Here is a 144,179-nt window from a genome sequence, read left to right as displayed (position 1 = left end):
GTGTTGACTCTTCCATCAAGGTGTGTGCTTGAGAACATAACTTTGAAGGCTGAGGTTTGAATGTTATCAGCACCTGGACTTAAGACAGATGAGTTCATGGAGGTCGTGCAGTCCAGCCATTCCTCTAGGTGAAACTTGACCTCTGGATCAAGCCAGACCATCCAGAGCGGAGGACAGGGAATACATTGTTTTGGCTTTTTATAGGGCTATTCTTTAGTGAAATACCCTAGGGCCTCCTGCCTCTGGCTGCTACTGAGGGATGTTCCAAAAAAGAGCGATATGAAATTCTATTGAATTGCTGTGGTGAAGGAATAGAGAATGTTGCCCCTGCCACATAGGAACCCATCAGGGAAACTGCTCTAACACCGTGAAAAGGCTGGGATCTTCTGAGAAGCTGGTTTGGAGTCTTTAAGCTTACAGTTAAGAATGATGCTCCCCCCTTGGCCCAGGTGGAGTCCCTGGGTGGTGCAAAGGGTTAATGCCTCAGCTGCTAACCAAAAGGTTGGAAGTTCAAATCCACCTAGACACCTTGGAAGAAACCCCTGGAGATCTACTCCTGGAAAATCAGCCACTGAAAACTCTACGGAGCACAGCTCTAATCTGACACACATGGGGTCACCATGAGTAGGAGTCGACTCGACAGCAACTGGGAGGGGTGGTTGTCCCAGCTGCTAAGGAGCTTGAAGCCACAGCAACGAGACGGCTTTTGAAATACGCTTTGTGCGTTCATCCTACCCCTGGCTTCACCTCATTTTTCTCCTTGTACTTCCCTCTACCCTCACTTTCTCAACTATTTCATTTTGTCTTCTTATACTTGTTTTTGGAAGCTTCCACAACTCCTCTCTTTGGATCCAGGTAGGGGATAAGCAAATAAGAAAGCAAAGGCAGCCCGTAGAGATGTAAAAAGGGTGAAAAAAGTAAAGTCAAGAATGACAAGCTTATCTTTATCCAATATTGCCCAGTGTGCATTTGACCTCAAGTTCAGAGAAGCTGGAGGTTTTCATCTGGAATCTGTCCCATTACCATCTATGCCATTCGGGGGAAAGAGGGTGTTTTCACATCCAAGCAGAGGGGGTAAGAAGAAGCTCAATCAGACAGCTTGAAGGTCAATTAATATTCAGAATTTGAACAAGGAACCCTTTCACTTGGATGGATAATCAGTCTTCTTAGGCTTCTTTTTTCTTGGGTCGTTATTGTCGTTAGGTGCCGTCGAGTCGATTTTGACTCATAGCGACCCTACGTACAATAGAACAACACACCGCCTGGCCCTGCACCATCCTCACAATCGTTACCACATTTGAGTTCATTGTTGCAGCCACTGTGACAGTCCATCTCATTGAAGGTCTTTCTCTTTTTCACTGGCCCTCTGCTTTACCAACATGATGCTCTTCTCCAGGGACTAGCCCCTCCTGTTCACATGTCCGAAGTACGTAAGACAAAGTCTCGCCATCCTCACTTCTAAGGAACATTCTGACTATACTTCTTAAGTTGTTGTTGTTAGGTGCTGTCAAGTTGGTTCTGACTCATAGCGATCCTATGTACAACAGAAAGAGACACTGCCTGGTCATATGCCATCATTGTTACGGTTGGGTCCACTGTTGCAGCCACTGTGTCAATCCATCTCGTTGAGGGTCTTCCTCTTTTTCACTGAACCTCTACCAAGCATGACGTCCTTCTCCAGGAACTGGTCCCTCCTGACAATATGTCCAAAGTGCTCAAGACAAAGTCTCACCATCCTCGCCTCTAAGGAGCACTCTGGCTGTACTTCTTGGGTAGGATTGCCAAAATATTTAACTGCTTTCCTTGAATGCATAATCAGAACCATTTTTTTTTGAAACAGGAATTTTTTTTTTTTTCATTTTTCTTTCTATTTCTCTCTCGACATCTACCTCCTCGTCCTTATCTGCTTGTTACAACGTACCTCCCACACACAACTAAAGAGGGAAAAAGTTTGAATGAAACATTTTATATTTAGGATCCAGGTTATTTAACATAGTGTGTCACTAAAGCAGGCTAATAGTTTAAGCAGAGGAGAATGTGGGTTAGTGAGTCAATGCTTTTCGAGTTCATCTGAGGCCGAGCAGTCTTTGTAAATGATTCATGCTTTGCTCACTTTCATTCAGTCGTGGTTGCATTCCTCTTCCTTTCACTCCAGCTCGGAGGCCTCACTAATGGAGGGTCCCGTTCCACAGCTAGCAAATCCTATGGTTTTTTGAATTTTCGTATGAAGTAGAAACAGCGTAAATTCAGTTTAAAAGCCTGGTTTTAATGTCATATGATGAAAGCTGGAGATAAATCAAGAAATAAACCCAAGTAAGAATGTGCAAAATAAGATGAGCTTTTTGTGAATTAATGAAGTGAAGAACTGTTTGCTCCACCTGCTTCCACCATACCTCATCAACCAACAGCCAAGTGTAAGAACTGAGTTAAATTCAGATGGTATTCACATGTCCTTTGTGACCTTGGGCCCAGCTGCTAACCTAAAGATGCCCTGGAGGTGCAGTGGTTAAGAGCTTGGCTGCTAACCAAAAGGTCAGCAGTTCAAATCTACCAGCTGCTACTTGGAAACCCTATGGGATAGTTCTACTCTGTCCTATAGGGTCACTGTGAGTTGGAATTGACTGGACAGCAAAGAGTTCGGTTTTTTTTTTTTTTTTAACTAACCTAGATGTTGGTTGTTTGAACCCACCTTTTTTTTTTTTAGTGGTGCCAAGGGAGTAAGGCCTGATGACCTGCTTCTGTAAAGATTACAGCCAAGAAAACCTTACGGAACAGATCTACTCTGTAACATGTAAGATCCCCGTAAGTGGAAACTGAGTTGACAGCAACAGATCGGTTTTCTGTTTGGTTCTGTGTGACCTTGGGAAAGCCATCAACTTTCATCTTATTTTGCTCACCCATAAAGTGATCATAAATAATTTTTTTTTAAATAATATATACTTCTAATTTAAGGCATTTGTCTAGTTATCTAGTGCTGCTATAACAGAAATATCACAAATGGATGGCTTTAACAAACAGAAATTTATTCTCTCACAGTCTAGCAGGCTAGAAGTCCAAATTCAGGGCACCAGCTCCCAGGGAAGTCTTTCTCTCTTTGTCAGTCCTGGGGGAAGGTCCTGGTCATCAATCTTCCCCTAACCTAGGAGCTTCTCAGCACAGGGACCCTGGGTCCAAAGGACATTCTGCTCCAGGCAGTTTTTTCTTGGTGGCATGAGGTCCCTCTCCTCTCTGCTCGCTTCTTTCTTTTAGATCTCAAAAGAAATTGACTCAAGGTACTACTTAATCCTGTAGATTGAATCCTCCCTCATTAACATAACTACCTCTAACCCTGCCTCGTTAAACATCATAGAGGTTAGAATTTACCACACATAGGATAATCACATCAAATTACAAAATGGTAGACAACCACACAAAACTGGGAATCATGGCCTAGCCAAGTTGGTACACACTTTTGGGGACACAATACAACCCATAACAACATCCAAAGTTGTATAAAGAAGAGTATGTTCCCACTTATAAGAAATATCTAGAATAGGCAAGTGTGCAGAGACCAAAGTTTATTAGTGGTTTTTAGGGGTGGGCAGGGGGAACAGGCAAAAGAGGATTCATTGATTAGGGGACACTGAGCTTCCTTTAGTGTGATGGAAAAATTTGGAAATGGATACTGGTAATGGCTGAACAACATGATGAACATAATTAATTCACTGAATTGTACATGTAAAAATGCTGGAATGGCAAATGTTTCGTTAGATATTTACCACAATTAAAAAAAAAAAAGTCGAATAAATATGCAGAGTTCTGTTAAGTCTTGTGGAACATACTCACTGGAAAAAAACAGACCATGAGTTGATTCCAATTCATAGTGGCCCTATAGGACAGAGTAGAACTGCCCTATAGTGCTCGATAAATATTTCTGAATAAAAATAATAGGGCCCTCCTTCAAAAAAAAAAAAAAAGAGAGAGAGAAGAGAGGATGAACGAGGGGCCACCAGAAGCACTGAAGTTGCCATGTGATAGATATCGGGCTAGCTAGACATCAGGCCCTATTACCCAGGTCTACAAACATGACAGTTGAAAGGCCTTCTGAGTTTACCCACATGGTGAGGATGGGTTCAATTTCATTAGTGTGGGGCTGTGCTTCTCAAAATATTGTGTGCATTCAGAGGTGGTCTGCAAAGATCTGTCAAGTGACCTTTTGATAGCTTGTACATGTCAGAGGAAAATGTGATAATTTTGTTTCCATAAACTTCAGAAATTTTTTTTCTTTTAATAATTTTTATTGTGCTTTATATTAAGTGAAAGTTTACAAATCAAGTCAGTCTGTCACATATAAGCTTATATACACCTTACTCCATACTCCCACTTACTCTCCCCCTAATGAGTCAGCCCGCTCCCTCCTTCCAGTCTCTCCTTTCATGACCCTTTTGCCAGTTCTAACCCTCTCTACCCTCTTATCTCCCCTCCAGACAGGAGATGCCAACACAGTCTCAAGTGTCCACCTGATACAAGTAGCTCACTCTTCATCAGCATCTCTCTCCTATCCATTGTCCAGTTCCTTCCATGTCTGATGAGTTGTCTTCGAGAATGGTTCCTGTCCTGGGCCAACAGAAGGTTTGGGGACCATGACCGCCGGGATTCCTCCAGTCTCAGTCAGACCATTAAGCCTGGTCTTTTTATGAGAATTTGGGGTCTGCATCCCACTGATCTCCTGCTCCCTCAGGGGAGCACCATGTAGTTCTTCTGGTCTCAGGATGATGTAAGTCTCTAGTTCATGTGGCCCTTTCTGTCTCTTGGGCTCATAGTTATCGTGTGACCTTGGTGTTCTTCATTCTCCTTTGATCCAGGTGGGTTGAGACTAATTGATGCATCTTAGATGGCCACTTGTTAGCATTTAAGAACCCAGATGCCACATTTCAATGTGGGATGCAGACTGTTTTTATAATTATTTTGCCAATTGACATAGAAAACTTCAGAAATTTGAAATGTCATGTTAAATCATGATTTTCATAGACATCCTATTACCTGCTTAAGAGTCATTATAATTTTAAAATTTGCACATACACTTCAATGACTTTGTTTTTTAATTCATCTTGAAGTATTTCTCTCATTAGCATGTTACTGTTAATGTAATATGGTAATATATAATATAGTATAATACAGTAGCTAGGATAAGAATAGACTTAAAAATTGAACAATTATCTTCTAAATTAGCATCAACTAATAAATACCACCAGAACCTTAACAGCTTTTTGCAGTTTGTGAATGTCTTTCAGCTTCATTTCAACCACACTATGAGGTAGATTTTCAACTCATAGCAACCCCATGTGACAGAGTAGAACTGCCCCCATGGGGTTTTCTAGGCTGTAATCTTTATGGGAGGAGAACATCCGACAACAACAACAACATGAGGTAGACAGGGCAAGTGTTCTTACATTTTCTGGAAGAAACTGAGCTTCAAAACTTTGTTGGGGTGAAGCTAGGTCCTGAGGCATTAATGGTTCCTCATCAACCTTTTATTTATATATATATATATAATTATATACATATAATGCAAGAAAACAGAGAATCTATAATCCTTTTTTACGAAGATGCATGATTTAGAAAATTTTTACTGTTTTTATTTTTCTTTCACATCATTTTGTACAGAGGATGAAGGACTGACTCCATTTAAACTGCCATCAAAAAATGATGGTTTTTTGTTTCATTATACTGTTTCTGAATTATCTAGGCACAAAGACTGGTTTTTTTTTTAACTACTTTATAATACCTGTCATGAACTGAATTTTGTCCCCCAAAAATATGTGTAGCAATTTGGCTAGGCCATGATTCCCAGTATTGTGTGACTGTCTACCATTTTGTCATCTGATGTGATCTTCCTATGTGTTGTAAATCCTACCTCTATAATGTTAATGAGGTGGGATAGGCAGCAGTTATGTTAATGAGGCAGGACTCAATCTACAAGTCTAGATTGTGTCTTGAGCCAATCTTTTTTGAGGTATAAAAGAAAGAAGCAACCAAAGAAACAAGGTGACCTCATATCAAGAAAGAAGCGCTGGGAGCAGAGTACACACTTTGGAGAAACTCCTAGTCCAGAGGAAGATTGATGACAAGGACCTTCCTACAGAGCCAACAGAGAAAGCCTTCCTCTGGAACTGGCACCTGAATTTGGGCTTCTAGCCTACTACTAGACTGTGAGAGAATAAACTTCTGTTTGTTAAAGCCATCGCTTGTGGTGTTTCTGTTACAGCAGCACTAGATGACTAAGACAATACCAATAATGCAGAGTAAAGATGGTTTTTGTTATTTCAATTGGCCAGATTAATGGTTCTCAAGTGAATTGTCTTACCTATTCCCTCAGGGTCAAATTTTCCAAGTTTTAGTATGAAAAAAAATGATATCAGAGTATCTTCAGAAGAATGGACCACTGTGCAAACAACTCGATTGTGGAGTCTAGCTCTTTCCCAACAGTTAATGATTTTCTTCATTTGTTCAAGAATAAAATCAATGGCATGTTGCCGGGCATATTTTTACACCATATGCAAATGCTTGTAACACAACATGAAGAATGACTTTCCAAGGCTGAATGAAGCCAGACTGGAGGAGGAACCCTTCTCCATGGAAACTTCTGTGTGACGTGATGGTTGGTTTAGCGTCTGATGGAGCGCTCAACACAGCCACCAGTGAGCCCTTCTCATCATTTCTGTAAAATCCAACACCGTCTGACAGAGCCACCAGCACATGCTGACATTCCATCATGAATTCGTATTCTCTAAATTAGCAGAAGTCTAAGAAAATAAATCAAGTAGATGTCGCACTTAACCTGTAACTTAAGCTTTTCATGAAGTTGCATATGGATACCTTGTGAAAGATTCCAAATAACATCATCCCTGCAACCAATATGAAGTCACTATTATTTTTGTCATCAATTTTAAAAGAATCCGCTTTGTTTTATTATTTTAAAATTTGTGACAAATATATTTCTTAGTTAACTGAAAATTTTGGTCCCCATGTTTGCTGCATATCTAGTAGAGGACTTGTAGGAAGCAAAAGTTTGAAAAATACGATGTAGGGGTTCTTTATGTTTTCAATCCCCTCATATGCGTGCAAAAGCTACACAGTAAATAAGAAAGAACAAAGAAGGATTGATGCCTTCGAATTACAGTGCTGGTGAAGAATATTGAATATACCATGGACTGCCAAAAGAACGAACAAATCTGTCTTGGAAGAAGTGCAGCCAGTATCTTCCTAGGGGCGAGGATGGTGAGATTTTGTCTCACATACTTTGGACATGTTATCAGGAGGGTCCAGTCCCTGGAAAAGGACATCAAGCTTGGTAAAGCAGAGGGCCAGTGAGAAAGAGGAAGACCCTCAACGAGATGGATTGATACAGAGGCTGCAACAATGGGCTCAAACATATCAACTATCATGAGGATGGCGTAGGACTGGAGTGTTCCGTTCTGTTGTACGTAGGGTCACTATGAGTCAGAACCAACTCCACCTGAGTTGGAACCAACTTGATGGCACCTGACAACAACAAACTATGTTCATAAAGAACACTCATTTTTCCATGAAATAGGTCAACATATTTTGCACTAAAATCGTGTAACAATAATTCATATTTTACCAATCTACAGGATAACGATAGGTTTTGAGCAGCATTTTCTCAACACTATGTTTTCCTCCCACACATTTTCTTATAGTTTTTTACACCTGTCAATCCTGTCTGCAAGTGTATTGTTATTAAAACAATAAACTGGTAACAAAGAAATATTTACTGAACTTTTTAATTATGTATTTTTTTTATGTATGTACATATAGTGGTTAAGAGCTCGGCCACTAATCAAAAGGTTAGCAGTTCAAATCCACCAGCCACTCTTTGGAAACCCTATGAGGCAGTTCTACTCTATCCTATAGGATCACTATGAGTTGGAACAATCTCCACGGCACCTAACAACAACAACATGTATAAAACACTTTTATGCTGGTAAAATTATTCCTAGGTCACATGACAGAAAAAACTATCAATGTTTCAGTATATTCTTAAAAACTGCCATCACCCAAGAGACAAAAGGGCCACATAAACCAGAGACCCCATCAGCCTGAGACCTGAAGAACTAGATGGTGTCCGGCTACCACCAATGACTGCCCTGACAGGGAACAAAAAGGAGAGTCCCTGATGGGGTGGGAGAAAATTGTGGAACAGAACTCAATGTTACATAAAAAGACCAGACTTAATGGCCTGACTGAGACTGGAGGAACCCCCAAAGCCATGGCCCCCGGAACCCAGAACTAAAATCATTCCTGAAGACCATTCTTCAGACAAAGATTAAACTAGACTATAAAACATAAAATAATACTCATGAGGAGTTTGCTTCTTAGTTCAAGCAGGTACACAAGACCAAAGGTGCGGCTCCTGCCTGCAGGCAGAATGAGAAGGTAGGAAGGTACAGGAGCTGGTTGGATGGACATGGGAAACCTAGAGTGGAAAGCAGGAGTGTGCTGTCACATTGTTGGGATTGCAACTTGTGTAACGTGACAATATGTGTATAAAAGTTTGCATGCGAAATTGACTTGAGCTGTAAAGTTTCACCTAAAGTTAAAAAAAAAAAAAGTGCCATCACTTCTAGTTTCACTTGAAAAAAAAAAAACTTATTTGAGAAATTATGATATGTAGACATTTTAACCTCCACGGTAAAAAAAAAAAATTACAAATCAGTTTTAAAAAAAATGTATTACAAAAAATAGGCAAAGAGGCTTTTACAGTTCAGAAAATAATAAATCAGTAGAAAAATGGAGAAAGGATGTGAAAGTGGACTCACTAGAGAGTGATTCCAGTGACAGGAAATAGCAAACTCTACGGGATAAAGGCAATGGTTCATTAGATTCTTGCACAGCTGTGGTATGTACCTGCTAAGCCCATTCACTGCTTTTTCATTGTGAGTTCGTGCCCACCAAGCAATCTTCTGATTTATAATTTGGTTTCTCAGGTTTATGAAGTCTGAAATGGGATGAGTTAGATTGTAAATCACAAATTTACAAACAAGTTCTGGGACTTACATTTTTTAAAAAGTCACTATGAAGTCAATTCCAACTCTTGTGTGTCAGAGTAGAACTGTGCCCATAAGGTCTTCAATGGCTCATTTTTCAGAAGTAGATCACCAGGCCTTTCTTCTGAGGCTCATTAACAGTTTGTACCACCCAGGCACCCTGGGACTTAGCAGTCTCTTATTGAAAGAAACCGACCCTTCATAAGAGAAACTTATAGATAACAAAATACCTTCACACTTATTACCTATTGTGAGTTTGTTTCTGAATCACTTCTCCAGGCCTGAGCAACACTGGATACACCAGTAAAAATTTTTACTGGATAAAGCACTAAAAATCAATTTCATGGACTCACAAAGCCAGGAATCAGACACTTTGCTATGTTGATTCCACAAGTTAGTACATAAAATACTAACCATAAAATAAATGACACATTGTATGTATTACATATATTATACATATACATATATTATATTACAAGACATATACAAGAATATTGACAGCAGCATTATTTTCATTAAAATCCCAAACGGAAAGCAACTGAAATGTTCATCAAGAGTAAAATGAACTAGAGGGCATTAGGCTGAGTGAAATAAGTCAATCGCAAAAGGACAAATATTGTATGAGATCACTATTGTAGAAACCCAAGAAAAGGTTTACACACAGAAAAAAACAATCTTTGATGGTTATGAGGGTAGAAAGGGGAAATCACTAATTAGATAGTAGACAAGTGTTAACTTTGGTGAAAAGGAAGACAACACACAACACGGGGGGAAGTCAGCACAACTTGAACGAGGAAAAGTCATAGAAGCTTCCTAGACACATCCAAACAGCTTGAGGGCCGAGTTACTGGGATTGAGGGCTGGGGACCATGGTCTCAGGGGACATCTAGGTTAACTGGAATAACATAGTTCATAAAGAAAATGCTTTACATCTCACTTTGGAAAGTAGCAGCACCTGGGATCCTAAAAGCTTGTGAGCAGCCATCTAAGATACATCTATCGGCACCATCCCATTCAGGGCAGAGGAGAATGAAGAAAACCAAAGATACAAAGAAAATATAAGCCCAAAGGACTAATGGACCACATGAACCACAGTCTCCACCAGGCTGAGCCCAGAAGAACTAGATGGTGCCCGGCTACCACCACCAATGGCTCTGATCAGGATCACGGACAGAGCAGGAGAGAAAATTAGAACAAAATTCAAATTCAGAAAAAAAGACGAGACTTACTGATCTGACAGAGACTGGAGAAACCCCCAAGACTACGGCCCCTAGATACTCTTCTAACTCAGAACTAAAGTCACTCCCAAATCTCACCTTTCAGCCAAAGATTAAACAGGTCTATAGGGTTGCTATGAGTCGGAATCGACTCGATGGCACCAGGTTTGTTTGTTTTTTTATAAAAGAAAAATAACACCCTTGAGGAACATGCTTCTTAGAACAATCAAGTATATGAGACCAAATGAGCAACACCTGCCCAAAAGCAAAGATGAGAAGGCATGAATGCACAGGAAAACCAGGCAAACTGAAAGAGGAAAAGTGGGGTGGAAAAGAGGAGATGCTGATGACACATTGTAGGGATTGCAATCAATGTCACAAAACAATTAGTGAATGAATTATTGAACGGGTAACTAATTTGCTCTGTAAACTCATCTAAAGCACAGTAAAATGTTAAAAACAAAAGAAGATTGACTCAAAATACACCCTTCACTAATTCTGCCTCATTAACATAACAAAGACAACCTATTCCTTAATGGGGTTATAACCACAGGCATAAAAGTTATGATTTACAACACATATTTTGGGGGACACAATTCAATCCCTAGCATTCCACCCTTTGGTCCCCCAATATTCATATCCTTGCCACATGCAAAACACATTTACCACGTCACATCATCCCATAAGTCTTTCAACTCCAAGACCAAAATCTCATTTTCGGAAGCATCTAAATCAAATATGGGTGAGACTTTAGATATATTCCATCCTAGGGCAAAATTCTGTGAACCTGTGAAATCTAGAATACAAGTTATCTGCTTCCAAAGTACAACAGTAGAACAGGCACAAGGTAGACATTTCCACTACAAATAAGAAAAACTGGATGGAAAGAAGGGATAACAGGCACCAAGCAAGTCCAAAACCTGGCAGAACACATTACATTAGCTCTCAAGTCTTGAAAGCAATCATCTCCTCTCTGAGGCCATCTGGGAATGGTCCCACATTCCAGACTCTGAGTGTCGCCCATGCTTTCTGGATGCTGGATGGAGGCCCTCTCAACCCTGGGCTTCAACTCTGCCTTCAAGCCCACTGGGACAACTCTTCTCCCTCAGTTTGGTGGCCCCATCCTCCTAGTCTAAGTGGTGACCCCATTCCCTAGGCCCCAGTAGGCCCCATTCTTCCGCCCCTCAGGCTTGGCAGTCCCACCCCCTCAGCTTTGGGTGGCAGCCTCACCCTGCAGCACACTTTAATGGCAGCCCCACACTCTGGAATCAAGTTGGCAAAGATCCAAGCCTTTGAAGCCTAGGGGGCTGTGGCCCACCCTTTGAGATCCAGGAGACCACAGCCTCACCCTTTGAAATGAAGAAGGCCCTGCTTCCCATCATCCTTCCAACAATTCTGATGATCTCCAGGGATGATCCTTTTCTTTTCTTGGAGGACAGAAGATGTAGCTCCTTTGGCCTGTTTCCTGACTGTAGAATTCCAAGAGGCACAGTGTTCTTTCCTTTCATTCTTTCTCTGTCCCCTTCAGTCTAAGCTGATGGATTTTCTGCTATGGTAGTTGGTTAAGTTCATCAGTCACAGGCTTAATCTCTTTAACAAAAGATTGTATAGCCATGTCCTTGGTGAACAGTCTAGGACAAAGGTCCTTAGTTTGTATAACAAAATTTTTCAAATCTTTAAACTCTGTTCTCATTTTACACAGTTCATTGTTTTTTTATTAACTTTTATTGAGCTTCAAGTGAACGTTTACAAATCAAGTCAGTCTGTCACATATAAGTTTATATACATCTTACTCCTTACTCCCACTTGCTCTCCCCCTAATGAGTCAGCCCTTCCAGTCTCTCCTTTCGTGACAATTTTGCCAGCTTCCAACTCTCTCTATCCTCCCATCCCCCCTCCAGACAGGAGATGCCAACACAGTCTCAAGTGTCCACCTGACACAAGTAGCTCACTCTTCATCAGCATCTCTCTCCTACCCTCTGTCCAGTCCCTTTCATGTCTGATGAGTTGTCTTCGGGGATGGTTCCTGTCCTGTGCCAACAGAAGGTTTGGGGACCATGACCGCCGGGATTCCTCTAGTCACAGTCAGACCGTTAAGTATGGTGTTTTTATGAGAATTTGGGGTCTGCATCCAACTGATCTCCTGCTCCCTCAGGGGTTCTCTGTTGTGCTCCCTTTCAGGGCAGTCATCGGTTGTGGCCGGGCACCAACTAGTTCTTCTGGTCTCAGGATGATGTAGGTCTCTGGTTCATGTGGCCCTTTCTGTCTCTTGGGCTCTTAGTTGTCGTGTGACCTTGGTGTTCTTCATTTTCCTTTGCTCCAGGTGGATTGAGACCAATTGATGCATCTTAGATGGCAGCTTGTTAGCATTTAAGACCCCAGACGCCACATTTCAAAGTGGGATGCAGAATGTTTTCATAATAGAATTATTTTGCCAATTGACTTAGAAGTCCCCTTAAACCATGGTTCCCAAACCCCCGCCCTTGCTCCGCTGATCTTTGAAGCATTCATTTTATCCCGGAAACTTCTTTGCTTTTGGTCCAGTCCAATTGAGCTGACCTTCCATGTATTGAGTGTTGTCCTTCCCTTCACCTAAAGTAGTTCTTATCTACTAATTAATCAGTAAAAAACCCTCTCCCTCCCTCCCTCCCTTCCCCCCCCCTCGTAACCACAAAAGTATGTGTTCTTCTCAGTTTATACTATTTCTCAAGATCTTATAATAGTGGTCTTATACGATATTTGACCTTTTGCCTCTGACTGATTTCGCTCAGCATAATGCCTTCCAGGTTCCTCCATGTTATGAAATGTTTCACAGATTCGTCACTGTTCTTTATCGATGCGTAGTATTCCATTGTGTGAATATACCACAATTTATTTAACCATTCATCCGTTGATGGACACCTTGGTTGCTTCCAGCTTTTTGCTATTGTAAACAGAGCTGCAATAAACATGGGCGTGCATATATCTGTTTGTGTGAAGGCTCTTGTTTCTCTAGGGTATATTCCCAGGAGTGGGATTTCTGGGTTGTATGGTAGCTCTACTTCTAACTTTTTAAGAAAACGCCAGATAGATTTCCAAAGTGGTTGTACCATTTTACATTCCCACCAGCAGTGTATAAGAGTTCCAATCTCTCCGCAGCCTCTCCAACATTTATTATTTTGTGTTTTTTGGATTAATGCCAGCCTTGTTGGAGTGAGATGGAATCTCATTGTAGTTTTAATTTGCATTTCTCTAATGGCTAATGATCGAGAGCATTTTCTCATGTATCTGTTAGCTGCCTGAATATCTTCTTTAGTGAAGTGTGTGTTCATATCCTTTGCCCACTTCTTGATTGGGTTGTTTGTTTTTTTGTGGTTGAGTTTTGACAGAATCATGTAGATTTTAGAGATCAGGCGCTGGTCGGAGATGTCATAGCTGAAAATTCTTTCCCAGTCTGTAGGTGGTCTTTTTACTCTTTTGGTGAAGTCTTTAGATGAGCATAGGTGTTTGATTTTTAGAAGCTCCAGTTATCTGGTTTCTCTTCGTCATTTTTGATAATGTTTTGTATTCTGTTTATGCCCTGTATTAGGGCTCCTAGGGTTGTCCCTATTTTTTCTTCCATGATCTTTATCGTTTTAGTCTTTATGTTTAGGTCTTTGATCCACTTGGAGTTAGTTTTTGTGCTTGGTGTGAGGTATGGGTCCTGTTTCATTTTTTTGCAAATGGATATCCAGTTATGCCAGCACCATTTGTTAAAAAGACTATCTTTTCCCCAATTAACTGACACTGGGCCTTTGTCAAATATCAGCTGCTCATATGTGGATGGATTTATATCTGGGTTCTCAATTCTGTTCCATTGGTCTATGTGCCTGTTGTTGTACCAATACCAGGCTGTTTTGACTACTGTGGCTGTATAATAGGTCCTGAAATCAGGTAGAGTGAGGCCTCCCACTTTCTTCTTCTTTTTCAGTAATGCTTTGCTTATACGAGGCTTCTTTCCCTTCCATATGAAGTTGGTGATTTGTTTCTCTATCACCTTAAAATATGACATTGGAATTTGGATCGGAAGTGCATTGTATGTATAGATGGCTTTTGGTAGAATAGACATTTTTACTACGTTAAGTCTTCCTATCCATGAGCAAGGTATGTTTTTCCACTTAAGTATGTCCTTTTGAATTTCTTGTAGTAGAGCTTTGTAGTTTTCTTTGTATAGGTCTTTTACATCCTTGGTAAGATTTATTCCCAAGTATTTTATCTTCTTGGGGGCTACTGTGAATGGTATTGATTTGGTGATTTCCTCTTCGATGTTCTTTTTGTTGATGTAGAGGAATCCAAGTGATTTTTGTATGTTTATCTTATAACCTGAGACTGCCAAACTCTTCTATTAGTTTCAGTAGTTTTCTGGAGGATTCCTTAGGGTTTTCTGTGTAGAAGATCATGTCTTCTGCACATAGAGATAGTTTTACTTTCTCCTTGCCGATCCGGATGCCCTTTATTTCTTTGTCTAGCCGAATTGCCCTGGCTAGGACTTCTAGCACGATGTTGAATAAGAGCAGTGATAAAGGGCATCCTTGTCTGGTTCCCGTTCTCAAGGGAAATGCTTTCAGGTTCTCTCCATTTAGAGCAATGCTGGCTGTTGGCTTTGCATAGATGCCCTTTATTATGTTGAGGAATTTTCCTTCAATTCCTATTTTGGTGAGAGTTTTTATCATAAAAGGGTGTTGGACTTTGTCAAATGCCTTTTCTGCATCAATTGATAAGATCATGTGGTTTTTGTCTTTTGTTTTATTTATGTGGTGGATTACATTAATGGTTTTTCTGATATTAAACCAGCCTTGCATAAAAAAAAGCCTTGCATACCTGGTATAAATCCCACTTGATCATGGTGAATTATTTTTTTGATATGTTGTTGAATTCTATTGGCTAGAATTTTGTTGAGGATTTTTGCATCTATGTTCATGAGGGATATAGGTCTGTAATTTTCTTTTTTTGTAATGTCTTTACCTGGTTTTGGTATCACGGAGATGGTGGCTTCATAGAATGAGTTGGGTAGTATTCCGTCATTTTCTATGCTTTGAAATACCTTTAGTAGTAGTGGTGTTAACTCTTCTCTGAAATACACAGGTCATTTTTAATTCCATCTCTTTCCCCTTGCATTTTTACTGTAAGCAGCAATGAGAAACCACTCAGCCCATTTAAGATCCTGCTTAGAATTCTCTTCAGTCATATATTCAGGTTTATCACTTACAAGTTCTACCTTCCACCAAACATTCAAACAGAATTCAGACAAGTTCTTTGCCGCTACATAAAAAGCATTGCCCTTCCTCCACTGTCCAATCACACGCTCACCATTTTCTTTTAAAGCCTCACCAGAAGCACATTTAATGTCCAAGCCACATGAAGATCGCCCAGGAGCAGAAGCTAAAAGTGACAAAGAACTTCCTCAGAGCTGACAGAGAGAAAGCCTTCCGCTAGAGCCAACACCCTGAATTCAGACTTCTAGCCTCCTAAACTGTGAGGAAATAATTTTCTCTAAGATGATAGAGAATTTCTCTATAGCTCTCCCACTTCCTTCTGAGCCCACACCAGAATTGCCTTTGACATCCATAATTCTACCAACAGTCTCTTCGAGGCAATCCAGGATTTTACTGTTAGGCACGTTAAAACTCTTCCAACCTCTACCCATTACCCAATTCCAAAACCACTTCCACATTTTAGGTATCTCTTAGAACAGCACCCCACTCTGCTGGCACCAAATTCTGTCTTAAGTTATCTAATGCTACTATAACGGAAATACCTCCCCAGTCGTGGCTTCAAGAAACAGAAATTTATTTTCTTACAGTTTAGGAGGCTAGAAGTCTGAGTTCAGGGTGTTGGCTCTAGGAGAAGGTTTTCTTTTTCTGTCAGCTCAGAGGAAGTTCCTTGTCTCTTTGAGCTTCTGGTCTTGGGCAATCTTCATATGGCTTGCCATCTGTCTTCCCCCATCTCTTTCTGTTTCTTAGCTTGCTTGTTTAATCTCTTTTATCTCTCAAAAAAAATTGACTAAAGATATACCCTACACTAATTCTGCCTCATTAGCATAACAGAGACAACCTATTCCTGTATGGGATTATAATCACAGGCATAGAGCATAGGATTTATAACACATTTTTTTTGTGGAGGGTGTAAAATTCAAACCATCACAAAGTCCAAATCGAGATCACAGCCATGTCGATCCCTTCTGAGGGCTTTGAGAGAGGAACTGTTCCATACCTCTCTCCTAGTCCTGGTGGCCATCTGTGATCCTTAGCGTTCCTCTGCTGCTTTACATGCATCTGCCTCTGTTGTCATACGGCATCTGTCCTCCTACTGTGTGTGTGACCCTGTATGCATATCTGTCCTTCTATTTTATAAGACACCACTCAGATGGGATTAGGTTTAGGACCAATCCTACTCCAGTATAGAGAGAAACTATTTTCCTAAACAAGGTTACATTCACCCGTGCAGGGGTTAGGATTTCCACATATCTTTTGGGAAGAACACAATTCAAACAGACAGTGGAGCACATTGGAAGAGGAATCTAAGTCTGAGGACGCCAGGTGTCTCAGCTGTCCAGTGCTGCTATAACAGAAATGCCACAAATAAATGGCTTTAACAAAGAGAAATTTATTTTACAGTTCAGAAGGCCAGAAATCCAAAATCAGGGTGCCAGCTCTAGGAGAAGGCTTTCTCTCCTGTCAGATCTGGGTAAGGTCCTTGTCATCAATCTTCCCCTGGTCTAGGAGCTTCTCAGCACAGGAAACCTGGGTCCAAAGGACACACTCTGCTCCCGGCACTGCTTTCTTGGTGGTATGAGGTTCCTATGTCTCTCTGATCACTTCTCTCTCTTGTATCTCAAAAAGGATTGACTTAAGACATAACCTAATCTTATAGATTGAGTCCTGCTTCATTAACATAACTGCAGCTAATCCAACCTCATTAACATCATAGAGGTAAGATTTTCAACACATAGGAAAATCACATCAGATGACAAAATGGTAGACAATCACACCATACTGGGAATCACGGCCTAGCCAAGTTGACAAATATTTTGGGGGGACCCAATACAACCCACGACCCCCAGGAATGAGCTCAAAGTGGGTGCAATTCCTCGGGTGATGTGCAGAGTAAGAAACGAATTGAGCCTCGGACAGAGCTTGAGGAACATCAGTGTTTACACAATGAGAAGGAGTTGTAGGAATGGAGTCTGAAGGCAACAGGCCAGCAAAATGGTAGGAAAGCCAGAAGACTCATCTGGTAGCCAAGGGGAAAAGTGTTCTCCAGAAGAGAAAGAGGTGAATTTTGCCAAGTTTGCTGAAAGGTTAAGCAAGGTTGGAGCTGAAAGCTGTCCATGGGCTTTGGTGACATGTGATAGGTCAGTGGTGGCTATATTAATTTCTGTGGCTGTTATCACAAATTGCCCCAAACTTTGTACCTTCAAATAACATAAATTTATTCTCTCACAGTTCTAGAGGCCAGAAGTCCAAAATCAGTATCACTGGGCCAAAATCAAGGTGTCGGTCAGGGCCATACTTCCTCAGGAGGCTCAAGAGGAGAACATTTTTCCTGGCCTTTCCAGCTTCTAGAGCTGCATTCTTTGTATTCCAAGGCTGATGGCCCTTCGTCCAACATTCCTGAATGCCTTTAAAATTCTATTGGGCAAGTCCCTGGATGCGGGTCTTTCCCCATATAAGGTTCAAGTTCCAGCTCTGCCACTAACTCACTTCACCCAAGTGGGACTCAGTTTCCTTATTCATAAATGAGGTTTTGGAATGAGATGATTTCCAGGTCCCCCCTAGCACCAATATCTATTATTCTACTTTTCCGTAATGATTTAATAGTCTGGTCTATGGTTGGAATTTCCCTAAATATAAGAAAATAGAGAGATATAAACTTATTTGCAGAGAAAGAATATATGTTACAAACTTCAGAGCTGGCGAAATGTTCTTTAGTGTCAATCATCGTAGATATAAAATGATCATAATGTAATAAAAAGTGTATAGTTGAAGATACTGAGAAAAAACTGCCCAAGAACCAGGATGGGTGGAAGGAGGAAGGGGAGGCTTTGCGTAGAGGACACTGAGTTTCTGTTAATGGTGGTAGAATCATTTATAAAATATATTGTGGTAATGGTGGCACCACATGGTGAATATAACTGATATCATTGAATTATACATACGAAAATTGCCGTTTGGTAAATGTTTTGTTGTATATATATTTTACAACAATTTTAAAAAACCTGCACCAGAAAGGGAAAATATAGGTCCTTCTAATACCATAAAAAAGAGCCCTGGTGGCATAGTGGTTAAGCATTAGGCTGCTAACTAAAAGGTTGGTAATTCAAACTCACCTGCCATTCTGCAGGAGAGATGTACTGTGTGCTTCCATAAGGATTACTGCTTTGGAAACTCCATGGGGCAGTTTTACCCTGTCCTATATGGTCGTTATGAGTCAGAATCGACTCGATGACAATGGGTAGTAACAGAAAATGTACAGAGTGCTTAATCTTGCATAGGGATGGAAAGGAAGGGTATATTCCTCCTCCTAACCTCAGTACCATAACCTGTTAGCTCACTCCCTCCCCAGAAACAAACGTCTCTATCTGGAGTCGTGATTTCTTAACCAAATCTGAGACCCTGGCCAACGGCCAAGTAAGTTATTATTGAGACTCCCTGGAAAATCACCAACATGAATGAGAGTTTGGACTGTGGTCACTCTATATGCATGACCTACCAAAATGCAATGCTGTGCAAATAATGAAATGGAATACTCCTGAAGAGTTCAGCACATTCAATACCTCCAAAACTTTGGCTTTTTGTGCTAAACGTAAAATCTTTATAACATCATAATCTTGCATTTATATAAATATTTCTCCCTCCAAATGCATTTGATAGTATTTTTTTAAAAGACTAAATTATATACACCTACTCCTCACTTATCAACACGGGTAGGTTCCAAAGACCAGGTCATTATGCAAAAATTGGCATTATGCAAAAAAGTTGGATAACCACATCACATCACAAAATGGAGGATGACTACATCATTACATGGCTGCCAAAATGCATCACTACATAACTGCCAAATTACATCATTAAATAACTGCTGGATTACAACGTTACATAACTGCCAATCCACTGAGAATCATGGCGCAGCCAAGATGACACATAACCTTAACTATCACAGGCAGCGTCACTCTCAGCTCACATCTTGGTGTTCCTTACTGTCAGATGTATGTCATTAAAGTGCAAAATAGTTGGTGTCTTAGTTACCTAGTGCTGCTATAACAGAAAATACCACAAGGGGATGGATTTAACAAAGAGAAATTTATTCCCTCACAGTATAAGTAGGGGGCTATAATTCCAAATTCAGGGTGCCAGCTCTAGGGGAAGGCTTTTTCTCTTTGTTGGTTCAGAGGGAAAGTTCTTGTCATCAATCATCCCCAGCTCTAGGAACTTCTCAGCACAGGAAGCTCTGTCCAAAGGACACACTCTGCTCCTGGTGCTGCTTTTTTTGGTGGTATGAGGTCCTTTTCAACCATCTCTTCTCACTTCTCTCTTTTATATCTCAGGAGAGATTGAATTAATCTTGTAGACTGAGTCCTGCCTCATTAACATAACTGCTGCTAATCCCACCTCATTAACATTATAGAGGTAGGATTTAAAACACATAGGAAAATCACACCAGATAACAAAATGGTGGACAATCTCATAATACTGGGAATCATGGCCTAGCCAAGTTGACTGATATTTTGGGGGCACACAATTCAATCCATGACAGTTTGATAGATTTTTTACTATTGTCATAAATGTGAAATGTCAGATAATGAGACAATCAATAAGTGAGGAGTTAGGTGTACTGTAAAAACAAATAAGCTTAGAATTTTCCCCCTCAAGTTTGTAATAGGACATGATTAAAACCTACATCCTAATATAAATCATGTTAGAGCATATGATGTTAAGGTGTGCATCAGGGTTGTATACTTTCATCATACTTATTCAATCTGTATGCTGAACAAATAATTCAAGAAGCTGGACTACATAAAGAAGAATGCGGCATCGGGATTGGAGGAAGGCTCATTAACAACCTGCATTATGCAGATGCCACAACCTTGCTTGCTGAAAGTGAAGAGGACTTGAAGCATTTATTGATGAAGATCAAAGATCATGGCTTTCAGTATGCATTACACATCATTTATAAAGAAAACAAAATCCTCACAACTGGACCAATAAGCAACATCATGACAAATGGAGAAAAGTTTGAAGTTGTCAAGGATTTCATTTTACTAGAATCCACAATCAATGCCCATGGAAGCAGCAGCCAAGAAATCAAACAATGTATTGCATTAGGCAAATCTGCTCCAAAAGACCTCTTTAAAGGGTTAAAAAGCAAAGATTGCACTTTGAGGACGAAGGTACACCTGACCAAGGCCATGGTATTTTCAATTGCCTCATATGCATGTGAAAGCTGGACAATGAAAAAGGAAGACTGAAGAAGAATTGATGCCTTTGAATTACGATGTTAGCGAGGAATATTGAATATACCATTGACTGTCAGAACAATGAACAAATCTGTCTTGGAAGAAGTACAACCAGAATGTTCCTTAGAAACAAGGATGACAAGATGTCATCTCACATACTTTGGGCATGTTATCAGGAGGGACCAGTTCCTGGAGAAGGACAGTATACTTGATAAAATAGAGGGTCAGCAAACAGGAGGAAGACCCTCAACGAGATGGATTGACACAGTGGCTGCAATGATGGGTTGAAACATAGTGATGATTGTGAGGATGGCGCGGGACTAGACAGTGTTTAGTTCTGCTGTACATGGGGTTTCTATTAGTTGGAACTGACACAATAGCATCTAACAACAACAATGTACAGGTTAAAACAAAAGAATAAAATAAACTCCTGTGTACCCAGTATCTAGGTTAAGAAATAGAATATTACCATTAATTATATTTTAACCCCTTCTAACTCTTCTCATCTTGAATTTGGGGTTAATCATGCTCTTGCTATCTGTATATTTTTATTCAATATGTATATATCCCTGGATTACAAATTGTTGCTTAATTTGCTTGTTTTAATTCTTTCTGTAAATGGGAATAATATAAATTTGACTCTTCCAATAACATTATGGTTTTGAAATGCTTTTGCAGCTGTAATTCATTAATTCTCTTTGTTTAGTGTTTCGTTGTTTGACTACACCAAGATTTACTAAATCACTTCACCACACCACTAGTATTTCAAATACCAACAGGATCACCCATGGTGTATAAGTTTCAATGGAGCTTCCAGATTAAGACAGACTAAGAAGAAAGGCCTGGAGATCCACTTCCAAAAATTAGCCAATGAAAACCTTATGGATTACAACAGAACATTGTTCGGCTTGCTTGCTTTGGACATGTCATTAAGAGGGATTAATCACTGGAGGAAGACACCATGTTTGAAGGAGAACGAAGGTAAGGGCCAGCAAGGGTGAGGATGACCCTCAGTGAGCTGGATTCGCACAATAGCAAAAATGGACTCGAACCTGCTGGTGACTGTGAGGATGACACATATTACCAACTTGGTCTTGTCGTCTTCCTCCAGATGATCTCAGAGTGGCAGCCAATAGATTGGCCTCTTTCTTCATGTCTTGGTCTTTTTCTTTCTTATTCTAAGACCTTCCATCTTTCTTTGGCTGTGAGGAGTGTGTCTAATAAAGTCTGACAATCGGCCCATGTAAGATGGTGGGTAGTAAAAATAAGGGAAAAATGTTCAATCATGGCATGTGGGTGTGACTGCTACTCTGGAATGTTTTGCTTTCAATTGCAAAAATCAGAAGCCAGGAATGGATTATGGGCCCACATCATCTGAGGTGGCCCTTCTGCAGCAGGGACTGGAACCTCCTGGAGTGGGTAAACCCTCCCAGGGGAACTGGGCCAAATTGGACCTCACTCCTAGTATGGGGTGGGGAGACCTTATCTGTCCCACCCCCTCCACCACCTCCTTCAATGCCTTCCCATCATTCTCTGATACTGCAAGGGAGGGGTCATGAATAGGTGTTGAGAGACTTTTTTTTGAAGTGGGGGAATGAGAAGGACACCCACGAGTTCTACATCCCTTTCTTCATCTTTGGTCTGCATAAAAAACCAAACCCAGTGCCGTCAAGTTGATTCCAACTCATATAAGAGGGGCTGAAACAGAAGCTTTATTCTTTTTCTCATGCCATAATGTTATAAAACACTCTAGATGCAGCTTTTTTCTCACTTGTTACTTCAAGAAGAAAACAGATCAAACTGCAGAACACTGTCAAAATCTCGGGAACTACTTATTGGCCATCTGACCCCATCAGGGAGTTGGTATTTAGGCCACACTTGACTACACAAAATTTTAAGACATCTCTTAGAGCAAGGTTGTGTCATCTGCATAACGCAAGTTGTTTATGAGTCTTCCTCCAATCCTGATGCCCCATTCTTCTTCATATATTCCAGCTTGTTGGATTATTTGGTCAGCATACAGATTGAATAGGTATGGTGAAAGAATACAACCCTGATGCATAACTTTCCTGACTTTAAATCAATCAGTATCCCCTTGTTCTGTCCAAACAACTGCCTCTTGATCTATGTAAAGGTTCCTCATGAGCACAATTAAGTGTTCTGGAATTCCCATTCTTTGCAGTGTTATCCATAGTTTGTTATGATCCACACAGTCAAATGCCTTTGCATAGTCAATAAAACACAGGTAAACAGCCTTCTGGTATTCTCTGCTTTCAGCCAGGGTCTATCTGACATCAGCAATGATATTCCTGGTTCCACATCCTCTTCTGAAACTGGCCTGAATTTCTGGCAGTTCCCTGTCGATATACTGCTGCAGCCATTTTTTAATGATTTTCAGCAAAATTTTGCTTGCATGCGATATTAATGATATTGTTCTATAATTTCCACATTCAGTTGGATCACCTTTCTTGGGAATAGGCATAAAATTGGATCTCTTCCAGTCAGTCGGCCAGGAAGCTGTCTTCCATATTTCTTGGCATAGACGAGTGAGCACCTCCAGCGCTGCATCTGTTTGTTGAAACATCTCAATTGATATTCCATCAATTCCTGGAGCCTTGTTTTTCACCATTGCCTTCAGAGCAGCTTGGACTTCTTCCTTCAGTACCATTGGTTCCTGATCATATGCCACCTCTTGAAATGGTTGAACATCGACTAATTCTTTTTGGTATAACGACTCTGTGTATTCCTTCCATCTTCTTGCTCGCTCAAAGTGAAGAGGACTTGAACCACTTACTAATGAAGATCAAAGACCACAGCCTTCAGTTTGAATTGCACCTCAACAGAGAGAAAACAAAAATCCTCACAACTAGACCAATAAACAACGTCATGATAAACAGAGAAAAGATTGAAGTTGTCAAGGATTTCATTTTACTTGGATCCACAATCAACAGCCATGGAAGCAGCAGTCAAGAAATCAAAAGATGGATTGCATTGGGTAAATCTGCTGTGAAGAACCTCTTTAAAGTTTTGAAGAGCAAAGATATCACCTTGAAGACTAAGGTATGCCTGACCAAGGCCATGGTATTTTCAATTGCCTCATATGCATGTGAAAGCTGGACAATGAATAAGGAAGACCGAAGAAGAACTGATGCCTTTGAATTGTGGTGTCGGCGAAGAATATTGAATATACCATGGACTGCCAAAAGTACGAACAAATCTGTCTTAGAAGAAGTACAACCAGAATGCTCCTCAGAAGAAAGGATGGCGAGACTGCGTCTTACATACTTTGGACATGTTGTCAGGAGGGATCAGTCCCTGAAGAAGGACATCATGCTTGGCAGAGTACAGGATCAGTGGAAAAGAGAAAGACCCTCAACGAGGTGGATTGACACAGTGGCTGCAACAATGAGCTCAAGCATAACAACGATTGTAAGGATGGCGCAGGACCAGGCAGTGTTTCGTTCTGTTTTGCATAGGGTCGCTATGAGTCGGAACCGGCTCAACAGCACCTAACAACGACTTAGTTAGAGAATCCCCTCCTAAATAAGTCCAGTTCCTAGTGGACTTTCCGTCAGAACCTTACTTCTCTGGGTACCGACCTGCAACACGGAAGCTCACCAGTCTCTCGTCCAGCCTCACAGGACCCAGTCACACATTATTGGAGGGTATCTATGAGAACTGACACCACTGTGTCTTTTACAGAGGATTTACCACCTGAGGCTCAGTTACCTACCGTGGCCAACAGAAACTTTCTCCCTCTGTTCAGAGTTCACTGCTGTGGAGTCCTCCCCTGTCACCAAAACTCCAGGCCACCATAGGTTGAGAGACCTCCACAACCTAAAGACAGGTGCACCTTGTCTCTTCCTGGGCCTTTCCCGGGGCTGGGTCCTTAGAGAGGTGAAACCAGGGCCAGAGTACTTCGAGCCCCATGTTGGGCACCAAAATTTGTTACCCAATTGGTTTCCATGCCCTGGAGCAGTCAAGCCAGTGGGATGTACTCCAAGTCAGAAAGAGAGAGAAAGTTTATTAGGAGGTGACACCAATGGCCGGTCCAACAGCAATGCAAGTTGTCTTTATGGAGTCCTGAAAAGCAGTGTCTGCATCAGAGCTTATGTATCGTTTTGGCAAGGAATACCTAGTGTTTTCAAGCACACAGCCCACAGATGGTCATATGCATCACAAAAGAACTACAAGAAACTCTTTATTAAACAAAGGATATGCATGCCAGACATCTGGACTCTCTAATCTTTGTATTCATAACAGGCAAAAAAACTTACATAAAAATCTCTCAGCTAGCGGAACTAGCCTACCAAGTTTACTCTGACCAAGATAAGGAGCAAGAAAGTTGCAGACCAAAAGTGCCAGGCAGCCTTCCTAGCTGCTGTCTTGCAGGCTGAAGGCCATCTCCCAAGACAACAAAGAGAGGAAGGAGACCAAGGCCACAAGAGCCGAGAAGGCCCCACATACCTTTGGAAAGAGACCAGTGCAGCTGGTGCAATAAAAAAAAAAAAAAAACTTATAGGTTACTTAGATTATCATTATGGCATTAGTTATGTCAAGCTGTCAATCACCCATTTTGAAAAGGAGAAAACATGTTGTGAGGGATTAGCGTCACAGACAGGACTAGGCAATGTTTTGTTCTGTGGCACGTAAGATCACCTTGAGCGGGTATCCACTCAATGGCATCTATCTACCTACCTATCTCACCACAGATGAACATTTGAGTTGCTTCCAGTTTGGGACTGTGGTGAGCAAGACCACTTGTACATTTGTGCGATTTGTTTCCTGGGATATAAACATTGAAATAACTCATTACCATCGAGCGACCCTATTGGACAGAGTAGAACTGCCCCATAGGGTTTCCAAGCAGTGGCTGATGGATTCGAACTGCCAACCTTTTGGTTAACAGCCATAACTCTTAACCACTGTGCTACCAGGGCTCCTAGGAATTGAATTGCAGAATTGTAGGGTATATGCATATCCAGTTTTACAAGATCATGTCAAATTGTTTTTTCAGAACAATGATCTCAATTTACATTTTCTCCAGCAGAGGATGAGCGTTCTCAACGCTTCACACCCCAGCCAGCAGTTGGTACTGTTCCACTGTGTAATTTTTCCTGTCTGGTGGTGGTGTAAATGGTTTCTCGTAATTTTAATTGTATTTTTCTGTTCATTAATAAGGCTAAGGTTAAGTATCTTTTCCAATGTTTATGGGCCACTTGTTTTTCCTGTCCTGCGAAATTCCAGTTAATGTATTTTGTCCCTTTTTTCTTTTGGATTTTCTGTCTTTTCTTATTGATTTATAGATCTCTTAATATTCTTGATGCTAATCCTTTGTCAGTTGTATGTGCTAAAAAATCTCCTCCCACTCTGACTTGTCTTTTAAACCATTTATGACATCCTTTGACAAATGTAAATTTCTTAATTTTAATTTAGTTAGATTTATCTTTTACTTTATGGTTTGTACCGTTTGTACCTTGTTTAAGAAATCCTTCATTACCTATACTCACTCTCCCATACGGTCTTCTAAAAGCCTTCATTTTCCTTTCATAGATAAGCCTTTAATCTATCTGGGTTTGTATAGGGTATGAGGAGTGTGAAATACTGCACAAATGGCAGCAGTTATTTCCCTCCCTGTATCCACACGCCTTTGCAAAATGACTGTGTCTATGTATCTATACCAGTATATCAGCTTTATTGAGAGATAATTTACATGCCATAGAGTTCACCCATTTAAAGTATACAATGGTTTTCAGTGTATTCATAGAATTGTGTAACCATTACCAAAACAATTTTCGAACATTTTCATTATCCCAAAAAGAAACTCCCTACCCATCAGCAGTCATTCCCCCTTTTCCCCCTACAACCACCACTTTTCGCCCTCCCCTCTGCACCCAGCCCTAGACAACTACTAATCTACTTTCTGTCTGTATAGGTTTGCCTATTCTGGACATTTCCCATCAATGGAATCATACAATATATGGCCTTTTAAAACTGTCTTCTTTCACTTAGCGTAAGTCTTCAAGGTTTATCCATGTTGTAGCCTGCATATACTTCATTCCTTATTACTGCTGAATAAAAAGGTATATCCAATCAATAATGGTATGCATCCAATCAAAAAAGGTATATCCAATCAATGGTATGCATCCAATCAAAAAAGGTATATCCAATCAATGGTATGTATCCAATCAAAAAAGGTATATCCAATCAATTACCTTCATTTCACTTCTCCATTCATCAGCTGATGAACATTTGCATTATTTCCACTTTTTGGCCATTATGAAAATACTGCTGTTAACACTCATATACAGTTTGATGTGGACATATTTCATTCCCTAGGAGTGGAATTTCGGGGTCACATGGCAACTCTATGTTTAACATTTGAAGAATTGCCAAGTTATTTCCCTGAGAGGCCACATTTTCCATTCCCACCAGCAGGGTATGAAGATGCCAATTTCTCCACATTCTTTGACAACACTTGTTATTATGTCGCATTGTAGCCATTCTGGTGGGTATGAAGCAGTGTCTCATTGTGGCTTTGATTTGCATTTCTCTGATGATTAATGACGTTGAGCATATTTTCATTTGTTTATTTTCCATTTGTGTATCTTCTTTGGAAAAATGTCTACTCTGACCCTGTGCCCATGTTTAAATAGAGTTATTTGTCTTTTTATTATTGAATTATAAGAGTTCTTAATTCTAGATACAAGTCGTCCTTTATCAGATACATGATTTGCAAACATTTTTTTCCCATTCTGTGGGTTGTGTTTTCACTTTCTTAAGGGCGTCCTTTGTGGCACAAAGTTTTTCATTTCGATGAAGTCAAATTCAGCTATTGTTTTCTTTTGTTGCTTATGCTTTTGTTGTCATATCTATTCCAAGGTTACAAGAGTTACACAGGTTTTCTTTGAACAGTTTTGTAGTTTCAGCTCTTACATTTAGGTTTTTGATCTATTTAATTTTTGTATATTGTCTGAGGTAAGGGTCCAATTGTAATTGTGTGAGGGAAGGGTCCAACTTCGTTCTTAAGCATGTGGATATCCAGTTGTCCCAGGGCCATTTGTTGAAAAGACTTCTTTCTCCATTGAATTGTTCTAGCACTCTTGTCAAAAATCAATTTTCCTTAAAGGTATGGGAGTTTGTTTCTGGAGCCTCAATTCTATTCCACTGGTCTGTATTTCTGTCTGTATACTAGTACCACATTGTCTTGATTACCCCATTGCCGTGGAGTCGATTTCGACCCATAGCGACCATATAGGACAGAGTAGAGCTGCCCCATATGGTTTCCAAGAAACGCCTGGTGGATTCGAACTACCAATCTCTTGGTTAGCAGCCGTAGCTCTTAACCACTATGCCATCAGGGTTTCCACATTGTCTTGATTACTGCAGCTTTGAAGTAAGTTTTGAAGTGGAAAAGTGTTAGTCCTCCAACTTTTTCTTCTTTTTTCATTCTATTTATTCTATATCCCTTGAATTTCCATATCAATTTTAGGATCAGCTTGTCAACTTCTACAAAGAAGTCAGCTGGGATTTTAATGGGGATTACACTGAATCTGTAAATCAGTTTGGGGAGTATTGCCATCTTAAAAATACTGCCTTCCAAAACATGAACATGGGATATCTTTCCATTTATTTGGGTCTTCACTAATTTCTTTCAATAGTATTTTGCAGGTTTTCATAGTACAAGTTTCACACTTTTTTTATTAAACGTTCCCAATATTTTGTTTTTGATGTTATCACAGATGGAATTGCATTGTTAATTTCACTTTTGGATTTTTTTTTTTTTAGGGTATAGATACAATTGATTTTTGAGGTTGATCTTGTACCCTGCAACCTTCCTAAACTCATTTATTAGCTGTAATAGGTTTTTTGGGGATTCCTTAGAATTTTCTGTATACAAGACAAGGTAATTTGCAAATAGAGATAATTTTACTTCTTTCTTTCCAATCTGGATGCTTTTTCTTTCTTTCTTTTTTCCTTTCTTTCTTTCCTTCCTTTTTCCCTTCCCTTCCCTTCCCTTCCCTCCCCTTCCCTCCCCTCCCCTCCCCTCCCCTTCCCTCCCCTCCCCTCCCCTCCCCTCCCCTCCCCTCCCCTCCTTCCTTCCTTTCTTTTTTTGCCTAATTGCCCTTGCTAGAACCTCCAGTACAACGCTGAATAGATGAATAAAAGCAGCAAGAGCAGTCATTCTTGTCCTATTCCTGATCTCAGGGGAAAAACATTCAGTCTTTTACCATAAAGGATGATGTTAGCTGTGGGTTTTTTGTAGATGCTCTTTATCAGGTTGAAAATTTTGTATTCCTAGTCTGAGTGTTTTGATTATAAAGCAATGTTGAATTTTGTCAAGCGCTTTTTCTCCGTCTATTGAGATGACAGATACCATTTTGTCTTTAGGTAAACTTTGTTTTGGGCCCTTCCAGCAGCCCTTTTTAGTTATAAAGATGTAAAGCAAGTGTACAGCCATTATTTCCAGAAGAAAATGTAACAGGCTACATGGGGGCTCGGCTAAGACAGGGATTTGGCCTGTGGAGCTCTCCCACACATCTACTATCTGTATTCTCACAAAAAAAAAAAAAAAACAGGGGCCAGGGGCTGTCCTGGAAGGGAAGAGCCACAGACCCAGCCACTTCTTAATGAGACATACCAGATCTGTGAGGCACCTTTTATGAAAACGTCTGCCCCTACCCAGCCTTCCTGGTAGCTGACTTGCCTCCTAGGGGAGGGACTGTGTGCATTAAGAGGTGTTCCCCCACTGTATCGCATTTAACTCGTGTGGAATGGGCAGCAGCATACGGGAGCCTTTCTGCAGTCGCCATTACTGGGCAACTGTGCAGACTGTTCTGAACTTGGGGGTTGTCTGGAGGGGTCACTATAGTGATGCGTGCTCCAAACTGTGTGTTCCTGAGGGACTCTTTGGATTTCCAGGGCACCCGTGCCTCAGCTGGTACTGCAGCTCTTGCAGCAAACCAACGCTCAGCCCCCTTGCTACCTCTGGGGTTGCCCATTAGCAGAAACAGAGAAACCCTGAAGACAACCAGAACCAGCAGGTGGCGCTGTTCAGAAGCCAACAAATGTGGACCTCAGCTCTTGGGGGCACCTCTGAGTTACATAGTCTTGAAGTAAGCACAGGAGGACTCTTTCACAGTCCTTGCAAGCAAAGAGTCCTGGATATCTTTGTCAAAGAAAAAAATTGCACCGTACAATGTAAAGCAGGCAAGGATGACTCTATTAAAAAAAGATTATAGTAAAAAGGAAGGAAGGACAAGAAAGGAAGAAGGACTAAAGAAAAAGGGTTGGAAACTGCCTGTCTTAGTCATCTAGCGCTGCTATAACAGAAATACCAGAAGTGGATGGCTTTAACAAAGAGAAGTTTATTCTCTTCATAGTCCAGTAGACTAGGAGTCCAAATTCAGGGCGCCAGCTCCAGGGGAAGGCTTTCTCTCTCTGTCGGCTCTGGAGAAAGGTCCTTGTCATGAGTCTTGGTCTGGGAGCATCTCAGCACAGGAACCTCAGGTCTAAAGGACGCGCTCTGCTCCCGGCACTGCGTTCTTGGTGGTATGAGGTCCCCATGTCTCTCTGCTTGCTTCTCTCTTTTATATCTCAAAAGAGATTGGCTTAAAACGCTGTCTAATCTTACAGATCTCATCAACAGAAGTGCCACTAATCCATCTCATTACATCACGGTGAAAGGATTTACAACACGCAGGGAAATCACATTAGATGACAAAATGGTAGACAATCACACAATACTGGGAATCATGACCTAGCCAAGCTGACTGATATCTTGGGGGGACACAATTCAATCCATGACAGGGCCACTGTAATGGGACAGAGGGGGACTGTTTGGGAAAGAGACCAGAACTAAGTGTGAGTTCCTACTCTGCTGAAGCAGAGGTTGGAGAGGTTTCTAAGGACTGAAATGACCTAATGGAAAAATACTGAGGTAATGAAGGACGTTAGTGGGAGGTTAAGCAATGGTATTTGTGGCCACATGGACTTATCTCCTGAGTTCACTGTTAAGGAATTCTATGAAGGCCAGAGGCGAGAGAGGTCAGGGGCCCAGAGTCACAAAGAAGTCTGCCTAAAGTGCAGTGACACTGAGAGGAACGTTAATGATCTTGGTCAGCCGTTTTCCAGAACATAAAAGGATGGGAGGATTTCCAGGATCGCAGGGCTCAGGTAAAATTCAGCGTTATCATCTAAGGACATTCTCCACGCTTCCCTTCCCTGCTCTGTGACCACGAGGCACTGCAGTGCCTGTTGTTCCCAGCTCTCAGCCTTATAAGATGTGGGTTTAGTCAGTGGGGGTTAGCCACTGGCAGGAGACCAGAGGGCAAGAAGAAGGGGGTTGGGGTCCTTTATTCTCCTGACTCCCTCCTCGCCGGGTCTCCAAGGGGTTTCCGTCTCTCTTCCTAAGGCTACAGGTCCTGTCTCTCCATACAGAGCTCTCTCTCTCTCTTTCTCTCCTCTCCCCCTCATGAAGTCTCCCTCCCACTGCCCCTTTGCTCCTAGGGGTGGTAACACCTCCCCTCAGTTACTAGCTCCAGGATTGCCACTAAGACACTGCCACTTGTTGCAGTTCCTGACCCTAGCCACATCCCTGTAAATAGTCCATTTCTTAAAAACCAGTTACTGGCCACTCCAACTCAGGGCAACCCCCTATGTGTCAGAGTAGAACTGTGTTCATAGGGTTTTCAATGGCTGATTTTTCAGCAGTAGATTGCCAGGCCTTTCTTCTGAGGCGCCTCTGGGTGGACTCAAAGTGTCAACTTTTCACTTAACAGCCCAGCATGATAACCATTAGCACCATCCAGGGACTCCTCCTGTTTCCTGCTATCACCCTAACACTGCACAGTGGCTAAGAGCTACAGCTGCTAACCAAAAGGTGGGCAGTTTGAATCCACCAGCCACTCCTTGGAAACCCTATGGGGCAGTTCTACTTGTCCTATTATGTGGCTATAACTTGGAATTGACCCAACGGCAACGGCTTTTTTTTTTTTTTGGACTTATCTTGGGAGGGAGATTCGGAAGAACCACACTTCCTGCTAATCAGTCTGATTTGAACACTAAAAGAACCGTGTGCTTATCCCTTCCCACTGCTCTCCAGCCCTCTAAGCTGGTAAAGCAGAGCGCCAGTTACAGCATTTGCTGATACATCTCCTCCCCAGATGGGGAGCGCCTAGAGGATAATGCACATCTTTGGAATCCTGCAGATGGTAGCTGTTCAAGGAATGTTTACTGACCAGCCGCTCAGAGGGACAAAGATGTGGCAGTCAGCTTCCAGAGAGATTTACAGCCTTGGAAACCCTATGGGGCAATTCCTGTAGGGTCCAGGAGTCGGAACGGACTCCACGGCAACGGGAAGGGGAATTTTCATTGGAGAAGGAGGAAGAAGAGAAGGACCGGACCTGTGGGCGGTGCTCCCTGCAGTCAAGAGGGCCGGCCAAGCGGAAAGAGCGAGGCCGGCGAAGGGTTAGGCGGCCGGAGGCTCCCGCTCCACTTCCGGGCGTCGGGGCGCCAGAGGGGCAGGGGCGGGGCGGGGCGAAGGGGCAGCGGGGAGCTGGGCGGACACAGGCGGGGGCTAGGGGCGGGGACAAGAGGGACACGGGGGGAGGGGTGAGGGCGAGAGGCGGGGCGGGGCGGGGCTAGGGACGGGGGGAGGGGGCAGGCACGGGGCGGGGGCGAGGGGCGGGGCGAGAGCGGGGCACTGGGGGGCGGGGCGGTGAGAGGGGCGGGGCGGGGGCGGGGAGCGTCCGGGACGGCTCCGCCCGCGGGGCGCGAGGAAGGCCAGCCCGGCAGAGGAGGCGCGCGGAGGAACCGGGGCGGCCATGGGGACGCCCAGCGCGTTGCTGCTGATGGGCGTGAGCGGCTCGGGGAAGTAGGTACCGGGAGGCCAGGCCGGCGCGGAGACCAGGCCGCCGCCATCCGGGCCTTGGGGACGGGAGGGCCCTGGGGAGTTGCCCCCCCTTCCTTTTGCACAGGAGGAAACTGAGGCTCGGGGCACCTGGTCCCTCTCCGCCCTCCCCAACCGCTGGGGCGCCTGTCCCGGAACCCCATCCGAGACTCGGGTTCTCCATCTATAAAACAGGGAGGATCTGCGAACCCACGGTCGGAAAGACCCTTTGTAAAGAGGCGCCTGCGGGGCACGGTGAAAGGTCATCACCGGGAGGAACGACCGCTCCACTGGCCACCTGGGGTGGCGCGGGCGGTCACAACTGCCGGGGTTTGGGGGCATCTTGTCGGAACAATCTGGGAGGGTACGAGGCCCATAGCGAGGGGACAAACCACCTTCCGGGCTCTTACAGACCTTTGTCGGCCTGAGCAGAGCGGCTGCCCTCCTCCTGCAAGGACCTGAACGTCTCTAATAATATTTTGGAAACAGAACCTAACCGTCTAGTCTGTTGATTTCTCCTTTCTTTGATCAGTGTTTATCAGCTTGAAGGTGGAAGAAGGAAACAGTGTTAATATGGAGGGTGGCCTGAGGGCCCTGGAGGGTAGACTGGATCCACACTGGTTCTGCCCAGCCCCATCTGCCACACGTTGGGAGGAGAAGGGTAGCCTTGGCTTCCTGGTTACACAGCTACTGCGGCACTCTGTCAGATGCAGCAAGAAACAGGACTTAGTCCATTGAAATATATCTTTCAAAGGCCTATAGTACCTCTACAATTTTCTAGAAGGAATTGCCCACATGGCTAGGTGTATATGAAAGGATTTTGTCCCACGTAGATAGATTTAGCTTTCCAAAATTTTTGTGATATTTTTAGCCTCAAAGGGAATCTTGAACTGAAATTAAAGTAAAACATGGAGCCTTGAAAATCCTTAGCTGTTGTATGATTTGAAGAAGTCGGAGAATGGGAACTGCTGCCATAGTGTGATGTAGTGGGAATCAAGAAACCTAGGACTTGGCTCTCCTGCTACCTAGCTGTGTGAGCTTGGGCAAATTCATGTACCTGTCTAAGCCCTGGCTCAGATGAGGGGGCCCTGAACTATGTAATTTGCAGCTTATGATATTCATGCATTCAGTAAATATTTAATCAGCTGGTGCCTTATTTTAGATCATTGTCATATAGTAAACAAGATAGATAAAATCTCTGCCCTCAAAGAGTTTACATTCTAGTTTGGAAGTTGTTGTTAGTTGCCGTCTGGTCAGTTGCAACTCTTAGCGACCCTATGTACAACAGAACAAAACACTGCCTGGTCCTGCGCTATCCTCACAATTGTACTGCTTGAGCCCATTGTTGAAACCACTGTGTCAATCCATCTCGTTGAGGATCTTCCTCTTTTTCACTGACCCTCTACTTTACCAAGCGTGATGTCCTTCAGGGATTGATCCCTCCTGATAACATGTTCAAAGTACGTGAGATGTAGTCTCGCCATCCTTGCTTCTAAGGAGCATTCTGGCTGTACTTCTTCCAAAACAGATTTGTTCATTCTTTTGGCAGTCCCTGGTATATTCAATATTCTTTGCCAACACCATAATTCAAAGTTGTCAGTTCTTGGGTCTTCCTTATTCATTGTCCAGCTTTCGCATGCATACGAGGTGATTGAAAACACCATGGCTTGGGTCAGGCACACCTTAGTCTTCAAGGTGACATCTTTGCTTTTTTAACACTTTAAAGAGGTCTTTTGCAGCAGATTTGCCCAGTGCAATGTGTCATTTGATTTCTTGACTGCTGCTTCCATGGCTGTTGATTGCGGATCCAAGTAAAATGAAATCCTTGACAACTTCAGTAGTATGGGTAGTGGACTAGTAAATGAAGAAATGCATATATATTGTGTCAGGTGGTGGTAGGTGCTCTAGGGAAAAATAAAGGAGGATCAGTAGAACAAGGAGTTGCTGAGTGGTGCAAACAGTTAGAGGTTCAGGTCCACCCAGAGGCTCCTTGGAAGAAAGTCTTGGTAATCTACTTCCAAAAAATCAGCCGTTGAAAACCCTATAGAACACAGCTCTACTGTGCCACACACAAGGTCACCATGAGTTGGAATTAACTCTATGGCAGCTGGTTTTTTAAGTAGAACAAAGAGCTCCAGGCAGGATGGTTAGGGAAGGCTTCTCTGAAAAAGTAGTATTTGAGCAAAGACCCACAAGAAATAAGGAAATAAGCCACATGGCTGTATCTGGGCAAAGGGCATTATAGACAGAGAGAATGGCAACTGCAAAGGCCCTGAGATTTGGCTTCTTGGGGGACCAGCAAGGAAGGTCATGTGACTAAGTGAGGAGAAGAGAAATGGTAAATGAGGTCAGAGAAACAGTGCAGGTGAAGAGAAGTACTTACATGCTGGGTAGAAGGTAGAGCCAAGAGGGAGTGTTGGAGGTTTGGATGTGAGGTATGAGAGAAGGAGAAAGGGGTCAAGGATAACTTGAAGATTTTTGGCCCGGGTAACTGGAAAAAGGAGGTTGCCGCATACAGAGATGGAGAACCAGTAGGTGGAACAAGCTTGGAAGAAAATACCGAGAGCTCAATGTGGCATATGCCTATCAGTCATCCAGGAGGCTCTGGCTGTTACAAATGAGTAAGGTCTCAGCTGCTAACTGAAAGGTTGGAGGTTCAAGTCCACTCAGATGCACCTCAGAAGAAAGGCCTGGTGATCTGCTTCAGATAAACCAGTCACTGAAAATGCTGCGGAGCATAGTTCTACTCCAGCACACGTGGGGTCACCATTATTTGGAGTCGACTGGATGGCAACTGGTTTTTATCAGTCACCCAAGTGGATTTCCAAGTGGGTGGTTGGATAGCCAAGTCCAGAGCTCCAGGGAGAAAGACTTTAGATGTAAACCTGGGAGTCATCGTGAATGAGTGGATTTAAAGACATGACATGTTGAGATCACCAAGGGAGTGAGGGCAGATAAAGAAGCTGTCCAAGAACTGAGCCCTGGGGCCTCAGATGGCTAAAGGTCAGGGAGATGTGGCAAAGGTTGCTGATTATTGGCTGAGTAATAAAATTGCTGAGACGTGATTATCTTGAACTTTGAGTATGGCAACCTTGGATTCTTCAGTGACCTTGGTGGTCCCTTGTTATGCTCTGCAAGATTTTTCGTTACACTCCATACCATTTGGAAGAAGCATTTGTCATAGCCTAATTAATGGATTCAGAGGATAATAGTCTCAAAATAGAAAGATTGTATTTGAAATACTGTTAAAGCAACATAATACCAAATAATAAGTTTACTTATTCTGTTTACTGTCTCTTCCCTCCCCACCTGAATGTGAGGGATCTCTTTCTCGTTTGTAAACCTCTTTTTGGTTACCCTCTACTTAAAGCAAGTAATGATGACCTCTATGTCAAGCAATGAAAGAAAGCTTCCTTCTTTATCTGTACGTTTTTAATTTTTTAAGAAGTGAAGCAGTTTAAATAAAAATACCAAGTAAATGTCAAGATGGTATGCAAAACCTGTGGGGGAGGGCGTGAGGAAGCAGGAACAGCTCTGAAGGTGGTACTTGAATGATGGATGTTTGAGCAACATTTAGAAACTGAGATCAAGAAAGGACTTCATGTATCAGTAATTATCTGCCCAAATGTCAGTTTTGTTGTCTGCCAGCCCTTCGATGATGCTAGATTGTAAGCCTCAAGATGGCAGAGACCATCCTGGTGGTCTCACCATTAGATCGTGGGAACTAGTAGGTGCTTGATGAAATGGGCAGGTGATGAACAGATTATGGGGCTCAGCCCCTTGTTTTGCAGCGTTAGAGGAAAAGGAGAATGCAGTCATTTCATCGCAGAATGGAGACTGTGGCCCAGATCTCTGGCTTTGAGACCCGAGCCCTTCTCACTAGAGCATGCTGCCTTTTAGGGTCTGAACATATCATTATCAGAATTCTCGAGTCGTTGGCCCACATCCTTTATTTTATTGTTTTAAACCCCAAACAGTGTTTAAATGATTTTATGAGCCCCCTGGACCTTGCATGGTGCTACCTGAGGTTAAATCCCCCCACCCACCCTTCCCTACAATATCCTCAAGTAGAAATTCAGGATTTTCTCTCAAAAAAAATAAACATATAGAAACCAGGGACCAAAAACCAAAATTTCAAAGAAAGACCTTCAGGGGTTTAATGAGATCTTACGCAGTTGCCTTTTGAGAAGTAAAATAGTGGTAACTGGTTAATTCAGTCCTCCATTTAAATTCCGCGAGCACGGTACAGCCCTTCTCTAGAATCCAGGGTCAAGCGCATCATTGCTTTAGCACCATAAAGTTATTGTGGTTTTAATACCATCTGGGGATCCATCTGTGTACCAGGCATCCTTGGGTCTGAAGAAATACACACGCATTGGAAAGGGCAGTAATTTGAACATCTGTGTCCTCTCCACAGATCGACCGTGGGCGCTCTGCTGGCATCTCAGGTACCTGTTCCAACGTCTCCTAAATGTATGGTCCCCTTGGGTCTGGTCTCATTGCTTCTCTCCCTCTGCCCCTTCCTTTCTTCTGGCTGGTAAACAAACAAAAAACAAATGCATTGCCATCGAGTGGATTCCTATTCATGGCGACCCCATGTGTTACAGAGTAGAACTGCTCCATAGGGTTTTCTTGGCTGAAGCAGATTGCCAGGCCTTTCTCCTGTGGCACACATGGGTGGGTTCAAAGTGTTTGCACCACCCAGGGACTTTCTGGCTGGTGGTGGTTTGTAAAACTTACCAGTTGGCCACAGACACCTTCCCACAGCTTGTGAAATCTGTTGATGGAGTTTTGTCTTTCTCTGTGGTCATGACAAAATAGTGATGGATAAAAACAGGAGCCGCAGCAGCCCAGTGGCAAGGGATGGTGAAATAACATTACGAGCCTCTTCTCTCCTGGTTCTTGTGGGGTTGTCATTAGGGCTAGCGGTGGTGGTATCTGCAGGAATCCTATTTCTGTGCCTGCCCAGTTAGTCTTAATAACCACATGGGGGCTGTCACACACTGCACTACCTGCTACGTACACCCTTTCACTTTGTTCTTAAAGCTGGGATGGAAATTCTATGATGCAGATGACTATCACCCAGAGGAAAATCGGATGAAGATGGGCAAAGGGATCCCGCTGAATGACCAGGTAACCTTCACTGTTCCAATACAAGTCTTCCACCTGCGTAACTCGGATTGAGACCTCTGAGGCACTTGGTGTGGCAGAGCTCCTTAGTCATGAGGTAACCATGTTGCAGGTGCCCCAAGAGCCAGGCACACAGTAGGTCCTCCACGTGTGTTAGCTCCAGCCCCAAGCTTCTCTCTGAACTCGGCACCAAGAGCGATGCCCCCAGCTGCCCAGGTTAAGCAGAGACTGCCACAATACGTTGTTGCTGGATTTTAATCTGCAGGACATCATCCCTGAGAAAGCAGAGGCTCTCCTATGCCCCATACGTGGGAAAGTTCATCTGCTCTCCTTCCCTGGCTCCTAGTAGCCCACCACCATCCACCGAAAGCTAAAGGACGTTTTTAAAGCTCAAATCTGGCCACATGCTCCTGCCTAAAACCCTCTGCAGCCTTTCCCCTGGTCTTAGGGTCAAGACCAGCCTCCTAAACATTCATGGTCTGGCCTCCACACCCACTCAGCCCCTTTAGGTACTGCGTGCCCCTCCCATTCCCCATGGGAGCCCCCAGCCTCCTCATGGTGTGGGGTCTCTGTGCCTGCTGTCCCTACCACCTGGCATGTTCTTCCCCCCCGCCCCTTCACCAGGCTAACCCCGGCACATCCTTCAGAGCTCAGCTCCCGCATCACTTATTGAGGGAAGCCCTCCCTGACCTACTTAGGTACAACCACCTATATAAACTCACCACACCATACACCTTATTGCCCTTGTCCTAGTTGCAACTTGCCATTTGACGGCATGAGAATTTGATTAATATTTGGCTCTGCAACTCGACTTTACCCTCAAGAGGTCATTCCTGTTAATCATTGTATCTGCAGAGCCCGGCACACAGAAAACTTCAGAAAATGTGTGTGGCATGCATGTCAGTGAGTGAATGAACGAATGAACGAACAGCACTCCCTGTGTGCATTGTCAGAAGGCCATTTCCTAGAGGGTTTCTGTAAAATCATAGCCACAAACTGAGCATTCATTTGTGTAACTGGCTGTAACTCATAAGGGACTGCGAGGTCAGTGTCGAGGGCAGGGTCCACAGAGCCCACGTGCTAACATGTCCAAAAGGCAGGAACAGAGTGGAGCTGGCCAAAGGCCAACACTGTTGTTGCCATTTTCAGTGACCTCCATTCCACCCCAGTTGTGCTTCCCCTGTTTTCCCTGTGTTCTCCTTTGCAGGATTTGAGTCACTAAACCATATTAGATCTAATCAGAGAGCACTCTGAGGGTGCACTTCTCTTTGTTTTGAGTTTGCAGTGGTTTAAACTTTGAACTTTCAAAAGTTCGCAACATTTGGCTGTAGGAAAGAACTATAAGAGATAGAGTAGTAATTTTAACATGATATTGATATTACACTAGAGATAATAAACATAATATAGATAACCTGGCTCCTTGCTAAGTTTGTATGACCTTTGGCAAATTGCTTAATCTCTCTGTGCCTCGTTTTCCTCCTGTGAAGTAGCAGTGGTCACAGGATCTATTTCATTGGGTTCTTGGGAGGATTAAATGAGATAATACAGAAAATTGCCTGAAGTGTTCAGTAAATATCAATTATTATTATTGCCATTTGTTAAACATATATGTTTAAAGTAAACCATTTCTATGGAGTGTGTAAAATGTGACTGGGCTGGTGTTATTTTTCTCCTTGATGAGTACAAACAGATGATGGTAAATTAAAAAGCAAAGTAAAACAACCCAATGGACAGGTTTTTACACATCACTTAAATAGCCCCTAATTCACAAGTGATGCTTGGTAAGTGGGCCTTATGGATGGCAGTGAGCGGGGTAGACTTCTGAAGAGGAATTTATTGTACAGGAGGAGAAAAGCTAGTAAACATAATGTTACTAAATACCTTTAACAAGGAACTTTACAAGTTAGCAAGATCTTAGAGAAAAGAGAAACAGGTAGATTTATATGCTTGATACCATGAATGGAGGGGGACAAGAACACGGCCCTTTAAGAGTGAAGGTGTGGGTCAAAGCTAAGCTGGCCCCAACACCCTTCCTGGTTGCTCTGATAACCAAGGCCCTCATCCCCCATGATGTTGTAAGGAAAACAGCCGGCCTCATGGGAATCCAGTGGAGAGCTTCTGAGGCAGACATTCAGCTTAGCTCTGCCTTGGGGAAGAGTCTAGGGAGGGTTGGGGCAGGGTTTTATGCTCAGAGGGCTGAGGACTGAGGTCTGAAGGGAGGGAACCTGAGTTAAACATAACAGGGCCTCATTAAATGAAAATTAATTAAAGTTGAATTCAAAATCCAGTTCCCCAGTGGCACTAACCACAATTACACGTGTACTAACAGGTACCACGTTGGACAAAGCAGACACAGAACTCTTCCGTCGTGTTCTGTCAGACAGCGCACCAGTCTAGACTGATGAGTTATTAGCAGGATGGCGATAGTAAGGATATGGCATTTCCAAGCTTTAGTCAGGGAGTCTCCCTGCATGCCAGGTCCACGCTGTCCTACCTGAGCTCACGGTGACACCTGAGCAGAAGTCAGCTTTAACGTTCCCACTCCTCAAGTCTGTTTAAAATAGGGTGAGGTTTTTGTTTTTTCAATTTTCTGATTATGAATGTACTATTTGCCCAGTATAGGTAATTTGGAAAGTACCAAAAATTTTTACACAGGATACATTATCCCTGGTCTTCCAAAAATAGCTACTAATTGAATTTTGGAGTGTCTTCCAATGTTTTTGGTGTATATTATTTTTACATGCCTTCTTTGTGGTCTTAAATTAACTCTGCACCATGTAAAACCCATCCCTCTCCTTCCCCTTTCTCCTCCTCCCCCCAACAGTGCTGGACATTCTCCACCACCATCTGTCTCTGCGCCCTTTGCCCACCATCCCCTTCCAGACCCATCTTTCTAAAGGTTTTGTAGATATTTCTGTCAGATCACTGAAACCACAGGCCAGAGAATCTGTTCCCTGTCCTCGTGATGTTCTGATTTAACTCTTGCAAGAACTTAGCTGTGCTTACCTCCAAGTGCCGAGGGGTGGAAGAGGGGATGCTGTGTCCCCCCTCATTGTGCACACAGGGACCATCAAGAGTGAGATGGCCCTGAATGTCCCATCAGGCAGGCAAAGATGCTGATTTGGGTTGTGTTGTTTCTTCCTCCCTTTCCCTTAAGACTTTTTCTGTGTATGTTTGACTTTCGTAATTTATTGTATTGCCCATAGTAACTTTTTGGAAGGCACAGAGCTCAGTGAATTTGCTCTAATGCCTCCTCCTTCTTGTCCCAGTTTCTTTTTTCTGTAAAAAGGAGCTCTCGATCACTTTCTTCACATCATTACAAACTTTGAAGCTTATGTGTCCAACCAAAACGCTGTTGCCATCGAGTCAACTCCAACTCATGGCGACCCCATGTGTGTCAGGTAGAACTGTGCTCCATAGGGTTTTCAGTGGCTGATTTTTTGGAAGTAGATCACCAGGCCTTTCTTCCAAGGCATCTCTGAGGGGACTTGAACCTTCATCCTTTTGGTTGGCAGCTGAGCACATTAACTGTTTGCACCATCCAGGGACCATGTATCCAAATCCTCCCTAACAAGCCCTCACAATAAAATTCAGAGCCTCAGCTGATCATTCAAGCGTTGACCATCTAGTCCTGACAGTTCCGCCTGACCTCCTTCATATATCAACTCCCAGGCCTCCTGTTTGCTTCACCCATTTACTCAAGAGTCTTGGCACATGACCTTTAAATTTCCCAATCTTGGATTATGCCCTTCCCTCTGCTTGGCAGGCCCTTCTCCTCAAGCTGAAATCCTCTTTATCCTTCAAGCTTTACTCTTTCTAAGGCCTGATCAAATTGACCTCTCTCCCTGTGTTACCACTCCTTCTTAGGAAGGCTATCTGTTAATAGCCTTCACCACTGCCTTACAGGTGATTTAATTGTCTCTTCCATCAGCTATGATCCCTTTGAGGACAAGGACCAATGCCATTCATATTTATGTCCCCAATGCTTAACATGGTGCTTTGTATACAGTAAGTATTCAATATGTGTGTAATTAAAGTCCAGTGTATACCAAATTCATGAGTTAAAGCCCTTTTAAAAACTCAAAATTAGAAATACAGTTTATTTCATCTACGACACCCACTAAAAAATAATGCTTAAAATGGAGACTACTCCTTATCTTATTTAAATTCTAAAGCAGCTCAGTGAATTATATATGATCTCCATTTTACAGATAAACAAAGAGAGGCACAGAGAAGTGAAGTAAGTTGAGCAAAACAACACAGAGGGGAATCTCCAACTTCAAGGTCATGCTCTTTCTACTACAAGGCCCCAAGAATCCACAAAACAGAGCATTCACGAGAAGTGAATCAGGGTTAGTCAAATGGGGAAAGAAAGAATGAAATGGAGGATGAGGGTGAGAACACGGTGGGAGAGCTGCAGCACCCATAGTGGGGGACCTGAGCCCTAAAGGGTACTTGGGGTAAGCAGTGGCACTGACGCTGGCCTGGCTTTACGAAGTTCCAGGATGAGAATTCCCATCTCCACACTGGAGGCCAGGTAGCCTCTAGAGCTGGTTTGGAAAACCCCTTCTCCTTGTGGCCCATGTGATCCTCCAGGGAAGGATCTCCATCTTCTCATTTTATTATAACTCAGTTATTTTGCAGCTTCAGGAATAAAGTTCAAAAGTTTCTCGTTTTTTTCAGAAGAAGAATCCTGATCAAAAGGGGGGAAATATAGAACAGAATTTAAAATTCTTATGGATTCCAGACTTTCTGGACCCATGGAGGCTGGATGAACCCCTGAAACTTGCCCTGAGATAATCTTTAAACCTTAAATGAAAAATATCCACTGAAGTCTTCTTAAAACCAAACAAGAGTTTAGCTTAACTAGTAAAAAATGTCTGCCTTGAGCATTATGCTCTTTTAAGAGTATATGGGATCAAAGTGACATCAGCAAGTTGAAAGATTAGATAGGAGACTTAGGAGACAGTGAGTTTATGTTAATAGGGGAGGTACAACTCAGAAAAGAAGATGGGAATGGTTGCACAACTCGAAGAATGTAACCAGTGTCACAAATTGCACAGGCAGAAACAGTTAAATTGGTGTGTTTGCTGTATATATTCTCAACAGCAACAAAATAATAAAAAAGAAAGTTTCTTTTTTATTGTGATAAAATATATATACCAAAATGTATTATTTTTATTAAATTTGTATGTACAAATTTTGTCATTTTCACCATTTTTAAGTGTACAATTCAATGGCATTAATTATATTGACAATGTTGTGTAACTCTCACAAACAGAAATCCCACACCCATTATGCAGTAACTCTCCACCCCCACATCCCTTGCCCCTGGTACCCCCTTATCCACTTTCTGTCTATGCACTTGCTTATTCGAGATATTTCATCCAAGGGGGATCATATACTACTTGTCCTTTTGTGCCTGGCTTCTTTCACTTAAAGTGCTTCTCCTTTATCACCACCCTCTGTCATTGTCTTGGTGGCTGATGGGCAGGGTCCTTATGATGCACAGTCCTCCGATGAGGATGCCATAAATTCTGATAGGGAAACCGTCTGAGAGCATCTGTTTCTCATTAAAAAGCTTTATATTTATTTCTGTTAATTAGACACTTCATACTTGACCCTCTGAAGAATTTTCTTATGACTAAATGAAATAAAGTTCTTAACACTGACTAAGCCATATATTAAGGCACTGTTGTTAGTTGCCATGGAGTCAATTCCGACTCATGGGGACCCCATGTGTGCAAAGTAGATCTGCTCCAGAGGGTTTTCAAGGCTGTGACTTTTTGGAGGCAGATCTCCAGGCCTGTCTTCTGAGGCACCTCTGGGTGGGTTCAAACTCCCAACCTTTGAGTTAGTAGTTGGGTGCCTAACCATTTGCACCACCCAGGGACTCCTAAGGCAGTATTAAAACAATTTTAAAAAAGCATGGACTTAAAGTAAAGGTCTGTTTCCAGGTACAAGGATAGAAAACTTACTACCCAAATATGTTTTCTGTTCTTTTTCATTTGTTTCGTTTTCATTATGAAATATTTCAGTCATGTAACAAGTATGCTGAATAATATAGTCAACACCCAGCTTAATGAAATAGTGCACAGCTCAGTAACTCCTGCTAATTATCCCTGCTGCCTATAGTTCTTGTCGCCCTTCTTCCCGACTCCCCCATAAGTCAGAAAATACCGTATTACAGAGGTAGTTTCATGTTGCATAAATGTTGCCCCTCCAACCATTTTCTCCTCACAGACCTCTCCAGAACATCTAATGTTTGAACATAAAGTCCCACAAAATCCTAATAATAAATATTAATCATTACACACTCCTCTCCCAGAACCCATATAAAGGCTCCCCGTATGTCCTAACTTCATTAACAGAGTCCCTGAGGTCTGCAGACCTGAAGCTGGGGAGCCTTATCACCTTGTCATTTCATTTACAAATAACCACACTTGTGCCACCAGCTGCACCAGGACAAGGGCTAGCATCAGCAAACGTTCCCCTCACTGAACCCGTCTGGACTACGACGTGTTGGCACGGTGGCAGCTGCTGTAATCTGAGCAACGATTGTGTGAATGATGGAGCTGTTGTCATTTATGGTATCGCTGCAACTCAACCTTACCACACGATGCTTTTTACAATTTTTTATATGTTCAACATGAAAAAAATATTATTTATAATTCTCCTCTGCCTTCTAAGGAGGTGGGTCTTGGTAGCTGAGGGTGTCTGGTGTGCTGAGCCCAAAGCGATGGCCTCAGGAAATGACCTTTCACTTCCTGAAGCCTGAATTACTCTAAGAAATGGGAGAGCCTGAGCCCAGCAGAAAGATACAGGAGCTAAAGGTGGTCACCAGGAACCAGAGAGCTTGAAAGGCTCCTTGTGCAACAGATCAAGAGAAAAAACTGGCCAAGGCCTTAGGACAAAGACCGAAGACTTCAGAAAGATTTTCAATCAGTGCAGTGGACAGAATTGCCGTGGAAGAGCCCCGCCCCCTCTATACTGTAAAGATAATATAACTAAGAAAAGCTAAAACAAATGTGATAATAATAACCAGAAAGTTATAACCAATGTCAAAAGCAAAATGAGAAACCCCTAGGTGCCAGAAGCAAAGTGGCAAGTTTGAACTAAATCTAAACACTCCCAGGTTTTCACACTACATAAAGGCCAGGAAGGCTGGACGCGGAGGGTTTTGTTGCCCCCGTAGGGATGGGAGACGAGGCTGTAGGCTGTAAGCCTATTTGAAGCATGACCTGAATGTTTTAGAGTCTTTAAATAAGAAATAAAAATACTTCCACCCTTTGGACTCAAGAAACAGCAAGGAAGCTGTCGGTCTCCCCTGGGCCACAGGTGAAGAAAAGTTATCCTTGAGAAACTGGAGCTCTCACTGCACCCAAGTACACATTAGACAGCAGGGTCTTTCCACCCTGAGAAATCAGTAGTACAAAGCTGGTCCGGAATTGGTGAAACTACCTATGGAAATGTTTCCACAACCCAGGAGCCTGACAGGGGAAAAAAAAATCTTCTACTGAAGATGAGCCTACGATCAGAAATAACAGACCATGCAAGGAAATGAAACACTGTGAGGGAGAATCAGCAAACGCACAAATGAACGAAGTTGTACTCCATGGTACAGAGATAATAGAATCAAAAGTAAGGCAAGAACAGAAAATTTAAAAAAAGAAATAAAAATATTAGCAGTGAAACATATAGTCGATAACCAAACTAAACCAAACCTGTTGCCATCAAGTTGACTTCGATTCATAGCGACCCTATCAGACAGAGTAGAACTGCCTTGTAGGGTTTAACGAGTGCCTAGTAGATTTGAACTGCCGACCTTTTGTTTAGTAACCGTAACTCAAATCACTACACCACCAGGGTTTCCTATATATATATATATTTTACATATACATATATATACTTTTTTTTACATATACACATACATATATTCAATAGATGGAGTAAACAATAAACTATACACAGCTGAAGGTGGATTTAAAAGCAGAACTGTAAAGCATCAAAGACAAAGAGGTTTTTCTTTTTCCACCCCAGGCAGGGGCAGATTAACCAGTAAGCAAGGTAGGCACGGGTTTACTTGTGTTTACTTACTAATCTGGATAATCCATCCCTGACCCAAAGAGAAAAGACTATCTAGAGGAATGGCCAATACTCTGATAACAGACTTGTCAGCCACTATAAAGGCCAAAATACAGTGAAATAACCAAACTGTTAAAGGAAAATAACTGTCAACCAAGAATTCTCTACCAACTAAAATCTTACCCAAGGCTAAAAGCGAAATACATTTTCTGACATGCACAAAGACAGAAGGGGGAACCGTAAACTTCTCAGTCTACTGGGGATTTTAAAATAGTTCTCTTAAAAACTGACACATCAAGCAGATAAAAGAAATTACTAAGGCTAAAGAAGATTTGAACAATAAAATAGCTTGACCTAGTAAGCATAAGTAAGATAAACGGTCTTTTCAATTATACATAGAAGGTTTATAAAAGTTGATCATGTACTAGACCACAGAGGATGTTGCTGCAAATTCCCAAGATACCAATCACACCTTTTTACCAGAATGCAGTACAGTTAGAAATCAGTAACAAGAATTCTCACAAATCACCAATATGGCTGGAGAGTATAAAAGTAAGTACATCTTTTTAAATAAAAAATAAATTTATGTGAATAATTTATAAAAATCAACATAAAAATTATAAAATATTTAGAAATGTAAAACAACAAATGTATTCAGTCAAAACTTATGGGATACAGGTAAAATGTTACCTAGAAGGAAACTTACAGCCTTTGAATGCATTTTTGAAAAACAACAAGAATAAAAATAGTGAGCTAAGTGTTCAATTCAAGGAGGGAAAAGAACAATCAACAACGACAAAAAAAAAAAAACAAGAGGGGAGAAAATAATAGAAATGAAAGCCAAAATAATGTAACAGAAAACAAAAGAACTATGTAGATGATGAACGAAGCTAATTGTTTGAAAACATAATAATAGACAAATCTCTGGCGAGACTGATGGAAAGAAAAAAGAAGAAAGCGCAGTTGGATTAGGAATGAAAAGAGAGCCATGAAATTCTGATGCCCGTTTGCAGACTTAGACAAAACTGGAAATTTCACAGAAAAACATAGCTTACTGTGAGAAAATGGGCTTGGATGCCAGTGATCTGGTGGCGGAGACTCTGCTCAGGGACACAGTGGTTTTTCATCCAAATGAAGATGTGACCTGGTGATGCATGAATTGGCTTGGGATCTCTGTAACTGTGTTACTTTCTTTGAGGTAATGGTAGAAGCGATACAAGTACCTCCACCTTGTACAGAGTGTAACCTGCAGCTGTGAGCTGTGTTAGAGGTTCTGGAGGTCCTGGGAAGCTGGGCTGAGTCTGCTCCTGCTCTGTGTGGCCTCCCAGTTCCTGTATCCTTAGCTAAATAAGTTCACGATGTGTGGTATGGTATGGGAAGGGGGTTTATGGGTAGTCTCTTCCTGCCCTCTCAAATGTTAGTTACCAAGACTGACTCAAGAAAAAATAGAAAACCTGTATTTACAGCATAACACTCATGATACAGATGATTAATGTGAGGCTCAAAACCAGTAAGAAGTATACACCAGTGTTCATGGGAGCATTACTGACAACAGCCAAAGGGTGGCAAAAATTCCAGTTGTCCATCAACAGATAACTGGATAAACAAAATGTGGTGTTTCCATACAACAGAATATTAATCCATCCATAGAAAAACAAAGTTCTCATACGTACGGTGACATGGATAAACCTTGAAAACATTATGCTAAATGAAAAGTCAGATGCAAAAGCACAAATATTGTATGATCCCACTTATATGAAATATCTGGAATAGGCAAAGGCATAGAGACCAGAGTTTATTATATTAGTGGTAACCAGGGGCTGGGGGAGGAGAAAATGGGGAGTTATTCTTTAAGGGGTACTGAGTTTCTGTTTGGCTTGATGAAAAACTTTTGGAAATAGATACTGGTGATGGTTGTACAATATGGTGAATGTATTAATGTCACAGAATTGTACACTTAAAAAGGGCTAAAATAACCAAATGTTATATGTATTTTACCACATAGAAATTATTTTTAAAAATCATGTGTATAGGATACGCATCAAAATAATACAGGGTGGTGGGCAGGGACAAGGATATGCTTGGGGCATAATAAAAAATCATGAGTTGAAAATTGTTGAAGCTGCGTAATGGGTACATAGAGGTTGATTTTGTACTATTCTGTCTGCTTTGGCATAGGTTTAAATTTTTCCAAATTAAAAAAAATTTTTTTTTTAATGCATTATGGCCAATCCGGATTTTTCCGAGGAAGGCGGAGAGAACATGTCTCAGAAGGATTTCTTAGTGAAATCCTGGATGTAGGGTGTGCTATATAAACTTCTTGTCTTCCTTTGGAACACCTTGGTAAAATTAAGTTTCTCACAATGCTTCTCACCTTACTTGAAGAGTTTTGTTTTTGTCAGGTTTGAAGAGTAGGACCACTGATGTAAAAGTTGATGTGAATACTTAGGAATAAATCTTACCAAGGATGTAAAAGACCTATACAAAGAAAACTACAAAGTACTAGTGCAAGAAACTAAAAGGGACCTACATAAGTGGAAAAACATACCTTGCTCATGGATAGGAAGAATTAACATAGTAAAAATGTCTATTCTACCAAAAGCCATCTATACATACAATGCACTTCCGATCCAAATTCCAATGACATTTTTTAAAGTGATGGAGAAACAAATCACCAACTTCATATGGAAGGGAAATAAGCCCCAGATAAGTAAAGCATTACTGAAAAAGAAGAAGAAAGTGGGAGGCCTCACTCTACCTGATTTTAGAAAATATTATACAGCCACAGTAGTCAAAACAGCCTGGTATTGGTACAACAACAGGCACATAGACCAATGGAACAGAATTGAGAACCCAGATATAAATCCATCCACATATGAGCAGCTGATATTTGACAAAGGCCCAGTGTCAGTTAATTGGGGAAAAGATAGTCTTTTTAACAAATGGTGCTGGCGTAACTGGATATCCATTTGCAAAAAAATGAAACAGGACCCATACCTCACACCATGCACAAAAACTAACTCCAAGTGGATCAAAGACCTAAACATAAAGACTAAAACGATAAAGATCATGGAAGAAAAAATAGGGACAACGTTAGGAGCCTAATACAAGGCATAAACAGAATACAAAACATTACTAAAAATGATGAAGAGAAACCAGATAACTGGGAGCTCCTAAAAATCAAACACCTATGCTCATCTAAAGACTTCATCAAAAGAGTAAAAAGACCACCTACAGATTGGGAAAAAATTTTCAGCTATGACATCTCTGACCAGCGCCTGATCGCTAAAATCTATATGATTCTGTTAAAACTCAACCACAAAAAGACAAACAACCCAATCAAAAAGTGGGCAAAGGATATGAACACTTACTTCACTAAAGAAGATATTCAGGCGGCTAACAGACACATGAGAAAATGCTCTCGATCATTAGCCATTAGAGAAATGCAAATTAAAACTACGATGAGATTCCATCTCACTCCAACAAGGCTGGCATTAATCCAAAAAACACAAAATAATAAATGTTGGAGGGGCTGCGGAGAGACTGGAACTCTTATACACTGCTGGTGGGAATGTAAAATGGTACAACCACTTTGGAAATCTATCTGGCATTTTCTTAAAAAGTTAGAAATAGAACTACCATACAACCCAGAAATCCCACTCCTCGGAATATACCCTAGAGAAATAAGAGCCTTCACACCAACAGATATATGCACACCCATGTTTATTGCAGCTCTGTTTACAATAGCAAAAAGCTGGAAGCAACCAAGGTGTCCATCAACGGATGAATGGTTAAATAAATTATGGTACATTCACACAATGGAATACTACGCATCGATAAAGAACAGTGACGAATCTGTGAAACATTTCATAACATGGAGGAACCTGGAAGGCATTATGCTGAGCGAAATTAGAGGCAAAAGGACAAATATTGTATAAGACCACTATTATAAGATCTTGAGAAATAGTATAAACTAAGAAGAACACATACTTTTGTGGTTACGAGGCGGGGAGGGAGGGAGGGTGGGAGAGGGTTATTTACTGATTAGTTAGCGGGTAAGAACTACTTTAGGTGAAGGGAAGGACAATACTCAATACACGGAAGGTCAGCTCAACTGGACTGGACCAAAAGCAAAGAAGTTTCCGGGATAAACTGAATGCTTCAAAGGTCAGCGGAGCAAGGGTGGAGGTTTGGGGACTATGGCTTAAGGGGACTTCTAAGTCAATGGGCAAAATAATTCTATTATGAAAACATTCTGCATCCCACTTTGAAATGTGGCATCTGGGGTCTTAAATGCTAACAAGCGGCCATCTAAGATGCATCAATTGGTCTCAACCCACCAGGATCAAACGAGAATGAAGAACACCAAGGTCACACGGTAACTACGAGCCCAAAAGACAGAAAGGGCGACATGAACCAGAGACTTACATCATCCTGAGACCAGAAGAACTAGATGGTGCCCGGCCACAACTGAAAACTGCCCTGACAGGGAACACAACAGAGAACTCCTAAGGGAGCAGGAGAACAGTGGGATGCAGACCCCAAATTCTCATAAAGGGACCAGACTTAATGGTCTGACTGAGACTAGAAGAATCCCGGCGGTCATGGTCCCCAAACCTTCTGTTGGCCCAGGACAGGAACCATTCCCGAAGACTACTCATCAGACATGGAAGGGACTGGACAATGGGCTGGAGAGAGATGCTGATGAAGAGTGAGCTACTTGTATCAGGTGGACACTTGAGACTGTATTGGCATCTCCTGTCTGGAGGGGAGATGGGAGGGTAGAGAGGGTTAGAAACTGGCAAAAGGGTCATGAAAGGAGAGACTGGAAGAAGGGAGCAGGCTGACTCTTTAGGGGGAGAGTAAATGGGAGTATGTAGTAAGGTGTATATAAGCTTACATGTGACAGACTGACTTGATTTGTAAAGTTTCACTTAAAGCACAATAAAAATTATTAAAAACAAATAAATTCAAGAGAAGAAAGGGCAGGTATATGTGAAAAATAAATAAATAAACCTTACAATCCATACCAAAAAAAAAAAAGATGTGAGTACCCTTCACATTTGAGAATGGAACGCACTTAAGGAATACGCCCACTACAATAAAAGATTTGTAAACATATCGGAACCAGGGCAAAGATATATTCAATGGAGAGACTACGCTGGAGGATGATACACAGTGGTCCTTCAGTGCAATTTTTATTATTATTAGAAGAACCACCGAGAGCTGAGCCAGGCAAGTGTTTAGGCGGTTTACTATCTACTGCCTACTGTCTCAACACCACTAGGATTTCTCCAGAGCTTAACATTTGTGAGTATAACATAACTATGTCTCCATACAGGTGATACCTGGAAAAGTCACTTGTGTCTGCTTTAATTTCAGGACAGGATTCCATGGCTCTGCAACTTGCATGGCATTTTACTAAGGTAAGAGAGAGCTGGGCCTTGGCATGATAAGCCAGTGAGTAAGGAAAAGCCATCAGAAAGTACAGGGAAAGACTACATTCTTGGAATCACAACTGACCGATGATAAAAGATCCCAGAAATGAATGCACTGTGCGTCTAGCAAAAAGCAAGTGATTTCAATCAGCCACATCCGATGTGTAGTTTAGCTAGGCTCTGGAGACAAACCAGCTACATAGCTCCAACAATTACTTGCTGGGAATCTTGGTCAGCAACCTGACCTTCGTAAGCCTCAGTTTTTTCATCTGTAAAATGGGGATATAGTTCCTATTCACAGGTTGTTGTGAAGAGTGAGATGATGTGTGAGTAGCACTACAAATAGTAAGTACTCAAAAAATGTTAACTGATGCCACCATGATGAATTGTTACCGTCAGCTACCATGGATGCCCCCCCCCCCAAACTCATGGCAACCTCACGCATAATGGAATATTGTGATCCATGGAGTTTTCATTGTCTGATTGTCAGGCTGTGATAACCAGCAAGACCTGGGGTCATTCATAGGTCAACAGATAACTGGCTTCCGGGACTGGAGATCCAACCCGTGTTGTCCAGCTCTGTTGTGTGCTCTTGAGCAACAGGGACCACCCCCCATATGTGGGATTGACCCCACTGGGACTCCTGGTTGAAGCATGGAGAAAGGATGAAGAAAAGGAAAAGAATGGGTTATAAATCTTGCTCCCTAACACGAAGTCACATTTTATAACTCCAAAACAATCTGGGCCATCTGAAATTGTTTGCTTTTCTCACACCCCATTGACCTGGCTGGCAGCCCATCTGCATGGGCTCCCGATGTAGATTTGGAGAACTCCTGCCCCCCTGGGTCTCTGACGCAGTGGAGATCAAATATACTGACCTGCAGCGGAGGCAGAAGTGACGATGCTCAGGAAAGCATAGATCAGACCTCTTGGTTGTTAGTTGTCACTGAGTCAGCTCCGTCGTCGTAACGTTGCCTGGTCCTGCACCGTCTTCATGATCGTTGGTATGTTCTGAGTCCACTGTTGCAGCCCTCAACTAGATGGATTGACACAGTGGCTGCAACGATGGGCTCAAACATAGCAATGATTTGTGAGGATGGCGCAGGACTGGGCAGTGTTTTGTTCTGTTGTACATGGGGTCATGATGAGTCAGAACCGACTCGATGGCACCTAACAGCAACACTGTGTTAATCCATCTCATTGAGGGTTTCTCATTTTCGCTGACCCTCGACCAAACAGAACGTCCTTTTCTAGTGATTTCCTGATGTGTCCAAATTAAGCGAGTTGTCCTGTAGACCCAGAATAAACAAGCTTTCACCTGGGGTCCTCAGGAAGAGCAGGAAGGCTCAGGGGTGTACGTTTGTTTCTGATGATACACTCCACTCACTGGTTCTCCAGTCTACGTTGGCCATGAAACCAAAGGGAGGCTCCTTCAGAAGGCTCAGTTCTCAAGTGAACTTTCTAGTAGATATCCAACCCATTGTTTACATTTCACCTCTTAACTCTAGAGTCTCAAGGAACCTCAGAATGACTGCCTCCCTCCCCAGGGCCAGGGGCACACTGGGGCTGGGTGGAAGCTGTGGCTCACCCTCTTGGGTAGTCTGACCACACAGGTTTTCCCTTATTGGTGCTTTGTCACTTTGCCTCAATTTCTGGCTCGAGTTTTTTCTCAGAGCATCCCTGGAAACTTCTCATGTCCTGCTCACCTTGACCACACAGGGACAGATGTTCCTGTTTCTCCTGCTTTCTTCAGCTCTGCACCTTCCGGTATCTCCCCCCAACTTTTCCACCATACCGTAGAGTAAGAATAGGGAGAAGCCATTTGTGAAATTCAAGCCACCGAACATGCTGTGGAGCAGACACTGAGACCTGCAGTGTTGGTGCGATGTGGGTGCTCATCAGCAGCTGCCTGAGTTCGCACTCTGAGGCCGAGCCCACATCCCAGTCCTTGAGACCAGAACCAAACCTTACTGAGCACTTCCTGTGCACCAGGCACCTTGATAAACATCTTCCTTACCACAGTTCTAGGCGGCAGGCACTCGGAGCAGCCCCGTTAATGGATGATGAACTGATGCTCAAGGAGGAATACAGCTGCCCAAGATTGCTCAGTTCGTTAGTGGAAGATCTTTAACTCAAAGCCAGAACCGCCTGATGCTTAGCCACCATTTTTTAACAACTGTTGGCAGAGAAGTAAGACTGGGGTCCTCACCCTAGAACTGACCCCAAGCCAGCTGCCCCTGAGTCAGTCCCGATTCGTGGTGATCCTGTGTGTGTCCCGGTAGAGCTGTGCTCCACAGGGTTTTCATGGATTTGGGGGACGTAGATGACCAGGACTTTCTTCCGAGGTGCCTCTGGGTAGACTCAAAACTCTAGCAGCTGAGTACACTGCACCACCCAGGGACTCCTAGAACTGGCACCGATTATTTTAAATATCTTCATTCTTTAACTCCTCTTTTTCTTTTTTTTTCTTTGTAAACAGAGAGGTAGCCTCAGGGCAGCGTGTGGTTCTAGCTTGTTCGGCTCTGAAGAAAATGTACAGAGACATCTTAATACGAGGCAGTGATGGGGCCCCTCAGACATGTGATGAGTCGAGCAAGGAAGAAAAGCTGCCTGAGGTAAAGCTTTTTGTGGTCCACTTGAGTGGGTCGTCTGAGGTCATCTCTGGACGCTTACTCAAAAGAAAAGGACATTTTATGCCCCCTGACCTACTGCTGTCCCAGTTCAATACTCTGGAGCCCCCATCAGCTCCAGAAAACTTCATCCAAGTCAGTGTGGACCAAGAGCTTTCAGAGATCATCACCACCATTCTGGAAATGCTAAAAGTGCAGTGAGAACCATCTCACATCAGTGGCCCAGAACAGAAGCCGACGTATCCTTGCGAATACTGGATTCTAAGTTCTTCAGGTGAACAAATCATAATTTCGCCCAGGTATACTTGTTTGGCTATATTTCTAGGGATTTGAGACACCCTTGGCATCATGCTTTGGTGCATGGGGGAGGGGAGAGGGAGCTTTAAAAGTAAAGCTTAATTGAAGTTTAAAGGCACCTGTGATCCGATCAAACGCTCAGAGGAAATTCTGTAATCAATGCTGACGATCAAGGCCTTGTTTAGAACATTCCTGATCATGCCTGTATTTGTACAAATAAATGAGACTTTACTATCCTTGGCACACCCTAGAAATTGGTCTCAGGAGCAGAAACACGTACAAAAGCGACCCCTCACCAGCAGGTCATTCCACGCGACACAATGTCCTCTCTGTCCTTCAACGTGGTTTAAAGCAGGGACTCTTAAGCTGGGGTCCAAAAAGATAGTAATGGGGGAACCAGCAAACTTCATCCAAACCCACTGAAACCAAACCCAGTGCCGTCGAGTCGATTCCGACTCATAGCGACCCTATAGGACAGGGTAGAACTTCCCGATAGAGTTTCCAAGGAGCGCCTGGCAGATTTGAACTGCTGACCTCTTGGTTAGCAGCCATAACACTTAACCACTATGCCATCAGGGTTTCCATAAACTTCATCCAGCTCTTCAAAAAGCCTCATGCAAACGTATTTACCAGCAGCAATACCAACTTTCTTGCCTCTTGGCTAAAACCATGTCAGCTTAACCTGGGAACATTGTCCGCTAATCAGAAGCTCTGATTAGCAGTTGTGTGACTTCAACATCGAAAATTAAACAGCTACTTAAAAGGTAGAGCAGCCAACAAAATCTTTTCTGATAATAAAAAGGATCATTTCTGGTAGAATAAAAATTGAAAATGATTAGAGAGAATAGTAGGGGAGCTGCCAGAGTAGTTCCTTTGAGCAGTTCCTACCCCAGAATGTCTGAAATTTGCAGAGTCAAGGGCTGGAGGAGACAGACCTTAGTGATATTCCCAAAGCATGCAACAAGGCTGCTGTGATGTGCAAACCGAAATGCCAAACCCTCTACTGTCGAGTTGATTCCGGCTCATGGAGGCCCCACGTTAGAGCAGAACTGCTCCATGGGGTTTTCTTGCCTGTAATCTTTACAGAAGCGGATCGCCAGGACTTCTGTCCGTAGTGCGTCTGGGTGGGTCTGAAGCGCCAACCTTTAGGTTAGTAGTTGCGGGCAAACCACTTGTGGGCGCAGGGTTTCACCTGTCAGGGATTTCAGGCAGTGCGGTAACCCAAGGCACATAGTGAGAAGTACCCCCTTTGCTTTTCTCAGGGAGCCCTGGCTGCACTGGCTAAACTCTCGGCTGCTGGAACCCACCAGCTGCTGCACGGGAGAAAGATGTGGCAGTCTACTTCCATGAAGATTACAGCCTTAGAAACCCTCTGGGGCAGTTCTCTGTTTTCCCTGCGGTGCAGAGTCTAGTGTGTCTTCATGTACCCCGCCCCCCAACTTGCCGATGTCCCTCTTTAACGGAGCACAGGCCTCAGGCTCAGGGCCCTGACAACCTCTGCGATTTAATCACTTTCTTACTGCTCCTGATGTTTTTTAGGTTCCTTCTCAAGTTTTCGATTTAAAATAGTGATATAGCACTTTCTTTAGAATATACGTTTATGTTAAAGTGGTTCATTTAAAGGTAAACAAAAAGTACACATGGCTCATGGAGATGCAAAAATTGTGCAGGTGGAACTTGAGTGAAGGAAGCTTGGCCTCACTGATCCAGTCTACCCCCTCATTTTACAGAGGGGAACCAGGGTTCCGAAAGCTCGGTGAGGCCGGGCTAGTGCCAGCACCCTCCTGACGTAAGAGACTGTACAGGAGGCCATCAGTAACAAACACTGGCCAGGAAGGAACACTTAACCCTTTGTGCCACCCAGGGAGCCCATCCTGGGCCTTAGGCCTAGCTTTTCTGTGGTGATGACAAGAAACCTGAGCAACTTGTACATACGCAGATCCCTGCCCCCCACCCCAGCCTACTGAACCACCATCCTGGGCCTTAGGCCTAGCTTTTCTGTGGTGATGACAAGAAACCTGAGCAACTTGTAAATACGCAGATCCCTGGCCCCCACCACCCCAGCCTACTGAACCAGCATCTGTAACGAAGGGCCCAGGTCTCTGTCTGAAAACTCCACAGCTGACCCATGAGGCCCCAGGGCTGGGAACCACCATGTACGGTCTGATGAGCAGGACCATTCTGATACCCCATTGGTGCTGAGCCCACCCTGACAGCAGCATCAGGGAGGCCATTGAGAACGGTGAAGTTTAGGGCTAGATTGGTTCTGACCAAGCAAGGACCATATAAGGCAACTCGAGAAGGGCCACAGACGATGTGCAATCTCTGAAGTGGTGCTTTGGGCTGGCGACAGGGTGGAGAGCCCCTGCTCCAGGAGGGCACTAAAGTGGGGTGGCTGATTTGGCTGGGATCCCTTGCACAAGGGGCCATAGAAAAGAATGGAATGGATTCCCTTTTCTGATTTACATGGCCTTGGGCATATCCCAGAGACAGCACACCACAGGGAAAGCTGGGTTTTCTGTCCAGAGGAGAAAGTGTCTATTTAATGCCATCTTAATAAAGGCGGGGTCTTCCAATCTCAAGATACCTGTTCAGGACAATGGGAAGTGTTTCTCTTGGCTTAGCAGTGGGGGGCAAGATGGTGGGCTGTGAGGCCTTCAGGTGAAGTAAATACACAAATAACAGAAAACCCAAACGAGATGCTATCAAATCAGTTCCCACTCATGGTGACCCCATGTGTGTCAGGGTAGAACTGTCCTCCATAGAGTTTTCAATGGCTGATTTTTTGAAAGTAAATTATTGGGCCTTTTTTTCTGATTTGTGTCTGGGTGGACTCGAACCTCCAACCTTTCAGTTAGCAGGAGAGTACATTAACTGCACCATCCAGGGACTCCCATTCATGGAGGATCAATGAGAAACAGTCTGTTCATAATGATCTGAGCACAGAAACCAACTCTATTTAATATAGAAATGAAAAATTTTTTTGAGGTTTTAATATACACTAAAATTTCCAAGAATGCAGTAACCTTTTAAATAAAAGGACAATTGTATTTCATTTTACACTTTACCAAGAATTGTCTACCTTTTTAGAAAACTGTGGTGCATTTCTGCCACCAATACAACCCACCTCCTTCCATCTGCATTTATAATTCCTCATTCACAGCGATACACCTGTGGACACAACCATCTAACTATAAACTACATTCTTTCAGTGTAGGTGCACCAAGCATTACATACTGAAACACACTGGTTAATTAAAAGCTACTGTTGTGGATTGAATTGTGTCCCCAAAAAATGTGTGTCAACTTGGTTAGGCCATGATTCCCAGTGTTGTATGATTGTCCACCCTTTTGTCATCTGATGTGATTTTCCTACGTGTTGTAAATCCTACCTCTATGATGTTAATGAGGCGGGATTAGAGGCAGTAGTTATGTTAATGAGGTAGGACTCAATCTACAAGCTTAGGTTGTATCTTGAGTCAATCTCTTTTGAGATATAAAAGAGAGAAGCAAGCAAAGAGACAGGGAGACCTCCAACCACCAAGAAGAGCCGGAAGCAGAGCGCATCCTTTGGACCCAGGGTCCCTGTGCAGAGTCACTCCTAGACCAGGAGACTGAAGACAAGGACCTTCCCCTAGAGCTGACAGAGAAAGCCTTCCCCTGAAGCTGGCTTCTGGAATTCAGACTTCTAGCCTCTGAGACTCTGAGAGAATAAATTTGTTTGTTAAAGCCATCCGCTTATGGTGTTTGTTATAGCAGAACTAGCTAAGACAGCTACTTTTATTTCTCTTTTATAGAGTTAAGGCATCATATTTAATTTTCATTTTATTTCAAAATGATAAAGGGAGACTAGAAAATAGTTGTTTAAAAGGAGGGCACTGAGTCTGGTGGGGTTGACCATCACTGCTCTGGCCTTTGCAATGAAGGCAGCTGAGGTGGGCATGTGGAGGTGTGAGTCAGTGCTGCCCTCTGGTGGCCCACGGAGGCCCAGCAAGCACAAACAATGCTCTGGAGCCCTGAAAACCCATCCAGCCACCAAGCGTTTGAGTGTGCCCTTTGGTCAGAGGCAGTGAGATGCAGCCCCCTGCCCCCGCCCCCCCGTAGCCCTGACTACACACACCCGACTGGCCTCTTTGACCTGCGAAAAAGGGGCAGGTGAGAACTGTTCAATGTGGCACAAAATAGATTTCCCAACCCTGCAAATACCACTCACATTCCCCTTCTGGCAGGACTTTACCCACCTCCTCGCCCCCTTCCTAGTCTTCCATTGCAGGAAAGTCAGGTTAAACATTTTTCTCCCCTGTAAAATGAGGATATCACCTGCCTCAGAAGTTTGTGAGAAATAATACCTGCAAAGCCCTGAGACCAGAACCTGGCTGACACACAAATGCTCACGAATGCTAGCTCGTTATAACTCTCATCCCTGGAGTCTGACGTAGGGCCGCCATATGAAAAATACTCCCACCCCTTTGCTTTTCAAACCGTGGGGAAATGATGGGCCCGTTCTAAATGACTGCGCCTCCTCCTCAGTCCCTACCAGAGGTCTCCTCCCGCTCCTCCCCCAGCCCTTGGCCAGGCTGTCATGCAGGGTCTGGGATGTCACCCCTGAACCATGGATGACCTGGCGGCTTCAGGTCTTAAATCAGGACCCAGGAGACTGGGCTCTAGGCATGGCTCTGCAGCACATCCACTGGGTGACCCTGTCCAAGTCAGCTCTGAGGGGGTGTCACCAGGTGCCCTCAGTGGTCCACCAGCCCTCACACCCTGTGCCTCTCTGAAGACCGCCCTGGTGAGCAAACTTTTTCAGTGGACAGGAGTACAAAAGCAAGTGGGAAACTAAAACAGGCTCACTATGCAAGGATATCATCATGGACCAGAGGTTTTAATTTTTGTGAACTGTAATGTGCAAGTTCATTGTCCCTTGACTGAACGGCACATGTATAATGCACCTCAGGCACAGCCACCACCTGTCAACGGAGGCCCATGTGTTGCTATGATGCTAAACCGTCTCCAGTGGAGCTTCCAGATTAAAATGGACTAGGAAGAAAGGCCTGGCAATCTACTTCTGAAAATCAGCCAGTGAAAACCCTACCAATCATACCGGTGCAATCCACACCACTCACGGGGATGACAGGCCCGGGCGGCATTTCGTTCCATTGTGCATAGGGCTGCCCTGAGTCAGGGGCCGGCCTGACAGCAGCTAATGACAACATGCAGAACGATGGAGATCGCGTATTAACTCCATCATGGGCATTACAAATGAGCAACTGCCAAGGAAAAAGAATTAAAGACATCTTGTGCACAAGCTGTGTTAGACATCAATGTGCGGACTTGTTTCCAACCCAGCTCCGTAGAACCTCAGGTATAAATTATCACAGCTGGTGCTGATCTGGGAGGAGCAGTGGCACAGTGGTTAAGCAACTGGCTACTAACCTGAAGGTTAGTGTCCAGACCCACCAGCTGGGCCACCGGAGAAAGATGTGACAGTCTGCTTCCTTAAAGACTTACAGCTTTGGAAATCCTAGGCTCTATGGCACCCTACCCTGCCCCATAGGGTCGCTATGAGTTGGAATCAACACAACAGCAACAGGTTAAGAAGCCCTGCTGGTGCAGTGGTTAAAGTGCTCAGCTGCTAACCAAAAGGCGGGCAGTTCAGGCAACATCAGACCGCCTAAACTGCATATACGTCCATGCTCCCATCAGGCCTGACCCCTCCCTCAGAGACGAAAGCACCTGCCCTACAGGTAGGAAGGGGTGGGAGAGGGGACAGGTGTGGTGCGAGCACCGAGGTATATGCAGCCAGATGTACATGCGGCCAGATGTTGCCAGAACGGACTTTACGTAGCGTGTGACTATGACGTTCACCCAACATCCAAATCACCTAACATCTTATTTCACAGAACGTACTGTGTGGACATTCAGCGACGCGTGACTGTACAGGATCTGGGCTAATGGTAGGCGACTGTAAGGAGGGTTCAAAGAAACAGGGCTCTGTCTGAATTGGATGCTCTCAGGAAGTAGGGAAATTCTATGATTAGGTATCTTAATAAGTCCATAAGGTGAGAGGAATAAAGCCAGGATAAAGCTGTAACTGGTAAAGAAACACATTAGCCAGGATAGGGAGATGTGTGGTTATTTTGGGGGTTTGGACAATGCCCCTATTTTTGCCCATGTTCAGGAGTGGATTACAGAGTGATCTTGTTTTTGTCGTCATCCATCATGGTCAGAGCAGTCCTGTCTGACAGAGGTGTTCTGCAAGATTTATGTTCAACAGGACACCAAGGCCACCAGCTCCCAGATGAAAAGAGCTGCTTTTCTTCTTCTCACTGGCAGAGATCCCTGTCATTCATGAAGGCCTTTTGGGCCTAGACTTGAGATAGTTGGGGCCCCATCATTTATCTTTTGGGGAGTAGGGGGAGAACAAACCAAGAGCTCAGACAGGAGGGTTTAATTTGAACATCTCAAGAAATGGCACAGGAGAAAAGACCTAGCAATCTGTTCCCATAAAGACTACAGCCTAGAAAATCTTATGGGGCAGTTCTACTCTGTCATACAGGGTCACGATGAGTCGGAATCGACTAGACTCTATGGCACCCAACCCAACACCAAAATTAATTTACCTATCAAAACTACAGGTCTTGCAAATCAAAATACAATGAGATACCACTTTACATCCCCTGGGATTACCCTAAGTAAGAGTTGGCAAGGATGTGGAGAAACTGGAACCCTCCTCCACTGCTGGTGGGAATGTAAAATGGTACGGCTGCTGTAACAAAGTTCGGTGGTTCCTCAAGAAGATAAACATACAATTACCATATAAACCAGCAATCCCACTTCTGTTGTTGTCAGGTACCATCGAGTTGGTTCCAACTCACAGCGACCCTATGTACAACAGAACAAATTACTGCCCAAACCTACACCATCCTCATAATTGTTGCTATGTTTGAGCCCATTATTGCAGCCACTGTGCCAATTCATCTCGTTGAAGGTCTTCCTCTTAAACTGAGAGCAGGCTTTCAAAACAAAAACTTCCAACGTTCACAGCAGCTCTATTCACAATAGCCAAAAGGTAGAAACAACTCAAATATCCATCAAGAGATAAACATCCTATTGACTCTACCTTCAAAATATACTCCCCAAAACAAAATGTGGTATATCATACAATGGAATGTTATTCAGCTGTAAAAGGAAAGTTCTGATACATGCTACAACATGGATGAACCTTGAACACATTATGCCACATATTGTAGGGTTCAATTTATATAATATATTCGCAACAGGCAAATTCAGAGACACGAGCTGGGGTAAGGGAAGAATGGAGTGTGACTGCTTAATAGATACAGGGTTTCCTTTTAGGGAATGAGAAGTCCTGGAACTAGACACTGGTGATGGCTGCACGACACTGTGAATGTATTTAATGCCACCAAATTGTATGCTTAGATGGTTACAGTGGTAAATTTTTACAAAGAGCAAAAACTACAGACCTTTCCCACAGGAGCCAAGCCTGTCTCACTAAACTTATTATCATATAGCAAGACAACAGACTAGAATGCATGTTTCCTTTTGACAGACATTTCCAAAGAAATGGGGGGCTCAGTCTAGCGTACCAGTTCTTTCTGCAGTATTCAACAATCACCTAAGTCACTACTTCTCCCTTGGAAAGGAGTGAGCAGTGGAGAAGAAAACATACTCCTTGTGTGATTACAGTGTGGTACATTACAATGGTCACAAATTCTTTGACACTCCTCCCATTTAGTGTTGGGGCTTATGACCACTCCCCTTAAATCTAGGCAAGCTAAGAAAAACTGCTTGACCATGAGAATATGGCAGAAGCAACATTGGGCCAGTTCGGGGCGGGGCCTAAGCCTTAGAAAACTAGCATCTTATATTCATGTAATAAAGATACTTAAACACACACACACACAATATATTGTGAGGATCAAAAGCTAGCAATCAATCATTCCTGTCTATTTTCTGGTAGAAAACAACCTTCCCCCCCACACACTGGATCATTACCATTGGAATACAATCGTGCTGTAGTATTTTCCACCTTAAAAGAAAATAGAAAGCAAGCTTCCTCTTGCCGTACATCAACACTAACTCTCCCTTCCCCTCAGCTACGGCCCTATTTCTCTCACTCTCTTTACTTCAGAACTTTGTGCCTCCTCCAGTCCACTCCAAGCAGAATTTTTCTCCCACCACTCTATAAGCCTCTAGTCATAGTCATGAGGGTCCTTCCCTTCAGTTAATAGTCAATTCACAATAAGTACTTGAAAGAGTAGCGTTTAACACAGTTCACTGCACTTCTTGGAAAGGCTTCCTCACTTGGTTTTAGGACCTCTCTCAGTTCTCTCCTTACTAGCTGCCTCTTCATCTCCTTTGCTGGTTTCCTCCCAGCTCCCTGACCTACAAGTTGGCATAAACCAGGGCTCAGTCTTCCTCAAGTCTGTCTATCAGCATTCCCTCCCTGAAATTCAGATAGCTCAGGATTTCTGAACCTCGGCACCATTAATATTTTGGACCAAAATAATCTTTATTATGGGGGCTGTCCTCACATTATAGTTTTTTTTTTTTAGCACCATCCCTGGTCTCCAGACATTGCCAAAATCCCCCTGGGAGGTGAAATAGCTCCCAGTTGAAAACCACTGACTTATCTAGTACTTTGACTTTAAATACCATCTATACTGGCAGTTGTAAAACATGTCTATAGTCTGAACCTCTCCAACAGCCTTCACATTTCTTCTTACATTCATTAAGTATAGCTAACATGTCAAAACTAAACTTCTTTATACACCCTCCTTCCCATGTTTCTCCACCTTGTTCGCTTTGCTTGACTCCTCTCTTGCTCTTAACCTCACATCTATCGTCAGTAAATCCTACTGGCTCTATTTTCAAAACATACCCCAAATTTCACTTCTTACCATCTCCCCTGCCACAAGCCCAGTTCAAGGCCCTATGGTCTCTCACCTGGATTACTACCTCTAACAGTCCCTCTGCTCACAGCTGCCTAGACTAGTGGTTCTCACATGGGAGCTTGTTAGAAATGCAAATTCTACCCCAACTCCAGGACTAGTAAATCAGACGCTGAGGGTGGGGCCTCAAATCTGTGTATTAACAAGCCTTCCTTCCACAGGAACACCTAAACACCTCTCCAACTTTATTCCTTACTGCCCCCCTAGTTCCCATCCTGCTCCAGCTACACTGTGACCCCTCTGCAAACACTCAGCATACTCACATTAGCAGACTTTTCTTTCTGCCCTTCTTCCTGGAAACTTCTAACTCTCCTCCAGATAGTCTTCAAGTCTCTGTTCAAATGTCATCAGTGAGGCTTTCTCTAATGCCTCATGTAAAATAAGAACACCCCTCTCCTGAACTAGCCTTTTTTTTTTTAATTGTACTTTAGATGAAAGTTTACAGAATTAGTTTCTCATTAAACAGTACGCATATTGTTTTATGACACTGGTTAACAACCCCACAACATGTCAACGCTCTCCCATCTCAAGCTTGGGTTCCCTATTACCAGCTTTCCTGTCCCCTCCTGCCTTCTAGTCTTGCCCCCGACGCTGGTCTGCCCCTTTAGTCTTGTTCCATGGGCCTGTCCACTCCTTGGCTGAAAGGTGAACCTCAGGAGTGACCTCATTACTGAGCTGAAAGGGTGTCCAGGGGCCTACTCGCAGGGTTTCCCAGACTCTGTCAGGCCAGCAAGTCTGGTCTTTCTTTTTGAGTTAGAATTTTGTTCTACATTTTTCTCCAGCTCTGTCTGGGACCCTCTTGTGATCCCTGTCAGAGCCGTCAGCGGTGGTAAACAAGCACCATCTACTTTCCTTAATTTCTTGCCAAAGCACTTGTCACTAGCTGACAGGCTATAAACATTTTGTCTGTCTCCCTGAATTCTAATATGTAAACCCCATACAGACAGAAATTGTTTTATTTACTGCTGTACTTTCAGCGGAGTCGATGGGTGGCACAAATGGTTAAGCACTCAACTACTAGGCAAAAGGCTGGTGATTCAAACCCACTCCGAGGCACCGCAGAAGACAGGCCTGGCTACCTGCTTCCGAAAAGTAACAGCCTTCAAAACCCTACGGAGCAGCTCCACCCTGTACACGTGGGGCCGCCGTGAGTTGGAATCGACTCAACAGCAACCAACAACATCATACTTTTCAGCAACTAGGAAAGAGCCTGGTACTCAAAAACCAAAAATCCACTGCACTGCCTTCGAGTCAATTCCAACTCACAGCGACCCTACAGGACACAGAAGAACTGCCCCCTAGGGTTTCCAAGGTGGTAATCTTTACAGAAGCAGACAGCCACATCTTTTTCCTGCAGGATGGCAGCCGGGTTTGAACTGCCAACCTTTTTGGTTAGCAGCCGCGCACTTAACCACTGCACCACCAGGGCTTAATCATTGCACACTAGTAGTTTAGGAAGACTTCAGAACTAAGCCCAGAAAGAACGGTAGGCTTTATGAAAGCCAAAGATGATAGATGAGATTCTAGGTAGGGAGAGAATACCATGTAGAACTAAAAAAGTGGAGATTTGCTAAGTATAGCTTTCCCAAGATGGTCATTTGATATCTAGCAATACCTTGAAAAGAGAATGGTCAAGTGAAAAGGAGGTTATAATATGAATGGGAACTGCTGGATTCTTGCTGACTTTCACATGCTTAATGTTTTTCTTTAGGAGAAGTATATTCTCTAAGAGAAGTACCTATGCAGTATTTTCCTGCCTTAACCACTTGTGAAGAGGACTTGAAGCACTTACTGATGAAGATCAAAGACTACAGTCTTCATATGGATTACACCTTAACATAAACAAAACAAAAATCCTCACAACTGGACCAATAAGCAACATCATTATGAAACGCAGAAAACACTGACGTTGTCAACGATTTCTTTACTTGGATCCACAATCAATGCCCATGGAAGCAGCAGTCAAGAAATCAAAAGACACATTGCTTTGGGCAAATCTGTTGCAAAAAGGCCACTTTAAAGTGTTAAAAAGCAAAGACGTCACCTTGAGGGCTAATCACCTCATATGCATGTGCAATCTGGACAACGAATAAGGAAGACCGAAGAAGAACTGATGTGGTGAATTATGGAGCTCGAGAAGAGCACTGAACACAACACCATGGATTGCCAGAACGACAAATAAATCTGTCTTGGAAGACGGACGGCCAGAATGTTCCTCAGAAGTGAGGATGTGAGACTTTGTCTTATGTACTTTGGACCTGTTACCACAGGAGGGCCCAGTCCCTGGAGAAAGACACCATGCTTAGTAGAGGGTCAGCAAAAGAAAGACTAAGGCCCTCAACGAGATGGGCTGACACACCGGCTCCAACAATGGGCTCAAACACAGCAACAGTTGTAAGGATAGTGCAGGTCAGGCAGTGTTTTGTTCTGTTGCATACAGGGTCGCTTTGAGTCAGAGCCAACTCGACAGCACCTGAAAACTACCATGTGTTATATACATACATATATACACATACATACATATGACTTGGCTTTAAAAAAAATAGGGAAAAGAGCAATTTGTCACTTAACCTACTCATCTTTACCCATTATGTTCTTTCTGTCATGATTTGCCTATTAAATTTATAGTTTGTCATACTGTGGTGGCATGCATGTTGCTAATTTTCTGGAAGCTATGCCATTAATATTTCAAATACCAGATGGTCATCCCATGGTACACAGGTTTTAGCAGAGCTTCCCGACAAAAGCAGACTGGGAAGAAAGATGTGGTGCTCTACTTCCAAAATTCAGCTGATGAAAACCTTATGTATCACAGCAGAACACTGTCTGACTCACACTTGCTTTGGACATGTCATCAGAAGGGATCAAATGCTAGAGAAGGACATCATGTTTGGTGAAGAAAAGGGCCAGCAAGAGTTAGGGAGAGCCTTTGTGAGCTGGATCTGCTCAAGAGCCACAATGATGGACTCAAACACACTGGCAGTCATGAGGATGACGCAGGACAAGACATTTGGTTCTGCTGTACTCTAGAAAGTCGCCATGAGTCAGAGTCAACTCGACAGTAGGTTACCTATCTTACATGTCCCCCAACAAAACATCCCTTTCTTTGCTATATTTAAACTACACCTGAAACTCAAGATTCTGAACACACAAAAGGGCCAGCTGTCACTTATCTGATTGTTCAATATTTGCTACACTTTACTTATTGTTAGATACCTTCAAGTCAGTTCCAACTCACAGCAACCCTATGTACAAGAGAACGAAACACTGCCCTGTCCTGTACCACACCCACAATCGTTGTTATGCTTGAGCCCACTGTTGCAGCCACTGTGTCAATCCATCTCTCATTGAGGGTCTTCCTCTTCTTCATTAACCCTGTACTTTACCAAGCACGATGTCCTTCTCCAGGGACTGATCTCTCCTGATAACATGTCCAAAATATGTAAGATGCAATCTCACCATCCTTGCTTCCAAGGAGCATTCTAATTCTGGTTGTACTTTTTCCAAGACACATTTGTTTGTTCTTTTGGCAGTTCATGATATATTCAATATTCTTTGCCAACACCACAATTCAAAGGCGTCAATTCTTCTTCTTGTCTTCCTTATTCACTGTCCAGCTTTTCCACGCATATGATGCGATTAAAAATACTTGGGTCAGGTGCACTTTAGTCTTCAAGGTGACATCTCTGCTCTTCGTCACTTTAAAGAGGTCCTTTGCTTTTCAACACTTTATAGAGGTCTTTTACAGCAGATTTGCCCAATGCAATGTGTCACTTGATTTCATAACCGCTGTTCCATGGGTGTCAATTGTGGATCCAAGTAAAAAATGAAATCCTTGACAACTTCAATCTTTTCAGAAGTAAACTGCCGGATCCTCCTTCCTAGTCTTAGTCTGGAAGCTCAGCTGAAACCTGTCCACCTTGGGTGATCCTGCTGGTACCTGAATACCAGGGGCAAAGCTTGAAGCATCACAGCAATGCAAGCCCCCACAGTACGACAAACTGACAAGACAGGTGGGGGACACTTAGGATATCACATATATTCCACTTGGGAAATAAATTCCTGAAATGTTATTCTCACCACTCCATTCTTTATTCACTTCTGATATATATGAAAGCAACCATAGCCTACAGTATTTTAAATGTCTTTTTAACGCTTTAAAAAATTTTAAGTATTCTGAACCCCTTTAACAGATATTCAGATCTAAGATAAACATATTAGAAACAAACAACAACAAAAATCACACCACTGCAGGAGCTGACAGGTACTTAAGAGATCACCCAGTCCAGTGTGCCCTCTAAGTCTCACGAACATTTTTTACAGTAAGAAATCGTGATGCCTTACCCCAAGTCAAATAACTAGTCGGACACAAAAGAAACCAATCAAAACCCAGGTCACCAAGCTTTGCAGTTAGCTAGCTTTTCAAAACACCATAGTGTATGAGCACATTTCAATTGAGGGAAATAGAAAAATAAAGAATAATCTAAAGTGTGATAAAAACACAAACCCACTGCCGTCGAGTTGATTCCAATTCATACCGACCCTATAGGACAGAGTAGAACGGTCCCATAAAGTTTCCAAGGATGTAAATCTTTACAGAAGCAGATTCCTACGTCTTTCTCCCGCAGAGCAGCTGGAAGACTTGAACTGCTGACTTTTCAGTTAGCAGCCCAGCACTTTAACTACTGTGCCACTAGGGCTCCTTAGCATGATAAAATCTGGGGTAAAATTAACCCCAATCGCCTTTAAAAGCCATGGTTGAAGAAAAGTGAAGACATTGTTTTCTTTCTACAAAAGAGTCAAGACAAACCAAGTGTAAAAGCTAGAGATTTATTGTTATTTTGTGATTAATAAATCATCAAATTAGTTATGACACTATCCCATTCTGTGTACCACCATTCACTAGTACAAAAGTTTTTAAACCGGACTGAGGCATAAGGCAGAGAAGAGCAAAGATATGTGAACATCATCCTTAACAACTTTAGTCATGCCTCCATAACAACCTTTATACATGCTTCCCTCCTAAGGAAAGTGTCAAAACAGTGCAAGGACTGGTAGGTAACATGGCCTCATGACCTTTTTTAATAGCAAGCAACTTACAGAAGTAATGGAATTCAAAACTTGTATATCCCTTGATTTTATTGATCTCAACTCATATTAACATTTCACATCCTGTACATGAGAGAATATAATGACCTAAGAGAATACTGAACCCGAGTCAGCCAAATATATTACTGACCCCAAAGTTACATTTTAATTGGTCCTAAAGGAATGTACCGCCCCCAGCAGTTTGAGAGTTAGGTAAACAGAACGTCTTTGGAGGAGGAAAAAGGCTGTAGAACAGCCAAATGTTACTCAACATTGTTAACACGGCTCTTTGTCGTCCCGAATGATACTTCTTTACTACACTATATGCACAGAAATCCTAACAGAATCTTGGTTGCCAGTATTACTTAGACTGGCCCCATCCAGGAATAGATTCTCCCCCAAAATATCCCTTCTCAGAGGCTCTGAAAAGCACTATATTTAACTATTTCTTAGTAGAACTACCAAAACACTTCAGAAACAAGTGGCTCACAAATCATTTTTAAACTCACATATTGCCTCTGCATGGAAAACTGATCAACCCAAAAGATGGTTCTATTATTTATATGGCAGTTAAAAATAAATGAAACATCACAACATGTTCAGTGAAAGCAGCATTTCAATTACAAATTGTAATGCCTGCTAGACTATCTATGGGAGAAGTTGAAAAGTTCTAGGCAAAGGTGCTTTTGAGTATCCTACAGTGTTCCTTCAATCTGTACAAAGATTAAGGTCATTTACAGTCTATCTGTGAATGCTGCAACAATGTTACATTATGTTTTCTGTACAATTAAATGTCCTTAAAGAGATAACCAGAATCAGCTTTTCTACTATATTTTCAACAAACCTGACTAAACCAGCACTTTTGCGGAGAGATGTTTGCCAAAGATGCTGTAAGAGTCTATACAATTAGATAATACTCGGTTTAAAGAGTATTTCCTTATCTTTTTTTTTTTTTTGGCTACAGGTGTTTTGCTCAGATAACCTACTGCAATAAGTCTCTAGAAATGCAGTCCCAAATGTGATACTACACTGTATACAAAAAACAAACAAAACCCACAAAAAAAACCTGTTAATAGTATAAATCTTACAGCATTTTGTTCGCAAAAATACATGCCAAAGTCACAATAAGCAAATGTACCACAAATTATAGAGTGCAAATGATTTGCTTCTTTTTAATGCTTTTATTCTACATAAATTACTACCATAAGCTAATGTTTAAAAAGCAAATAAACTGGACAGATGCAGGACAATATCTGTTCACCCAACTATAAAAGGTGATATCTGTCAGATTTTTTAAAAATTACAATAAATGCAGAAGTGTTTGATGCATGCAATAGCCTTAAACAAAAAAGCATTGATTCCCACTGGTCAAAAAATAAAATAAAAAACACAGAAAAATCCACACATCTCCTTGTACTCCCACCTTAAAATGCATCATATTGGGTTTGTTTATAATAGCACAGAATTCCAAGTTTCAAAATGAAATAAAGCAGGTATTTTAAAGATTTAAGAGCCGTTATCAAAAATAAATTACATTTTTTTCAAGTTACAGAACTGCTGCTATGAAGGCTGGGAGCCCAGTAACCTTTCAATAGCCGCATTGATATCACCTCCTGTTGCTATCAGCGCTTGCAAGTTTGCTTCACGGTTCAAAAATCCCATTGCACTGAGCTGTTCCAGTTGTTGCTGAAATCTGACTTCTGGATTCTGTAGCTATTAAAAAAAAAAAAAAAAAAAAAACACAACTCTACGGAAAACCGTTCCATATCACACCTAAGTACCTTTTTAAATTTTTAACTATTTGTTAATAATATACACTGGTCTACTGAGCTTTAAAAACACGTTCATAAAATATATCCAACAATTAAAAGTCCATTAGCACTTTTTTAATTCTAAACTGCCTAGTTTATAACTAATAATCATGCCAAATACAGATCACATAACTCTGCTCAAAAAAAAAAAAAGGCCAATAAACTTTAACCATTATATTAGATACATCTAAGAGGGTTGTAAAATGCAGGAAAACTTAAAGTACACCTGCACAGAGTTTGGAAGGAGATTTATTAGTTATAATCAATTCGATGGCAACTACTGACCAACTGCGTATCTATAAAAGTCAGTGTCCTTATATGTAAAATTCTAAAGTTCCAATGGAGGCTGAGAACATGGATTCAATTCCTGCACTGGCCAGTTAATTCTTCACAGAAGAGTTCCATTTTCAGGCCCACAAATTATATTCCTAATGCTGACAATTTAGTTGAAACAAATCTTTCTTCAGAAATGAAGACAAAAATACATGATTCATCAATCCTGGTCAAATTTTTTTTTATTAATTCCATAAATATGTACTGAGTACCTACTACCATGAGCCAGATGCTATGCTAAGTGTCAAGAATACAAATACGTACAGTATAGATCCCTGTCTGTTTACTGAATTTTAATAAGGCTTGAAATTAGAAAGCATCTAGTAGACCATGAAGTATTTTTGTCATGCAAAAGTTTGGGGACAAGCTCCTACAACAGGTTTAAATTTGTTCAAAGTTTACTTTCATATTGGTAATCATTTTTGTATAAGTGAACACTGGCGCAAAGTCAAAATACAAAGGCTTCTGGTTTAACACTGGAAAAATGTCCTGAAGTGCTTGTTTCTAGTCTTCCCTGACAAACTTTGATAAAACATTTCAAATGCTCAAAAGGGACTCCAAAAACGAATGCATTCTAAAGGTTTAACTATTCTGAAAGCTACGGCATTAAGCTGTAGCATTTCTTCCCTACAACTATAAAATGTTCCCTTTAGCGCCTAATGGAAATGCTGGTGGCACAGTGGTTCAGAGCTACAGCTGCTATCCAAAGTGTCAGCAGTTCAAATCTACCAGGTGCTCCTTGGAAACCCCGTGGGGCAGTTCTACTCTGTCCTATATGATTGCTAAGTCAGATTCGACTCGATGGCAGTGAGTCTGGAGTTCTTGGTTTAGTGCCTAATATAGGACCATTTGTATAGAACCAAAGTCAGCACAGTTTTTGTAATGCTATTTTTTTTAGGATCAATACCTTTACAGTTTTCCTTTCATTACAACCTAAACCCTATAGAACTGCTACTTTGATTTTCTTTCCCTTAATTTCTAAATTTCTAACATTAAAGATTTCAAAATCTGAACAGAAAAGAATCATTACCTGAGGATTTACTCCAGCAAGCGCCTGCAGCATTTGTTGAATAAACTGCTGGTGTCCGGGTTCGGTGGTTCCTGCACTGGGACTCGTGTTCTCACTAGGTGCACAGCTAGACCCACTGGTTCCCGCAGAGCCTCCAGTGCTTCCTAATGCCCCCAGGCCAGGAGTAAACCTGAGGAAAGGACAAGGAAGTAATGAGCCTAACCTCCCACAGAGCAAGAGGCCAGCCCAGATGACGGATTAGTTATATTTGATGTAACGTAGTATTAACTATCTTCTTAAAAGAAACCTTTTTAACTCTGAATATTCTTACTTAAAAACAATTTCAACGACAAAAAGACAGAATGGTATTAAATCCAAAATTCTCAGGGAGAGACATTATGCACTCATAACCTTCCCAAAATAGGCTTACCCTGGGATGAGGCCAGGGGCTTCTGTTGCTAATGTCTGTAAACCCTGCTGAATCTGTAATAAGGCCTGCATTGCTCTAGGGTTGGACATTGCTGATAGTGTATCAGGGTTCTGCATCTAAGGAAGAAAGAAAACCGGAGTTATAAGAGAATTAAAATGAGTGAAGATAAATTTTAAATCTTTTCATTGCCACTGTTTCTGGAGAAAACTGAAAACCTTATTGCTGAGCACTGATGATCCATCATTTCTTTCCCAAAATAAACACAAGCACCTCCTCTTTGACATAATCTAGTATACAAACCAGTACTTGACCTCCTCCCAAGACTATCGTGAATGCCATTTTTCATAATGGAAGACAATCAGAAACTACTCTGGAAATCAAAACCGCTTCCCTTCTCCAACAGATGAAGTATTATTTCTAACAGACAACTTCCAAATACACAATTCAGATAATTATGGTAATATGGTGAAAGGCACATAGTCCTCCTAACTATTATCAGTTCCAAATTTGAGAATACATGTAACCTGAGTTTAGCTTCGTGACTTCCAAATACACACCACCTACCTGACCAAGAAAGACAGGTTTAGGACATCATTACAAAAGATCAAGGACACACTAACCCTGGATAATGCTTTAGAGGCCTGAGAATCACTTGCATAATATTTCAAAAGCCCTAGAACTACCAGCTTCAGAAACATCAAGTCTGACTTCTCTTTTATCTTTTCACTACTGAAATAATCAAGTACCAGGGCAATATCCCAAATACATTTTATAATACAACCTTCCTTATATGACAACACCGACAATTTTATTCTTGCTAATTCTGAATCTGAGGAAATGAGATCTACCCCTTGAAAAACAAGCATTATATTAGATTTGGAAGAAATTAAAACATTACCAAGAAACCAAACTTGTAAGATAGAATAGGGTAGCTCTTTCCTGTTACCTGAGATTAGTTAAATCATAAAGCATAATATGGCACAATGAAGCACTTCTAAACTAGTAAAGTGAAGGGACATGGTTTATGGTATTAACAGAGCATTCAAAATCCTAAGTCCTCAAAAGCAAAAACAAAACGGTTCTTTCCTCAAAATTTATGTTTAAGAAAGATAAGCAAAAGATCAGCAGTGAAATGGGCTCAGTTAAGATCAAGTATTACCTGATTCTATTCTGTATTTTGCTATTAGCCAGAGAAGAGCAAGGAAATTGTTTATCAAACTTTTCAAGCAAAGTATTACCAAAGATAGCTAGCATCTTTTCTTACTCACTTGTTGGAGGAAAGTTGGGAGTTGTTGTCTCATTTGTTCTTGAAGCTGAGGGTTTCCAGCAAATAGGGGATTATTCAGCATCATCTATGGGGCAAGTGTTCAAACAATTTTACTGGAAATATCTGAAACAAGTAATGTACCTTGTTTAATATTCTATCTTCCTCCAAGTGCCTAAGTTGGCATTAAAAAGGGGGAAGGTAGAACATAAGTAAAAAAGGAGAAGGGAAGATACTGTCCACGAATGGGATCTTGGAAAAAAAAAAAGTGAGGCTGCATCTACTTCAATGAGAATGGTGATTATGATAATGGCATGCAATACAATAGAAAATAAAAGCATTTATGTTCTTAGGCTTCCCCTTGAGCAAAATGAGTATCTGGCCTTTGAAGAAAAATGACAGTAACTAACATTGATGAGGATACATTTTCCGCTACACTGACAAACATAAGCATCAATACATGAAACTAGACATGGCTTGCTTAGAAACCTAGACACGCAAGTGGCAAGCATAAAGAAAACCCGTATCTGGAACCACTACATCTAACCTGGCTACTACAAAACAGCTAATATTAGGTCCAGAAAATAACACCACAAGACAGCAACCAACTTGCTAGAGAAATGGAGTTGCTAGGTGGAAACCAGCCAGGACTAGCACCAGTAGGTCTCTGGGGAAAGGATTAAAATGTTTTAAGATCTGAAAGATGCAAATCCATTTGAAAAGACCAAGGTTAGCATCGGGATTTCACCTCACTACCACCAGAGATGAGAACAGTGGCATGTTTCCTAACCCTCACACAGGCCTACGAATTTAAAAAGTCAGGACCAATATTAACATGATGTTGGATACCTGAAAGTAAGATTACAGTGCACAATCAACGTTAACAAATAACTAGCAAATTCTCATAGCTTTGAAAAAGACAAATTTTAGATCATTTCCCCCAGACAGAGTGAAAAGTCAACTAACAATGAGTTACTGATGGCCTAATTACCTGTCCTAAATCAGGGTGGGGGTGGTGTGATCCTTTACCTCAAGTAATTAACCATATTAAAAAGTAATTATATGTAATTATTTCCTCCTTCTTTTAGTTCATCTGTTGTTGAGAAGTGGTTCATCTAATTAAATTTTAACATAACTACTAAAGCAGGAAAAAGTCAGACAATGCTTTACGGATATATAGTATTTATTTCAAAATGGCCAATAAGTTGATGGTAAATAAAGGAACACCTGCTTAAGGTCAACAAACCTGCTTCTCTATTGGCTACAGTCAAATACTTCTTTATTATGAGCATATTAATGAGGTTCTCACATTTATCTTTCAGGATGTCATGTAACTATAATCTAGAAAAAAGCATCTTATCTTAAACTTATTCTTTGCTCCTAACTTACCTGTCACTGTTTATTATTACAATTAATAGTTACTCTCAAGTTTTTTTTCAATATTAAAAAACTAATGCCATACAATACAAATTACAAACTTTAATTTGTTGATAACTCAGTTTATATATATATTTCTAAATTGTCAATAATAAAAGACAATCAATTTAACCTTTATCAACATTTTGCTTTACAGTAAAAAACACAGTATGTGAAAGTGATCAAGTGACTTCATAAATGTAAATTTATTGTTATTATTATATATGGCTTGGAATGTGCTTGTTAAAGACAAATTTTAAAGTCAAGATGTACACTGAATACTAATTATTAATTAGCAAAACGTACATTTAAAAAGAAATAGGATCAACTCTACATACATATTTTATAATTTTAAACAAATGTGAACATTTATTTCACTGTCAAAAATGGCTCACAGTCAGTTGAGGCACTTAATGCTAACCTCAGTGCAGCAATTTTGTACAAATAAACAATCTCTCATAAAACCTACCTGAAATATGCAACATTAAAATATTGTACAAAACTTCTCATAAAAACTTATTTAATTATTTCCAATTCCACAAATTTTATGAGAGAAGTTAGTACTGAGGATTATATCTCAAAGACATCTACTATGTACATCAATCGCTATGGCTCCAGAATTTAGAAAATAAATACCATTTCATTTAATGTAATAAAGAAAAATGACTAATTTTAAATGCTTTTCAATTTCAGAGATGGAAATAAACTCTAAAGGAAGGTATTGCAAATTCCTAACACTCTAAAGAAACCACTTCTAATAAAAAAATGAAAAACTAATATTAATAAACAATAAATATAAATTATAGATGATCAAGGCATATTTCACATTCTCCACGGTTCTTCAAATCTAAGTAACTCGGAGGAGGGGGAAAAAAAAGACCCAATGCAATTATATCAGACTCTCTTAGGTCACTGAAACGTACAGTTAGAAACTAGGGGGTGAGAGAAGGGTGGGGTGTCTCTCAGAATGGGGCTAGGCATCAGTATTATTTTTAAAATTCCCCTAATGATTGTAAATATATAGCCAGGGTTGAGAGCCACTAATTTACTTAGTCATAGGCTCTTGAGAAAACAGAAAATGAATAAATTAATAAAGGACCAGTACACTACTTTGGAAACCTTGGTGGTGCAGTGGTTAAGAACTATGGCTGCTAACCAAAAGGTCGGCAGTTCGAATCCACCAGGAGCTCCTTGGAAACCTTACGGGGCAGTTCCACTCTGTCCTACAGAGTCACTATGGGTCAGAATCGACTCGACAGCAACAGGTTTGGTTTATACTAACTTCAGAGGGGAAAATCTTTAACGTAAGAATGAGAAAATTGTTTCCATAAATTTCCCTCTCTCTTCAATAAATAATTTCAGGCTACATTTCTACTTTTCATAACTGCCATTTTGAGTATGACTAAACCTCAGAATCTGAGTGATCTAATAAATAAAAGTATTTCAAATGTATTAACACTGTTCTTAATTACTTTCAAGATTTTCATTTCACTGAAGAAAGTATCTTCAAAAGGGAGAGCAACACAGAACTTTTGTACTTAACCCCGAACAAAGTTTATAGTAGATAAAAAGTAAACCTGCACTTCTTTCTAGCCAGTGAATGGTAGGGATAATAATATATGAATTATTCACTTAGTATAAACAGACAAACTGTCCAAAACATTGGAGATGTCATTTCCTTACGTTTCTAGTGTATTAAATAGTAAACATAACACAAATGAGCCAGTAACACAATTATCTGATTAGGTTACTGCAATCCACACTGTACAGTTCTTTATAATACAATTACAGCTTACCTGTGCAGCAAGATCGGGGTTCTGGCTTAGTGACTGCATCATGCTTCTCATGTAGGGGGCAGACAACATATTCTGCATGAGTTGTGGATTTTCGGTTATTTGTTGCAACAAACTCTGCATTCCTGGAGTGTTGAACATACTAGCTGAAAGTTTGTTTTAAAAAAAATAAAGACTTATTAAGGAAAAGGTATATAAACAAAAGTTAATGCTTTAAAATACAATATATATTATGCATAATTTCAGCAACTGCAGATGAGTATACATATTACGTATCATTGAACCAAGAAAGAATTTTAAAATTAAGATCTCTAAAAATACATGCCCGTAAGTACATATACCAGTAAAGGAGGATTTATAATTTTGAATGTTCTCATTGCATTTACAATAAACTCGCATCTTACAAAAGAGATGGGTTCTAAAGTCAATTAAAGGGAAAAATTAGATATGGTCAAAATTACTACTAAAAAATCTCATAAAGTGAAGAAGTCTAAGATAACTTTAGCTTCAACAGTGCAAAAGATCGCTTCATTAGAATCATATTCAGCGCTCATTATGTTCACACTTAAGAAAGAAGGAAGTCTTCTTGCCCATTTTCACTATGAGCAATGGCACTCTTGAGGGAAATGGCAGGGACATGTAATATTTGTGAGACTGTGCAGCAAAGTAAGTAAGAGCAGCGTCTGGAGCCAGATTTCCTGGGTTCAAGTCTAAGATAACTATGTAATCTTGGGCAAGTTAATTAACTTCATACTTCAGTTTCCTCATTTGTAAAATGGAGAAAATAGTGGCTACTTCATAGAATGGTTGTGACAAATTAGTTAATGTGCAAAGTGCTTTCTGTTTCCATTCCTGTTTTCTCGTCTCTTTCTGCTGAGGGCTATGTGAAATTCATTGTGATGATTCCGCTATACACTTAGGTAAACTTTGGGAACTATTTACTTTGTTAATTTATACCCCAAATTTTCAACTACTGGCTAGATATACTCAAATATATTCTCAAGCTCATTATGTAAACTCATTAATTTTTTCATTCCCCATCAGCTATTCTTGAAATGTAGTTTTATCAGGCTTCAAATGTCTGATCCTTATCTTTCTAGTTTATAATAATTCTGTTGTTTATAAGCTTATTATAAATCGGATATTGCTTTTTAATATTTACTAGTTTTCCTATTTTCTCAGGTTATAAGTTTCTATTTAGCTTTTTACCATATCCTAGAGTCCAAGAATACTATAAAGACAGAATTTGGCAAACTACAGCCTGCAGAGCAAATCCAGCACACTTTTTGTACAGCCCAAGAATTAAGACTGATTTTAACAGTTTTAAATGGTTGAGAAAAAAAATAAAATTACTTTGAGATATATGAAAATTATGTGAAATTCCATATAGTTCCAAATGTCCGCAATTAATATTTTATTGGAACAGAGCCAAGCTCAATCCTTTACATACTATCTATGGCTTTTTTGCTACAAAAGCTGAATTGAGTATAGTTACGTGTCTCTTAACATCCACGATGCATTCTGTGAAATAGGATGTTAGCAAACAATGGTGCTGGTGCAGCTGCCGGCTCCTCCTCTCAGTGCTGAAGCCCCGACTCCTGTATCCCAAGCCATGCTGCTGCCTCATATGGGTAACGGCAGCCGCCCCTTCCCTCCGCAAAGCCCCCCATCCCCTACCCACACCTGCACTTTGAGCGGGTGGAAGTGGAACGTGCAGGCTCAGGGGTGGCGATCCCAGTCAGTGGGTACTGGGGGGTTAGTCTGACCCCGGCCTCACTCCCCTTGTGTCCTCATCAGGCAAGTCAACACCAAGAAGTCTGCTGACCTGCTGTGAGCGGGCCTGCAGTCACTCATGCGTTTTGGTTCTGCCTTTGGAGCCTTAAAGAATGTCTGTATACGTGCAGCCCAACCCCCCTTCCCTGTGCAGACAAGAGAGACCCAGGGAGGTACTTTGTCATGAGACACACTCATGACAGTACAGAGATTAGATTACCAGACCTCTTATTATTCGTTGCTCTGTAGAGAATAAAGTAAAGAATATAACCTCATGGGACCGTGGACATATATGCAGTTGGATACTGCCCGAATAACTTATGTGGCACATTACTGTAGCTGGAACAGAGCCTGTACGTGGCTCTGATTGCTTCACACTGTTGACAGGTGAACCACAGATCTCAGACTCACTTAAAACTCTACAGTGTTTCAAGCGTTATGTGTACTGCGTGTACCACGTTATTGTCTTCCTATTTTACCAGGGCATACATAGATCAATCATGTCAGAAAAAGATAAAAAAGAGAAGTAGAGTATGAATCTCGCACATTTCAGGCACAGTGCAATTTATATCAAATGAATTGGCAAAACAAATGTGATTATGCAATGACACTATAAAACAAAACAGAATACCCAAACCATCGCCATTGAGCCAATTCCAACTCACAGCAACACTATACTATAGGACAAGGTAGAGCTGCTCCACAGTATATCTTTACAAAAGCAGACTGCCACAACTTTCTCCGCAGAGGGGCCGGTGAGTCTGAACTGACAACTTTCCAGTTAGCAGCCAAGGGCTTAACCACTGTGCTACCAGGGCTCCTCCAGTGACACTACAGCTGTGCTAAAAGAATACAAGATATGTCAACAGTGCCTGACTAAGCACTCATCACAATATTCCCAACTTACATGAAAGCAACAGTCAGAAAAATTATAAAATTCGAAGTGAAATACCTCATCACAGCCAAATTTCTTCATAAAAACAAAAAAAAAAAGATAACAAGGCTGCAATCAAAGTTAAATTTCTAAGTGGCTTATTGGTTAGCTAGGCAAAGAAAACCATGCATCATGATTAGCATGATTAAATCATGTTTGATTGCAGCAGCGAATAAAACGTATCCAGATAAAATAAACTTGTTACTAGCTTTTCAGGGAGCACACTTGCTCACAGAGTTAAAAACACTGGATGCAACGTCAATATTCAATTAAAAAACAATGCAAATTATTTTGAGTGGTTTTCTAGGTTCTTGATGAACATACAAATGTTACTGAAACTGCTCACTTACAATGTCAAGATTGAACTGAAAAACTGGCCTCTATAAATAGCATAGAACAACTGCAGAAGAGACTGTTTTCAAAGAATCTGAGAAAAAACTAATTCAGTACAACCTGAAGCAGAATCTGCTAAGATGTGATGGTGGTAAAAATATGTGTGGAACAGAAAAAAAGATCAGTTAAACCAATTTACAAAGGTTGTACAACTATATGCTATTTAAAGACTATGGTTGTTTATCATTTTATGTAACAGCTGGTACTCTGTGGAAAATATCTGAATCTATGTTACTGACCAGTAGTAATATCAACAGTCAGTTCCATGGATTTTTGTTATAAACAGCTCTGTCAAAAGCTCAATATCCTGACCTGCCTAACTTTAGCAGATAAAATTTTATTGCAATTTTCTCAGCTAAGGGCCAAGATGGAAATTTTTTGAATGAACAGCATTACCTAATCATCATTTTCAAACAATCAATGACTTTGGAAAATAGTTTCTGCTAGAGTCTTGATAAGGTTTCTTAATGAATCCAACCAAAAATTACAAGGCAAAACAGCATTTACATGTGAAACGTACTATGGCAAAGTTGACTCAACAACAGCTAATATTATTTGAATAACAAGCGATGTCAAGATGCTTTATACAATTTCCATACTGTCAAAAGTTAAATAAAACAAGATCTCCACTCCCACACAAATCTGCAGTGGATATATTTTTCTAGCTCAAACTACAGTTCCTCCAGCATTTTTTCAGATCTCAATGCAAGGGCAAACAGAAATTTCATATTTCAAAATTTATTTAATGTGCAATTGAGGGGCTACCACCTAGCCTTCAACTGGAAGTGATTAATCTGAAATGTAATAACATGCTAAAAGTAAAATGCAAAACAACAATTTCATAATAGAATTCTATAAATGCCCTCCAAGCACTGAATATGCTCAATTAAAACCATGAGTACACAGCTGTGTCAAAAGACATTTTCAAAGATGAAATAAGTAAAATCTCACTACGTAACAGCATTAACAGAAGAACATTTACCATCAGTTTTGATTACACGAAACACTGTGAGAGCTCCAATTAAGCAAAATGTTTTCAAAAAAAGAATTCCATTTCTCTCACTAGCAGGTACGTCTGCCAGAATATTGTACTCAATTATTTTTAATTACATCAACAAAAAAGTTTGTGGAAATTTACTTTCTCTTGTAATACTTTTTATTTTGTCTCCTGGCCCACAAACCCTAAAATATTTATTACCTAATCCTTTATAGAAAACTTTGCTGATCCCTGCTCTAAGATTTTTCTCACCTTCTAGAGGGATTATAGGGTCAAATGAGTTGGAATCAACTTGACAGCAACGAGTTTGGTTTTAGTTCGACAGCAACTGCTTACAGGGCAAAAAAGAGTCACAGATTTCAAATATATGTTTATGTATGTACGTGTACGTGTGTGTATATATATATGATGCATACGTGTATGTATCAAACCTCAAAGAGATAAGTAACAATCATAATAAAACCAGAAACCAGCTGCTGTTGAGTTGATTCCAACTAGTGGTGACCCCATGTGTTGTCGGAGTAGAGCTGAGCTCCACAGGGTTTTCAAGGGCTAATTTTCTGGAAGTAGACCATTAGGCCTTTCTTCCAAGGTGCCTCTGGGTGGACTTCTTTCAGTTAGCAACAGAGTATGTTAACCATTTGCAGCATCCAGAGACTCCAAACAATCACACTAATGTTTGAATATGCTGACAATATGATAGGCTAGCACAGTAAGTTCATTTTTGCTGTTTGTTTTCCTTTGATGGAAACATTAACATGAAATGTTACTGTATCAACAGTTAAAAAAATAATACCCTACTAGCTAGGAAATCTTTGTTGTCTGCCCTATGACCTTTAAGATGGGAATAAAGCATCTCTCTCTTAAGATTGTTAATAATAACCAAATAAGTAGTAAGAAGAATACAGAACTGTTTTTCTTTATTAGAAATGGTCTTATAGGCAGTCCCCAGGTTTTGAATGTACAACCCATAGTATGAAATAACACCGATAAAGCCTATTATATTAAAAACTCAAGGTACACACAATGGTCCCTAATAAACAGGCCTACTTTACAATGCACATCAAAACATTATTATTATTACTGTATTATTATGTTAAAGATGTTTCAGTGTACCTGGAGGTGTTTCTTTAAAGTTTTTTATGCACAGAAAGGTACATTATGTATTAAGACAACCACTTAGCTGATGTTAGATACAAACCCTACTAACTGTTCTGACTAAGTACAAATTCGACTTAAAGGTAGGCTTAGGAACGGAACTCACTCATAATTCGGGAACTGCCTGTACTTCAGTTTTTATAAAACCTGTACCCAGAAACCTCACGACATCTACTGTACCCTATAAAAGAAAATATACCACTTTGTCTATCGATTACTTTTCCCATTCTGAATTCTTCTCTCAGCAAATAATTTTAAAATTCCTCATCTATCACTTCATCTTTCCACTTCCTCTGCCAAGACACAGGCATCTTTTAAAATATGTCCAGACCCTCTCATCTTTCATTTCTTCCTATTTATATACTAAATATTAGGACTAAAATAGTCACTCTGGCTACTACTGATCTTCGACCTAATTCATAGGTAAAACATCAGCCATGTAAATATCTGATTAGTTGGGAAAAGGACACCCATTTATTAAGTCTAATTTACAGGGAAAAAAAAAAAAGGATCCACGAGCTCTGCGGTAAAGATCTGGGAATCTGGTTTTTAACCAACTTGGCAGGTGATCTGATACAGCCAGTTTAGCCCTGGTGTCGTGACTGGTGTTTGAGAATCCACTGACCCAGAATTCAAAGCCAAACCAAAGCCAGGAAAGGTACTCTAGTAACAGCTACACGGGGGATGATATGTTCCCTCTGCATCTCAGTTTCCCTACTGCTGAGATGAGACCACCACCCTCCTCTCCTCACATCATAAAAACACAAAACTGCCTCTGGAAATCTTCAGTGACCCTTTACACTATAGTGCACACACGTGAAAACCCTAATCATCACATATTTAAAGTTTGCTTAAAAAAAAAAAAATTGCAATGTGAAAGGCAATTAACCCCCCATACACAAACATAGAGAAAACAGTGTAAGAAATGTTCTCATTATTCACACAAATGAGAACAACAAAGAAAAAAAAGTGAGTTATGAACATACCTCCTACTCCAGGCCCCACACTGGGCGCAGCAGTACTCTGCCCAGCAGTGCCACTGGCAGTACTGCCACCGGCGCCACTCACGGTGCTAGCGGTGCCACTGGAAGCTGATGAGCTCTGGGAAGCCTGCGGAGCCCATGGATTGGGTAACGGATCTCTATTTTCTGTACGGGAAGGCTGACTACCTTCACCTGAGGATGGACTGCTCACTAAGGAAGCAAATGGATTACCACCAAACTGTAAAGAAAGATACAAAAATCAAAGAATAAGCTTTTGTTTTAAGTAACTGACAAGAAACTTTTCTTCCCCATGAAAAATATTCCCAAATAAAAGCGCCCCTCTGTTATGAATTCTGTCCTCCAAAAATAGGTGTTGGAGTCCTGAGCCCTGTACCCGTGAATGTAATCCTATTTGGAAATAAGTCCTTTGTTACGTAAGTAAGACCATATCAGCATAGGGTGTGTTCTCTAATCATTTCTAAGTGATATAAAGAGCAGCACAGACACAGAGGCACATAAGCACAAAGTGTGAGAGGCGGGGGGAGCAGATGCCAAGTGAACACCATCAATAAACTGAGAAATGCCAGGGCTACAGAAGCTGAGACAAGGATGTTCCCCCAGAGTCAACAAAGAGAGAGCCTTCCCCTAGAACCAGTGTTCTGAATTTGGACTTCTAGTCTCCTAAACTATGAAAAAATAAACTTGTTCTTTAAAACCACCCACTTGTGGTATTTCTGTTACAGTAGCACTAGATAACTAAGACACCCTCAATCACACACACATTTGTGTTATAAAAGGAGCTAGCCCTCAGCCCAAGCCTTGCAGTAGTGTCTGACCTGTTCTTGCGCAGCACTCAGCATCGGCTCTTGGATATCAGTGTACATACGCCGTAAGGCATTGTATCCCCCTGGGATGCTTTCCAGGTTGCTCAAGGCTCGGTCCTGGTTTCTCATCATTTCCTGCATCATTGCTGGATTCCTGGCAAGTTCCAGTGTCTAAGATGATTTCAATAAAAAAGCACTGAAATACGCATGAATGACCTTTTACAAAGTTTCTAATCCCATGAATTAGCAAAGTCTTCAATATTTAAATCAAAAACTTATTTTAAATAATTCCTGTAGGATTTCACTTCAAAAAGGAAGCTAACAGTCAAATAATATCGAGTAACAAGGAAGGAAGTACTCTGAGTGGATGCTCATCTCCTGAATTAAATTCTTTTTTTGTTTCTTCAATCTACAAATTAAACTGTTTGCAAACATCTTAAAATGCAGCAGAGAATTCAGCATTCAAACTATAGTCCAAATTAGAGCTTTGGTGACTTTCCTAAACAAAAATCAGAATTTCTCTCTTTAGCCTAGCCATAGGTCAAGCTCTTTAACCGTAGGAAATTAAATAAGAAATCACCATATAATTTCTTAGTTAAATGAATTAAAAGAACTTTCCACATACTTGTCTCATTATATCTGGATTATTCAGCATGTGACTGATTTCTGGATTTCTCTGTATCAACTGCTGCATTTGTGGATTGGCCATAATTAACTGCCTCATCAGGTCAGGATTTGACAGCATGCTCTGGACAAAGGGATTTTCCATGATCTGGACCATCATTTCAGGGTTGGACATAAGTTGCCGCTGCATTTGGCTCTGTAGTTCAGAGAAGTTGGACGTATTCAAACCCAAGCTACTCAGACCTGCAAGCCCTCCAAGGCCACCTAAAAAGATAAGGGAGCAAAGACACGTAAGTGAAAGTCAGAAATTATTAACATGACCAGACTAAAATACAAAGATACAAAAATATTAATTGAAAGACCAGACTTAATGGTCTGACTGAGACTAGAAGGACCCCAGTGGTCATGGCCCCCAGACCTTCTGTTGGCCCAGGACAGGAACCATTCCCGAGGCCAACTCTTCAGACACGGATTAGACTAGACAATGGGTTGGAGAGGGATGCTGGTGAGGCGTGAGCTTCTTGGATTAGGTGGACACTTGAGACTCTGTTGGCATCTCCTGCCTGGAGGGGAGATGAGAGGGTGGAGGGGGTTAGAAGCTGGCAAAACGGACACGAAAAGAGAGAGTGGAGGGAGAGAGCAGGCTGTCTCATTAGGGGGAGAGTAATAGGGAGTATGTAGCAAGGTGTATATAAGTTTTTGTGTGAGAGACTGACTTGATTTGTAAACTTTCACTTAAAGCACAATAAAAATTATTTTAAAAAATATTAATTGAATCTATATTCCATTATAGGAAACCATTTGAAAACAAAAATACAATTCCTATTACTTTCATAAATACATGTTTAATTCCTTTATAAATCAAATTAGCCAAAAACTTACTCACTTTGATAACTAAGTTTATATAATAAAATGGCCAACTAAATATACTTTCACATGCCACCTAAAGAAAAAAGGAATAAAAACTACATATTTGGACTATACTTCTAACGGCAGAATTCACCTATAAGCTCTGGTTAGGACAGAGCTGCTACCAATCAAAGGGAGAGAAAATACATTTTTCTTTGGAGGAATTAAATCATGGAGAAACCTAACAGATCCAAAAGGAAGATTAAGCTCTTATCACAAAATGTTCACTTTCTTAAAATTACATGCATTCATTCCTCACTTACTGGACACCGTCTATACCTATGTCAGGGACTTCACTATATGTTGTCAAAAAGAGAAACAGTTACTACCATTAGAACTCAATCTAGTGGGAAAGACAGACAAGGGAAAAAAAATGCCTACATGGATGTGAATAAGTACTTTATTAAAGATATTCACAAGGTATTATGACAGTATAGTGGTGTATGTGGGAGGGCTGCTTTCCCAAGAACAAACGGCAGTTAAAGAGTAAGTTGATGAAAAGTAGAGAGTTAAGAGGGAATTTAAAACCAAGCACAACAAACATCATTTGAAGAAAGGGGGCAGGGGGGGCAGACAAATTTACTGAGGCACATTTTTGCCGATTCAACTTTTTACAGGTGTAATTTATTGAAAGCAACTACCATTTTTCATGCAAATAACACACACATTGTATGTTTTTTCTGCCAACCTTGCAACCCCCTCATGCATTATTTTCCTAGGTACACTATGTGCATTATGTGTGTGGGCGTGTTATGTATGAAAAAATTCAGTACATTAATCAGCTGCGCAACTCTATTCTTAATGCCATTTTTCCATCACCATAAATCGAAATTCAGTACTCCGTAAGCAATAACTTTCCCTTTCCCCCTCCCTCCCACCCTTGGTAATCACTAATAAACTCTGAATGTCTTCATGGTCCATCCATACTGTAGCATGTATCCAGACTTCATTTCTTACTGGTAGAGTAGTATTCTATTGTATGTATGTACTGCATTTTGTTTATCCATTCATCCACTGATCTACATTTAAGCTGCTCCCACCTCTTGCCTATTGTGAATAGTACTTGCAATGAACACTGGTGTATAAGTCTCTTTTTGAGTCTCTGCTTTCACGTCTTTTGGGTATGTACCAGGAGTGGAACCACTAGGTCATATAGTAGTTCTATTTTTAGTTCTCTGAGGAACTGCCACACTGTTTTCCACAACAGCTCTACCATTTTGCTTTCCCACCAGCAATGGATAATTGCTCCAATTCCCTCACATCCTCACCAACATTTGTTATTTTCTAGGGTTTTGTTTTTTTTTTTTTTTAGCCATCCTAGTAGGAGTGAAATGGTGTCTCGTTGTGGTTTTGATTTACAGCTCTCTTACAGCTGATGACACTGAGGATCTTTTCATGTGTTTGATGTCTATCTGAATGTCCTCTTTGGGTAAATATCTATTCAAGTTCTTTGCCTATTTTACATATATTTTCATTATTAGATTATCAGATATATGGTTTCCAAAGATATTCTTCCAGGCAGTAGCTTATCTTTTCACCTTTTTGGTAAAGTCTTTTGATGAACAAAAGTTTTTAATTTTATTAGGTCCCATTTATCTATTTTGTCTTTTGCTGTCTGTGCTTTTGCTCCTATATTCGATAATCCATTGTTAAAAGCTAGGCTCAACAGCCTTGTCCTGCATTTTCTTCCAAGAATTTTATGGTTTTAGTTCTCCCACATTTAGGTCCTGAACCTATTTTGAATTTGTCTTTGTGTATGATGTGAGGCATGGATCCTGGTTCATTTTTCTGCACGTGGAAATCCAATTCCCAACACCATTTATTGAAGAACTCTTCTGTACCCATCAAATGGACTTAGCACCCTTGTCAAAAATCCACTGACCATAGACGTGTGGGTTTATTTCTGGATTCTCAATTCTATACTGAAGCACTCTTGAACTGCAAAAAGTTCAGTATGACTGGTATGGCAGATATGGTGCTCACTAAACATTCCACGCCCCCCGCCCCCCCCCCCCCAAAAACCCCCCGCTGCCGTCAAATCGATTCTGACTCATAGCAACCCTAAATGGGAGAGCAGAACTGCCCCACAGAGCTTCCAAGGAGTGCCTGGTGGATTTGAACTGCCAGCTTTTTGGTTAGCAGCCATAGGACTTAACCACTACACCATCAGGGTTTCCAATGTACAGCTTTATGTTTTCTAGCCTTTTGCTGTTGGGCAGGGTCACAGGACTAGCCACAGCCAAAGGACTGTACAAAATGACGTGTGTCACTTCTTGCCAAAAAAAAAAAAGAAGATCCAATTGAGATCCTTTAGCTATCTCTTCTGCCATGTTGCCAGTTATGCAGCTCCAAGATAGCAGAATTCCATTAGCTTGAGCCCTGAGGGAGACTATGTAGATGGGGCCTCACTAACCAGTGTACAAAATATAGAATGAAAGTTCTACAGCAAGAAACTAAGCTTCGTTGTAATAAGCCACTAAGTTCGGGGGTTATCTATTACCACAGGATAGCCTATCCTTATTAATATATCTGTTGAGATGTGATAAGAAGTAAGGACAGACAGGCAAAGGCTACATGACAAAGAGCCTGGAAAGATTTTAAGCACAACAGTCATTTGTTCTTATTCTAACAGCACTGTGAAAATGAACCAGAGCAAACATGACATGAGAAAAGTTGAGGGCCTGAATCTAGTGAACAGCAATGGTTAATAACTGTATGGGGCAGGAAAAAAGAAAGGTTATCATCAAGAGACTTAGTGGGGAGAGGTAGTGATTTGAGGAGAAAGATGATAGTTTTTGAATTTGACTGTTTTCTGTTCTTGTTTGTTCCCTGAGAAGAAACATACAGGTTAAAGTACTTAAGAGAACATCAGGTGATATCTCAGCGTTGAATACAAGACAAGAGTTCAGAAGTGGTGTGGGTTGAGGTATAGATTTCAGAGTCACAAGGATACAGAAGTATTTAGGATAGTATCACTCAAAAGCAAACAGTACATACACAAGGCAGGAAGAAAAGAAACCCACAACAGGGGAGAAAAAATTCATCAGGAAATTAACCAGGGCCAAACAGTATCATGGGACTTGAACAAAATTTCAAGCAGAGATTGTTAAGCATTAACAGAGAGTGATTTAAAATCTGAGTTGCTGTCAGTTACTGATGAGTTGATTCCAACTCATGGTAGCCTAATGTATGTCAGAATAGAACTGCATTCCACAAGGTTTTCATGGCAATGATTTTTCGGAAGCAGATTGTCAGGCCTCTCCTTATCCCAGAATCGCTCTTCCTCTTTTCATCATGCAAGTTTGGGGGCTCCAGATAATTGGGTTTACGTGTAATGAATCAACATGAGCCCTAGGACACCGAAGGCGAAGCCCTCTGTAGAGGAGACAGTGTGGAAGCCCCAGAAGTGGACCGCAGCAATTATCCAGTCCAGCCCAGTGCTGCACAGCTGGGAAACTGAAGGTCCAGAAAAGTTGGTAATTGGCCTAGGATTATAGGTTGGCAGATATTCTCTCATTTCTCACTTCTCTTTCTTTCCGGATGGAAACAAAGAAGTAAACGAGCCAATCGCTCTAGAGTCGATTCCAACTCAAAGCACCCCATGCATGTCAGAGTAGAACTGTGCTTCACAGGGTTTTCAATGGCTGATCCATTGGAATAACAGTAGTTTTGGCTGATGCAGAAGGAGATCCTTAGCCACTAGGCTTCCTCCCGAGTCCCAGTCCTTCTATATGTGTTCAGGACAGTTAGAAAATCACTTCAGCAGTCTGATCATTTTATAAATGACAGCATTATATTCAGAGGGCTAGCTCATGATCTACAATTAGCTCATCTCCCTCAGATTCAATTACATGGCGATTACATCAGGCATAATGTACACTACCACCTCTTTCATTACTAAAGACAGAATGTGTTTAAATGTACATATAAGCTAACGAAGCACACCTGTATTCCCAACAGCTTCATTACCTACAGTTATAGACGTAACCTACAGTAGTAGTATAGACATTTGGGGGGTTTTTGTTAAAGTATCTTAATATTTTATTCTTGTCATTTTACCCAGAATTACTTTGGGGGGCAGTTCTTTTTCATCGCTATGCAGAACCTGCACATAGACCAAGAGGCAGTGGTTCCAAAAGAACAAAGGCATGGTTTAAAATTGGGAAAAGTGTGTATCAGGGTTGTATCCTTTCACCATGTTTACTCGATCTGTATGCTAATAATCAGAGAAACTATATGAAGAACTCAGCATCAGGACTGGAGGAAGACTCATCAACAATCTGCAATATGCAGATGACACAACTTTGCTTGATGAAAGTGAAAAGGACTTGAAACACTTACTGATGAAGATCCGTACAGATTACACCTCTACATAAGAAAACAAAATCCTCACAACTGGAGCAATAAGCAACATCATCATAAACGGAGAAAAGACTGACGTTGTCAAAGATTTCATTTTACTTAGATTCACAATCAATGCCTATGGAAGAAGCAGTCAAGAAATCAAACAACATATTGCACTGGGCATATGTGTCACAAAAGACCTCTTTAAAGTGTTAAAAAGCCAAGATGTCACTTTGAGGACTAAGGTGCACCTGACCCAAGCCATGATGTTTTCAATGGCCTCATATGCATGTGAAAGCTGGACAGTGAATAAGGAAGACTGAAGAACTGACACCTTTGAAATGTGGTAGTGGCAAAAAATACTGAATATACAATCAAGAACAAAGAAATCTGTCTTGGAAGAAATACAGCCAAAATGCGCCTCAGAGACAAGGATGGTTAGACTTCATCTCGTGTACTTTGGATATGTTATCAAGAGGACCAGTCCCTGGAGAAGGAAATCATGCTTGGTAAAGTAGAGGGTCAACAAAAAAGACGACAACCCTCAAAAGAGGAAATGACACAGTGGGTGCAACGATGGGCTCAAACACAGCAACAACTGTGAAGATGGCACAGGACTGAGCAGCAATTCATTCTGTTGTAGACAGGGTTGCTGTGAGTCAGCAATGACTAAAGGCACTTACCTAAACCAAAAGGGCTGCTGGTGGCAGAACCAGATGTGGAGTTACTACTAGGAGCTGATGATGTGGTAGCATTGCTTCCAGTGGTACTTGTTTGCTGAGCTGAATGATCCTGAGGCCTAAGTAAAATAAGTAAATCGCAGTGTAAACAGTGGAGCTAATTATTTTTAAAAGAACTTCTGAAATCCTAATACACAGAAATAAAGTGTAAGTTTTCAGACCAACTCAAATTATCATAAATACTGAGATAACTAAGCAAAAGGAACATAAATATAAAAAATATATATATTTAAACCTTTCAAAATAAAAAATATACTATGATTAGCCCTACTCCTTTAAAATAATATACATACGTATTCCATTAATGTCAATCATATTGATTATTTAAGAGAGGCAAACAGATGACCTCAAGAAAAAGAATAAATGACACAGTTACATTCACAAAACTTAACTACACAAATTTCTTTTTATTTATTCCCTTCTAGTTTTTGAGAGGTGAGGAGCAGTGTTATTCAGACCTTTGAAATTGTTAAAAAATAAAAATTAAAAACAAAGAGAGATCCCCTCTGGTACAAAACAGATACAGAGACCAATGGAACAGAACTGAGACTCCAGATGAGCAGCTAATATTTGTCAAAGGCCCAAAATGTGTTACATGCGAAAAGGATGGTCTCTTTTAACAAATGGTGCTGGCATAACTGGATATCCATCTGTAAAAAATGAAACAAGACCCATACCTCACACCATGTACAAACACTAACTCAAAATGGATCAAAGACCAAAATATAAAATCTAAAACAATAAAGATCATGGAAGAAAAAATAGAGACAATGCTAGGAGCCCCAATAAAAACGAAACCTGCTGTCATCAAGTCAATACTGTCTCATAGCGACCCTACTGGACAGAGCAGAAGTGTCCCACAGGGTTTCCAAGGAGCAGCTTGGTGGATTCAAACTGCCAACCTTTTGGTTAGCTGCCGAGCACTTAACCACTGGGCCACCAGGGCTCCAGGAGCCCCAATACATGGCATAAACAGAATACGAACCGTAACAGTGCACAAGCACCAGAAGATAAACTAGATTTAACTGGGAGCACCTAAAAATCAAACACTCATGCTCATTCAAAGACTTCACCAAAAGAGTAAAAAGAGACTGGGAAAAAATTTGGCTACGATAAGGGTCTAATCTCTAAAATCTATAAGATACTCCAAAACCTCAACAACAAAAAGACAACCCAATTAAAACATGGGCAAAGGATTTGAACAGAGACTTCACCAAGGAAGACACTGAGACAGCAAACAGATGTATGAGGAAATGCTTGCGATCATTAGCCATTAGAGAAATGTAAGTCAAAACTACAATGAGATACCATCTCACTTCAACATCGCTAGCACTAACCCAAAAAACACAAAATAATAAATGTTGGAGAGGTTGTAGGAGACTAAAACACTTACACACTGCTTATGGGAATGTAAAATGGTACAACCACTTTGAAAATCGATCTGGCACGTCCTTAAAAAGCTAGAAATACAACTACCATATGATCCAGCAATCCCACTCCTTGGAATATACCCTAGAGAAATAAGTGCTATCACACAGATATATGAACACCCATGTTCACTGCAGCACTGTTCACAATAGCAAAAAGATGGAAACAACCTAGGTGGCCATCAACAGACGAATGGATTAACAAATTATGGTACATTCGCACAATGGAACACTACACAATGAAAAAGAACACTGATGAATCCGTGAAATACAACATGGATGAAACTGGAAGGCACTACTCCGAGTGAAGTTAGTCACAAAAGGACAAATATTGTATGAGACCACTATTATAAGAACTCAAGAAAAGGCTGAAACACAGAAGAAAACATTCTTTGATGTTTACGAGGGTGGAGAGTAGAATTCACTAACTAGATAGTACACAAGAATTATCTTGGGTGACAGGAAGGACAACAAACAATACAGGAGAAGTAAGCACAACTGGACTAAACCAGAAGCTAAGAACTTTCCTGAATATAACCAAACACTTGGAGGGACAGAGTAGCTAGGGCTGAGGTCTGCAGAACCATGGTTTTGGGGACATCTAGGTCAACTGGCTTAACAAAGTTTTTTAAGAAAATGTTCTGCATCCCACTGTAGTGAACGGCGTCCGGGGTCTTAATACCTTGCGAGTACCCATCATGATACATCAACTGGTCCCAAACCACTTGTAGCAATGGACAATTAAAAGCACCAAAGACACAAGGAAAGTATTAGCCCAAGAGACAAACAGGCCACAGAAACCAGAGATTCCATCAGCCTGAGAGCAGAAAAACTAGATGGTGCCCGGCTACCACCAATGACCACCCCCTGACAGGGAACACGAAAGAGAGTCCCTGATGGAGCAGGAGGAATGCAAGGAACGGAACTCAAATTCATGTAAACAGACCAGACTTAATGGTCTGACTAAGACTGTAGGAACCCTCAACTCAAAGCCATGGCCCCCGGACACTCTGCTAACCCAGAACTAAAACCATCTCCAAAGACCACTCTTCAAACAAAGATTAGACTGGCCTATAAAACGTAAAATAACACTCGTGAATAGCGTGTTTAGTTCAAGCAGATACAGGAGACCAAATGGGCAGCTCCTGTCCGGAGGCAGGATGAGAATGCAGGAAGGGACGGGAGCTGGTTAGATGGACATGGGAAACCCAGGGTGGAAAAGGGGAATGTGCTGCCACATTATAGGAATTGCAACTAGTGTCACATAACAATATGTGCCTAAACTTTTGTGTGAGAAATTAACTTGAGCTATAAAGCTTTCACCTAAAGATTAAAATAAAAGAAAGATCCCTCACCAAAAGAAGGCTGAGAAACCAATACAAATAATAACTGATTACTACTTAATATTATCTTGAGTAAAAACATAAATGAGACTTTACTAGAAAACCCTTCCATCTGGTATCTGCCTGTTAAAAAGTTTTGAATCTCACTCATTGATTCTAAGATATTTTTTCATGTTAACATCTCTGAAATCACGATCTGTCTTAGAACTGCTGACGGCAAGGTGTCAATTGTGACGTCTGCACACACGTCATCTTAGCTGTGTGACTTCCAATGAGTGACTGAGTGCATTGTTACACCATAAATGTTGAGTTTAATTACCACATAAAGGGTCTTCAGAAAACTTAAACCATTAACTGGCACTAAACTGGCATTATTCAACGTCGGGGAAGCAAATATTTGCTGCTGGGGGAATACATGCATAACAACTTGCAGAATGGGTTATCAATGGCTTGGAAGAAAGTCCTGTGGAAAATAGGGTAGCACTCTGAAGAAATGCTGCACCAGTGCTCTTGTTGGTACAGATACAGTATGGAAAAATATGGACATTGATGACTAAGTAAAAATTCTGATGATTAAGTCAAAAGTCAGATTGTGAATGTGAAACAGTTTTAGGACCAATTTATTTCACTTATATTTCCCTTTGAATGTATGTACAAGAGTGGTAACAATTAAAAAAAAAATTCACATCCAAAAACGTCTAAGAACTCTTTGCCTCAGTGTATAAAACAAAAATTTTAGGTGATAAGGAAATGTATCAGTTTAATGGGAAATACTCTTTCTTTGTCATACACAAAAGTGCCTTTAAAAAACACAAGGGTGGCTTATATTTAATGAAATATGATTACTGATTTGTGGTTTGCCGAAGAGATCAATTTCCCCTGATCTCTGTCCAAAACTTTCCCCAAAACAAAAAGCATAGCTAAAAATGTATTAATTTCCTTATTCTGTAATTCAAGTAATTTAGATATAATGGCTAAATACTAATGAACCTTCTAAAATATTAAATGGTTGTCTGACAAACATGTAAGCATTAACACTATAGAATCACACTGGTTTTTATTAAACAATTTGTTATCAAGAACATCAAAGAAATGGATTGTAATACATTTAAACATCAATAACAGCGTAGAGCAGTCATTTAAAGATTAACGGTGGTCATTTTAAAAACAGAAACAAATGTTTTTTCACAGTTTAAAGTTATGTGTCTTTTAAAAACATACCTGTTTTGTGTTTTGATGACAAGGTGAACAGTAAGTCCATCATGAATTCCATGCTGACTCAAAGTATCTTGATCTTTTAAAATTTTTCCCGCAAATATCAACACAAGTTGGTCGGTGTGTGATTTGAAACGTTTAGAGATTTCTTCCTTGAACTAAATAAAATAAATATGCATTACAGGTGTTTTCATGGCATCAAGCTACTAGAATTATCTCAGAGAGGCCATTCCACAGATACTACAATTCAAACAATGTAAAGATACATGTTTCCCGTGTCCTTGTATCTTGATCTCAGTGGGAAATGACTATTAGCATTTCACTATCTCTAATGCAAAGGTCTTGTTGTAGGTGCAAATATCCTACACTGGATCTTTGCTGAGGCCCAACAATTCATTTCTTCACAATATCCTTATTGTTGTCAATAGTGCCAAATTTAGTTCAAGCCACAACCAGACTTTTTACCAAGTTTACAATAATCTATTCCTTAAGACTTCTATGCCCAGCCTTGTTTTTTTCCAGCTTAATATATACACAATCTCATATTCTCAACCTATCATACCCACTTCTTTCGTTCAATATTTATTAACAAGCACTACCATGGAAATGCAAAGATAAAAAGCAAGTATTTTTTTCCTGAAGGAGAGGAGTCTGGTGACAGTCAGTCAAGTCAAGTAAACCACAGGCTTTCCAGAAGTGAAAAGTAAAGAAAGATTAGGAAGTAACCAGGAAAACCCTAAGAAAGGCTTTCCGGGGAGAATAATACATAAAAACAAACAAGAGAAAAGGTACCACACTGTAAGAGTTTACTTATTCTATGCTAGATCAGGGTGTCTGAAACCCCCTCCGCGATCACCTGCAAGCTTAGGCTTCATCTGACTGTCTAAATCAGGAAACGTTAGGGTGGGGGTTCAGGAATCTACATTAATAGACTGTCTCAGTAAACCATCAGTCCTAATTCAGTGAAAGCATCACATCTTCAAACCACTCTACCCCATTACCCTATAAGCCGTGGTTCTGTAGTTGATGGAACTATTCCTAAGGGGATGTTCTGGAAATATATCGGGACACTTCTGGTTGTCACAGTAATTGGTGAGTCACTTTATGTCTGAGATTTTAAAAATCCAGCAGGGGCAAGGGAAGGGAGGTATAGGAGGGTAGAGATAAAACAAGACAGGCCATATGTCAATCATAGTTAAAGATGGGAAATATCTGCATCAAAGTTCATTACACACTACTTTTGTTTATGACTGAAATGTTCCATAATGAAGTTGTAACACTGGATTTTGTTTTGTCTTTTTTTACTTTTATGCACTCACATGTACATTGCTGAGGTGCTGAAAGATGCAAAAAAAATGTATATTTAATAAAAATAACACAAAAATTTATACTGCAGTAAATATTTTGGAGCCTCTTCATCTGAGCTTTCTTTCTTCTATTTGAAATCATATGATACAAAATCCTTTTATCCAAAATAAACAATTTCTAACCAAAAAAACCTTTGTAAAACACCATTTGCACATGACATGAACAGTATACAAAACATTATTAAGAATGCACAAACACCAGAAGGGAAACTAGGTAACTGGGAGCTCCTAAAAATCAAACACGTATGTTCGTCCAAAGACTTCACCAAAAGAGTAAAAAGATTAGCTACAGACTGGGAAAAAGTTTTGGCTACAATTCCAGTCAACGTCTGAGCTCTAAAACCTACATAATTACTGTAAAAACTCAACAACAAAAAGGCGAAAAAAACATTTTAAAAATGGACAAAAGATATGAACAGGCACTGCACCACAGAAGATATTCAGATGGCTAACAGATACATGAGGAAATGCTCATGATCATGAGCCATTAGAGAACTGCAAATCAAAACTACAATGAGATACCATCTTACCCCAACAAGGCTGGCATTAATCCAAAAAACACAAAATAATAAATGTTGGAGAGGCTGTGGAGAGACTGAAACACTTATACACTGCTGGTGGGAATGTAAAATGGTACAACCACTTTGGAAATCGATTTGGCACTTCCTTAAAAAGCTAGAAATAGAACTACCATACGATCCAGCAATCCCACTCCTTGGAATATATCCTAGAGAAATAAGAGTATTCACATGAACAGATATATGCACACCCATGTTCACTGCAGCACTGTTCACAATAGCGAAAAGATGGAAGCAACCAAGGTGCTCATCAATGGATAAACAGATTATGGTATATTCACATTATGGAATACTATGCAATGATTAAGAACAACAGTGAATCCGTGAAACATCTCATAACATGGAGGAATCTCGAAGGTATATGCGCAGTGAAATTAGTCAGTTGCAAAAGGACGAATATTGTATGAGACCACTATTACAAGAACCCCAGAAAAAGCTGAAACACAGAAGAAAATATTCTTTGATGGTTATGAGGGTGGGGAGGAAGGAAGAGGGGTGTTCACTAATTAGACAGTAGACAAGACCTATTTTAGGTGAAGGGAAAGACAACACACAATACAGGAGAGGTCAGCACAGCAGGACTAAACCAAAAGCAACGACATTTCCTGAATACAACCGAACACTTCAGAGGCCAGAGTAGCAGGGATGAGGGTTTGGGTCCATGGTTTCAGGGGACATCTAGGTCAACTGACGTAACAAAATATATTAAGAAAACACTCTGCATCCCACTTTGGTGAGTGGCATCTGGGATCTTAAATGCTAACAAGCAGTCATCTAAGATGCATCAATGGTCCCAAGCCATGTGGAGCTAAGGAGGATGAAGAACACCAAAGACATAATGTAAAGATGAGCCCAAGAGACAGAAAGGGCCACCTAAACCAGAGACTACATAGCCGAGACCGGAAGAACTAGACGGTGCCTGGCTACCACCGATAACTGCCCTGACAGGGAACACAACAGAGAATCCCTGATAGAGCAGGAGAAAAGGGGGATGCAGACCTCAAATTCTCATAAAAAGACCAGGCTTGATGGTCTGACTGAGACTAGAGGGATCCCGGAGGTTATGGTCCCCAGACCCTTTGTTAGCCCAAGAGTAGAACCATTCCTGAATCCAACTCTTCAGAAAGGGACTGGACTGGACGATAAGACAGAAAATGATACTTGAGAGGAGTGAGCTTCTTGGCTCAAGTAGACACATGAGAGTATGTGGGCAAATCCCGTTTGAAGGAAAGATGGGGGGGGGGATAGGAGCTGGCTGAATGGACACGGGGAATACAGGGTAGAGAGAAAGACTATGCTGTCTCATTGGGGGAAGAGTAGCTAGGAATACATAGTAAGGTATGTATAAGTTTTTGTATAAGAAACTGACTTGATTTGTAAGCTCTGACTTAAAGCACAATAAATTAAAAGAAAACAGACAAGACAAAAAGGGTCAAATGTTTTTTAAAAAACACCATTTGCGTAATATTCTATATACATGGAAAGGTCATAATTTAGTCATCTTCCTATTATTAGACATCTCATTTTTCCTCTTGGGAGTTACCAGAAATAATGTAATGAGCATTAGAACACATGGTTTTGAGGTGACTAAATGAGAATGTATGAAAATGCAAGCATCAGTCAGGCACACGGGTGGGTCAGTTAAGTGGTAGCTATTACTATGCCCGCTCTCTTAATCCTCAACAACTCTGTGAGACAAATGGTTTTTAATCCTATTTCAGATACAGAAACAAAGAGATGTTAAATAACTCCGTTTCTCCCCATAGTGACAAAACTAATAAACTGCTGGGTTAGAATTCCAACCTAGGTCTGACTTCAAGGACCGATCTACCCATATTAATAATATTCTACTTCATGTAAGTTAATCAAGTTTTTGTTTTTTTTTTTTAACCTTGAACTCAGAAATCCTTTTCAGAACCATCATGTATCATTCTGAAATGGTTTAAGTATCTAACAGGCAAATATAGTATTTCATCATACTTAAGGATTTGAAGGTAAATGATACATCTACTTACATCCTTTCAAATCTCCACTAAAACAGTAAACAGTTCTTTAAAAATTTTACTGAAACCTGTACAATGTTCACTGCAGCACTTTTCACAAGAGCCAAAAGGTGGAAGCAATTGAAATGTCCAACAACAGATGAATGGATAAACAAAATGTGGTACATACACACAATGGAATATTAGTCATAAAGAGAAATGAAGTCCCGGTTTATGCCACAACATAGATAAATCTTAAAAACATCATGCTGAGCAAAATACATCAATCACAAAAGGACAAATACTACATGATCTCACTGCTTTCCATAAAGATTACCAAACCGAAAAACCAAACCCACTGCCATCGAGTGGATTCTGGCTCATAGCAACCCTACAGGACAGGACAGAATGCCCCACCTGTGTGCCTGATTGATGCTTGCATTTTCATACATTCTCGTTTAATCACCACAAAAAACCATGTGTTCTGATGCTCATTACATTAGGAGCTGCTGGTGAATTCAAACTGCCAACCTTTTGGTTAGCAGCCAAACTCTTAACCACTGAACCATCAGGGCCTCTTCCGTAAAGATCACAGCCTTGGGGCAGTTCTATTCTGTCCTATAGGGTTGCTATGAGACAGAATCGACTCTGAGGCAACGGGTAATCCACGTTTTAATCCCTCCAGGTGATTCTGATCACATTGAAGTTTGACAACCACTGCCAGCTCTAGAACTAACTAGAAGTTTACAAATATTATAGGGCATGAAGGAACACGTTAAATGACACAAAAGGATACAACCACTAAAAAAATACAAAACAGTCTTTAACAAATAAATTACTAGGGTTAAAAAAAGCAGACGAGAACCTGTAGATTAAAAAGAAACATTCTTTTCAAGTATACATGGAACACTCACCAAAACAGATCATATTCTAGGTTATAAAACAAACCACTGACAAACTTTAAATAAGCGAAATCATGTTAGTATATTCTCTTGACCATAAAGGAATTACAGTTGAAATCAATTAACAGAAAAACTATCTGGAAATTTTCCAAATATTTGGAAATTAAACAATACACTTCTAAATAATCCATGGGTCAAAGAGAAAGTGTCAAGGAGAAACCAGAAAATATTTTGATTTGAACAAAAATGAGAATAAAGCCAGTTGCCATCAAATCAGTTCACTTTGTAGGATGTAGCTTAAAGCAATGCTTAGGCCAAGCTGACAGCATTAAAGGCTTACACTTAAGGGTAAAAAAAAAAGGTCTCAAGTCAATAGTCTCAGTTTCCACCTTGAGATACTTAAGAAAAAAAAAATTAAACTCAAACAAAAAGGAATTAGTGAAAAGAACAGAAATCAACAAAACTGAAAGCAGAAAACCAAGAAAAAAAATCTTTTAAAAGTATCAATAAAACTGATAAGCCTCTAGCTAGACTGAACAAGAGAAAACAAAGACATAAATTACCAATATCAGGAACAACAGACAGGCTAACTAGAGACCCCAAAGACATTAAGAGGATAATATAAGAATGCTCTAGGCACAAATATTTAACAACTCTGATGGAACAGACCAATTCCTACAAAGACACTATCACAACTCATTCAATTTCTTCTGAAAATAGGAGAACACTTCTCAATTTATTTAATGAAGCCAACATTACCCTAACACCAAAACCAGAAGACAGTACAAGAAATGATAGACCAATATCCCTCAAGAACACAGATGAAGAGATCCCCCTAAAATTATTAGTAAATCAAATCCAGTAACACAGAAACAAGAATAATTCTTCATGATCAAGTGGAGTTTATTACAGAAATGTGAGGCTGATTCAACATTCAAAAGTCAATTAATATAATTCACTGAATTAACAGATGAAACCAGAAAAAAAAAATCACATCAATAAATGCTGAGAAATCACTTAACAGCATTCATTCATGACAAAACTTCCAGCAAATTAGGAATAAAAGGAAACAAACTAGACCGAAAAAGGGCATCTACAAAAAATCTACACTTAATATACTTAATGGTAATGATTGAGGAATGCTTTCTTTCCAAGATCAGGAACAAAGCAGGGATATCTGTTCTCATCACTCCTATTCAACATTGTACTCAAAGTCAGTCAATGCAACAAGGCAGGAAAAAGGAATAAAGGGCTACATACTATAAAAAATAAAGAAAGAAAAGATTTACCAGGAACTTGCAAAGTATGAATCTTATCTGCATCCCACTTTAAAAAGAAATCTCTTTGAGATAGCAGGAATTTTTGAACACTGAATGGAGACAGACGAAATTAAGGAATTATTCGCTGATAAGCCAGGATATTATATTGTGATTATATTTTTTTAAAGTATGGGATGAAATGATATAACCCATGAGAGATGCTTCAAAATAATGACAAGGGGGAGAGGCCCTAAGGGAAAATATAGCTGAAACAAAACTGGCTACAAGATATTTATCAAAGATAGGTGAAGGAGAAAAGACATGGGGTTTAAAAGTTTCTATATGTTTCAAATTATCAATGATAAACTAAGAAAAATTTAAAGGGAAAGTAGAAATAACTGGCAACCTAGAATTTTACATTCAATGAACATATTCTTCAAAATGAAATGGACATTTTCAGACACACAAAAACAGACAGAATTTAATACCTAGCAGACATACACTAAAAGAAATTCAGGCAGAATAAAATGATTCAAGACAAAGGAATTTTAAAAAAGAAAAAAAGGTATATATGTAGGCAAATCTAAATCTGATCTTATAAAGTATTAGTAATAAAGTTGTGACATTCAATAGCTACGACAGCAAGCAAGGAAGCCACAATAATAGCACGGCAAGTCTGTTGTTAGCTGCCATCGAGTTGATTCAGACTCATGGGAACCTCACGTGTGCCGAGTAGAACTGCGCTCTACAGGGTTTTCCAGATAAGCAGACAGCCAGGGCTTTCTTTCGAGGAGCCTCTGTGTGAGTTCAAACCACCAACCTCTCCGATAGTAGTCCAGCACTTAACTGTCTGCACCACCCAGGGGCTCCCATAATAAGTCTAAAGACAAGTAAATGGAGTTCAACTGTCTTTGCATTATCTGGAAAGGAGTAAACGTACTTATCAATCTAGACATTTTATAAATCAAGATGCATGTAGTAATCTCTGGGATAACTACTAAAAAAAAATAAGGAAAAATAAAAGCATGTATCTACTGAGCTAATAAAGCGGGCAACTGGAATAATACAAAATACTCAATTCAAAAAACTGAGGGAGGAAAAAAGACACAAAGAGTAAGCAGGAAAACGGAAATCAAATAGTATAATAGATAAATTACACCAAATGTATCAGTGATTATGTAACACTATATGTCAAAAGACAAACAGGCTGGATTTATAAACCCAACTTCATGCTGCTTAAAAGACAACTAAAATATAAAGGAAAAGAAAGGCTGAAAGTGAAAAGAATGAGTAAAAATAATCCTTGCAAAAATTAACTAAAGAAGGCCAGTAGTTATTCTAATAGACAAAGCAAACTGTAATGCAAAAGCAGTACTAAGACATTTCAAACTTATAAAATGTTCAAGTCTCTGGAAGATAAAATTTTAAATGTACATGTACATCATAGTATGAGTTCAAAATACATAAGGCAAAAATTAATAGAACTATTAAAAAAAGGACAAATCCAGAAGTACAGTTTGAGATTTTTTAACACATTTCTCTCAGTAACTGATGGAATAAAGCAGGCAAAAGAAGAAAAAAAAAATTGTAAGGATATAAAAGATTTGGATGACATAACTAACAACCTAACTGACATATACAGAACACTACATTCAGTAACTACAAAATAAATGTTCTTTTTAAGTACATTTACAAAATTAGACCATCTGCTGGGCCACTCAGCCAGTCTACATGTTTCAAAAAATTAAAATCTTACAGAGTATGTACTCCAAAAAGATACCCAGAAATCAGTAAGGTGTTAGTTCAACTGGAAAAAGATTTCTTAATGGGACACGAAAACCTCCAACCATAAAAAAAAGAACACAATAAGCTGGACTATCATTAACAGTAAAAAAGATAAGCCACAAAGAGAAAATATTTGCAAAGCAAATAACCAAAAGAGCTCAAATCCAGACTTTATAAAGAACGCCTACAAATCAGCAAAAAAAAAAAAAAAGGACACAACCCAATAGAAAAATGGTGAAGAGACTTAAAAAGGCACATCACAAAAAGGAAATCAAAACAGCCAATAAACACTGGAAAAGATGCTTATACCAATTAATTACCAGGTAACTTCAAATTAAAACCAGTGACACACCCACTGAATTGTTCAACTTAAAAGACTGACAATACCCAAGTATGAGGAAAATGCTGAGCAACTGGAATCTGCATACATTGCAGGTATATTTTGGAAAACATTTCACAGTAGAAGCTGAACATATGCTCACCCTATAACCCAACAATTCCACACTGAGATTTTACCTAACGAATTGTGTCCACAGGTACACCAAAAGACATATTCAAGGAAGTTCAAAGCAGTAGTAACGTGCGTTAGCCCCAATCTGGCAACGACCCAAATGTTCATCAACTTTAGAATAAATAAATTGTGGTATATTCAGTTAATAGAATATTACACACTATCACAGCAAATGAACTGCAGCCACATGTCATCATGGATTCCTCAATATAGCAAAAGAAACCAATCATGAATGAACATAAAGTGTGTGATTTCCCTTACGTAATTTTTTTAAAAGCAAAATTCACCGTGTCAAAATGAGAAGAGTGGTTACCTTTGGGAGGAGATAGCAACTGTAAGGGATCACAGGGTACTTGGTAATGTTCTACTTCTTGACCTTTGTGTTAATACAAAGAGATGTACATTTATGATGTACGTATTCTTCTGTGCCATACTTCAATAAAAAGTTATTAGAGGTTAACTCGTAAATATTGTATACATAAGAAATACAAGGAAGTCAAAACTAAGTAGTTGCTCAGTAGCCAACTTTACATCTTGCCTTGTACAGGTCATCTGAAAGGAATTGGAATGAGGAGGCCCTAGTTTTAGATAGCAGACCAGACTGTATATAAGACAGAAATAATGAGACAACAGCCGACAATCAAGAAATGATCATTCATAAGCAAGTCTGACTGGAGTATCACTAACTGGCACAGAGAGGTAAGACCTGATATCCAAAACAGCAGCAACTTCAAGGCTTATAGGACAGCAGTGAATACCTCTTTCTAATTATTTAAGGGCTAAAGTCCTCCTATCTAACCATGAGTTGTCAATATTTGTATCTGAAGGATTATCAGGGCTTTCTATACTGACTAAGGGTTTCTCTAAGGTGTCCTAAATGCAGAAGTGTCTGTCAGTTTTGTCATACTGTGGGGGCTTCTGTGTTGCTGTGATGCTGGAAGCTATGCCACCGGTATTCAGATACCAGCAGGGTCACCAATGGAGGACAGGTTTCAGCTGAGCTTCCAGACTAGGACAGACAAGGAAGAAGGGCTCGGCAGTCTACTTCTGCAAAGCATTAGCCAGTGAAACCCTTATGAATAGCAGCAGAACACTGTCTGATACAGTGCTGGAAGATGTGACCCCCAGGTTGGAAGGCACTTGAAAGATGACTGGGGAAGAGCTGCCTCCTCAAAGGAGAGCCAGCCACAATGACATGGATGGAGTAAAGTTTTCAGGACCTTCATTTGCTGATGTGGCACGAGTCAATATGAGAAGAAACAGCTGCAAACAGCCATTAATAATCTGAACCTGGAACGTACAAAGTATGAATCTAGGAAAACTGGAAATCATCAAAAATGAAATGGAACGCATAAACATCGATATCCTAGGCGTTAGTGAGCTGAAATGGACTGGTCTTGGCCCTTTTGAATTGGAAAATCATATAGTCTACTACGCTGGGAATGACAACTTGAAGTGGAATGGTGTTGCATTCATTGTCAAAAAGAACGTTTCAAGATCTATCCTGAAGTACAACGCTGTCAGTGATAGGATAATATCCATATGCCTACAAGGAAGAACAGTTAATAGGACTATTATTCAAGTTTACGCACCAACCACTAGGGCCAAAGATGAAGAAATAGAAGATATTTATCAGCTGCTGCAGTCTGAAATTGGTCGAATATGCGATCAAGATGCATTGATACTTACTAGCAATTGGAATTCTAAAGTTGGAAACAAAGAAGGATCAGTAGTTGGAAAATACGGCCTTGGTGATAGAAACGATGCCGAAGATCAAAAAATAGAATTTTGCAAGACCAACAACTTCTTCATTGCAAATACTTTCTTTCACCAATATAAATGGCAACTATACACATGGACCTCACCAGATGGAACACACAGAAATCAAACTGACTACACCTGTGGAAAGAGACGATGGAAAACCTCAATATAATCAGTCAGAACAAGGCCAGGGGCCGACTGTGGAACAGACCATCAATTGCTCATATGCAAATTCAAGCTGAAACTGAAGAAAATCAGAGCAACTCCACAAGAGCCAAAATATGACCTTGAGTATATCCCACCTGAATTTAGAGACCATCTGAAGAACAGATTTGACACACTGAACACTAGCGACCGAAGACCAGACTAATTCTGGAATATCAAGGACATCATCCATGAGGAAAGCAAGAGGTCATTGAAAAGACAGAAAAGAAAGAAAAAACCAAAATGGATGTCAGAGGAGACTTTGAAACTTGCTCTCAAACGTACAGCAGCTAAAGCAAAAGGAAGAATTGATGAAGTAAAAGAACTGAAGATTTCAAAGGGCGTTTCAAGAAGACAAAGTAAAGTATTATAATGACGTGCAAAGAGCTGGAGATGGAAAACCAAAAGGGAAAAATGCGCTCGGCATTTCTCAAGCTGAAAGAACTGAAGAAAAATTCAAGCCTCAAGTTGCAATAGTGAAGGATTCTATGGAAAAAATATTAAATGATGCAGAAGATGGAAGGAATACACAGAGTCATTATACCAAAAAGAATTAGCCGATGTTCAACCCTTTCAAAAGATGGCATATGATCAGGAACCAAAGGTGTTGAAGAAGAAGTCCAAGCTGCTCTGAAGGCATTGGCAAAAAACAAGGCTCCAGAAATCGATGGACTATCAGCTGGGATGTTTCAACAGATGCAGCGCTACAGGTGCTCACTGGTCTATCCGAAGAAATATGGAAGACAGCTTCCTGGCCAACTGACTGGAAGAGATCCATGTTTATGCCTATTCCCAAGAAAGGTGATCCAACTGAATGTGGAAATTATAGAACAATATCATTAATATCACACGCAAGCAAATTTTTGCTGAAGATCATTCAAAAACGACTGCAGCAATGTATCGACATGGAACTGCCAGAAATTCAGGCCAGTTTCAGAAGAGGACGTGGAACCAGGGATCTCACTGCTGATGTCAGATGAATCCTGGCTGAAAGCAGAGAATACCAGAAGGATGTTTACCTGTGTTTTATTGACTATGCAAAGGCATTCAACTGTGTGGATTATAACAAATTATGGATGACACTGTGAAGAATGGGAATTCCAGAACACTTAATTGTGTCCAGAAGGAACCTTTACATAGATCAAGAGGCAGTTGTTCAGACAGAACAAGGGGATACTGATTGGTTTAAAGTCAGGAAAGGTGTGCGTCTGGGTTGTATTCTTTCACCATACCTATTCAATCTGTATGCTGAGCAAGTGATACGAGAAGCTGGACTATATGAAGAACGGGGCATCAGGACTGGAGGAAGACTCCTTAACAACCTGCGTTATGGAGATGACACAACCTTGCTTGCTGAAAATGAAGAGGATTTGAAGCACTTACCAAGGAAGATCAAAGACCACAGCCTTCAGTATGGATTGCACCTCAACATAAAGAAGACAAAAATTCTCACAACTGGACCAATGAGCAACATCATGACAAATGGAGAAAAGACTGAAGTTGTCAAGGATTTTATTTTACTTGGATCCACAATCAACAGCCATGGAAGCAGCAGTCAAGAAATCAAAAGACACGTTGCATTGGGTAAATCTGCTGCAAAGGACCTCTTTAAAGTGTCGAAGAGCAAATATGTCACCTTGAAAACTAAGGTGCGCCTGACCCAAGCCATGGTATTTTCAACCGCATCATATGCATGTGAAAGCTGGACAATGAATAACGAAGACCAAAGAAGGGTTGACACCTTTGAATTGTGATGCTGGTGAAGAATATTGAATATACCATGGACTGCCAAAAAAACGAACAAATCTGTCTTGGAAGAAGTACAACCAGAATGCTCCTTAGAGGCAAGGATGGAGAGACTGAATCTTAACATGCTTTGGACACGTTGTCAGGAGGGATCAGTCCCTGGAGAAGGACATCATGCTTGGCAGAGTAAAGGGTCTGCGGAAAGGAGGAAGACCCTCAACGAGGTGGATTGACACAGTGGCTGCAACCATGAGCTCAAACATAACATCAATTGTGAGGATGGCTCAGGACCAGGCAGCGTTTCGTTCTGTTGTGCATAGGATCACTATGAGTTGGAACCAACTCGACAGCACCCAACAACAACATGATCATGACACAGTGTTCAAAAATTATTTACATTATTATTTGTTAAGCAGCTACACTTTGCCTGGCACTGCACACACATTATCTTACTCAATCCTCACAGGAAAACCTTGAGTAACCCAAAACCAAAGTCCTGCTAGACTCACAAGAAATCACCTTTGCTCATCGAATCACAAAGCTGTTGACAATGTCATTTACACTAGGATCTTCCAACCTCATGGGACTGAATTGATTCTGATGGGCAGCAAAGTTTATGGCACTTTATGCTAAAAGTTAGAGAACATTTTCTCAGGAAAATTTTTAGTAGAAATAGTGATAGGGCACAGCTGTACTTCTAGCACTATACTAAGGTAAATTACACAAACATCAATTATAATACAGTTCTTATAAAAAAATAAGCTTTATATTTCAAACCAATGTCAAATAATTTAGATTATAACCAATCCCAAGGAGAAGACCAATGTAATATTGGTTTGTTCTGAGTAAATTATCCAAAGCTTCAGGGGTCAACTTCATCTGAAACAAAAATAAACAAATCTTAATTTTCATTGTACCATGTCAAACAGATATGGTAAACTTCTATTCCGCTCCTTAAAAAAGGAAGGGTAGTGGCAAATTGCTTATACCAGCTTCAAAATTTCTAAAGTTTTATCTCTAAATTTTGAACTTCCATGTATGGTTTTATCTAATAGAATTTTACTGAACAACAAAAAAATCTTAAGTATTGACATGGAAAAAAATTAGCAATCTTAGAAAATGTGCTTTAGACAGACACAGGCCACACACTATCTCTGCAGAAAAACGTCTTCCACCAAATTATACGAAATGTTTTCCTCTCGTATCTAGAGAAGAATTCAAACCATAAAGGAAAGATCTGTGTAATTCCCATTAATTATTTCTAGACTACCTAGGAATACTTATTTTTGTCCTTAAACCCAGGTGGCCAACACTTTTCTCTCAAAATAAAAGATACAGAACAGAATGGACCTCTACCACCAAAAAGGATCCATAATTCCTACAAGTGTATGCTTCCTGCTCTGATCTTGCATGAACAACCTACAATAACAACAGGTCAAAGAACTGAAAACTGACAATTACTAGACACTTTCTCAACAATCACAAGAATCAAAAATTTAATGCACCTCAAAGAAGTAATCTGATGAAATGAAATCAACCCAACATATACAAAACATTCAGTAGCCCTTCATTTACCCAACAGCATCCAAAACTCAGGTGTCTCGTATCAGTGGATTCTCCAGCTAATTGAAGCCTACTCTGAATGAGCACCACAATTGTTCTGCATTTTATTGAATACAATTTAACTTGCATATAATGCCAAGTTACTGATGTGAACATCAACTGCTGTTGTGCAGTAGAATAGTATTTTTTCAGACTCTCAAACTGTCCTGTATCACCTGGGGTCTTAAAAGCCTGTGAGCTGAGCCATCTAGGATACTCCACTGGTCTCACCCCTTCAGGAGCAAAGAAGAATGAGGAAAACTAAAGATACAAGGGAAAGATTAGTCCACAAGATTAATGGACCACATCTACCACAGCCTCCAGCAGGCAGAGTCCAGTACAACCAGACGGTGCCCGGCTACCACCACTGACTGCTCTGACAGGAATCACAATAGAGGGGTCCCAGACAGAGCTGGAGAAAAATGTAGAACAAAATTCTAACTCAAAAAGGCCTGACAGAGACTGGAGAAACCCTGAGAGTATGGCCCCCAGACACCCTTTCAGCTCAGTAATGAGGTCACTCCTGAGGTTCACCCTTCAGCCAAAGATTAAACAGGCCCATGGAACAAAACGAGACTAAAGGCCACACCAGCCCTGGGGCAGGGATTGAAAGGCAGGAGGGAACAGGGAAGCTGGTAACAGGGATCCCAGGGTTGAGAAGGGAGAGCGCTGACATGTTGTGGGGTTGTTAACCAATGTCATACAACAATGTGTGTACTAACTTGTTTGATGAGAAACTAGTCTGTTCTGTAAAACTTCATCTGAAGTACAAAAAAAAAAAAGAGTCCTGTATGTTCTTTTTTTACCACTTTCAGTTCTTGTCTTGACAACATATCTCCTGTTCCCCCAAAATTTGCTATTTTTCATCTTGGGAGTAGGGGGAAATAATTAAGAGAGAAAAGACCATATAAAATGCTGAAAGAATTTGAAATTCTGTCCTGAAATGAAAATACATACGATTTAGAGTATCAACTTTTATGACACCAATCTCAGCTCTTCAGGGCCCACTTTGCTTACTCCATTATTGTTTTGGGGAAGAAAATGAGACACATATGGGTGAAAGAGGAGAGAATCAAGGTGTTACTTTATTAGGAAAGAACACAGCATGTTTTAGAGACATGCAAACCTGAATTCAAATCTTGGTTTTGCCATTTACTAGTTGTGTGACCTTGGGGATGTTACCTGGATATGAGCCTCAGTTTGCTCATCTGTAAAATGGAGATGACAATATTTATTCTCCAGGGCTGATTGGAAAATTAAGAGAAAGTGTGGTGATGGTAAAACACGATGAACTAACATCACTGAAAAGGACAAGTAAAAAATGTTGAAATGCCAAGTGTTTTGTTATGTATGTATTTACCACAATAAAAGAGAGAGGTAATGTGTAAACCGCCTGAGCACAATAATCACACAGACACCTAAATATTGTTTACCTAATTATGTGAGGACAAACTCTGAATTATCAGTGCTTTATAAAACTGAGTAAATGTAATTTTAAGTTACTTAAAAGGAACATTGCTACCCTTTACAAATACCCTACAATCCAAACTTGCCTTTAAACAGCCATTCTCTGCCTCTCGCTATTAAATATCCTCAGGAAAAACAGAAAAATCTTACAACCAATCAAAAGAGAAAAATTCAGTTACACTCTGAAGATGAAACATACACAAACCCACATATAAACAGAAGCACTTACCAAGAATTTTCTAAGCAGTTTTCTGTATGTATTGTATTCAAATATTTCCTATTTGAGTTAAGTCACAGTTCTTTTAAGAAGCTCTATTTTTTATTTTTAAGTCAGTTCCTTACTCGAAACTGTTAATGTCACTTGACGAAACATCCACACTCAATGAATTATTTGTATGCAATGTTCTGCCAGTTATCACTCTCAAAATACCTGATGTCTGAGTAACTTTACAGTTAATCTTATTTAAAAACACTGCATAAACCTTACACAAGATGTCAAGTATGAGAAATAACTATGAGTATATAAACCAGTATTACAGGAAAGGCAACTTTTTATAAAATTCAACACTCAGCCACAAATGTTACAATAAATTACATTTATAAGATGTAGTTTTCAAGAGTCTCTCTGAGGAGCAGAACGGATTAAGAAAAATCTATACACTGTCTACAAGAAACAAACCTTAAACACAAAGACATAAACTAACACTCAAAGGGTGGAAAAAAATATCAAACAATAACCAAAAAGAGAGCAAGAATGGCAATATTAATCGCTGATAAAATAAACTTTAAAGCAAATTCCACCATGAAGGATAAGGAGTACACTGTATTAATAATGAGTAAAGGGTCAATACAATAGGAGTGCGTAACCATAGTAAATATATATGCACCCAATGATTGAGCTCCAAAATAGATAAACACTTAACAGCACTGAAAAGAGAAATAAACATCTCCACAATAATAGGAGACGTCAACACACCACTTTTGGCGAAGGACAGAACATCTAGAAATCAATAAAGACACAGAAAATTTAAATGCCACATCAACCAACTTGACCTCATACACATATACAGAACACTCCACCCAACAGCAGCAAACTATACATTCTTTTCTAATGCACACAGAACATTCCCCAGAACAGGCCACATTTTAGGCCACAAAGCAAGCTTCAACAAAATCCAAAACATCAAAATAATGCAAAACATCTTCTCTGATCACAATGCCATAGTCAATAACAGGAATAGCAAGGGAAAAAAAAAATCACATACATGGAAACTGAACAACACCTGGCTTAAAAACAACTGAGCAATAGGCAGGGCCAAGATGGTGGAGTAGTCAGATGCTTCCTGTGGTCCCTCTTAGAACAAAAATCCAAAAAAAAAAAAAGTGAATCAATTACATATGACAATCTAAGAGCCCTGAACATCAAGACAAAGTTAAGGAGTCAGACTGAGCAGCAGGGGGAGGGAGAGACAGTTCAGAAGCAGTGAGGATTTGCCAGACCTGACCTGGCCGGCACCCTGCAGGCTGGATTGACCAGCACACGCAGGCTGAAGCAAGCAGTAGCGCTCAGGATGCATTTTCCATGCTGGGAGAAACCAAGTGGCGGAGAGTCTGCGCAAGCCTGCGGAAGCAGGGAAAGCGGCTCTGAATCTGCTAAAGTTAAGTACAAGTGCAAAACCCACTGTGTGAATCAAAAAAAAAAAAAAAACACCCCTTCCTCACTCAGAGAAGTACCTCTCTCCCATTCACCTGTCCCCTCCCCGCTCTGCTCTGGTCCTGGTCTGGCTTCAGTGACTGTCACAACCCCCAGTCCGGAATTGGGACCCGTCGCACACCCCTAACCATTCTCTCGGCTTTGGAGAGGGAACAAATTGACAAACAGGAAAAAATAATCTGCCAGCTCCCCTAAGTCGGAAACTCAGGGCAGGCACAGCCCTTTGCCTAGGCAAAGTCATACAGGGTCCACATTCCTTGAATGCCTTTCACCTCTGCCTAAACCTGTGTGTCCCCATTTCAACAGCATAGGCCCTTCGCACAGTACAACAGGGTATATATCTGAAGCCTATTTTCAACTGCAACAGCTAAGGTGGAGTGGCAGATTTGTGATATTTGACATAGCCCTGCCCATTAAGCTGGGTCCTCACATACCCACATCCAGGACCAGAGGACTGATGGCTCCAGCCACTCTGCCTAGCCACCCATGACGGGCCTAAAAATACGTGGTGCCTCCCAGTCCTTACAGCCAACAGCATTAGGTGCCCAAAGTCCAGTTGCAAAACCTGCCCACCTATGCATTCTAGGGAACAAGAATGCCTTCCACCCAGGCACTCTGGGGCAGCCATCAGCCCCCTGCCTTCCTCAGCACGTAACCCCCTATTGCAACCAGATACCTGGGCCTACACCAATCACTCCTACATAGCCCTGCCCATCTAGGACTGTAGATGAGAGCCTGCACCACAAAATCTGGGACAGACAACCTGGACACCTGAGCTGAAACCACACAAGAAAAGAAAATGGACTCACATACCTCATAACAGCTCTCACCACCTGGTGACAGACATGAGAACTTCAAAGACACCGATAATCAAAGTAGCTCACACTACCAGCCTATTTGGGGATATCAAAACAAAACAAAAACCCGGGACACGGTAAGCAAACATAAATAAATATAATAACTTATTGATGGCCCAGAGACAACTGTCAATATCAAACCACATAAAGAGGCAGACCATGATGGCTTCAGCAAGCAACCAAAAAAAGAACCAAGACACCTCCTGGAGGAAGAGAGTGTCTTGAAATTACCAGAGGTAGAACTCAAAAAATTAATATACAGAGCTTTTCAAGAGATCAAGAAGGCGATCAGGCAAAACATCGATTAAGCCAAGGAACACACAGAGAACGCAAGAGAACAACTTAAGAAGTTTATACAAGAGCATAATAACAAATTTAACAGGCTGCAAGAATCCAGAGAGACAGCAAACAGAAATCCAAAAGATTAACAAAAAAATTTTAGAATTAGACAACTCAGTAGAAAGTCATACAAGCAGAACTGAGGCAATGAAAGTCAGAATTAGCGAGATTGAAGATAAAGCATCTGATACCAACTTATTTGAGGAAAAATCAGATTAAAAAATTTAAAAAAGAAACCCTAAGAATTATGTGGGACTCTAACAAGAGGAATAATATATGAGTAACCGGAGTACCAGAACAAGGGAGAATAACAGAAAATACAGGGATGATTGTTGAAGATTTTTTGGCAGAAAACTTCCCTGATATGGTGAAAGGCAAGAAGATAACCTATTCAAGAAGCTCATCAAGCCCCACACCGGGTAGGTTCCAAAACAGTCACCAAGACATTATAATCGAACTTGCCTAAACCAAAGATAAAAAGAAAATCTCACAGCAACCCTACAGAAGGGCACAACTACCCTATAGGGTTTTCAAGGAGCAGCTGGTGGATTCAAACTGCCGACCTTCTGGTTAGCAGCCGAAGCTCTTAACCCCTACGCCACCATGGTTTCTGTGAAAAAACAAAAAGTCATCTACAAAGGAGAGTCAATAAGACAAGGCTCTGACTACATATAAAGCCTGGAAGGAAAAAAACTGCCAGCCCAGAATTATATATCCAGCAAAACTATCAAATATGATGGCGCAATTAGGACATTTCCAGATAAAGAGAAGTTAAGGAATTTGTAGAAACCAAAGCAAAATTACAAGAAATATTAAAGGGAGTCCTCCGGTTAGAAAATCAGTAACATCAGATAACAACCCAAGACTAGAACACAGGACAGAACAACCAAGTATCAATCCAGATAGGAAAGTCACAAAAATAAATCAAAGTTAAAACACTGAAAATAGGGAAACAGAGATGTTAATATGTAAAAGATGACAACATTAAAACAAAAAACAGGAATTAAATAATGTAGTCATAGAACTTTCATATTGAGAGGAAGCCAAGGCGCTATCAAGAAATAAAAGACTGGTTTAAGCTCAGAAAAATACAGGTAAATATTAAGGTAACCACAAAGGAAACTAACAATCCTACACATCAAAATAAAAAAGAAAAACATAAAGACTCAGCAAATACAAAATCAACAATGAAAATACATAAAGAAAAATGACTCAGCAAGAACATTTAAGTGGAACAAAGAAACTGTCAACAACACAAAAAGAAAAATACATCAAAATGACAGCACTAAACTCATACCTATTAATAGCTACACTAAATGTAAATGGACTAAATGCACCAATAAAGAGACAGAGAGTGACACAATGAATAAAAAAAAAAAAACACGATTGGTCTATTTGCTGCCTACAGGAGACACACCTTAAAGACACAAACTAACTAAAACTCAAAGGATGGACAAAATACATCAAGCAAACAACAATCAAAAAAGAGCAAGAATGGCAATATTAATCTCTGACAAAATAGACTTTAAAGTAAAATCCACCACAAAAGATAAGGACACTATATAAGGATTGAAGAGTCGATACACCAGGAGAACATAACCATAATAAATATTTACGCACCCATGACAGGACTCCGAAATACGTAAAATAAACTCTAACGGTATTGAAATGAGAACTAGACAGCCCCACGATGATAGTAGGAGACTTCAACACACCATTTTCGATTAAGGACAGAACAACCAGAAAGAAGCTCAATAAAGACACAGAAGATCTAAAGGCCACAATAAACAATCTGATCTCACAGACGTACACAGAACACTCCACCCCAACAGCAGCCCAGTATACTTTATTTTCCAACACACATGGAACATTCTCCAGAATAGACCACATATTAGGCCGCAAAGCAAGTCTTAAAAGAATGCAAAACATCAAAATATTACAAAGCATCTTTTCTAACCATAAAGGCATAAAAGTAGAAATCAATAGCGAAAAAAAAATCAAATACATGGAAACTCAACAACACCTTGCTCAAAAACTACGAGTTATAGAAGGAATCTAAGATGGAATAGAGAAATTCACAGAATCAAATGAGAATGAAAACATCCTACCACAATCTCTGGGACACAACAAAAGCAATGCTCAGAGGCCAATTTGAAGCAGTAAACGCACACATACGAAAAGAAAAGGGCCAAAATCAAAACATTAAACCCTACAACTGGAACAAACAGAGAGCAGCAAAAGCCCACAGGTACCACAGAAAAGAAATAATAAAAATTAGAGCAGAAATAGAGAACAGAAAAACTGATTAAGAGTTAACAAAAGCTGGTTCTTTGAAAAGATCAAAAAAATTAACAAAAAACACTGGCCAAACTAACAAAAGAAAAACACGAGGAAGCAAATAACCCAAATAAGAAATGAGATGGGTGATATGACAACAGATGCAACTGAAATTAAAAGAATCATAACAGAATACTATGAAAAAGTATACTGCAACAAATTTGAAAACCTAGAAGAAATGGACACATTTCTAGAAACACACCTACCTAAACTAACACAAACAGAGGCAGAACTAAATAAACCTATAAAGACTACTGAGCAACAGAAGACATCAAGGATGGAATACAAAAATTCACAGACTCAAATAAGAATGAAAACATCTTACCACAACCTCTGGGACACGGCAGAAGCAGTGCTTAGAGGTCAATCTACAGCAATAAACACACAGCAAAAAAAGGGCCAAATCAAAACAATAAATCTACAACTCAAACTGAACCCATTGCCACTGAGTCAAATCCGACTCATAGTGACGCTATAGGACAGAGCGGAACTGCCCCATAAGGTTCCCAAGGAGCTGCTGGTGGAATTGAACTGCTCATCTTTCAGTTAGCAGCCATAGCTCTTAATCACTGTGTCACAAAAGAAGCCCACGGTCACCAGAAAAAAGGATCAATAAAGATTAGAGTAGAAATAAATGAAACAGCAGAATAACAATAGAATCAACAAAAAACAGATACTGGTTCTTTGCAAGGATCAACAAAATCAACAGACAACGGGCCAAACTGACAAAAGAAAACAGGAGAGGAAGCAAATAACCTCAATAAGAAATGAGATGGGTGATGCCACAACAGAATCAACTGAAATAAAAAGACTCATAACAGAATATTACAAATAGTTGTATTCCAACAAATTTCAAAAACCAGAGGAAATGGGCAAATTTCTAGAAACTCAACAGATACCTAAACTAACAAAAACTGAGACAGAAGCACTAAACCAAACCATAACAGAAGAGATTGAAAAAAAAGCCCTTGCCCAGACAGAGTCACTGGAGAACTCTACCAAACTTTCAGAGAAGAGTTCAAATCAATACTATTCAAACTATTTCAGAGCATAGAAAAGAAGGAATACTCCCAAATTCATTCTATGAAGCCAGCATAATCCTGATACCAAAGCCAGGCAAAGACAGGCTAAAAAAAGAAAATCACAGACCAATACCCCTTATAAGTATAGACGAAATTCTCAACAAAATTCTAGCCAGTAGAATTCAGCACCATATCAAAAAATTAACACATCATGACCAAGTGGGATTCATACCAGGTATGCAAGGATGGTTCAACATTAGAAAATCAATCAACATAATCTACCACAGAAATAAAACAAAAGAACACAACACATGATCATCTCAAAGTAGAAAAGGCATTTGACAAAGTCCACCCATTCCTGATAAAAACTCTCAGCAAAATAGGAATAGAAGGGATAGTCCTCGACATAATAAAGAGCATTTATACAAAACCAACAGCCAAAATCATTCTCAACAGAGACTGAAAGCATTCCCCTTGAGAATGGGAACCAGACAAAGATGCCCTTTATTGCCACTTAGTCAACATCGCATTTAAGTCCTACTAGAGCAGTAAGACAAGAAATAAAGGAGCAGCAGTAAGACAAGAAATAAAGGAGAGTCAAACTGCTAATGAAGATGTAAAACAATCCCTATTTGCAAACGCTATGATTCTATATATAGAAAATCCCAAAAAATCCACAAAAAAGCTACTGAAACTAATTATACAAGATTTCAACAAAGTAGAATACAAGATTAACATACAAAAATCAGTAGAGATTCCTCTTCAACAACAAAGAGAACCTCAAAAAGGAAATGAGGAAATCAATACCACTTACAATAGCCCCCAAGAAGACAAAATAAAAAAATTTTAAAAAAAGATGACAAAATACTTAGGAATAAATCTAATCAGGCATGTAAAAGGCCTATACAAAGAAAACACAAGGCACTACTGCAAGAAACCAAAAGAGACCTACATAAATGGAAAAACATACCATGAATCATGGATAAGAAGACTCAACACTGTGAAAATACCAATACTCCCCAAAGCAATCTACAGGTATAATGCAATCCTATTCTAAATCCCAACAGCATTCTTTAACAAGATGAAACTAATCGTTAACTTCATATGGAAAGGGAAGTAGCCCTGGATAAGTAAAGCATTACTGAAGAACAACAAAGTGGAGGGCCTCACACTATCCGATCTTAGAACTTACTATACAGCTACAGAAGTCAAAACAGCCTGGTACTGGTCGAAGAGACACAGACCAAAGGAACAGAACTGAGAACCCAGAAATAAATTCATTCATCTATGGGCAGCTGATATTTGATAAAGTGCCAAGTCCCTTAAATAGGGAAAAGACAGCCTCTTTAACAAATAGTGCTGCCGTAACTGGATGTCCACCTTTAAAAAAATGAAATAGGATCCTTATCTCACACCATACACAAAAACTATCTCAAAATGGATCAAACATCTAAATACAAAACCTGAAATAATACACATCATGGAAGAAAAAACAATGATGGAGTCCTGATACATGCCATACAGTACAAACCATAACTAAGAACGCACAAACGCCAGAAGAGAAACTAGATAACTGGGAGCTCCTAAAAATTAAACAATTATGCTCATCAAAAGATTTCATCAGAAGAGTAAAAAGAGGACCTGGGGAAAAAAATTTTGGCTACAACATATCTGATAAGGGTCTAATTTATAAAATATTTCAACACCTCAACAACAAAAAGAGAAATAATCCAATTAAAAATGGGCAAAGGATATGAACAGACATTTCACCAAAGAAGATATTCAGGCAGCTAGCAGACACATGAAGAAATGCTCACAATCATTAGACATTAGAAAAATGCTAATTAAAACTACTGCCTCACCCCAACATTACTGGCACTAATCAAAAAAAAACAGAAAACAACAAATGTTGGAGAGGTTGCAGGGAGATTGGAATTCTCACGCACAGCTGGTGGGAATGTAAAAGGGTGCAACCCCTATGGAAAATGATATGTCACTTCCTTGAATAGCTAGAAATACTATATGATCCAGTAATCCCACTCCTAGGAATATATCCTAGAGAAATAAGGGCTGTCTCATGAATAGACATGTGCACACGCATGTTCACTGCAGCACTATTCACAATAGGCTAAAGATGGAAACAACCTAAGCGCTCATCAACAGATGAATACATAAACAAACTATGGTACATACACACAATGAAATACTACACAATGATGATGAACAATGATGAATCCGTGAAATATCTCACGACATGAATGAACTTGAGGGTGTTATGTTAAGTGAAACAGGTCAACCGCAAAAAGACAAATCTGTATGAGACCACTATTATAAAAACTCAATAAAAGGTTTATATGGGGGGGGGCCCATTCTTTGACAGTTATAAGGGAGAGTACGGATGGGGTGGGCAAATCACTAACTAGAGGGTAGATCAGTATCAACTTCAATGAAGGGAAAGACAACACACAATATAGGGGAAGTCAGCACAATCTGACCGAAGCAAAGCCATAGAACCTTCCTAGGCACATCCAAACACCTTGAGGGACAGAGCTGCTGGGGCTGAGGGCTGGGGACCATAGTCTTGGGGGACGCCTAGGTCAACTACATAACACAGCTCATAAAGAAAATGTTCTACATCCTACTTTGGTGAGTTGTGTCTGAGGTCTTAGAAGCTTGTAAGCAGCCATCTAATAACATATATCTATTGCTCCCATCACATAGAGCAACAGAGAATGAAGAAAACCAAAGACACAAGGAAAATATTACCCCAAAGGGCTAAAGGACCACATGAACCACAGCCTCTTCCAGCCTGAGCCCAGAAGAACTACTTACCAGCTACCACCAACGGCTCTGACTGGTATCACAAAACAGGATTCCGGACAGAACAGGAGAAAAAAGCAGAACAAGATTCAAATTCACACACAAAAAAAATACCAGACTTACTGGTCTGACAGAGACTAGAGGAGCCCCCAAGACTATGGCCCCCAAATACCCTGCCAACTCAGAACATACACCATTCCTGAAGCCCACTTTTCAGACAAAGGTTAGACAGGTCTAGAAAACAAGTAACACACGGAAGAATACGCTTGTTTGTTCAATCAAATATGAGACCAAATGAGCAACTCCTGCCCAAAAACAGGAAGGAACAGGGAAACTAGATGAATGGATTAGGAGATTCCAGGGTGGAAAGGGGAGAGAGTGCTGTCATGTTGCTGGAATTGCAACGGGGGGGGCGGGGGTGACAAAACAGTATGTGGACAAATTTTTTAATAAGAAACTAACTTGAGCTGTAAGCTTTCACCTAAAGCACAATTATTTTTAAAAAGTCTCTCTGATCTAGGTCTGACAAAGAACAGTAAACTAAATGTCTTGCTATCCATTCACATGCTAGGATGCTCTTGAAGCTTCCTTCTACTCCAGAAACTTAGAACTCAATTCACCGGCAAACAGAACAGCACAGGAGGAAAAAAAAAAAACATTACAAGTAAACCATATAAACTCTAAACCAACTACTTTATATATATTATCTAATGAAATCCTCCAAACAACCCAGTGAAGCAGATCTGATATCACATGTTAAAAATGTAGCCACTGAGATTCTGAGAAGTAAAGCACCTTGTCCAAAGTCAGGTCTCTCCAATCCTAAGGTTCCTGCTCTCTCAAAATGCTGACCATATTTCAATATACTTAAATTAGTAACTAATATGCCAACATTTTTTTCTCTTTCTCAAAACTTTAATAACCAAGCCAAAACAAAAATGCAGAAATAACCAATAAATAACAGTGTATCAACACAAAGGAATGAGTTAGTTCTACATGCACCAATATGGAAAACCTGCCAGGATTATAAAAGTAAAAAAAGAGTAAAGTGTGGGTAGTGATCCCATCTGCTTAAGAGAAAATAATATGTGGGTATATAGGTGGTACAAACAGCTTGTGCTCGACTGGTAACCTAAAGGTTGGTGGTTTGAATCCACTCAGCAGTACCACAGAACAAAAGGCCTGGTAACCTGCTTCCATTAATATTATAGCCAACTGGAGGGCATTATGCTGCGTGAAATAATTCGATCACAAAAGGACAAATATTGTATGAGACCACTACTGTGAAAACTCATGAAAATGTTTACGTACAAAAAAACCCCAACAATCTTTGATGGTTAGGAGGGAGAGAAGAGGTGGGAATGGAAAAACACTTAATAGGCAACAGTAAGGGGTAACTTTGGTGAACGGTAAGACAGTACACAATACTGGGGAAGCCAGCACAATCTGTACAAGGCAAGGTCATGGTAGCTCCATAGACACATCGAAACTCCCTGAGGGACCGAATTGCTGGGATGAAGGCTGTGGGGACCATGGTCTTGGGGAACATCTAGCTTTATTGGGAAAATGTTCTACATTCTACTTTGGTGAGTAGCATCTGGGTCTTAAAAGCTTGTGGGTGGCCATCTAGGATACTCCACTAGTGTCACCCCTTCAGGAGCAAGAATAATGAAGAAAACTAAAGACATAGGGGAAAGATTAGTCCAAAGGACTAATGGACCACATCTACCACAGCCTCCACCAGACTGAGTCTGTCATAACCAGATGGTGCCCAGCTACCACTGACTGCTCTGACAGAGATCGCAACTGAGGGTCCTGGACAGAGCTGGAGAAAAATGCAGAACAAAATTCTAACTCAAAAAGAAAAACCAGACTTGCTGGCCTGACAGAGACTGGAGAAACCCTGAGAGTGTGGCCCCCTGACACCCTTTCACCTCAGTAATGAGGTCACTCCTAAGGTTCACCCTTCAGCCAAAGGCTGGACATGCCCATGGAACGAAACAAGATTAAAGGGGCACGCCAACCCTGGGGCAGGGACTGGAAGGCAGGGGAGAACAGGGAAGCTGGTAATAGGGAACCCAGGGTTGAGAAGGGAGAGGGCTGACATGTCGTGGGGTTGTTAACCAATGTCATACAACAATGTGTGTACAAACTGATGAGAACTAGTTTGTTCTGTAAAGCTTCAACTAAAACACACAAAAAAAAGTTCAATTAAAAAAAAAAGATTAGAGCAAAGAAAATCCTATGGAGTTTTACTCTGTAACACATGGGATCACCATGAGTCAGAACTGACTCAATGGCAACTAACAACAACAACACATAAACACTTTTCTGGACAGAATCACTAAAAAAGAAGTTAACTTTGATTCTTTTTTACACCATTTGAATTTTCTAATCTTAAAGTCACACATGCACAATGAATTTAAGTTTTTCACTGCTGTTTGTATTTTTAAAAACTAATAGAAGCTACAGTCTTCAGGAAAAATTTAAAAGGTTTAAAAAAACTCAACAGTAGCTATTACACCGAAGTCTAGACATGTGTATACCGAAAAAACCAAACTCATTGCTGTTGAGTCGATTCCGACTCATAGCGACCCTATAGTGCAGCAGCTGCTTAACCAGTAAACCAAGCAATCTGCTATTGTATCTACAGGACATAAAACTACCTCATAATTGCATAACCTGGAGAAAACAGTTCAGATCTTTTGTTAAAGAAAATATTTTGCAAAAGCCATTAAAAATTCAGGTAATCTATATTAATTTTTTATCCACACCTATAATTAATTATAATTATGGTGTTGGCATAGAATATCGAACATACCATGGACTGCAAGAAGAACAAACAAATCTGTCTCAGAAGTACCACCAGTATGTTCTTAGACACGAGGATACCAAGACTTCATCTTACGTACTTTGGACATGTTATGAGGAGGGACCCAGTCCCTGGAGAAGGACATCTAGCTTGGTAGACGGTCAGCAAAAAAGAGGAAGATCCTTAGCTAGATGGACTGCCAAAGTAGCTGCAACAATGGGCTCAAACACAGCAATGATTATGAAGATGGTGCAGGACCACGCAGTGTTTCGTTCCGTTGTACATAGGGTCTCACTATGATCATCGGCACCTAACGACAATATAATGTAATTTAAGTATGCTAAATTTTTTTTTTTTAACCTAATAGTTTTTGTATCAAACAGCAGATTTAGGCAATATCAACTGTAGTTTCCAAAAAACCTTCCAATTCAATTTAATGGGGTTTTCTTGAGTGGTACAAATAGTTAAGGCACTTGGCTGCTGACCAAAAGGTTGGCGGTTGTAGTCTACCCAGAGGTGTCTTTTAAGAAAGAACTGAAAGCCTGGAGAAGTACTTCTGAAAAATCGGCAGCCAAAAATCCTATAGCGCGCAGTTCTACTCTGACACACACGGAGTCACCATGAGTCAAGAACTGACTCAACACTAACCAGGTTTTCTGTTTGCTTTTTTAATAGTGGAAGCTGCTGGCACTCAAAAACAAAATAAACATCATATTTTTCAAAGTAAATCCCATTGTTAAAATATTCCCGTATGAGTACAAAATACTGCAAATAAATCCTTAAAACACTATTTGTTCGTTTACTCAGCAAATACTTGGCACTAGTAAATATGCGTCAGGCACAATGCTAGGTACTGCAGAATTAGAAGATAAGCAAAACAGCCCTAACCCACAAAATGGTATGAGATTATTACCAATTATCTAATATGGTAAATCCAATCATCCTTTGAGGAACTGATGTTTAAATGAACTCATTGTTAGGTGCTGTCAGGTCAATTTTTACTCGTAGGGACCCCATGGGACAAAATAGAAGTTCCCCATAGGGTTTTCTAGGCTATAATCTTTATAGGCACTGAATACCACCTTTCTCCCGCAGAGCCGCTGGGTGAGTTTGAACCACCAACCTACTGGTTAGCAATCTAGCACTTAACCTAAATGAACTTAACGGATGAAAAGTCAGCCAGAGGAAACTCAAAGCAGCTTGGGGCAGTGGTTAGGTGTGAACAATCAAGTTAGTCACAGGATTTGAATCTAGGCTCCAATACTTCGTAGGTGTATGAATTTTATCACACCATTAATCTGAGTCTCAGTTTCTGCACTTTAAAAAATGGGTAATAATAATACTTTCTACACAGTTGTTGTGAAATGTTAAAAAAAAAAAAAAAGATAAGCATACGATAAATATTAACTACTACATTACTGTGATTAAGTAGCATTTGCAAAGGCCCAGAGCATGAAAAAGGTATTGGGGGTGGGGGGAGGGGGAGAGGAGGCACAAACAGCTGAAATGTAGAGAATAAAGGGGGAGAGGTAGGTCGGGAGCAGATCATGAAGGTTCTACAGCTGTGCTATCCAATTTAGTAGGTGGTGTAGTGGTTAAGTGCTACAGCTGCTAACTTAAGGGTCGGCAGTTCAAATCCACCAGGCACTCCTTGAAAACTCTACGGAGCAGTTCTACTCTGTCCTATAGGGTCGCTATGAGTCGGAATCGACTCGACGGTACTGGGTTTGTTTTTTTTTGTTTAGCCACATGTTGCTACTGAGCACTTGAGATGTAACTAGTCCAAACTGAGTTGCGTTATAAGTGTAAAATACACATCAGATTTCAAAGATTTAGTATGAAAAAAAAAAACTTGTATTTTTTTAAATCAATTACATGCGAAAAATACATTTTGGATGTATTGGGCTAAATAAAATACATTATTAGAATTAATTTCACATCTGTTTTTATTTAATACGACTACTAGAAAATTTAAATTACATTATGTGGCTCACATTGTATTTCTACTGAATGGTTTTAACAAACAGGGTGATATGCCCTAAAAGGGCGAGCCACAATGCTGGGGCCATGAAAATTTTTTCTGTAAACGGCTAAGCAGTAAATAGTTTTGGCTCTGCCTGTCCCAAAAGCAGCCATAGATACACATATGCATGCGCACAATGAATATGGCCCACCAGTGTGCCTACCCTTCCATAAGGTGTCCATCTCAGACTGTTAACTGTACAAGAGCTTTGTGGGGCAGTCTAATGTTGGTTAACTTGAAATCTGTCCCGGTGAAAGTATTTACACCACAGAAAATCACAAACGCTACAAATCAAGGCTGTTTTTCCTAGTAAACTGGCTGATAAATTCACCAGCACACCCCTCACCGTATGTAGAGAATAAACCTTCTTCCTATGCATTTAAAATTAGATTAGTTATGTTCTATCCTTAAGAAAAATTGATAAAATGGTCATTCAAACAATTTTTGGTGTCCTGTGGTTCAGATTAGGATCCCCAGCTAAGACAGGCTGTTCTAGAAGAATTATTTTGTAGACAGAGAGAAGGAGCGAATATCCTGAGGCAGTCAAGAGTTATGGTGCCCTAAGGGGACAGCAGTTTAAGACAAAGCTATGAGAGGAAGGCAGGAACCATGACACTATGCAATACTGCACAACAACACTCAGTAGTTATTCTTAAATACTCTTACACAAAATGGTCGATTCATTTGTAAACAAATATCTACTAAGCCTATACTATGTCCTAGGCTCTGGTAACAAAATGGTGATCACAGTCCGTCTATAGCCAAGGAAATAAGCAGTAATCAAATAATCACACAAATATTTTATATTGTGATAAAACATTACAACAAAAAAACAGGATGCTGTGAGAAAATATAACAGGTGAGCCTAATCTAGTCTGGACGGTCAAGGACAACTTCCTTGAAAAACTGATCTTTGTATTGAGATCTAAAGGATCAATGGCAATAGGCAAAAAGTGGGAGGCATTCCAGATGGCAAGAACAAATTATACAAAGTCCTGAGGCAGGAAAAAAAGTAATAACAGGTCAAGGAACTAAAAAGTCTATGTGGCAGGCAAGTGAGCAAGGAGGAAAGAGGGCATCAGCAAAGAGGTGGGCAGGACCCATACCACACAGGTCCTCTTCAGCCCACAGTAATAATATTTTAAGATCAATGGGGACATCATTAGAAAGTTTTATGCAGAGGGTGACATGATCTGATGACCACTCTTCAGAGATTACTTTGGGAGTGAAACAGGAGGGACGTTACAGAAAGGTGGCAAGATTGACCTGCAGGTTACTAGTTTTTTAAGCCAGAGAAAATGGCAACTTGGTGGAGTCAATCCTCAATCTCGTAAATACTACTTAACCTAATAACTATTCCAGTGCACCAGTTCTCAAACTTTTTGGTCTCAAGACACCTTCACTCTTTCACAAATTGAGAACCTCAAAGAGCTTGTTTATATGGGTTATATCCATTAATATTTGCTTTATTAGAAATTAAAACTGAGAAATCTTTAAAATATTATCATTTAAAAATAGCAATATTAATATAACATTTGAATGAAAGTAACTACACTTCCCTAGGGAAAATAGTAGTTTTCAATTTCTGCAAATCACTCAAATCACTTATAAATTTCATAACAAAAGACAGAAATGGATTTTCTTTTATATTTCTGCATTCAATCTCTTGCAACACTGCACATCTTACAAAAGCCTCTGTGAAGGTGTACTATTCATTTTTGAGAAAATTAGAGTGAAAAACAATATCTGAGAATTATTACGAAAGTAGTTTTGATCTCATGGTCCCCTAAAAGGGTACTGGGGACCCCAAACAACATTGAGAGTTGCTGCTCAAGTGATAAAAAGCCAGCCATTTTACCACAATGAGGTACCACTTCATAACCACTAGAATGGCTACAATCGAAAGGACAGATAATAACAAGTGTTACTGAGGATGTAGAATAACTGGAATCTTCACACAATGATGGTGGGAATGTAAAATGGGACAGTCACTTTGGAAAATAGTTTGGCGGTTCCTCAAAAAGTTAAAAAGTCACCACATGGCCCAGCGACTTCACTCCTACGTATCCCCCCAAGAGAAATAAAAACTACGGCCACTCAAAAATTTGTACATGAATGTTTACAGCAGTATGACTCATAACAGCCAAAAAGTGGAAACATCCCAAATGTCCATTAACTGAAAGACTGAAAAATAAAATGTGGTATATCCATACAATGGAATTTTACTTGGCAATAAAAAAGATGTACAATGAATGCTACATGGATAAACCTTGAAAATATTAAGCTAAGTGAATGCAGCTAGTCATGAAGACCACATATTGTATGATTTCGTTTACATTAAATGTCCTGAATAGACAAATGTATAGAAAAAAAATTGATTAATAGTTGCCTACAGCTGAGGAGAAATGTGCTTGGGAAGAAACAGAGGGTGACTACTAAAAGGTACAGAATTTCCTTGTGGGTTGAGGAAGTGTACGAAAGTTGACTGTAGTGATGATTGCACAACTCTGTCAACGTATTAAAAATGCAATAAATTGTATACTTTAAAAGGATGAAATTGTAAGGTATGGTATGCAAAATATATTTCAGTACGGCTGTTGTGATCGTTGTGTGTCAACTTGGCTGGGCCATGATTCTCAGTGGTTTGGCAGTGATGACATACTTCGGCAATCGTATGATAATGGGATCACTTCCATGATGAGATATGATAATGTCATCACCTCCGTGATGGAATCTGCTGTGAGTAGCCAACCGGCTGAAAGGGAGTTTCCTTGGGGGTGTGGCCTGCATTGAATACAAGTGGACTTTCTGGCAAGGCTCATCGGTTTTTGCTAACTCTGGATCCTGCAGCTGGCTCCTGCTCTTGGGACTTGAGCTAGCAGCTTTCCTGCCATCTCGCGTACCAATCTTGGGATTCATCAGTCTTTGCAGTCTGTGAGCAAGAGCCCCATCTGTCCTGCCAATTTTGGGTTTGACAGCCCCTGTAGCTATGTGAATCAGGAGAAGTCTCCAGCCTGACCCATGGACTGGGGACCTCACGCCACCAAGAAAGTAGTGCCAGGAGCACAGCAAGTCCTTTAGACCCCGGGTCCCTGTGCTGAGAAGCTCCTAGAGCAGGGGAACTTTGAGGACAAGGACCTTTCTCCAGAGCCGACAGAGAGAGAAACCCTTCCCCTGGAGCTGGTGCCCTGAATTTGGACTTCTAGCCTCCAAGACTGTGAGAGAATAAATTTCTTTGTTAAAGCCATCCACTTGTAGTATTTCTGTTATAGGACCACTAGATTAGTAAGGTATCTGTACCATACCCACTGCTGTCAAGTTAATTCTGACTCATAGCGACCCTAAAGGGTAGAGTAGAACTGCCCCATAGTTTCCAAGGAGTGCCTGATGGATTCGAACTGCCAACCTTTTGGTTAACAGCGTAGGTCTTAACCACTACACCACCAGGGTTTCCAGATTAACTAGAATAAGCTGTTTAAAAAAAAAAAAAAAGTTAAGCAATCTGTTAATCAAAACAGTTACATAAAAAGTTTTTCAGCAATCCAATATTAGTACAAAGCAAATAAAACACTGATTCTGGAACTTTTTCTTCTTAGGTATGTCTTACTATACTGATTTCCAACTCACCGTTCTGGATAAAATGCTAAATGAATGATTTCTTTTACAAAGATCAGCACAAAGCGGGTTCCTATGAGGCAGAACTTAAAAGTATCCCTAATGTCCAACTCTTCCAAACTGCTGTTCCACTCCGTCATCTTTAACGGCAACTACACCTCTGGTACGCAGTACTTTCCGCCTGGTCTTTGGGTTCTATAATTCGCTGCAACATCTCACAGAACTCATGAACCATACTTACAGTTAACAGGGTACAATTTGGGATGAGAAAGACTCAGAGGATACAGTTCTTCAATCAGGACAGCTTCTTCTCAGCCCTGCCTAAAGGAAGGCCTCTCTCCAGCCACTGCGCCTCACCTCTGCCCTGCTTGGGGAAGTGTTACAAAGCTCCTAGCTCTGTGCGTTAGCAAGATCCACCATACCACTATTGCTCTTACTACTACCGTGCTTCCTCTCTTGCTGTCTTCCACCTCTATCGCTCTCAGCTGTCCACCCCCATGTCTCCCTTTAAGCCTAATGGGATGGCAAAATGGACCAACCCCCTCATTAGGGATCCGTATTCCTTATTTGCATTGCCCCACCCCAAGGGTGTCATACACCTTACTTGCATTTTAAGCAAACTGTTCAAACCCCTTGGTGGGCCACAAGTACCTTATCTGCAGTCCCACCCAATCATATGGTGGGAGTTAAAAGACCACGGCAAGAAAGGCCATATAAAAGCAATCCATCACACCGCAGATGCAGTCCAACAGAAATAAAATACAAGCCACATCTATAATTTTAAACTTTCATGCAGCCAAATTAAAGAGTAAAAATAAGTCAAATTCGTTTCAGGAATACGTTACTAACATATCCTAAATATTTCAATATGTAAAACATTTAAAAATTATTAGTAAGATTATTTTCTTCACACCAAGTTTTCAGAACGTGGTATTTTACAATTACAGCACATCTCATTTCAGTCTGCTGCTGTTGTTAGGTGCCTTCAAGTCAGCTCTGACTCACAGCAACTCTACGTACAACGGGAACGAAACACTACCCGGTCCTGCACCATCCTCAACAACTGATGCTGTATTTGAGCCCGTTGTTGCAGCTATGGTATCATTTCATCTCACTGAAAGTCTTTCTCTTTTTTGCTGACCCTCTACCAAGCATGATGTCCTTCTCCAGGCACTGGGTCCCTCCTGATAACATGTCCAAAGTATGTGAGACGAGGTCTTGCCATCCTCGCTTCTAAGGAATATTCTGGCTGTGTTTCTTCCAAGACGTATTTGTTCATTCTTCTGGCAGTACATGTTATATTCACTATTCTCTGCCAAACCATACTTCAAAGGCACCCATTCTTCTTTGATCTTCCTTACTAATTGTCCAGCTTTCACATGCATATCAGGCAACTAAAAATACCATGGCTTGGGTCAGGCACACCTTAGTCTTCAAGGTGACATCTTTGCTTTTCAACACTTTAAAAAGGTCTTTTGCAGCAGATTTGCCAATGCAATACATAGCTTGATTTCTTGACTGCTCCTACCCTGGGCGTTGATTGTGGGTCCAGGTAAAATGAAATCCTTGACAACATCAACATTTCCCTGTTAGCATGATGTTCCTTATTGGTCCAGTTGTGAGGACCAATCTCAAAGCATTTCAGTCTAGCCACATTTTAAGTGTTCAGTAGACAATACATGGCTGGTGGCACTGAAGTGGACAGTGAAGTTTTAGATTCATACTATACTATATAATGTTAAATGATGTTTGTGATGATGACCCTGAAGGAATGCTGCAATTTCCCTTATGCAACAAAGGCTCATTAAATTCGATACACTTATTTATGGAGCCCTGGTGGCAAAGTGGAAACCCTAGTGGCATAGTGGTTAAGTGCTACGGCTGCTAACCAAGAGATCGGCAGTTTGAATCCACCAGGCGCTCCTTGGAAACTCTTTGGGGGCAGTTCTACTCTGTCCTATAGGGCTGCTATGAGTCGGAATCAACTCGATAGCAGTGGGTTTGGTTTGGTTTTGGTTTGGTGGCAAAGTGGTTAAGAGACTGGCTGTCAGCCAAATGGTCGGCAATTCAAATCCACCAGCCGCTCCTTGGTAACCCTATGGCACAGTTCTACCCTGTCCGACAGGATCACTATGAGTCGGCACTGACTCAATGGCACACAACAACAGTTACTTATACTATGTGCAAGCATGTTTAACGTTTTTTCAGAAATTTCAAGTGACATTTTCTAAAGGTAAAAAAACCTTGCCTAAGGATATGAACACGGACTTTACTAAACAAGATATTCAGGCAGCTAACAGATACATGAGAAAATGCTCTCGATCATTAGCCATTAGAGAAATGCAAATCAAAACTACAATGAGATTCCATCTCATTCCAACAAGGCTGGCATTAATCCAAAAAATACAAAATAATAAATGTTGGAGAGGCTGCAGAGAGACTGGAACTCTTATACACTGCTGGTGGGAATGGAAAATGGTACAACCACTTTGGAAATCTACCTGGTGTTTTCTTAAAAAGTTAGAAATAGAACTACCATACAACCCAGAAATCCCACTCCTCGGAATATACCCTAGAGAAATAAGAGCCTTCACACCAACAGATATATGCACACCCATGTTTATTGCAGCTCTGTTTACAATAGCAAAAAGCTGGAAGCAACCAAGGTGTCCATCAACGGATGAATGGTTAAATAAATTATGGTACATTCACACAATGGAATACTACGCATCGATAAAGAACAGTGACAAATCTGTGAAACATTTCATAACATGGAGGAACCTGGAAGGCATTATGCTGAGCGAAATTAGAGGCAAAAGGACAAATATTGTGTAAGACCACTATTATAAGATCTTGAGAAATAGTATAAACTGAGAAGAACACATACTTTTGTGGTTACGAGGGGGGGAGGGAGGGTGGGGGAGGGTTATTTACTGATTAGTTCGTAGACAAAAACTACTTTAGGTGAAGGGAAGGATAATACTCAATACACGGAAGGTTAGCTCAACTGGACTGGACCAAAATCAAAGAAGTTTCCGGGATAAAATGAATGCTTCAAAGGTCAGCGGAGCAAGGGTGGGGGTTTGGGGACTATGGCTTAAGGGGACTTCTAAGTCAATTGGCAAAATAATTCTATTATGAAAACATTCTGCATCCCACTTTGAAATGTAGCGTCTGGGGTCTTAAATGCTAACAAGCGGCCATCTAAGATGCATCAATTGGTCTCAACCCACCTGGATCAAAGGAGAATGAAGAACACCAAGGTCACGTGATAACTATGAGCCCAAGAGACAGAAAGGGCCACAGGAACCAGAGACTTACATCATCCTGAGACCAGAAGAACTAGATGGTGCCCAGCCACAACTAAAGACTGCCCTGACAGGGAGCACAAAGGAGAACCCCTGAGGGAGCAGGAGATCAGTGGGATGCAGACCCCAAATTCTCATAAAAAAAAAAAAACCAGACTTAATGGTCTGACTGAGACTAGAGGAATCCCGGCAGTCATGGTCCTCAAATCTTCTGTTGGCCCAGGATAGGAACCATTCCCGAAGACAACTCATCAGACATGGAAGGGACTGGACAATGGGTAGGGGAGAGATGCTGATGAAGAGTGAGCTACTTGTATCAGGTGGACACTTGAGACTGTGTTGGCATCTCCTGTCTGGAGGGGAGATGGGAGGGTAGAGAGGGTTAGAAACTGGCAAAATTGTCACGAAAGGAGAGACTGGAAGGGCTGACTCATTAGGGGGAGAGTAAGTGGGAGTATGGAATAAGGTGTATATAAGCTTATATGTGACAGACTGACTTGATTTGTAAACGTTCACTTAAAGCTCAATAAAAATTATTAAAAAAAAAAAAACCCTGCCTGAGCTCCTGTCTGGAGGGGAGATGAGATGGCGGAGGGGTCAGAAGCTGGCCGAATAGACAAGAAAATAGAAAGTGGAGAGGAGGAGTGTGCAGTCTCATTATGGGGAGAGCAACTAGGAGTATACAGGAAGGTGCATACAAATTTTCGTATGAGACAGACTTGATGTGTAAACTTTTGCCTAAGGCACAATAAAAATTAAAAAAAAAAAAAACCTTGACGGAATATTTCAGATAACTGTATTTCAAAATCTTAAAATATAACCTAAAAAATATATAATCTAGAGGGCCACAAAACCCCAAAACACACTAGTTAAAGGCTATACGGAAGCTTTCCTCCATTCTTTGTGCCAATATTAAACACACATACACCGTTCTTCTGGTCACCATGCATAACCAAAACCCGTTGCAGTCAAGTCGTTTCCAGCTCATAGCGACCCTACTAGACAGAGCAGAACTGTCCACAGGGTTCCCAAGGAGCAGCTGGTAGATTCGCACTGCCAACCTTCTGGTTAGCAGCCAAATTCTTAAGCACTGTGCCACCATATTCTAAATTTCCTTAAGTAGAAATTTATAAGTAACTCAATTGATTCTGAGTGCTGTGTGAAAACTGAATTTCATTTTAATTTAGAAAAAAAGTGTAAGCTTTAACATGAACTTCCAACAAGTAGGAAACCCTGGTGGCATAGTGGTTAAGTGACTGCTAACCAAAAGTTCAGCAGTTCAAATCCACCAGGCACTCCTTGGAAACCCTATGGGGCAGTTCTACTCTGTCCTATTGATGGCAATGGGTTTTTTTTTTTTTTTGGTCCAACAAGTAACATTTATTAAATACCAACTATAAATGATACAGTGTAAAATTAATGTTTTGTTTCTATGTGTTGGTTACACACATTCAAACAGAAACCAAAAAAAAATAAATCACCTTATGACTTCTGTTTTACAACTTACGCATGAGGACAAAACCAAAAACCAAACCCACTGCTGTTGAGTCGATTCTGACTCATAGCGACCCTACAGGACAAAGCAGAACTGCCCCATAGAGTTTCCAAGGAGCGCCTGGCGGATTTGAACTGCCGACCTCTTGGTTAGCAGCTGTAACACTTAACCACTACACCACCAGAGTTTCCAATGAGGACACAGCCATACAAATACTATCCTGCTTACCTGTCTCCCTTCCAAAGATTAGATAAAGATTTTCAGGACCAAGTATTTCCTAATTTTTTACTGAACATTTTTCTCAGTGAAATCTTAATATCACTCATATCTGTTAGAAAAAACTTTAATATGTGGCAAATGATTTAAATCGAACAGTTAAAAAATTTTTCAATTACAAAACGGCAGATCTTTTCTTGTGCTTCAAGTAGATTTTTACAACTAGACCATCTAAAAACAGCTTTTCATAATTATATTTGCATTTTCCTATAAGTGCTTCCCTTTACAGAGCCCATACATACTTCAACCTGACTTCAGGTTCTTGGTGCAGTGGTGAGCTTCAATTTTTATCATGTTTTCTGCTAAAACAGAAAACAATTATCAATTAAAAAAAAAAAAAAGTGACATCAGAAAAGTGACTTAAGATAGTCTTTTACCTTTATTAAAATTTTGCTTTGGTTACAGGAAAGTCAAAAAAAAAAAAATCAGTATAATTTAGAATTCTAATTTCACTATTACAAAAAGTTAAACATCTTCATAAATATAAATTGACCTATATGAATTCCCCTATTTATGAAATATTTGCTCTTACTTTCCAATTTTGTGCAGTGAAATGCTGAAAACAGCCAGGCTAGTGGAGACATGAAATAAGAATCCTAGAAGGAAGACCTACAGGCTTCAAAACTTAATACGGACACCCACCCACTAGAATAGATAAAGGACTGACAATGTTACATGTCAGCTGGGATACAGAGGAACAGAATGGTGGGACTGTACAACCGTACACTTTTCAAAAAGGCAATTTCTTATAAAACTAAACATATGCCTGCCCTGTAGCCCAGCCATTCCACTTCTAAGTATTTAAACCACAAGAAATGGAAGCATATGTCCACAAACAGAAAAAGATTTTACTAACCAGGAACAGCCATGGTAACACTCAACAGGGGATAAATTATGGTAAGATCACACAATAGAAAACTATGTATCACATACAAAGTCATACAATAGGAAAGCAACAAAAAAGAAGGAATTTCTAACACACAAGGATAATCTCAAAAACATCATGCTGCGTGAAAACAACCTTACCCAAAGACTACCTTTTACACAATCTCATTTTTATAAAATTCTAGAACAGGCAAAACTAACTTATGGTGAAAAAAACAAAAACAGTGGTAGATGGGAGAGTGACTGAACTAACAGAGACAGAAGGAACTTTCTGTTCAGTAAGAATGCTCTACATATCTTGATAGGGGTTTGGGTTACACAGGTGTATGCGTGTGTCAAAACTCATGGAATGGAACTCTTACATATTTCACTGCATGGAAAATTTACCTAAAAAAATAAAATTAAAAAACGTTGAACTCAAGCTAATGATATGGGCACTGAAGTGCTTTTTAAGGGTGACATGTTCAGATATTTGCAAATTACTTTGAAATCCACCCAAAAAATAAAAAGGACTGATGAATGATTAGAAATGTGATAGAGCTAACACAGTAAAATGCAAATGGTAGGTGACAGACATATGGGTGTTCACTGTATAATTCTTTCAACTCTCCCATATGCTGGAAAACAAAATGTTCAGGAGCACTGGGAGACAAAAAACAAAACAACAATATGGTGATTCAATTGGTGGTGAATATCTCTTGGTTGATGCTACAATCTACTGCTTCGCAAAACATCTTTTGAAACTAGATAAACCAATACCCCATTCATTTACTGTTTCTGGGGCAATTTACCATGGGTACACTTCAGGAGTTCACTGTTTCCTTTCATAAACTATTCACATTGTTTGAGATTGCTAGGGATGAAGAATTACGGTTCAACAATAAACTAAAACAACTTGTCGAATTTCACCAAGATTCTTATTAATTGCAAAATTTCTCTGCCAGGCTTTAATCAATTACTGGGTAATACTCCCCATTAACTCCCGTTTTGTTTTCTTTTATTCAACGCAATTGCCAGTACCTGAGTAGGTCGCTATCGTTCCCCTATAACCAAACAAAAACTTACCCCAGATGAGCATCGAAGGGATAAATATACTAACAAGAAAACAGCATGTCATCAAAGAATGAAGAGTCACTCACTTTTCTCCTTGAGCCTAGTACCATAATTTAAGATGTGCCTGCAAGCAATTTCTACGGCATATCTTTGTTTTTCGTTTTTTTAAAAGTAGGCAAGATTTCAGCATTCAAAAAGCAGAACTAAACAAACACGTGCTTCTCACCCCAAAAACCGACCATAACACGGCAGGCAGGCGAAAACAACGAGCAACCCTCTTTTTTTGTTTGTTTTTGTGTTCTTCAAACAAAACCGCGGCCTAGGCTAAAGCGAACCTTCGCACCCGCCCAGCCTCCACCCCGCCCGGAGTCAGGCGGTGGGTCCCTCTCCTTTGTGAGGAGCTGGAGGCGGCTGGGGGCGGGGAGCTGGAGGAGGCGGCAGAGGGTCGGTGGACGCCGGAGGAGGAGGGTGCGGAGGCAAGCGGCGTTGGTGTGTGCCACACACAGGCCGCAGCCCTGCCACAAACCTCTGCGGTGTCCCAAGAAGCAAACCCACGAGCTTGGGTGTGATCGGATTTGGGATGAGGCCCAGGAAAATGGCCGAGGACACTTCCGCGGTCAACCCTCTCCCAAGGCCCTCCAAAACCGTCCCTGGACGCGGGCGGAGGTCCTGCCGCCACCTCCACCCCTGCCCGAGCCCCAGGCGGCCCTCACCTGCTGGACGGAGCTGTTCTCGGGCACAGCGAACTCCTCCTTCTCCTTCGGGGTCTTCACGGTGACTTTCATGATCTTGGGCTCCGCGGAGGCAGCTGCCGCGGGGGCGCCGGCAGCGTCGGGCGCGGCGGCGCCGTCCTGGGAGTCTGGAGGGCCGCCGCTTTCACCACTCTCGGCCATGGCGGCGGTGACTCAGGAGAGCAGGGAGGGAGCGGGCAGGGAGGGAGCGGGCGAGCGAACGGGAGCCAGAAAACGCCACAGTCGGCCGGCCCGGGCAGCGGGGAATGCGGGGCACTCCACCTCAGTGGCAACCGGCGTAGGACCGCCCTAGCGGGCGAGAGGCCGCGGAGCTCTGTTTGGGCTCTAGCGCAGAGCCAGGTCGGGCGCTCGGCAGCCGTCGTTTGTTCAGACGCCGCTGGTTAACAGCGACATCCGCAGCAGCCGCCGCTTCCTCCTCGCCGCCCCTCCCCCACGTCCCTCTGCCAGCGCCGCGCGAGGCACGCCGGGTAGCGCGGCTGACGGCAGCGCCGAGTCATTCCTGGCGGTCGCCTCTTCAAGCTCCAGCGGCTTTCCTTTTCCGCTCGCGTTCTGTTACCCAAAATGTAAACATGTCCAGAGTGGAAGAATAAAATCAAAGACGGACGGGATGGGTCAGTTCATTTTTTTTGTCATTTCCACCAAATAAATAATAATCCCGGTTCTGAGAGGCGTCTTATCGGCGCACAAAGATGATGTCACGGATAGCGAAATTACTAGAAAGGGGGCTCCACCACTGGGCGCTGCGGCCGCGAGTACGCCTGCGCGCTGGCTGTCCAGGTAGTTTGCCCACCCCCTTACCTCACGGGCTGCCCAGGCAGCCCTCACCGCTTCCGGTAATTTTTCGGCTTGGTCTACCTCGCTGGGAAGAGGGTCTCGTGATAAAATACTGGCGAAGTATTTTGTTGTTGCTGATTTGCTTAGTTTTTGCCTACTTGTAAGATTTGAAATGAAGATAACTTAATGAAACAAAGGTCGTCATAAACGAAAGGAAAATGGAATAAACGCCAGTAATCACCCTGCACAATTCGCGGAGTCATTGCACATGGCCAGGGCTTTCTACTCTCGGATGAGCCAGATTTGGTCAGGCGATCGTCAGGCCACCGGTACTGACAGAGTGGCCTGTGCTCCCGCTTTTGACAGAATGACTCATTCAGTTGGTCAATGAGAATTTATTGAGTACTTTCTGGCAAACTTTAATACGCTAATCTTGTGTCCAAAAACTTACATAGTAACTTCAATACGAGGCAGAACATGTGTCAAATAACTAATATAAATTATATCTCACTCTCCTACTGAAAATCCATCGCAAGCTCCCCACTGGCTGCAAAATAAACCCCAATTTCTTAACTAGAAATTAGAGACCTGCAATCCAGTGTCTTTCAAATTTCGCTCCCATTGCTCTGTAGATGTACTTCATTCCAGTCAAACTTGTGTATTACCATTTCTGGAAACATTTGCACATTATGCTTCTCTCACCTCTGATCATTACACCCCCACCTTGTCCTCATCTTTTAGAGCTACCTTCTCTCTAAAACTTTTCCTTGAACACCCAAGCCTAGAGGATCATTTCCCTTCTCTGACCTTCTATCATAATTATGTACAGTAAAACCTGCAAAAGCTAGAACTCTGTGTGAGGCAGAAACCTGTCAGAGAAGGAAAAATATTTTCCGCTAGCGATAGAAAAGTGGTGACTGCACCCTGTCAAAGGCGGAAAACTTGTGAGACCTAGAAAAACAAGACAGTCCTGAGTTCCCACTGTCATAGGTTTCACTGTATGTATAATTCTCCTGGCAATTCATTACTTGTAACATTGCTTCTATTATCTTCAACTTCCTCCTGCTACCAGTCTAGTTCAGGCCTTCATTACCTCTGGCCTAGGTTGAACAACCTCCTACAGATTCCTCTCCCCCATTTTGAAGTCCCCACCCTCAAGTCTGTTTTCTTCTGATGCCGTATGTTATTCTAAAACAAAGCTTTGATGACACTCACCTACTTGAAAATTTTCAAAAGCTCTCACCAAAGTTTAGAATAAAATTAAATCTTCATGGCATGGTGTACAAGGCCCTCTGTGACCAGAGGACCTTGCTCCTTACTCCTCTCTTCAGGCAAACCAGTCAACTAAGCTCTCCAAGCATGTCTTGGGCTTTCCTGGTTCAAAGCCTCAATGCACAAAGGAGAATGAAGAAAACCAAAGACACAAGGGAAATATTAGTCCAAAGGACTAATGGACCACAAGTACCACAGCATTCACCACTCTGAGCCCAGAAGAACTAGATGGTGCCCGGCTACCACCACCAACCGCTCTGACAGGGATCACAATAGAGGGTCCCAGACAGAGCAGGAGAAAAATGCAGAACAAAATTCAAATTCACAAAAGAAAAAAAAAAGACCAGACTTACTGGTCTGACAGAGACTGGAAGAACCCCCGAGTCTATGGTCCCCAGACGCCCTTTTAACTCAGAACTGAAGCTACTCCCAAAGTTCACCCTTCAGCCAAAGATTAGACAGGTCTATAAAACAAACAATTACACATGTGAGGAATGTGCTTCTTAGTTCAATTCTGTACATGAGACCAAGGGGCAACACCTGCACAAACACAATGACAAGAAGGCAGGAAGGGACAGGAATATTGGACAAATGGAAATGGGGGACTGGGGTGTGGAAGGGGAGAGTGTTGACACATCGCGGGGATTGCAACCAGTGTAACAAAACTGTGTGTAAATTGTTGAATAAGATACTAATTTGCTCTGTAAAGTTTCACCTAGAGCACAATTAAAAAAAAAAAAAAAGCCTCAACACACCAATTTCACTGCAGGAAAAAGTTATTTTCCCTTCTTTTGTTCCCATTGTTTTACCCCTCCTTCAGTTCTCAACTGAAATATGACCTTCCCTAACAATTTGTCCGTGGTACAGAAATATTCTCTAAACTCTCTATATAGCTTTATGACCTTTTTAATGTCACTTAACACATTATCTCTTGTATTATACTTACTTTTGTGCCTCTTTCTCCTTCATTAGACAAAAAAATCTCATTGCCATCAAGTCGATTCTGACTCACAGCGACCCTATAGGACAAAGTAGAATTGCTCCACAGGGTTTCCAAGCAGCAGCTGGTGGATTTGAACTGCTGACCTTTTGATTAGCACCCAAACACTTAACCACTGTGTCACCAGGGCTTCTTAACTAGACAAGGTCCTTGAAAATTGGAATTCTGTCTTAACCATCATATATACCCCACAGTGCCCAGCATAATTTCTTGGCATGAGAGCATTCCCAGTTGAACTGTATTGTTGAAATCATGTTTTTCATTAAAGAGGCTTAGAACAGTGGATCATATTTTGTATGTCTTGTCTCTCCCAAGGTTTATAGTGTAGCGGTAGATAGATAGATACAGCTGTATATATACACACCTTGGAACTTACTTGCTTTACAGTAGAATTTATAAGGAAACATCCCTATACTATCTGCTTGACGGGGAGGGAAATGGCACAGGGGTGGTGGTCAGAGAAAGTTTTTGAAGGAAATTACTTGAGCCAGGCCTTAAGGAATGCATAAGATGTTGTTAGGTGTGTTGAGAGGGGCAACATCATGAGAAGCACACAGTGATGGGAAATAGAAACTCTCCCAGGGTACTGGTCTCAAAGTGTGATCCACAGTCTAGGAGCAGTGCACAAATATCTCTAGGGCTACTTCAAAATCAAATGTAGAAGGGTAGAATATTCAAAAACTTTCTGGCCAAGTAATTAGAGGACAGGCTGGGGGCGGGGAGAGGATGTTTATTAATTTGTCAACTAAGACTTTACATCTAAAGCCACCACGAGCTTTGAACAGAAGCTGCTAAGTAGGTTCCCACAGTCCTCTGGTGCTGTGGCAGCTACAGCATAATAAACAGAAGCAAAGAGAGGGCCAGCAGCAGTGGAAAGAAAGGGGATGTGGCAAACCTCTCTGTGTGAAGAACACATCTCTGGTTCTCACATTGGTCCAATCTCACTATTTATTTTTTTTACTTCTTATTTTGAAATAAATTTAGACTTACCAGAAGTTGCAAAAATAGCACAAAGTCTGTGTACCCTTCACCCAGCTTCCCCCAATGGTGACATCTTAAATAGCTGTTGCACAATATCAAAACCAGGAAATTTGACATGTTAATAGACTACAGACCTTATTCAGTTTTCACCACATTTTTTAAAATTTTTATTGTGCTTTAAGTGAAAGTTTACAAATCAAGTCAGTCTCTCACACAAAAATATATATACACCTTGCTATATACTCATGGTTGCTCTCCCCCTAATAAAACAGCACACACCTTCGCTCCAGCCTCTATTTCCGCGTCCTTGGTTCTGTTCCCCTCTGCCTTCTCATCTCCCCTCCAAACAGGAGCTGCCCACATAGTCTCATGTGTTTACTTGATCCAAGAAGCTCACTCCTCACCAGTATCATTTTCTATCCTACACTCCAGTACAATTCCTGTATGAGGAGTTGGCTTTGAGAATGGTTCCCGTCTTGGGCTAACAGAAGGTCTGGGGACCATGACCTCTGGGATCCTTCCAGTCTCAGTCAGACCATTAAGTCTGGTCTTTTTATGAGGATTTTGAAGTCTGCATCCCACTGCTCTCCTGCTCCTTCAGGGGTTCTCTGTTGTGTTCCCTGTCACGGCAGTCATCGGTTGTAGCGAGGCATCATCTAGTTCTTCTGGTCTCAGGATGATGTAGTCTCTGGTTTACATGGCCCTTTCTGTCTCTTGGGCTCGTAATTACCTTGTATCCTTGATGTTCTTCATTCTCCTTTGGTCTAGGCAGGTTGAGACCAATTGATGCATCTTAGTTAGCCACTTGCTAGCGTTTAAGACCCCAGATGCCACTCTCCAAAGTGGGATACAGAATGTTTTCTTAATAGATTTTATTATTCCAACTGACCCAGATGTCCCCTGAAACCACGGTCTCCAAACCCCCACCGCTCCTACTCTGGCTTTCGAAGTGTTGGCCTTATTCGGAAGACTTCTTTGCTTTTGGTTTAGTCCAGTTGTGCTGACCTCGCCTGTATTGTGTGTTGTCTTTCCCTTCACCTAAAATAATTCTTGCCTTCTATCTAATTAGTGGGAAGCCCTGGTGGCATAGTGGTTAAGTGCTATGGCTACAAACCAAAGAGTCAGCAGTTCGAATCCAAGGCGCTCCTTGGAAACTCTGTGGGGCAGTTGTACTCTGTCCTACAGGGTCGCTATGAGTCGGAATCGACTCCATGGCACTGGGTTTGGTTTTTTGTTTTTGTTTTTAATCTAATTAGTGAATACCCCTCTCCCTCCCTCCCTCCCCACTCTCATAGCCATCAAAAAATATTTTCTTCTCTGTTTAAACTATTTCTTGAGTTCTTTTAATAGTGGTCTCATACAATATTTGTTCTTTTGCAACTGACTACTTTCACTCAGCGTAATGCCTTCCAGATGCCTCTGTTATGAAATTTTTCACGGATTCATCATCATTCTTTATCGATGCATAGTATTCCATTGTGTGAATATACCATAATTTATTTATCCATTCATTCATTGATGGGCACCTTGGTTGCTTCCATCTTTTTGCTATTACAGTGCTGCAATGAACATAGGTGTGCATATATCTGTTCGTGTAAAGGCTCTTACTTCTCTGGGATATACTGCAAGGAGTGGGATTGCTGGATCCTACGGTGGTTCTATTTCTAGTTTTTTAAGGAAGCAACAAATCGATTTTCCAAAGTGGCTGTACCATTTTACATTCCCACCAGCAGTGTAGAAGTGTTCCAATCTCTCCACAACCTCTCCAACATTTATTATTTTGTGTTTTTTGGATTAATGCCAGCCTTGTTGGAATGAGATGGAATCTCATTGTAGTTTTGATTTGCATTTCTCTAATGGCTAATAATTGTGAGCATTTCCATATATATCTGTTAGCTAGTTGAATGTCATTTTTAGTGAAGTGTCTGTTCATATCCTTTACTTATTTTTTAATTGGGTTATTTGTCTTTTTGTTGTTGAGTTTTTGCAGTATCATGTAGATTTTAGAGATCAGACGCTGATCAGAAATGTTATAGCTAAAAACTTTTTCCCAGTCTGTAGGTAATCTTGTTACTCTTTTGGTGAAGTCTTTGGATGAGCATAGGTGTTTGATTTTTAGGAGCCCCCAGTTACCTAGTTTCTCTTCTGGTGTTTGTGCATTCTTAGTAATGTTTTGTATACTGTTTATGCCATGTATTAGGGCTCCTAGTGTTGTGCCTATTTTTTCCTCCATGATCTTTATTGTTTTAGATTTTATATTTAGGTCTTTGATTGGCTTCGAGTTAGTTTTTGTGTATGGTGTGAGGTATGGGCCTTGTTTCTTTTTTTTTGCAAATGAATATCCAGTTATGCCAGCACCATTTGTTAAAGAGACTGTCTTTTCCACATTTAACTGAATTTGGGCCTTTGTCAAATATCAGCTGCTCATATGTGGATGGATTTATGTCTGGATTCTCAATTTTGTTCCATTGGTCTATATATCTGTTGTATCAGTACCAGGCTGTTTTGACTACTTTGGTGGTATAATAGGTTCTAAAATCAGGCAGTGTGAGGCTTCCCACTTTGTTCTTCTTTTTCAGTAATGTTTTAATTATCTGGGCCCTCTTTCCCTTCCATATGAAGCTGGTGATTTGTTTCTCTGTCTCATTAAAAAATGTCATCGGAATTGCATTAAATCTATAGATCACTTTCAGTGGAATAGACATTTTTACAATGTTAAGTGTTCCTATCCATGAGCAAGGTATGTTTTTCCACTTATGTAGGTCTCTTTTGGTTTCTTGTAGTAGCATCTTGTAGTTTTCTTTGTATAGGTATTTTATGTCTCTAGTAAGATTGATTCCTAAGTATTTTATCTTCTTGGGGGCTACTGCAAATGATATTGATTTAGTGATTTCCTGTTCAATGTTCTTTTTGTAGAGGAATCCAACTGCTTTTTGTATGTTTAGTTTGTATCCTGATACTCCGAATTCTTCTATTAGTTTCAGTAGTTTTCTTGAGGATTCTTTAGGGTTTTCTGTGTATAAGGTCATGTCATCTGCAAACAGAGATACTTTTACCTCTTCCTTACCAAGCTGGATGACCTTTATTTCTTTATGTAGCCTAATTGCTCTGGCTAGGAGCTCCAGCACCATGTTGAATAAGAGTGATGATAAAAGGCATCCTGCCTGGTTCCCATTCTCAACGGGAATGCTTTCGGACTCTCTCCATTTAGGATGATGTTGGCTTTGTATAAACCAAAACCCGTTGCCATAGAGTCGATTCCGACCCATAGGGACCCTATAGGCTTTGCATAAGTGTCCTTTATTATGTTGAGGAATTTCCCTTCTATTCTTATTTTGCTGACAGTTTTTATCATGAATGGGCGTTGAACTTTGTCAAATGCCTTTTCTGCATCAATTGATAAGATCATGTGGTTCTTGTCTTTTGTTTTATTTATATGATGGATTACATTGATTGTTTTGCTAATGTTGAACCGTCCCTGAATACCTGGTATGAATTCCACTTGGTCATGGTGAATTATTATTTTTTTTGATATGTTATTGAATTCTATTAGCTAGAATTTTGTTGAGGATTTTTGCATCTAAGTTCATGAGGGATATAGGTCTGTAATTTTCTTTTTTTGTGGCGTCTTAAAAAAAAATTTTTTTTTTTTACCTGGTTTTTGGTATCAGGGATATGCTGGCTTCTTAGAATAAGTTTGGGAGTTTTCCATCCTTTTTTATGCTCTGAGATACCTTTAGCAGAAGTGGTGTTATCTCTTCTCTGAAAGTTTGGTAGAACTCTCCAGTGAAGCCGTCTGGGTCAGGGCTTTTTTCCAAAGGGAGTTTTTTAATTACTTTTTCAATCTCTTCTTTTGTTATGGGTTTATTTAGTTGTTCTACCTCTGTTTGTGTTAGTTTAGGTAGGTAATGTGTTTCTAGAAATTCATCCATTTCTTCTCGGTTTTAAAGTTTGTTAGAGTATAACTTTCCATAGTAGGCTGATATGATTCTTTTAATTTCAGTTGGGCCTGTTGTGATATCGCCCATTTCATTTCTTATTCAGGTTATTTGCTTCCTCTCTTGTTTTTCTTTTGTCAGTTTGGCCAGTGGTTTATCAGTTTTGTTAATTTTTTCAAAGAACCAGCTTTTGGTCTTGTTAACTCTTTCAATTGTTTTCCTGTTCTCTATTTCGTTTAATTCTACCCTAATTTTTATTATTTGCTTTCTTCTGGTGCCTGAGGGTTTCTTTTGTTGCTCTCTTTCTATTTGTTCAAGTTGTAGGGATAATTCATTTTGGCCCTTTCTTCTTTTTGGGTATGTGCATTTATTGATATAAATTGACCTCTGAACACTGCTTTAGCTGTGTCCCAAAGGGTCTGATAGGAAGTGTTTTCATTCTCATTGGATTCTATGAATTTCTTTATTCCATCCTTAATTTCTTCTATAACCCAGTCATTTTTGAGCAGGGTATTGTTTAGTTTCCAAGTGTTTCATTTCTTTTCCCTGCTTTTTCTGTTATTGATTTCTACTTTTAGGGCCTTATGGTCAGAGTAGATGCTTTGTAATATTCTGACATTTTGGATTCTGTTAAAGCTTGCTTTATGATCTAATGTGTGGTCTATTCTAGAGAATGTTCCCTGTGCACTGGAAAAGAAAGTATACTTGGCTGCCTTTGGGTGGAGTGTTTTGTATATGTCTATGAGGTCAAGTTGGTTGATTTTGGCATTTCAAGCTTCTGTGTCTTTATTGAGCTTCTTTCTGGATGTTCTGTCCTTCACCGAAAGTGGTGTTTTGAAGTCTCCTACTATTACTGAGTTGGAATCAACTCGAGGGCACTAGGTGTGGGACTATTATTGTGGGGATGTCTATCTCACTTTTTAATGCTGTTAGAGTTTGTTTTATGTTTCTTGAAGCCCTGTCACTGGGTGCATAAATTTTAATATGTTTATATCCTCCTGGTGTATTGTCCCTTTAATCATTATATAGTGTCCTTCCTCATCCTTTGTGGTGGATTTAACTTTAAAGTCTGTTTTGTCAGAAATTAATATTGCCACTCCTGCTCTTTTTTGATTGTTTTTTGTTTGATATATTTTTTTTCCATCCTTTGAGTTTAGTTTGTTTGTGTCTCTAAGTCCCAGGTGTGTCTCTTGTAGACAGCATATAGATGAACGTTTTTTATCCATTCTGCCACTCTCTGTCTCTTTATTGGTCCATTTAGTCCATTTACATTCACCATAATTATGGATAGGTATGAGTTCAGTGCTGTCATTTTGATGTCTTTTTTTGCGTGTTGTAGACAGTTTCTTTTTCCCACTTGATTTTCTTTAATTTTTTGTGCTGAGTAGTTTATTTTTATGTATTGTCTTTTCCTCTTATTCGTTGTTGTCAATTTTGTTTTTGCTGAGTCTCTATTTTTTTTCTTGTATTTTATTTTGATGAGTAGGATTGTTAGTCTTCTCTGTGGTTACATTAATATTTACCCCTATTTTTCTAAATTTAAACCTAACTTTTATTTCTTTATATCACCTTGACTTCCTGTCCGTATGAAAGACCTGTGACTACATTTCTCAGTCCCTCTTTATTGTTTTAGTGTTGTCTTCTTTTACATAATAACATTGCTGTTTCCTTGTTTTGAGCATTTTTTTATCTTAATGTATTTTTGTGATTTCCTTATCTGGGTTGACATTTGGTTGCTCTGTCCCATGTTCTAGT

At 40.6% G+C, this 144,179-nt stretch overlaps 2 protein-coding genes across 3 annotated transcripts; one reads left to right on the top strand and one right to left on the bottom strand.

The window, feature by feature from the left end:
- Nucleotides 1-32,524: 32,524 nt before the first annotated feature.
- Nucleotides 32,525-58,160, top strand: IDNK (IDNK gluconokinase). The gene is made up of 5 exons (XM_064291193.1): nt 32,525-32,613; nt 37,046-37,076; nt 37,675-37,761; nt 51,226-51,269; nt 53,761-58,160. Exons 1-5 carry the CDS (start codon nt 32,564-32,566, stop codon nt 54,110-54,112), a joined length of 564 nt encoding a protein of 187 aa, XP_064147263.1. The 5' UTR covers nt 32,525-32,563; the 3' UTR covers nt 54,113-58,160.
- Nucleotides 58,161-69,199: 11,039 nt separating this feature from the next.
- On the bottom strand, nt 69,200-134,867 carry UBQLN1 (ubiquilin 1). 2 transcript variants are annotated; one of them, XM_003407808.4, is made up of 11 exons: nt 134,421-134,866; nt 93,994-94,145; nt 89,946-90,061; nt 84,011-84,273; nt 83,398-83,556; nt 82,565-82,799; nt 76,327-76,469; nt 73,119-73,202; nt 71,851-71,966; nt 71,442-71,610; nt 69,200-69,980 (listed from the first exon to the last, which is right to left on the bottom strand). In XM_003407808.4, the coding sequence occupies exons 1-11, from the start codon at nt 134,598-134,600 to the stop codon at nt 69,828-69,830; spliced, it is 1,770 nt and encodes a 589-aa protein (XP_003407856.1). In that variant the 5' UTR covers nt 134,601-134,866; the 3' UTR covers nt 69,200-69,827. The 2 variants fall into 2 exon arrangements, with proteins under 2 accessions (XP_003407856.1, XP_003407857.1); XM_003407809.4 differs by lacking the exon at nt 73,119-73,202 and having other exon boundaries at nt 134,421-134,867.
- Between the last annotated feature and the right edge of the window lie 9,312 nt (nt 134,868-144,179).

The sequence above is a fragment of the Loxodonta africana genome, chromosome 9 (assembly GCF_030014295.1).
Source record: "Loxodonta africana isolate mLoxAfr1 chromosome 9, mLoxAfr1.hap2, whole genome shotgun sequence".
Taxonomy (NCBI): Eukaryota; Metazoa; Chordata; class Mammalia; order Proboscidea; family Elephantidae; genus Loxodonta; species Loxodonta africana.
Note: the sequence above shows the minus strand (reverse complement) of the source record. Positions and strands in the feature narration are given on the sequence as shown.

What these genes read in the sequence shown, in the direction of transcription:
- UBQLN1 (XM_003407808.4), bottom strand. Translation starts at nt 134,600, where the DNA reads ATGGCCGAGAGTGGTGAAAGCGGCGGCCCTCCAGACTCCCAGGACGGC. An exon ending in ATCCAGATATAATGAGACAA is followed by an intron (nt 83,557 to 84,010) that starts GTATGTGGAAAG and finishes AAATCATCTTAG; the next exon opens with ACACTGGAACTTGCCAGGAA. An exon ending in ACCCCGATCTTGCTGCACAG is followed by an intron (nt 73,203 to 76,326) that starts GTAAGCTGTAAT and finishes CTTGCCCCATAG; the next exon opens with ATGATGCTGAATAATCCCCT.
- IDNK (XM_064291193.1), top strand. Translation starts at nt 32,564, where the DNA reads ATGGGGACGCCCAGCGCGTTGCTGCTGATGGGCGTGAGCGGCTCGGGG. An exon ending in GCGCTCTGCTGGCATCTCAG is followed by an intron (nt 37,077 to 37,674) that starts GTACCTGTTCCA and finishes TTGTTCTTAAAG; the next exon opens with CTGGGATGGAAATTCTATGA. An exon ending in GGATCCCGCTGAATGACCAG is followed by an intron (nt 37,762 to 51,225) that starts GTAACCTTCACT and finishes CTTTAATTTCAG; the next exon opens with GACAGGATTCCATGGCTCTG.